The sequence below is a fragment of the Scardinius erythrophthalmus genome (genome assembly GCF_964197995.2).
Source record: "Scardinius erythrophthalmus genome assembly, chromosome: 13".
Classification (NCBI taxonomy): domain Eukaryota; kingdom Metazoa; phylum Chordata; class Actinopteri; order Cypriniformes; family Leuciscidae; genus Scardinius; species Scardinius erythrophthalmus.
This window is the reverse complement of record NC_138233.1, coordinates 35365903-35510081: the sequence shown is the minus strand read 5'-3', so window position 1 is coordinate 35510081 and position 144179 is coordinate 35365903. Positions and strand designations below refer to the sequence as shown.

The 144179-nt window shown below is 39.6% G+C and overlaps 4 protein-coding genes and 1 long non-coding RNA gene across 6 annotated transcripts; 3 read left to right on the top strand and 2 right to left on the bottom strand.

Moving 5' to 3' along the window:
* The first annotated feature begins 23576 nt into the window (after positions 1-23576).
* On the top strand, positions 23577-24913 carry LOC308700875. Its single transcript, XR_014031366.1, has 2 exons — positions 23577-24348; positions 24595-24913. It is a non-coding gene; the product is annotated as an uncharacterized lncRNA (long non-coding RNA).
* A 1032-nt stretch (positions 24914-25945) lies between these two features.
* On the bottom strand, positions 25946-35625 carry LOC308700873 (nuclear factor 7, brain-like). The gene is made up of 6 exons (XM_081382732.1): positions 35036-35625; positions 28713-28808; positions 28368-28598; positions 28228-28250; positions 28028-28146; positions 25946-27118 (listed from the first exon to the last, which is right to left on the bottom strand). Exons 1-6 carry the CDS (start codon positions 35408-35410, stop codon positions 26574-26576), a joined length of 1389 nt encoding a protein of 462 aa, XP_081238858.1. The 5' UTR covers positions 35411-35625; the 3' UTR covers positions 25946-26573.
* A 585-nt stretch (positions 35626-36210) lies between these two features.
* Positions 36211-49831, top strand: nup62l (nucleoporin 62 like). 2 transcript variants are annotated; one of them, XM_081382721.1, is made up of 13 exons: positions 36211-36365; positions 37836-38420; positions 39296-39528; positions 42352-42423; positions 42504-42611; positions 44346-44450; positions 44577-44679; positions 44763-44907; positions 46209-46258; positions 48368-48502; positions 48585-48696; positions 48793-48859; positions 49651-49831. In XM_081382721.1, the coding sequence occupies exons 2-13, from the start codon at positions 37852-37854 to the stop codon at positions 49740-49742; spliced, it is 1791 nt and encodes a 596-aa protein (XP_081238847.1). In that variant the 5' UTR covers positions 36211-36365; positions 37836-37851; the 3' UTR covers positions 49743-49831. The 2 variants fall into 2 exon arrangements, with proteins under 2 accessions (XP_081238847.1, XP_081238848.1); XM_081382722.1 differs by having other exon boundaries at positions 36283-36369.
* Positions 49832-52002: 2171 nt separating this feature from the next.
* Positions 52003-102276, top strand: atrx (ATRX chromatin remodeler). The gene is made up of 35 exons (XM_081383056.1): positions 52003-52299; positions 53363-53457; positions 56662-56711; positions 57613-57662; positions 60429-60553; positions 60640-60756; positions 61875-61984; positions 62061-62128; positions 62628-64609; positions 65834-65900; positions 67926-68071; positions 68155-68325; positions 68410-68536; positions 70562-70661; positions 70752-70943; positions 71047-71188; positions 72211-72320; positions 72424-72570; positions 73670-73847; positions 74029-74166; positions 76385-76560; positions 76708-76825; positions 79182-79312; positions 80837-80931; positions 81020-81159; positions 82382-82535; positions 82624-82724; positions 84358-84466; positions 84559-84736; positions 85082-85273; positions 92824-92973; positions 95675-95791; positions 96015-96110; positions 98087-98215; positions 100550-102276. Exons 3-35 carry the CDS (start codon positions 56667-56669, stop codon positions 100772-100774), a joined length of 6126 nt encoding a protein of 2041 aa, XP_081239182.1. The 5' UTR covers positions 52003-52299; positions 53363-53457; positions 56662-56666; the 3' UTR covers positions 100775-102276.
* A 2964-nt stretch (positions 102277-105240) lies between these two features.
* Positions 105241-114026, bottom strand: fgf16 (fibroblast growth factor 16). The gene is made up of 3 exons (XM_081382528.1): positions 113405-114026; positions 110283-110386; positions 105241-106688 (listed from the first exon to the last, which is right to left on the bottom strand). The coding sequence occupies exons 1-3, from the start codon at positions 113664-113666 to the stop codon at positions 106443-106445; spliced, it is 612 nt and encodes a 203-aa protein (XP_081238654.1). The 5' UTR covers positions 113667-114026; the 3' UTR covers positions 105241-106442.
* Positions 114027-144179: the final 30153 nt, after the last annotated feature.

The following is a 144179-nucleotide window of genomic DNA, read 5'->3' as shown; positions in this document are numbered from 1 at the left end:
ATGAAAGTGAAATTTCCAAGCATTTGGAATGAAAATAAATTTATTTTGGAAAAAGTGCAGATCTTATTGTGAACGATTCATCCATGTACACATTTTTTTTTCTCATCCTTGTCATCTTTATTCCAATCATTTAATCTCCTTAAAGGAGAACTGCGGTCAATTTTAACATTGAGCTAATTTTTTTGTACATTTGGAGTGCTGTCAATACAGAGAACAACGACAAAAATCGGTGTTGCCTACACCGAGTTATTCTATTTTTTAAAATTTGCACCCTGTTGACTTCAATGGGGCAAGTACTAAACCTGCTTTTAGGCTCTTAACATCCTTGATGTGTCATTACAAGTGCACAGCCAATGTGAGTGATTCCTTCAGAGTGAACACGGGTGAATCTGACTGCAGTAGATGTGAAAGATATGTATAAAAATGATGTTATTTAAGCCAGCGCAAATACCTGTGTTTAAATCCTGTTTTCGGGTGAAGTCCAAAGTAGTCGATTGCCGAGTTCACGCGCATAGGTTTAGTACCTATGATCACGCGCGTGAACTCGGCAATCGACTACTGGTTTCTGTATTGCATAGAGCTGTTTTTGATCAGGTAAAATGAGTTCTTACAATACTAATGAGAATTTTTAATTAAAGTATATTACAGACTTTTAATTTAGACCCTAAATAATCATATTAGCTTGTACAAAAATGACATTATATGACCCCTTTAAGTGTTACGGAAGCAGATGGACAACAAGGTAAGTAGTGAGGTAATGTTTATTTTCAACAGCAGAGTGTCAAGAAGATTCAACGTGCAGAATTTAGGTGTATCAGAGTTCAAAGATACTGAGTTCTTTAAAAGTCCATGGGACCAACCTGTAAAAACATGAATTTATGCTGTGAAAACGGACATTTTAACATGGGGTCTATGGATATTTGCTCCCTTTTGGGACCTCGCCCTAGTGGATTTTCGATGTATTGCAGTTTTTCGCACTTCCGGGTAGGCTTCATTTTTCAGATTAGAATGTTGCCGCTTGGTTTTAACGCAGTTAGTGGAATTGGCAGACGTTCCCTTGTGCATCATGAGCTGTGATTAGCGCATCAAAGCATTCTTCTCATGTATACATATGCAGCTATACACACGTAGGGCCAGTTGATTTTCAATTAATATTTCATGTCGATATACAATGGTTGCATATTGTTAAAACTCATCGTGCTATAGTAAGACTATAGCGTATAGCCTATAACAGTGGCTTAAGGGTCAAGGGAAAACAAATGTACTGCGAAAATTGTCTTTAACATTTAAAAACAGACATTTTCAAATTCCAAAGCTTGTATACTATGTATACAATGTGTAGTCAGATAAAAATAAGCCTATAATATGAACGCAACTGCAAAATTTCACGTTTTTTTTAACAGGAAGGAAACTGCCATTAACGTGAAACGTGGCGCGTCGCGTACATATAGTCTCTTGTCTGTAGGCTATATAGTTTTCCTCCCATAGAGCATATTATAAAGAAAAAGCTTAACGTCAATGCAGTAATGACGGTGATATTTTAACTCAGTAGCCAATACACCTTATTGAACATGCAACACGCTATTGCACGTTAAGCGTTTTATAGTGGTTTTCTATGGGTGTTGTTCATAATCTGATGTAATCTGTTTGCCTCTATAAAGTATGCTTTATTAATAAGGTAGGCCTATATGGTGTACTAAATTTGGTGCTTCAATATCACTCACATTAAGCACCTTAAACGGGGAAGAACGCTTGATTACGCTGCCATTGTCTGTTTTAGCAGAATACTGCCATCTAGTGGTAGCAGGTTTTCTCACACAGCTGTGTGTGGATCATGCAAGGCGAAACCTGCAAAATGAAAGTCTCAAAATCCAAATTAGTCAAATAGGATCGACTCAGAAACGAGTCAATGAATGCACGCGTGTCACCTCATCCACAAATACACATCTTACTTGTTGCATGCACCAATTCTGGTCTACGTTAATACAAAATTGAGGTTTTGTATTAACTACTATGTCTCTATTTGTACAAAATGCTGCACATTCATGTGATTTTGGATTTTGCACACACAAGTTGTATTGTATTAGTTTAAATGTAGTGACGCACATTTGTGAATTTGTCAAATAGATGGGTAGTTGTGCACACATTAATAATTAGCACCAGGCCTATTCATTTGTAGTTGTTTGTGTGTGGGTTGTGAAATGCTTAAAAAACGCAAAAAGAAAGCCTCAAAATTCAAATGAGATCGACTCAGAAAAGACGTCAATGAATGCACGTGTGTCACCTGATCCACACATGCACATCTTCTTTGTTGCATGCGCAAATTATGATACACTAATACAAAGGAAAACATTTGTATTCACAAAAATGTCTCCATTTCTACAAATTGCTTCACATTCATTCAATTTTGAATTTTGCACACGCAAGTTGAAAGGGATGGATAAGACATTTCTGCAACATGTATCAAGTTCATTGATAAGTGTGCTTGCACGTGTTAATCATTTTGATACTATATTCATCCTATACTCCACTAAATAACAGAGCTTAATATGCAGGGGCATGATGGGGTATTGGCAATCGACTCACTGGAAAAAGTTTAGGTGCTCCCAATGGCCAGTCAATCTACTCCACAGCCAATCATGGGCCCCCTCCTACAGCTCGGGCCCTGGGGCTTCAGCCCCGCCTAACCCTATTGTTAATGTGGCCCTGAAGCTGATTTAAGGTGTGCCCCTTAATTTTCTGCTTGCGCTCCTAAAAGTTTTAGTCAGGGGCTACAGCGCTCCTAGTAAAAAAAAGTTAGTCTGGAGCCCTGCGTCGTCAGCCAGCTTTGCTTCTGCCTACAACGTCCTTGTCGACAGCTGTCACGATTACTATGGTCCTGGTGAGAAATGGAATTTTCGGTGATGTCAGAAGTAGATTTCCCCTCGCTCCCTGATACTCCCGTGAAGCCTCCCTCAAAGAAAGGCTGAGGTGAGTCCGCTGACAACATTATTACTAAACTTTCTGAGCTCATCAACACATGATCTGATGGGCAGGAGTCAATGGTTGCGGTCAACACTTCTCACATTGCCGGATTGAGAGAAAAGCTGAACTCCATGTGTGATGATGTGAATGAGGTGAAGACCAAAGTTTCCCAAATCGAGTCATCACTTTTGAAAGAGAGCAATCGGATCGGCACGTTGGAGTTACGCATCCTGAATTGGAGCGGTATCCCAGATGTTGGAATTTGAAATTACTCGGCGTGTCAGAAAATATCGATGAGAAATGTGTAAGAAGAGAAGTGGTTGGAATTTGTCAGAAATTATTGCCAGAACATGCTGACCGCCTTCCAGATGTGATCGACACTCCGCATCGTGTCGGTGTGAAGAAAATGAATTCTGCCCACAGTGAATTCATCCAGTCTTGTTTCTACCCCTGCCGTTCCCGCACAAGGTTGCAATTCTTAAATGTGATTTAACAAAGGTAAAGGGAAAATATTAACCATATACTGTATGCTGTTTATATTGCTTGTAATTGGGATGAAGTAAACATCTGAGTATTTTAACATAAAATTTTTGATTGAGTTGAATTAAAAACCCAAACATGCAGCGGGTCCACCAGACCCACGAACACTGGCTGAATAACAAAAATATGAACACCACACAAAGGGTTAGTTCACCCAAAAATTCAGATTCTGTAAGTAATTACTCACCCTCAAGTTGTTCCAACCCCGCAAGACTTCATGTAAATACTTGGTTATTGTGGAATGCATGCATCAAATTAGATTTTTAGCTTGTTATGTCTTTGTTGTAATAAAAAGTTGTAACAATGTTGGGAGAGAATGGTTGTCCAAATAGCACGTGCACCTTGTTCACATATAGGAGAAATACTTACAGAAATATAATGTATTTGATGATTCACACTTTCTAAATGTGTTATTTTTTATAATTTTCAGTTTAGACCAGATTTGAATCATTCTAAATCATTAAATTATTTCTGGTTGCAGTATTTCAGTACCAGTATTTGAAATTGTTCCTGCATGTTAGCAGTAAAATATAGTTAACTGTTGTTTTTTTTTTTTTTTTTGTTAGTTAGTTTTTTTTTATCTGGGCTTTGTTTGTTTGCCCGCCCAAATCTCTGCTTGTTGCAAGGCAGACACTGTTTGTGGAATGCTTTGGAGGATGGTTAATCAAGGACAGGTGTGGATGTTCAGACATATAGGGGTGTGCATGGTCCATTGTTCAGGGACAGGTGTGAATGTTCTGGGATGTAAGAGGTCTGGGGGTTTGTATGTTCCTCTTAGAATTGTGTGACTTCAGTGGAATGTATCACATAAATAGGATTTATTTACATTTAAATGATTTATACTTGAACATACTCTAACTATTACTTGAACATACTCTAACTCTTACAACTATTATTTTTGTTTCCGAATGACATCAGCAAGAGGTTCCTACAGCGTTATGATATCATTGCTGCTGTCCAAAATGGAGAGAGTGATGTTGAAATGGAGTCGGACACCAAAGCTCTCAATATTCCCAAGAAAAAGATGCTGAACAGGAGGCTGTTTCAGGGACAACAAGCATCCTCTCTCATCCTAGTAAGAATCCATTTCTGCTCTTTACCACATTTAATATTTTACTAATTATACCGTTTTTTATGTATGTTTGACATCGCAATTTATTATTTTCGAATATATTTCAGACAAACACAGCTGTTACCACACCAAGGGCCATCTTCAGCCAGTAGGAGCCCTTTGACGTCCATAGCAGTGACACCTCAGAAACCTGTGACTGCTCAGAGAAGACCGTCCTTAGGTAATGGGAGTTCACCAAATGAGGTCCCAGCCAAGTGGTCATGTGACCCACCAACGGATGTGCGTAGGGACATGGTCGCACATTTCCCAGTGAAGACAATGAGAGGACGCTGCAGACCTCTCATATGTCATTTTTTGCAGTAAAAAAGGATATTCGAATACACAATCTGTGCAATCTCCTTCTCTGCTTTTCAGAGGAAAGGAATTGCTTTTGGGACTACCATTGCAAGTGAACACTGGACACTGTTTCTTTGACAGTTTTCAATTTGTTTTGTATTAAAAAAATATAAAAATATAAAAATCATGTAAAATTATGACTGTTGGGTAGGGTTTTGACTCCGAACTTCGTTATTCGAATATAATTCGAATATTTAAAGAAAATAATGATATTCGAACGAATATTAGACATTATTTTTTGTAAATGTGCTTGCTTGTAAACGTTGTTTTAAATTCAGATTTAAAAAATTGTAAATGTTTTAAATTCTTTTTCACACCTGGTGAAGTTGTGAATCGCAAGCTCATTAGCAAGCTATTATTGGTCATCTGGGCTCCTGTAGGTGACGTTAGCGTCCTGGTTAGCACCTATTTTGTATAACAAAACAATGGCCGCGCCAACGCCTACAACAACCACGCCTGACGAGGAGTTTGAAATCTACACTCCTGACAATTTGAAAAGCAACGTGTGGCGCTACTTTGGGTTACCAAAGAAACAGGGAAAAATCACGAGTAAGGACAAAAAGGCCACTTTTTAATAAAAAAAAAAAAAAAGTCACAGTGTGTTTTTCTTCTGAAAACATCATTGCCTGCCTATTGACATTGACAGATACACTGCCCTCTGGTGGACAGAACATATACAACTTCCCAGCAAACATTGGTCCGACGGCAACGTCGTGTCCCTGGTCAAAAATAGTCGCGGTAGGTTGGCATAAATCTGTAAAAATATGTAACAATATGTAATATAAATATGTAATATTTCCTAAAAATGCATTCAGATACATTTGTACATGTCTACAGTTCTTTGGGGTTGCATGTATAATTGTTATTTTGATTTTTAGCTACGTGTAGTTCAATATGTAGTGTATCGGGTGAGAGGACGTCACCTGGCGACGTCTTTTACACGTGCATAGTCCATCATGACCCTCTATGAAATCCTTGTGAAATATGCAAAAGCTGTGCTTAATCCTTGCATGGTTAATACTGCAATAATTAATTTAATTGCCCAAGTAGTTTTTAAGAGGTTGTGAAGACTTCCACTGACGTCCTTTACACGTCAAGGCTGTGAATACAGGTCCACTGACGTCTTTTACGCGTCTAGTCAAGCAAGACAGAAAAAAAAAAAAAACAGGAATTATCTTTATGAAATACACGATTTGTATACAAAGTAAATATATTTACTTTATCTTGTTTAAATAAATTATAATCACAAAGTGCCCAGTGTGGTTAAGTGAATGCAAAGCCTCTGCATTTTAGTCATTATTTCAACCTGTTGTACCTGATGTATTCGTTGTTACTTTTTAGCGCAATTTTCCAACGGACAAAATTGCGATTGTTAACTCATGATTTCTGTGCGCACCAATCTTGCACTTCTATCTCCTCCTCAACCAGACCACCTAGAGACTTCGGGTTTTCGGCATTATGTTAAGGAAGGTCTAATCTCGGGAACGCAAAAAAAAAAAAAAAAAAAAATGTAACCGTGCTACACTCTAAACGTGAACTAACACTGTGCTAGGTTCGAAAGGAGCTAAGTGATATAAACTGTACCCATAAAAGGAAGTAGCAGACCAGGTAAGTAGTAACCAGTAACTTTTACTCACATTAAGTTGCAAATAACAGTTGAAACACAATTGCATAACATGTATATGAAAAATAAAAAAATGGGCCCTTTAAAACAAATGAGTCTCTGGTTTTGTCCTTTTGTAGTCGTTAAAGTCTGTTTTGTGATCACTTTCTGTATTAGTCAGTCCTGTCAATAGTTCGATGTCAAAAGTGTGTGTCACCAGTTCTGTGACAGTTTCTCTTTTTAAAAGGAAATTTGCACTTGGATGAAAGAGTGGGTACCAGCTCAGGCGACTGATACTTTCCTACCACCAGGGGAAACGTTCGATGAGTTGGTCTGCGACTCTGCGTCTCTTCACGATCACACTGGGAGGCTCGCCATCGATAGAAAAGGATCTTCCAAGTAGTTTCACTCTGTCCATAAGACCTGACCTGTTTTTTTTAAACAGGAAATTTAAAATAATGTTCTATATATGTTGTACAACAGTCATACTAAAGCATAACAACCACATAACATTAAGCATCACATGCTGCATAATACTAAATGATCACCTGTTCAGGTCTATTTATCACACTTTAGTTCAACTTCAAATCTCAACTCAATATCTAGAATATAACATGCACAACCTTATACTTAATAACAGTTGATAATAAATCAACAAAAATGGCATACTCTTAACTCCCTGGATTAGAGAAAAACTGTAAACAATACAGGTGCTACATAAGTTAAGTTGCAACACATAGCTGTAGTTGCAACATTAATACTCTAATTAGAGTACCCTTTTTTAGAACAAAAATGTTTTATCTACTCACAGCAGAATTTAAACATTAAAGTTTAACATTTCCACTCACAACATTAAAATAAAATCATCAGTAGCCCCTTTCACACAGAGATTCCGGAAAATACACGGATAAAGTGACCCGGGATTTGACCCGGGTTCATTTGATTTTGGTTCATTCACACTGCCAGTGATTTGCCGGAATCAGAGAGCGCGTTCACACACAACCCGTGTATGTCCCGGAAAGACACGTGACATCGATGTGACTTGTAATGTCTCAGCAGCGTCTTCAGTTTGCTTATGAGCTGCGATTTCTCTCTCGAGAAACCACGCTTGTGCATTTATTTCTCTGATTCGATCATAAAATTGCGCATTTCGTACCGTTTCACAGCTGGCGAACGATCCCGGCTTCAGCGTCATCACTACGACACGGCATTATTACGGCTTTTGTTCACACAGCGCGCGTTCCGGGACTGAACACGGCAATGTTACTAGGTCCCCAACCCGGCATCGATCCCGGCATTAAACCCGGGTCGTGTTTGCGTTCACACAGAAGGCGTTCCGGCAATTTGCCGGCAATTTCCCGGGTTCAATGCGCTGTGTGAAAGGGGCTATTGAAACATATAGTATTTTTTATAACATTCCCTTCAATAGAAATGCTGTGTAATTCACTCAACTATTCCTTAAAACAAAACAAATGAACATAAAAACAGCTGTGTTCAGGTAACTTAAATATCAGCTTACTATTTCTGTACTCTTTGTATCACAGTTAGCAAGCAATATCAACATCATGCAGTTCACTAGCTTACCGAGACAAATACAGGTGGAAAACGGGGTTTTCCAAACTCTCGGTTGCTCCTCCTTATTCTGTCTTCTGTGTTGATTCTTTAGCTTGCTAATACACTCACTTTTATCACTCTGTTATCTTTAAATCTGTAAATTTCCTCTCGTTTCCCGTCGCCATCAATCGTGTTCGTCTTCTCTCTTTCTTTCACATACTCGCGCGCATGGTCGAATCACGCAATTTGCCTCGTGACCTGTCAATCATGGTCAGCTAGGGGAGGAACTATCACTCCTGATTGGCTGATTTCTTCCTAATGAGATATTACACTATTTTGGCTGTTTTTTTCTTAAAGGGATATTAAGCTATTTTGGCAGATTTTTTCCTAAAGAGATATTACACTATTTTAATTCCATTTTAAAGTAATTTTAACCCTGTATTGCCACTGGGTTACACACTCCCCTCCTTAACTGACATGAGTCCCTTCATGTTCTCTTTTTTTTCTAATGATTACTTTCAAACGTTTCAACTAAAGCTCGATTAAATCCCTCTAAAATGGTCTGGGCAAAAGAAATCAAGGGACTGCCAAGTTGAGGGTAAGTAAATTTCCTAGGTGCTCTTCTGGAACGTTCTGACCTACGAGGAGGTTCACTGGCTATCTCATTGATGTCATTGTCTGTTTCAACAGTAGAACTTGGGTCACTGGTTGTATCTGTTTGGGGGCCATTCTTTTGAGACTGACATTGCGAATCCTCTCTTCCCATTGCAAGTTGCTCATGTAGGTACTCCTCTAGATGTTGTACTGATAGTTCCTTTTCCATTTGGGATGTGTTGATCTCATTTACTCTCTCTGTTTCCATATCTCCATCCATTTTTTCAGTTCTTTCCTCAGGTTCAACTGCAACAGGTAAGTTCTCTTCAGGTTCAACTGCAACAGGTAAGTTTTCCTCAGGCTCCAAATACATGGAACTTCTCTCCACAGAATTAGGACCGTTTCCAGCAGAGGACACGTCAGGTAAGGTTCCAGGTAAGGTTTGTTGTTCCATGCCAGGTAGGGTTTCAGAATCAACAGGTAAGTATTCAGCTCCAGCACGTGTGCTTCTCCTGCGAGCTGCCTCACCATTTTCCTTAAGCATATCCATGACTTTAAACAGTGTTGTCTCTACCTCAGAGACTTTGATGGGGTAAAATTGAGGCTCAATATCATCATCATCATCCTCTGAACAGATAAGTTGTTCACTTGGTTGGGGAAGTATCTGCTTTGTTCTGAGCCTACGTGCTGGTTTTGGCTCAACTACTTCTTCCTCTTCTTCGGAAAGGAAACCACAAGGTAGGAGCAGATCACGATGTAATGTGCGTGTTGGCCCATCCTGACCTTCAGGACACACTACCTAGACGGGTAAGTCTCCTGCTCTCTTTTGCACAATATAGGCTTTTGACTCCCACCGGTCAGCCAGTTTGTGCTTTTGGCGAAGTCGAAGATTTCGCACAAGAACTCTGTCTCCTGCCTCAAGTGTGGATTCTCTTACTCGCACATCAAACCTCTGTTTGTTCTTATCAGCCACTTTTTTCGCGTTTTTAGTTGCAAGCTGATAACTTTCCCTCAATTGAGACTTGAGATTTTTCACATACTGGGAATGTGAAGTAGATGAACTGTCTTTGACTGGTAACCCAAATGCGATGTCTATGGGTAATCTGGGCTGCCGCCCAAACATCAATTCATAAGGTGAAAACCCTGTGGCATCGTTTCTCGTGCAATTGTATGCATGAGTGAGTGGTTTGACATGCTCACGCCACTTCGTCTTCTCCTTTTCCTGCAAGGTTCCCAGCATGCTCAGCAATGTGCGATTAAATCGCTCTACTGGGTTTCCTCTGGGATGATACGGACTTGTCCTCACTTTACGGATGCCGGCCAAAGCACAGAGCTCTTTGATGGTTCGCGACTCGAAATCACGCCCCTGATCGCTATGGAGACGTTCTGGGAACCCATAGTGACTGAGGAACTGCCCCCATAGACATTTGGCGACTGTGCTAGCCTTTTGATCTCTCGTTGGAATGGCTACTGCATACCGTGTAAAGTGGTCGGTGATGACCAGGATATCTTTGGTGTTATGACTATCCGGTTCCAAAGACAAAAAGTCCATACAAACCAGTTCCATTGGCCTGCTGGTGTGGATATTGACCAGAGGTGCAGCTTTCTCTGGCTGACTTTTCCTCTTGACACATCTCTCACAGTTTTTGATCTTTGTTTCAATATCAGAAGCCATTTTTGGCCAATAGAACCTTGACCTAACCAGCTCAAAAGTACGTTCAATACCCATATGTCCCATCTGGTTATGGAGACTGGTAAGTACTGATGACCTTAACACATGTGGCAGAACAAGTTGGAAAACTGGTCTATTGTCACACTGTCGTCTCCTGTACAATAGTTCATCCTTCAATTCAAGACGACTCATCTCCCTGAGCATCAGCTGAAACTCTGGTGACTCAGTCTTGCGACTGGTAGGTACAGGTTCTTGGGACTTAATTAATTTTATGATGTTACTGATAACTGGGTCTTCTCTTTGTAGTGTTGCAAGCTCGTCTGTGCTGTACTTTGGGACTGTAAGAAAACCTTGGAATCCCTCCTCCTCAAACTCAGTAGGAATGGCCTCTGAGTGGATAGCTAGAGACTCCACTAAGCAAGGATTAGTGGAGTCCTCCTCACCACAAGCAAAAAGATGGCACTGGCAGACCGCTCTGACGGTTTCTGTGCAGCAGAAATCATTTCTCTCCGGATTCAGATGATGAGAAGTGAACTCACGTATCCTCTGACTTTCGCCCTGAGACTGATTGTCATTTATTAAATCACCATGAGGCCTCCTTGACAACCCGTCAGCATCCTGGTTCTGCTTGCCTGCTCGATATGTGATGTCAAACGTAAAAGTGGACAGTGAAGCTAGCCAACGATAGCTAGTGGCATCTAGTTTAGCAGTGGTAAGTATATACCTCAGCGGATTATTGTCAGTGACAACTCGGAAGTAGTTACCATACAAGTAGTCGTGGAATTTTTCAGTGATAGCCCACTTTAAGGCTAAAAATTCCAACTTATGCGCTGGGTATCTTGCCTCACTGCGTGATAATCCTCTACTTGCGTAGGCAATGACACGGCTCTGTCCATCCTGTTCCTGATACAATGCCGCTCCAAGTCCAGTCGTACTGGCATCTGTGTGGAGGGTATATGGTAATTTAGGATTTGCAAATCCTAGCACAGGGGACGATGTGAGCTTGTCTATGATGTTCTCGAAAGCCTGCTGGCAAGCAGAGGTCCATCTTTCCTGAAAAGGCTCCTTGGGGTGGAAGTATTTGCCAGGTGGTTGGGTTGGCTTGCTTCTCCTTTGAGTTGGTGGATAACCAGCAGTCAGGTTGGTCAAAGGCTTCACAATCTTGGCATAATCTTGTACAAATCTCCGATAGTAACCAGAGAAACCCAGGAAGGATTTTAATTCTTTCAGGGTCTGAGGTCTCGGCCAGGTCTTGAGTGCTTTAACCTTTTCTGGATCCGTCTCAACTCCGTTCCTTGATACAATGTGCCCTAAGTAACGTACTGATGTTTGGAAGAAACAGCACTTTTCTGGTGATAGCTTAAGGCCACTATCTCTTAGTCGGTTCAAGACACTGATCAGTCGTTTTTCATGTTTTTCCAAAGACTTGGAGAAAACAATCAAGTCATCAAGGAAAACGAGCACTTCCCTCAGATGCATATCACCCATGCACTTTTCCATCAACCGCTGGAATGTGGAGGGTGCATTCGTTATCCCTTGTGGCATGCGGTTCCATTCCCAAAACCCTAGAGGGCAGACAAAGGCTGTTTTTTGTTTGTCGCTTTCCTCCATCTCGATCTGGTAGTATCCAGATTTTAGATCCATTACAGAAAACCATTGAGACCCACTGAGTGCAGAAAATGACTCCTCCAAATTGGGCAAGGCATATGCGTCCTTGATAGTTTGGAGGTTTAGTTTCCTGTAGTCTACACACAGTCTGATATCACCATTCTTCTTTTTGACGACTACAATTGGTGATGAAAAGGGGGACTCAGATTCCCTGATAACTCCAGCATCGAGAAGGGTTTTGAGATGGCGGCGCACTGCTTCAAAATCTTGTGGATGTATTGGGCGAGGTCGCTGTTTGAATGGCGTTTCATCTTTCAGACGAATGTGATGTTTGACTTTTGTTGTGTGACCGAAGTCAAGGTCATGATGAGCGAAAACATTAGAGTAGTTATTTAGCTTCTCGGTTATTCTTGTCTTCCACTCCTCAGAAAGTGGTGAATCACCAAAGTCAAGCTTCAGTTTTTTCTCTTGTCGACTAGAGGTGGCTGCATCTCGCTGATTATCAGAAGGAAATGATTCTTCATCTGGGTTAGTAGGTTTTTGATAAGGATGAGTATCTTGCAAAATGTCTTGAACTACTGCTAGCTCAGCAATGATACAGTTAGCTGGTAGTGTTATATCATGTTCCGTTTCGTTTCTCAGTATTACAGGTACCTTGTAAGGATGTTGAGTTGGCATGGTGATAAGACAACAGTCTGTGAAGATTCCACCAGGTAAGGATGACATCGATGGAGGCTCCAACAACACCCATGACTCATTGGTAACGGTTCTTGCACCAGCAACTCCTTGTAGTATGACCTTCTCACCAGCAGGGATTGTGGTAAGTGTACTGTCTCTGAGTTTTACTAGTCCAAGTCTACCACCCAAGCGTTGCTGGTGTCGTAGCTGCAGGGTTCTGAGTACTTGGGCATAACCACAAAATGTGGTAGATCTGAGAGGGTTGTCATCACAGTACTCCTCATAGAGAGGGTCCAGAGTGTTCGTCCCAATGAGTACTGGTATACTGCTGTTTGAGCGAGTGTCTGGTACTATCAAAGCTAGAGTTTCTACTTCCGGTTCTGAAGCGATAAACTCTTTAGGAAACTTCAGACTTATCTCCACATATCCAGCATAAGGGACAGGTTCGCCATTAGCTCCTTCAACCTCTAATATGTCACTCACAGGTTTGATTATGTACTCTGACAGATGGTCATTGTAGAACGACTGGGATATGGTGGTAACCTGCGAACCTGTATCGAGTAAGCAGCTGCACCCGACTCCACCAACTTCAACATTAGCTGTGCTCTTTCGTCCAACAAGTCCTTTTGGGACACTTCCGGCTTGTTTTACTTTCTGTTCTTTCAATATTGCTTTGGTCTTAAGCTTTTCTTGAGGACTTTTCTGTTTTTCGGTTCCTGATCGTCCTTCCACAGGAACCGCTTCTAGTTTAAAGTGGAGGGGTTGCTTGATGCAGTCTTCTCATCCCAAGCCTGTTGCTTTTCTTTTAGCTCTTTTCTTTTAGCATCAACCAGCACAGGATTAGCAGGGTTACTGCAGCTGCTAATTATGTGACCATCTTCCCCACATTTAAAACAGTACCAGGGCCGTGGTCTCCTAGTGGTCACAAACTGAGCTGAGGACTGCTTCTGAGACACAGGCTGGCTCTCTTTTGGCTTAGCCCTCTGAGCATTAGGCACTTTATTTCTCACTTTCTCTCCCTTGGAAACTGTGAAGGCAGCAATCTGAGCTTGGAGGTCAGCTATCTGTTTTTGAATCTGTTTCATGGTCGAAGGTATACTGTTATCTTGGAGTTTCATGTCATAATCAGGGATTCCATCGACACACACAGCTTGTGCATTAGCCTGGGCTTTTGTTTTTGTGAATCCGAGGTGCTGCTTCATTCGACTTGCCTTGGCGGCTCGCTTATCCTCTTCAGTCCGCAACAACAACAAAAACTCTGAGAAGGTGGGTGGTTTATTTTGTCTCTGTTCCAGCTGGAGAGTTGCGATCACTGTATTGTCCCAACACCCTCTACAGAACTGTTTGAGAAGCTGTCTGTCTGCATCACTGGCACTTACAGCCCTCCTTTTCACAACGGCACTCAGGGATGACTGCAGTCTATGAAGGTAGGTAGATGGTTTCTCACCTGAATTCTGGTGAGTGTTAAGAAATTTTGCAAATAACTCATCACCATCCTCTACAGTTGCATATGCAGAGTCAAGCAAGCTCAGGTAATCTCGTGGAGTAGCATGACGATCTAAAGGCTTCACTACATTAGCAGCAGGGGGTAAAAGGCTATCAACAATTCTTCGCACCAACTGTGAATGAGACACAGTGGGATCAGTCAAATAGAAGTCAACACTGGTTCGCCAGGTTTCATAATCCACTTCATAATTGGGGCAAGGGACTTTGCCTGAGAAAATCCTCAATTTGGCAGGCGAATGCAATTGAGATGAAATTTCTGCGCTTTTCACAATGTGTTCGACCACTACTCGCTGAACTTCAGGTGTGCTGAGGTGATCGGAAGATAAGGTAAAGTTAGGCATGGGATCCCTCATAACAGATGGAGTGAATGTAGCTGTTGGTTCAATGTAAGACTGTGTTTCACCAACAGTTTGACTTAATTCACCAGTGGAGTGAGGGTTAAGTGGAGTTTCAGTGGAGTTATGATGTTGTCCCAGTTGAGCTGGTGTGGGTCTGGGGCTGGGCTGAGCTTGAGTCGTAGGTAAGATGGGCTCTATCCTTTCACTCACTGGCGGAGTAGGAGTTGGCTCATGAACTGTCTCTACTTCTTCCACTGGGGCCTGTGCTCGAATAGTTTCTGTAATCCTTGTCAACTCCCCTCGCAACATGTCCTCAAATGACACACCACTTAATCTGGCTATGTTTCTAAGTTCAGACAGAAAAGTGTGAGTGACTTCAGTGCCTAGTTTGCTGCTATGAACACTAGCTAGTGTTTTTACGTGGTGTATGACATTGGAGTCCTCAGAACTGGGTCTATCTAGCGGCAGTATAGTTTCAAGTGACTGCAGTGTTGCACCTGATTTAAACTCAATGATGGCTTGTTTGTGGTATTCAGACTCAGGATTCTCAATCTTAAAGATTCTATTGATTGACCCCCATTGCTTTAGGTAATCGAAAATCTCCTCATCTACAGGGGTATAGGATAACCCACTTACTATGACTGAATTTGGTACTTTGATATTTTCGTTCTCAACAATCTCCATTTTACAGGTGTAACACTCAACCCTGAAATTTTCTAACTTTTACCAAAAAAAAAATGCAATTCACAGTGTTATCTGCAGGTGGCGCTATAACTGGCTTTCCTGTATGGAAACAGTCTACTCACAAAGCTCCTGGCTGGCTCGCCAAGTTTTATGTAACCGTGCTACACTCTAAACGTGAACTAACACTGTGCTAGGTTCGAAAGGAGCTAAGTGATATAAACTGTACCCATAAAAGGAAGTAGCAGACCAGGTAAGTAGTAACCAGTAACTTTTACTCACATTAAGTTGCAAATAACAGTTGAAACACAATTGCATAACATGTATATGAAAAATAAAAAAATGGGCCCTTTAAAACAAATGAGTCTCTGGTTTTGTCCTTTTGTAGTCGTTAAAGTCTGTTTTGTGATCACTTTCTGTATTAGTCAGTCCTGTCAATAGTTCGATGTCAAAAGTGTGTGTCACCAGTTCTGTGACAGTTTCTCTTTTTAAAAGGAAATTTGCACTTGGATGAAAGAGTGGGTACCAGCTCAGGCGACTGATACTTTCCTACCACCAGGGGAAACGTTCGATGAGTTGGTCTGCGACTCTGCGTCTCTTCACGATCACACTGGGAGGCTCGCCATCGATAGAAAAGGATCTTCCAAGTAGTTTCACTCTGTCCATAAGACCTGACCTGTTTTTTTTAAACAGGAAATTTAAAATAATGTTCTATATATGTTGTACAACAGTCATACTAAAGCATAACAACCACATAACATTAAGCATCACATGCTGCATAATACTAAATGATCACCTGTTCAGGTCTATTTATCACACTTTAGTTCAACTTCAAATCTCAACTCAATATCTAGAATATAACATGCACAACCTTATACTTAATAACAGTTGATAATAAATCAACAAAAATGGCATACTCTTAACTCCCTGGATTAGAGAAAAACTGTAAACAATACAGGTGCTACATAAGTTAAGTTGCAACACATAGCTGTAGTTGCAACATTAATACTCTAATTAGAGTACCCTTTTTTAGAACAAAAATGTTTTATCTACTCACAGCAGAATTTAAACATTAAAGTTTAACATTTCCACTCACAACATTAAAATAAAATCATCATAGAAACATATAGTATTTTTTATAACATTCCCTTCAATAGAAATGCTGTGTAATTCACTCAACTATTCCTTAAAACAAAACAAATGAACATAAAAACAGCTGTGTTCAGGTAACTTAAATATCAGCTTACTATTTCTGTACTCTTTGTATCACAGTTAGCAAGCAATATCAACATCATGCAGTTCACTAGCTTACCGAGACAAATACAGGTGGAAAACGGGGTTTTCCAAACTCTCGGTTGCTCCTCCTTATTCTGTCTTCTGTGTTGATTCTTTAGCTTGCTAATACACTCACTTTTATCACTCTGTTATCTTTAAATCTGTAAATTTCCTCTCGTTTCCCGTCGCCATCAATCGTGTTCGTCTTCTCTCTTTCTTTCACATACTCGCGCGCATGGTCGAATCACGCAATTTGCCTCGTGACCTGTCAATCATGGTCAGCTAGGGGAGGAACTATCACTCCTGATTGGCTGATTTCTTCCTAATGAGATATTACACTATTTTGGCTGTTTTTTTCTTAAAGGGATATTAAGCTATTTTGGCAGATTTTTTCCTAAAGAGATATTACACTATTTTAATTCCATTTTAAAGTAATTTTAACCCTGTATTGCCACTGGGTTACAAAAAAAAAAAAAAAACATAAAAAGATTTACTATCTCTTAGTGTTGTGATCCCATGACGTCAGAAAATTGCGCTAAAACACTCACTGAGTTTTTATTACTTGTTTTTATGGAATGTATGCATATACATGTTAAACAGAAATATATCCGGTCAACATTTATGTCTGAGTTGGATGTAATTGCCAAAACTGTGCTGCCAAGAAGTAACAAAAGATCTCGCGACATTACAAAATCCCGCGATAGGTTAGATTATCTCACGAGATGTTAACGCGTTCGCCCCATAGACTCTGGAACACTGAAGTTTGAACAACCACGAAGAGAGGAGGAATTGAGGCGCGTATTTTATCCATCCATATTATTAGAAATCTACTGTTGGGTACGTACATTTTGTATTATTAGATTCACGTGCTAGAGTTTTACTTGTTTGACATTAATGAACCGAAAGAAATGATGCCCACATTGTCAACTGAAATTTGCTAACTGAGTTTGGCTAAAATTAGCTAGTAGGCTAAAAGTTACTCTGAACTTATACAACGGTATACCATAGTATAAAGTATGTTTAATGATAAAAAAGTTATTACTGTAAATTATTAATGTAGCCTTTTGAGAGTTTCTTTCAGAAAGTAAATTATCTGAAATAGAATGAAATGTTTAGCTGGATTTGAACATGTATGTTTTCAGTAACTGCTTTAAAAATATTTTGTAATTTTAGAATTGCTAAACATGTCTATTCAGGGTACATCACAGCCCACCTGTCTTTATCAGAAATGTCCTGTTCACTTTCTCACTGTTACACACCTAGTTAAGGGTCTTTCTCAAGGGCACCATAGTGGTATTGAAGAGGCAGCCCATATGGAAAAAGTTTGCTAAAAACATCTGTGATTCTTATATGTTCCAACAGAATATTGTAAGGGACATATATGCTGCAAAAACCACATATATAAACTGGATAATATTCATGTATTTTTAATCAAATTATGTCATATATGTCCTACATACAACTGAAGCCATATAGATTTTCATGATGTAAAAACATAGGAAAATAATGCTAATTTAATATGAATGTCCAGCATGGATGTGTATAAAACACAGTGCAGTTGACCAATCAGTATAAGGCTGTACTTCACTCATGCTTGTTCTTATCTTGTCCTAAGTTGAGCCCTATGCCTTTAGTCAATCATGGTTACTGTATATACTGTATAATCAGCCTTAGATGAAACACAACATTTAAACTACACACACAAGCACACATTTTAATTACAAAATTATTTATTAGAGTATGTTCTACAAGATACAGTTGCATATTTCACATATAAATAATTTTCATTTTCATTTGTGACAATTTCTCTAAACTTTATCACAGTGCTACTATGGTATACAACAGTTCTATTCTTAACCTACAAGCATAAAACTTTCCTAAATGTCGAAGTGTTTCTTATGGGTAAAATAAAAAATAAATTCTAAAAAATCAAAAAAATAATTCAGTGGCTTAGTAAATATCACATCAATAATTAACTTTATTAACTTAATAAAATCTCTGAATATCATTTACTTGATAGTTTGAGATGAACATACCAAAATAATTGACTAAAACTCCAACAATTAATTTTGTCTGAAATTTACAGTTATATTTAAGTTTGATGTTTTTCACTAAAATAATTTAGTATTTGACTAACCAATTATTTATTTAAAATACACTGAGCTAATATATTTGTGAAATTTCCATCACCATATTTGAGAATGGATAATTAAACTGATCTGTTTCAAGAACCACAAATATTACTTAAATAAAATCAATATTATTAATATTTAAAGTCCACATGAAATCAAAATTGACCATATTTACTTTGTTTGCCTAAATTGATCGTTTTGTGGTGAACAATTCATCCATGCAAGTCAATCCATACAAAAACATTTTTTGGCTTCGTAATCTTTAATCAAAAGGCTTGTTTGAGATGAGCAAAATCTGCGCAGAATCGATCACCGGTGATCAGCGCGAGATGCATGCCGGTTAGAAATGTGTCCGAGTGCGGTCCGCCTTGCTCTGATGTCATGCTGACGTATGTCAAAAATCTCTCGCGAGCGCAAGGCACACCTGTCGGATTCTGCAGTCGCGCGCAGTTGCTCTCCACCGACTGCGCTGATCAAAAGCACGATGGGAAACGACTTGCTGACGACACAGCTTAATGCTCATTGGTTTAAACAACTGTGATGTATTGTTCTCTTTTAAAATGTTTGATTTTAAAGCTCTAATATCATGTTCTATGTGTATATGTTATGTGTTAATATTTCCAAACTATCTGACAGTGTGATCTCTTTGGGTTATGCAATGTAATTTTTATTAAAAAAAAAATAAAAACACATGTCTGTTAAAGATTAAAAAATATTGATAAACATGTATTTGGAATGGAATTAAATAGGCTAAGCCTACTTTGGGTGTATTGTTCATTATATTTATTTTCATAAAAGCAACAGAACTTGAATTACATCCAGTTTATTAGCAACACTGCACGAGCGTGAATCCCGCGATATCCATCTTTGATATCACAGGTGTCAAATCCACTACGAGAAGAGAGATCTGTCCGGCTTGCCTGCGCTTTTTTCACTCCTCCTCTCACTGCAGCCGCCTACTCTCGACTACATTTCAGGCGAGGCAAGGCGCATCTCAAACAAGCCTAAAATCTGAAAATGCCCCTCCCCTCTGCATTGGAGGACCTTCTCTGATGACGTTTGAGGAATTGGGTTGGGAAACGCTTAACCACTCCCCTCAAACCGTTAGTCTGCTATGAGCAGAGATGGAGAGGAGGAGCGCTAGAGTAAAACCCTGCCCTCTGTTCAATATTCCGTTTCACTGGGAAATGCGTCACAACACTGGAGAAAAGTCGTTTGCAACTTCCGGTTCACGCGGACTTTAACACGCATAAGAAATTAAGTTTACTCAATTAAAACAATGCGTCATGTAGTCATGTAGTTATACTGGTGGTTGTATGGAATATTTTTACAAAGGTTTAGAGGAAATAAAAAAGTTAATATTACTGGCATATATAAACACAGTTAATATTACTCATAAATATTTGTTTTTAAATGTCCCCCCCCCCCCAATTATTTCTACTCAATTTTATTTGTTAATGTACCAAATGCAGTTACTCAGATCTATTTAATTAGTTTTACTTACATTTACTCAGTTAATAAACTATGTCATTTATTTCACTGCTTAAAAATCTAATTAATATTAATAATAAAGTGTAAAAATGTTTTACCAAACACAAATCATATTAAAAGTTTTTAGAGTGCATCACCACCAGAGTTCATATAGAAAAACATATTCCAGCCAATTTTCAACATTTTAATCACTGTTCTAGAAACATTTGACTCAACTTTGTTCATTTACAATAATATGTTATGATTTGTTCACAAACAACAGGCCCATACAGTTCACAATTAATGTAAATACACAGTCTTACAATGTCATTGCTTTATTCTGCTCTTTCAAATCCTGTAGGAAAATTAACAGTCTTCATAAAGGTCAGTGATATTCTGACAGCTAGTAATCCTCGAACCGGCTTCTGCACTGTACAGATTCTGTCATCATATAGCCTACTCACCCTCATGTTGTTTCAATCCTTTATGAATTTCTTTCTTCTGCTGAATAGAAAGGAAGATATTTAGAAGAATATCAGTAACCAGACAGTTTCTGATCTCATTGACTTCCATAGTAGGAAAAAATATACTATGGAAGTCAATGAGATCAGAAACTGTGGTTACTGATATTCTTCTAAATATCTTCCTTTCTGTTCAGCAGAAGAAAGAAATTCATAAAGGACTGAAACAACATGAGGGTGAGTATATGATGACAGAATTTTCATTTTAAAGTGGAGTATCCCTTTAAAAATTTGCCAACTGCATATAAGTGAATCAGATGTTGGTCATCAAAACATGAAATCTGTATGAAACATATAAACAAATGACACAAAACGTGTATAAATTCTATATGACTTTAATTTGACTAGCATATGATTCAATATAAGAACTTTAAATGATTTATATATGAATTTTATATGAGTTTTATATATTTCTACTAATACCATACACATTTGCATACTTTTGTCATGTAAAACTCATATAAGTCTTTTAACAGTATTCATATATAACGCAAAAATCCCCTACAAGTTGTATGTGTGCTATTTAGTATGTAATGGGCCATAATCGGTCTGATTTTGTATAGGACATGTATTGGCCTTATATGAAACACAGAAGGTAATTCTGGCCGATTTAAGTAAGGAAGCTATGGTTGTTGCTGTATATGAACCATGCAGGGTTTTTTTTCATATGGGAGGGGACAAATGCTGGAACGTGAGGGTGAGTAAATGACAGAATTTTCATTTTTGGGTGAACTATCCCAATAAAATAAATCAGTATTTTGTAATTGGGTATTTTAGTTTGGTTAACAAATCGAGAGCTTAGAATTATAACGTTCTATCTCCGTTTAGGGTAGTTTATTGAGCATCAAAGTTTTTAAACTCGGTTTATGTTTTGTGAGATGGAACCTTTTTATTTTGTTAATAACTACTAACAAAATATTTTTTTTTTTACAAAAATAACACCACACAGGCATTAATAAACACCTAACGGATCAGACTGTCAAAAACTCAATTTCGACCAAAAGTGGAGATAGAACCTTATAATCTAAGCTCACGAAATGTTAAACATTGAAAAAAATAAAGAGAAATTTTGGTTGTTCAAGATCAATAAAATGTTGTGCTAAATCGGAACATGCTTCTTTTTTGCTTATTTTCACAAATAATGTGTTCTTTTTTGTGATGTAGGCCTACACGTGATTAAAACGTTATATTGACGTTCAGGTCTGACTGGACAATTTTGGACCTTTTTAGAACCTTTGTCAAGATGTGTAAACCTCAAGACTTGATTGCCTTTCACGATGTTACACAATAGGTGTGTGATTATTTTACATGCAGGCTTATATATATACACTTAAATTATGCAGCAACACATTTAAACACACAGATGACGACGCATTTAGAAGTCCAGGGACGCGCAGAAAAGACGTGGAATTCACGGCCAGACGTCGGTTCAACTTTAATTTTGGAACTATTTTTCAACCATGACGGGACGTCTCGGACGGACGTCTTTTCAACGGTCATTAAACGTCCAAATGTTTGCTGGGTTAAGTTTGATACCAATATAGGTCTTACTGAAGGCATTTTAATGGTCAAAATATATTTAATACTCAAATATGTTCTAATATTAATAAACAAACGAATTCTGAATATGATTTTTGGGCAAAAGTCAAAGCCCTACTGTTGGGTGATTATTATTATTCATAATATTTACTATTTTAGTGCTTTGTAAGCAATCCACACTCCAAATGAGCCCTTATTCGTTCTGTATATTTGTTCTGACAGTGCAAATGCTGAAATCCTGCTCCCAAATAGGCCCAACGTTGCAATATTACATTTCCTTAAAAACAAGTCCTTAATTATTGGCATCAGAGGCCACAACAACATCTGACATGTGAAAAAAAAAAACCGACATTTTTTTTCTATATTTAGGTCTTACAGGGTTAAACAAGGATTTGGTCATGCTGTAGTGTAGCAACAATCACCAGGCTGTTGGCGCCCTCTGCAGGCATTTGTTATACATTACTTATTATAAGTCATGTTTATATTAAATATATATATATATATATATATATATAAAAATAAACATTTAAAAATGTTCTAAATAACGGTTTGAAAGCATAGTCGTGTTATTCTGTCAATCATTTTGCATGAATATATAAACAGTTGCTTGCCTCAAAGTGAATTCATAATTTTCAGAGCTCAAGTAATAGGATAATATTCATATGAACATATGAGGATTTCACTGGCAAGAAGAAGAACCCTTTTCACAGTGATTTCTGTAAAATAAATCATTTATCCAATTGTCTCTAAATTGTTTTAACGGTCATCAGCATCGTAAATCCTGCAAAGTTTTTTATATTTCCATTTTTTTTTTTTATTATTTACATTTATAACACTATACATTGTATTATATTACCTTTGCATCAAATTACCAAAAAACAAAAAAAAAACTAAACGAGTTACCGCTGTAAAGGTGTTTCTTATACACTGTAAAAAATTATTCTGTGGCTTAGTAAATATTACAGAAATTTTTAACTTTATTAACTTAATAAAATCTCTGTATATCGTTTACTTGATTGTTTGAGTTAAACATACCAAAATAATTGAGTAAAAATCCAACAGTTAATTTTATCTAAAATTTACAGATATATTTAAGTTTTTTTCAATAAAATAATTTAGTATTTGACTAACCAATTATTTCTTTATAATATACTTAATATATATGTGAAATTTCTATCAAAATATTTGAGAATGTTTAATTAAACTGATCTGTTTCAAGAAACAAAAAAATTACTTAATTCAAATCAATATTATTAATATATTTAACACGCTCTTAAAATTGAGTAAGTTTACTCAATTAAAACAATGCCCCCCCTCCCCCACCCTCTGACGTGACGAAAACTCGACGGTTGGAGTGAGCGTGGCTGGTTCAGTGTTGCCAACTTAGCGCCTTTGTCGCTATTTTTAGCGACTTTTCAGACCCCTTCAGCGACAATTTTTCAAAAAAGCGACTAGCGACTAATCTAGCTACTTTTTGAACAAACCTCAGTAACCTCCAAATGTTGCCAGCATGAGTCCTGCGAGCGCGAGGTTTGCTTTCTCCTTGCCGTCACACACCTCTCTCTGCGTCTACCCTGTTCTGTGAATGGCTGAGGGCAGCAGCACGGCAGCTAACAGACGTGAATGAGCAGTGTTGTTTCCACGGATGGACTTATCACTTATCTTTTGTTTATATTTAAAGTATTTAGTTTGAACATTTTATTTTCCTTTCTTTTCTTGTGCTTATTACTTGTAATACTCACTATCACAGTGCTTTAGTTCAGTTCCCGAACTCTCTCAGTTCAGATAATTTTACACATATAAAAAATAGTCATTCAATAGCTACTCGTTCTATTGTCTGACAAAAAAATATAGTAAATGAGAACAGCTTTATTGGACATTCGGCTATATAGCCTATATTATATTATATTATATTATTTTATATTATATTATATTATATTATATATTAAAATATAGTATGTAGGCATGATTTTAATGAGAAAAAACATTAGGCAGGCAGAACGAAAGTACGCCGCGATGACGTCATGAATATGCTAATTGACGTATGACGTCATCTAGCGACATTTAGCTACTTTTAGGGGAGGCGTTAGCTACTTTCCTTTGAAAATAGTTGGCAACACTGGGCTGGTTGAACTCTCCAGTCTCCAGAACAACAGCTCTCTTCTCAGCGTCGCAGATTTGGTGCATTTTCACTGTGAAATTCAGGTTGGTGTATGTTTTATTTTATCTATAAAATCATTACTGTGCTTTAAATCATATTTAATGCAAAACAACATAGCCTACAGAGGCGTAATTCGACACCTAAACGAGACGAGAGCCGCGTTTGTCTTTTTGCGTGATTGAAACGCTTTGCATAAACACATGACTGACTTTCATAATGATAATGAATATAATTATTATCATTTGGATGATAAAATGTCCTCAGAACTATCACTTTTTGTTTATTGGCAGGTTATGTCAGTCGCTCGCAGTATATTTCGGCTGTGCCTCAGACAGTGACTGTGAGTGAAATGCAAGACGGCGGTATGAAGTTCAAAGTTCACCCGCAGAGCGCGAGTCTGTCTCCGGCACGAGGACCAGCGCAGATTCGGTGGATATTGGATAACAGAGTGGTTGATTACACTTGAATTTGGCTACCTGAATGTTTAAATATTTCATTTTTACTTGTTAAATAAGTTTAAATGCAGGCAATATTGTATACATGAAAAAACAGTCTAAAATGTGCTGTATTGCTGTACTCATTGAAAATAAAGGCCAATGTAATGTATAATGGTGGTTGTCTGGAGTACTATTTTTACAAAGGTTTAGAGAAAATAAAAAAGTTAATATTACTCATTAATAAAAACAGTTAATATTACTCATAAATATTGTTTTTTTAATGTTTAAATGTTAAATTATTTCTACTCAATTTTATTTGTTAATGTACCAGATGCAGTTACTCAGATTTACTTAATTTTTTTACTTGCATTTACTCAATTCATACAGTATATTTCATTGATTTCACAGCTTTAAAATTTACTCAATTTTTTTGAGTGTAAAAATGTTTCACCAATAAAATTGAGTAAATAATAGTTAAACTTTTTACAGTGTACAGTGACTGTGGGAGTGACGGATAAACTGACATCTTTCTCTCTTCGGACTGCCGTTATAAATCCCTCTCTATTTTTTCCCTCTTTTTGAAAGTTGTGAAAACTCTATTGTGGAGTTTTTCTTTTGCCATTTGAGCAAATGGAAACACGAAAAATATATTTAATGTAGTCTCTCATTCTCAAGAGTCTATGACTAAAATGTGTCAATTTATGTTGTCTTACATAATTGTAAACGTGGATTCAAACATACTTTCATTATTTTATTACTTATTTAATGGTTACTTGTCAAATTAAAATTAAAAATACAGAAATAAGATTTTTAACCCTTATGTGTCAATGTATAAAGTTACTCTGAGGTCTTTAGAGGACAAGAATGTCCATGTCAAAAAATAAACTGTCATAAACATTTGAAGCTTCGGAGCACAAATTTAATTCTGAAGACCCTCGAGAAGAAGAAGACTCTTGGAAGATTATTGTTGAAAAAAGGTACAAAAGTTAAAAAAGAAAGTTACAGGTTTAAATTTATGAAAATTATTTATAATTTAATAAAAAAATTATATTTAATAAAACATGTTAAACTTAAAAACTGCTACCAAATAAAAGCCATGAATCTAAACAAGTAAAAAAAAAAAAAAAAAAAAAAAGAGCTTTGAGTGAGATTTAGTTTGGGTTCAGTACTAAACTTTCCCAATGAATGACAGCAAAGCTCCACTGGTAAACAGCAGGGATTTGGGATTTTAATATTTGCATCATATATTGCACACACACACACACACACCATTTTTCTAGTACATGCATACAAACCACACTGACATCCACACGAATTATAATTATAGCTGCATCATTTATCCAATTGATACGCAAATACGCAGAAGAAGAAAACATGAATAAAGCGAGTATTTGCTTTATAGGCCAAACCTGAGAAAATGGCGCCATCTTGTGGAAAAGTCCAAATTAAAATTTTGTATCTTTACCAACAGAATAAAAATGTTAAATCTTTGTTTGTTAAATGGCCCTGGGATAAAAAAAAATAAACAAAGAAATTTAGTTTTCAATGGGGAGGGTGAAATAAGAAAATTGCAATAAAAATAAACACTTGTGCCAAAATCTAGGAAGTTGGCATTAACACAGGAATGATGAATTAAAAAATAATGACAGAAAATGCTAAAAAAAAAAAAAAAAACCTGAAAAAGACAAAAATGTCCTTTAGGACGCACAAGGGTTAAGTCGGCTCTAAATTTTACATTTAAGTGTGATTGATCAATGAGACCCTATTATTACAGTATTGTTACTGAAGAATAATTTGCAAAACTGAATTAGGAAGCAGAAGCAGAATCAGATTTAACTGTGATTTTCTGCTGTAATAAAGAGTTTAACTGGTAAGATCCTCAGAGGAGGAGTTGTGCAGTAATTATATAAGAATGGAAAGACTGTGTCGTTGAAGGTGGATGTGAATGTGAGAAAATGTGTGTTAGTTACAGGATCAGAGAATGACACTGTTCCTCTGTCATAGTCCAGCTGAACTCTCACATGCTGAAGCTTCTGTTTAACAGTAAAGACAGTGTCGGGTTGCTCTGGGGATTGTGAGCTGTATTCGCTGTTCATGTACCACACATACCAGACATTAGACTTAAAGAAAATCTCTCCCTTCCTTTGGTTTGATGCTGTTGTTATTCCAAGACTCCAGAATGTATTGTCTCCAACCTCCACATCCCAGCAGTGTGTTCCTGAGTTAAAGCCCTCAGATCCCAGGACACATGGATACTCATCAAACCTCTCTGGATTATCAGGAAGTGTTTTATATACATCACTGTATGACACACTGGTCAGATCAGCAGAGAGTGTGAGACAACGGTGTGCTGTGTTTGGATCCAGAGTCAACGGAGCTGCGAAGAGAATAACATCAGATTACAGGATGAAATATGATGTTATTAGAAATGTAAATGTAAAACACATATAAAGATTTTGTTGAAAGAAATCATAAATCATATAATGGTCTCTCAGTTACTGTCAAATATGATATATATATACCACCATTTCCATAGTTACATGTCACTGGCAACACACAAGAACTGTGAGGAGGGCTAAAAAGAAAAGTGTTCCTCCATGGACACCCCTTTAATCAAGGTACACATACACTGTAAAAAATTATATGATCAATAAGTTGTGACAACATATGTTTTACAAACTTTAACTCAAGTTAAGCAATAAGTTCAGCTTATTTACGTCAGTTTAATGTAATTTAAGTTGAATTGACTTAAACATCCAAATTGATTTTACTTAAAAAAAAAGGGGGGGGGGGTTCGCTAAAGAACCCTTCAGCGAACAGTTTTTTATGAACATCATTTAAGAACCTTTTTCCACTACAAAGAACCTTTTGTGTTCTATGGATGTTAAAGGTTCTTTATGGAACCATTAATGCCAATAAAGAACCGTGTATAGCAAAATAAATAGGCTTCACATCCGATTTCTTTTGTGGATGTCAAAGGCCTTTGGTTGGACAAAGAGACTGTCCAGATATTCTATTTGAAATGGTCTCTCAGTTTCTGTCAGAATGGATTGAGGCTTCAGGTTTGATATCAGTATTCAATAAACACTATAGTATTCTAATACATAAACATAAATCATGAGGAATAGACTTTTCATTATGAGTTCGCTGTATGATCTGATGATTTTCTGAAATACAGTTCAGATTCACTTGGAAATTATTAAATATATTTCTATCAAATGTTGCTGTTGTGTATGTTTATATGTGAACTATCTTCTGCACTGGTGTCAAATCTGCTAAGACTCACTGTGTTGGACAGTTTTCAGCATCTTCTTCCAGACTCTGAACGGCAGGTTACCTAGATAACTCGACACATGAATCAAAGCTCCAGAACTCATCCGTGGATCCGGCTGTGAGATCTGGACTCTGAGGAACATTCAGGAGTCAGAACTGCAGTGAGTTTGAGTTCAGATCCACTGAGAGAAGAGATACGAGCAGCTCACTCACCTTTCCATCGTGACTTTATAGTTCTGGAAAATATAGAGTTTGAAAACATTTTAATATCTTATCAAACACTCTCAGTGTCAATGAGTCTCTCTATACAAGTTGTTTTCTGCACAGAGAATGAAGCCAGATTGATTTGTCACCTTTAGAAACGAGACGTCATTGTCTTTCATCATCTCCTCCATGTCTCTGATTGTGTGTGAAAGAGCTGAGATGTGTGTGTTCATCTCCTCCAGCTTCTCCTTCATCCTCTGCTTCTTCTGCTCCTCTTCCTCTCTCAGTGCAGTGATTGTAGCTTCTTCTTCGTCTCTGAGAAACTGATGAAGCTTCTCAAACTCTTCTTTAATCTGACGCTCTGTGTGCTCAGCTTGAGACTGAAATCAAATCACATTCACTTCACAGTCAGCGCTGTATGAACACACACTCCACTAATGTCAATAATAAACTCTGTGTGTGAATGTTGAGTATTTAACTCTTTATATCCTCACCTTGATGTGTTTAATAGTTTTATCACACTTTTTCTTCATTTCTTCTCCATGTTTGAGCTTGTTTTGTAAGGACGTCAGTGCTGTATTAAATTCCTCCTACAGGTTAAGATGAAAATCTGTGAAACTTATTCAGCTATAAGAGGTTTAAACATTGTATGTTTGGATGATTTTATTGTTATATTATTTATATGTTGAATGGGTCATTCTCATTGAAGCATTTGTGTCTGAAAATGGCAGGATATATATTTTTAATTATTTAATTTGGAAAGGATGAACATCAAGATATCATGTTTTCATCAAACAAATATGGTTTTTGCAATGGCCAATTCTTAATTATTATATCCATGCATTTATAAATTAGTGGTTGTGCAAATAAAAATACAGAAAGTGAAAGAAATCATTTTTGGTGTGTCTTGTAATAAATCATATTATTAATGAAAAAAAAAAAAAAGATAACCCATGACATTTCTATTTTTAAATTATGTTTTACTAACAAAGTTCGGGAGAAGTAGTTCAGATAATTAACCTAATTGTCATGGGAGGAGTTCATCCAGTCAACTCAGTTAACATCAGGATGTATGTTATATACAGCAGTTTTTAATACTATCCTATGACAGTTTTCCAGCATCACTTCACCACAGTTCACCACCCCATCTCCTCATTTACATTTACAGTCCTATCCCAAACCTGGGATGGGGGAGCACTCTGGGTTCAAGGCCAAATTCCCCTCGGACAGCAAGCCAAAATCCTTTACTCTAATTATATGTAACTCACACAAAATATGAAGGGCTTCCCTCTCTATACACTGCATTGTGTGCACAATTATTAGGCATTCATTTTATTATTGAACAACCACAGTGCTCTCAGTCAAACCAAAATGCTAATAAACCTCAAACCTGAATATTTAAGGAAGTAAAAGTTTGGCTTTCTATGTACAATATCTATGTGTGCACAATTACTGGGCAACTCTGTGCAGAATTATTATGCAGAAAAATAAAAAATTTCCCATCTCACTTGTTTATTTTCATCTGTTAAAGTGAGAATAATAAACAAACAACTCAATTTACAGATGAACATTTCTGACATTTAAAGAAACGAATAGTGACCAATATAGCCACCCTTCTTTTCAATAACAGTTATGAGCCTTCCATTCATTGAGTCTGTCAGTTTCTTGATCGGTTGATGATCGACTCTTTGTGCAGCAGCCACCATAGCCTCCCATACACTGTTCAGAGAGGAGTACTGTTTTCCTTCACAGTGAATCTCCTGTTTAAGAAGGGCCCACAAGTTCTCAATAGGGTTTAGATCAGGTGAGGATGGGGGTCATGTCATTATTCTTTCATTTTTAAGGCATTTACTGGCTAGTACATTGATGCATGCGATGGAGCATTGTCCTGCATAAAAATCATGGTCTTCTTAAAGGATACAGTCTTTTTCTTGTACCACTGATTGAAGAAGTATCTTCTGAAAACTGGCAGTAGGTTTGGGAGTTTATTTTGAGTCCATCTTCAACCCGAAAATGTCCAACTAGCTCATCTTTAATAATAGCAGCTCATACCAGTATACCCCACCTCCACCTTGCTGTCGTCTGAGTCGAGGTGGAGCTCTGTGCCCGTTACTGATCCAGCCGCGGACCCATCCATCTGGTCCGTCAAGACTCACTCAATCTCATCAGTCCATTAAACCTTTGAAAAATCTGTCTTTAGATATTTCTTGGCCCAGTCTTGACGTTTCAACTTATGTTTCTTGTTCAGTGGTGGTTGGGTTTAGTCTTCCTTACCTTGGCCATGTCCCTGAGCACTGAACACCTCGTTCTTCTGGGCACTCCAGGTAGATTGCAGTTCTGGAATATGACAGCACTGGAGGATAATGGGTTCCTGTAGCTTCACGTTTGATTCTTCTCAAATCTTTGGCAGTTCATTTGCTTTACTTTTCTCAACACGTTTCTTGCGACTCTGCTGACTATTTGCAACAAAATGGTTCTGATGGGTCTGTGGTCACGCCCCAATATCTTAGCAATTTTAAAGAGTGCTGCATCCCTCTGAAAGACTTCCGAGTCAGTTAAATCTCTTTTTTTTTGGCACATTTTGCCTGAGGAAAAGAAGCTGCCTAATAATTATGCTCTCCTTGATATAGGGTGTTGATCTCCTTAGGCCACACCCTCCCTCATTACACACATACACATCACCTGATCTGCTTAAATCCAATAAGCATTCAAGTTTATACAACTTGGAGTTGGAAAAAATGCATAAAAATTATGATATGGTCAAAATACTCACTTGCCTAATAATTCTGCACACAGTGCGCTTGGACGTCATTCATTCAGAATCTTGACTGAAGCAACTTGCCATTGTAAGATGCAATCTCTTGTTTCCTCATCTCAGGGAACTGAGGTAACGTGAGTAACCGGACACATTCCCTTTTAATCCTTTTCACTTTGACATTGCGTTTGCTAACGCTTATGGGGAAAGTATAAAATCACGCTGTGTTACAGCAAGGGATCCTGGCTCGACTAAGTATGTCAAGTTTCACACACAGATTGAAATGAGCGTGGCAATAGAGTGGTGCAGGTATGACAACACTGTCAGCATCTCCACCAGTTCTGGGAACCACGGCTGGTTGGATCATTTCAGTGCCACTAACAGAACTGATTCTCTCTCCTCTCTGATTTGGCAAAGCACACAAGGCAGAAGTTTCATTGGAAGAAAAGGCATACTTGTGTGCTTTTGGCCAGGTGTGAGCGAGTGCATCTACCCCCCGGGGAGATTGTGTCAACGAATAAAACAGCGGGCAGTGAGTGTTCTCCGTGGATGCAACATTTATGATAACATTTTGTAGGCCAAAATGCGGAAGGGAGTTGCATTTTGGCACTTCCGGTTTCCATCATCCCGAAGTCATTGGATTTTTTTAATGGGATTTTGTTTAAATGCCTGAAGTAAGGTCTGTGGTGAACAAACAGAACTGTGGATTTTTTTTAAGCTGTTACGTATCTTGAAAAAGCCTGTTGCTAAGTGGCTAAATGGGACAGAGGCTGTCGAGGAGGGTGGCGGTTCAGCTTTCTTGCTCCCTTTAACTCTTTCCACGCCAACGTTTTTAAAAAAAAGCTGCCAGTCTTCGCCAGTGTTTTTGATCATTTTCACAAACATTTAATGGCCCCCAGAATATTTGTTTGTATAAATATTTGAACATGCAATATATCAATAGAATGAATTGACCCTCTGGTTTTAAATAAAAAATAAAAACGTTTTATTATATCTTCATGCATTCTTTTTTTATCAATACTTGAATGTGGGTAAATTTCATAAAAAAAGCTAAATTTTGAGCAAAAAGCTGAGAAAATCATGTTTTTGTTTAAGACTACATCTGGATGATTCAGAACAATGATCAAAACACAGATGGAGTGCGTCGAGTCCATTAACACCCCTAATGCTTGCACAGTAATATACCTCATCCTCGGTCGACATTTCATTCAGTAACATTTGGCAGTTTTGATTCATATGCTGGTGATCACGTCATTTTACATATGCATATGATTGCATAAGAGATCACTTGTTTCTGCATATTCTTCGCATGTCTTTTATCGGATCACATGGGCGGGAAAGCTTTTTTTTTATTTATTTTTTTACAAATGGCAGAAATTTTCATCAATGGCGGGGAAAGGGTTAAGAATTGTACCACTAGGTCATTTCTGCCGACTGGGCGATTATCGACGTGCACGTGGAATGCTGTTATAGTGGCCACATACACTTTCACTGTGGATGGCATACGGCCTCTATCAAGGAGGGCAATAATTATTGGTGTTAGCAGTTAAATGGGTCTTCTACCCACGACCTGCACCAATTTGTGAAAACTCTCAATTTATGTGTGTAAAGTGTAATGGAAATATTTGATTTCCATTGATCTTCAACATATATTGCAAAGTAATGTGTCACGTGTCTAATATTGTCAATGTGTGAAACAAGATATGTATGTACGTGCCTGGGGAGGGGCTTGGTGTGACGCTTCAGGAACATATGGGACAGGATCTTTGACCCTAGTATCTGACAGTTTGTGTCTTTAGGTATAGAAACTTGAACAGCAATGGGTCCCTTATCTATATGGGTCAAAGAAACAGCCGCTGGGAAGGAACCTTTAAACAGGGTATAAAGCTGCCCATCTCTTCCTGTCTGTGTGTCACTCACCCTACAGCGTAACTTCTGTGTGGTAGACTGAACCTTCTTGCAAGAATAAATACTTTTAAAAGACCATTTGATTTAGAGTGTCTCTTACGCAGTGATGATAATTTAATAGAAATTTTGCCACAACAAAAGACACCTTGTAGAAGGAGCCCTGGCCTCAGAGATAGTGTTCAATAGCTCTGAGAGACCACACCTGAGGCTGGAGAGCTCCGTCGAGCGGCCAGACATGAAGATTTCATGACTCTGTTGGGGTTCCATATCATGAGGGAGGGAGTGCTTGAGAGAGGAGGTCTCTCCTCAGGGGGATAGTCCACAGAGGGGCTGTCAGCATCTCTACCAGTTCTGGGAACCACGGCTGGTTGGATCATTTCAGTGCCACTAACAGAACTGATTCTCTCTCCTCTCTGATTTTAAGCACACAAGGCAGAAGTTTCATTGGAGGAGAGGCATAATTGTGTGCTTTTGGCCAGGTGTGAGCGAGTGCATCTACCCCCCAGGGGAGATTGTGTCAACGAATAAAACAGCGGGCAGTGAGTGTTCTCCGTGGATGCAAAGAGATCCACCTCAGCCCTTCTGAATGCACTCCAAATCATATTGACAGTCAAAGGGTGTAATCTCCACTCTCCGTGGATCACCCCGCCCCTTGATTGCATGTCCACGCCAATTTTTAGGCATCCGGGGACATGTAAAGCTTGAAAGTATTGATGTAGTACTCAAGACCGATTTCTGCTTTCTCGGACTCGACTCGGACTTGTACCTTTAAAGACTCGGTCTTGACTCGGACTCGACCCTTCAAAGACTCGGTCTTGACTCGGAAGAATAGGCGGTCTCGTCCCCATCACTAGTCCACAAGAATACATACCACTAGAAAATTTAAATTTGCTCTGCATGTCCTAACTATGATTAAAAAAGTCAGGGTGGGCTTAACATGTTGATGACAGAGCAGCACTGTTGAAGCAGTTTAGAAAAATAGGCAGAAGATGATGCATGTGGGAGGGATTTTTTTAATGATAGTAAAAGCATAAGTCCATATTAAGACGTTAAGACTGCTCCTCTAAACAATTCCAATCTAGCTTAGTCTGTAGGCCTAACTGTTGATTATTAACTGGGGTGATATTAAACCATGAATATGAAAACTGACACGTTTTTATGGTCTTGGTCTCGACTCCTAAAGACTCGGTCTCGACTCGGACTTGCTTCCTTAAAGACTCGGTCTTGACTCGGACTCGACTGAATTTGAAAACCACGGACTTGGTCTCGACTCGGACTCGACCCTTCAAAGACTCGGCCTTGACTCGGACTCGACCCTTCAAAGACTCGGTCTTGACTCGGACTCGGCATAGGCGGTCTCGTCCCCATCACTACTTGAAAGGAGAGGAGCTGTTTATCTGCCCACAGAAGAAGGTCCTCCCCTAGCCAAAGCAGAGTCCGCGAGCTCACACCCCCTTGGTGATTTATAAATGGTACCACTGTCATGTTGTCCGTCCTGAAGAGAAAGTGACAGTGGAGAATGTCTGGGAGAAAGCACACGAGCGCTAGCTGTACAGCACAGAGCTCCAGACAGTGTTTTTGTCACGACTTCTCCGTTTCTGACCACGTCCAGACTTCTTCAGAAGCTCGTCTTCGGTGCTGGGTGCAGCTTTCCTCCCCCGAGAGACAGCGTCAGGAAAGCAGCGTGGCCTGCTGTCCCTGTCAGGGCAGGGCCTCTGACTCTTCGTGCCATGACGATGCTTCGGGCACGGCTATCTTGGTCTCACCACCGGTTCATGATCGTGCCAAGCAGCAGCAGAAGGGACAGTTTAAAAAGGAGGAGCGGAGGCATAAAAGGAGGAGCGACGATCGTGAAGGATAAGAGAGGACCAGGCCTGGACTGTTTTATTTGATATTTTGTTGTATTATGTGTGGTGGAAGTTATCCATGAGGGGCTGCTGTCTTTACTTTCATTTTGTGTTTATTTATTTATTAAAGTCTTTAAATGTTCACCGGTTCTCGCCTCCTTCTTCCCATGAACTACGATATACAAAGGCTTCAGTAGTATTTGGAGTAAGCGTTAGCAAACGCAATGTCGAAGTGAACCGAATCGAAAGGGAACTGTTCATGTTTAGCACTGTTTTTAGCATATGGCATGAGAGACATTGGTCTTACCTTGTAAGATGAAAGCACTTCACTGATGGGTCTGAATGTGTGATTGGTGTGTTTCTCTGAGTCTCTGCACACTAAACACACAGGCTGTTTGTCCTCCAGACAGAAGAGTTTGAGTTTCTCACTGTGTAAACTGCAGATCTGGAGATTTCCCTCCTTTATAAATGAATCACACAAGTTTTTTAAAACGAGATTAATTGGAGGATGTTCATTTGAGGATCTTCTCCTGCAGACAGGACACTCCTGAGTTCCTTTAGTTTTCCAGAACTGTTGTAGACACTCTTTACAAATACTGTGACTACAGGACAGAAAAACAGGAGTCTTGAAGATTTCACAGCAAACTGGACAAGAAAGCTCTTCCACAGATTTTGAATCCATTTCCTCGTCTTGTAAAAGATCCAATGATCTACAATTTACTTTCACTTTCTGAACTTTGGTTTAAAGAGTAAATAACAATTACAATCAAAATATAATCTGTGGGTTCATTCAGAAATACACAGCAATCCTAATATAATGTGTCCTCCTCTGTTCTTCACGACTCGTTTTAGCTTTCAGTGAAAATGAAAGATAGAAATAATGACTAGTCATTTCCTGGTAGGTTCTGTAAAAGGGTGGAGATTCTGAAGACAGACTGGATACTCATATTATTTTATCTGTGCTTTCAAGCAAGCTCTGGACTAATGAACTTAGTAAAGAATCAGAGACTGTAGCATAAAATAAAAGAACATCATAGCCCTAAGTATTATTATTTTATAATTATGTTATTATTTTATAATATTATATTTGTTCTGGTCCTTAGGGAGTCCCTAATGCTTATAAACTGTCTAAACACTGATAATAACAGCTTTTTTTTTCATTTAAAGTTTTAAGTTTTAAAACTTTAACTTAATTTAGGCTTTTATTATAAGTTCAGTTATATTAGTTATTGCTTAATAATCTTTGATACCAACAGTCATTATTGTCTATAAAATGTATGAATCCATTCAAATCCGTCATTTTTAATATTGACTTAAACTGTGTGTGTGTAGATACTGACTTCTTGTAAAACAACAAAAACAACATTGTATTATCATGGTAGCTACTTTAGGCTCTTTTTGATGTAATCGTAACTGAACTAAATACTGCAATAAGTAAAAAGACAAAAAAATATATTTGATGCGCCAGTTTATTTTGTCTTTGTAGTTTGATAGGGCCAACTTGCCAGTAGCATGTGTGAGATGAGATCTGTAATTTCGATCAGGCAGTATTTTAGACAGTTGAAGTGAGGTCCTCAGAGCGGAAGCGCATGTGATGTGACGACGAATATTGCGCGCGTGAGCTGCAGTGAAGTACTGTACGTAAGTTTTATTTGTATTTCCCCCTGATATAAAGTGTTTTATTCCACCTTATAATACATTGTTTAGTGAGTCTGTCATAATTTTAAAATGAGAACGTTGGCGATGCGATTGTGCGGAAGAGGGTGTTCAGTCTATGGTGTTCAGTCTATGGTGTTCAGTGAACGTGAACTGTCAGCTAACGTTAGCTGTAACGTTACTATCACTGATGTTTAACAATATCGGTTCTTTTATCGCATTCATCAGTTTTAAAGAACCAACAATATTATACCCTATACATATTTATCTCTAAAGAAGCACATAAGCTGATCTAATGCTTTAGTTTGTTATCATTTGATTTTAATATCATGTTATCACTGAATATAATAGAGAGGCTAGTTGGACACCAAAACACTGGCTTTCTCCAAACCTAGTGATTTGCCTTCATAGACAGTATGATTCATCTTGGTCTCAAAGCCTAGTGAACCTAAAATACATTTTTTTTTTTGGACGCAAAACCTCGTGAACTGCCTACTTAGGCAGCGTTTTCGTGCCGTTAGTGTCAGGCTGCGTATCTAGATGCATGTTGGTGTGTAATGTAATGAGCTGACTACATAGATAACATTTTGGGGCATCATATTCTAAGTTAATGAGCTAAAAGGACCCAGCACACATCTACAGTACTATGGCCAACACAAACATTCGGTCTAGGTAACGTTAGGCAGCTAAAGTATGATTTGAGACTCAGCAACTCTGTCTAATATGTCATAATATATTTCACGTTTAGCTTTCCATTTGACTTACATATGTTTATACTGTCTTCGCTGATTATCACACAGTGGTGTTTAACCACTACTCTTAAAATTGAAGATTAGAATCTAATCTGGTGGATTTTTCCTAAGAAACAAGTGGACATAAATGGGCATTAAAGAATAAATTCTGTTTTTTTTTTGTGGCATTTTTGCCCTGATCAGCACTGATCTCATACATATCTAATCTGCAGTCAAATTGATGGGAATTCATTGTAGCAACAGAGACTTTGAATCCCTGCACATATTATAGCCTAGTCATTTACAGGTCCGCTGTCAGAAAAGCAAGGACCATAAAAGTCGTCTAACACTAGCTATGTTTCCATCCAAAATTGCTAAATTAACTTATGTGCAAAATTGGAGTATAGCATAAAACATTTGCAAATCGTTTCCATCCAGTGAGCCGAGGAGAACAAGATTGTCACTTCCTGATAAACTGGCACTAAATATCACCAAGAAAAAAGGAAATTGCTGCAGTAGGAGAAGCCACTATAAAATAATTTTGTCTCAGATGCTGTGCAACGAGATCGGTCTGCTTTTATAATTTATGCACAATTGAGCATCTTGGTGTTTCCATCCAGTGTTATTTTATGAGATATTCCAAAATTTGCATAAAAATAGGTGGATGGAAACATAGCTGCTGTTATTTCACACATTTTCCCCTCCTGTCGTCATTTACAGGGTCTTTTGAGGCACTATGGCGTTTAACTTCGGACAAGCGGGCACTGGGGGCTTCAGCTTTGGACCCCCCAAAACGACGGCTGCGGCCCCGACGGGCTTCGGGCTGCAGACCAGCGCTCCTGCAACAGGGGGGGGCTTCGCTTTCGGGGCCAGCCAACCCCAGACCCAGACCTTTACCCAACCCCAGACCCAGACCTTTACCCAACCCCAGACCCAGACCTTTACCCAACCTCAGACCCAGACATTTACCCAACCCCAGACCCAGACCTTTGGCCAACCCCAGACCCAGACCTTTGGCCAACCCCAGACTCAGACCTTTGGCCAACCCCAGACCCAAACATTTAGCCAACCCCAGACTCAAACATTTGGCCAACCCCAGACTCAGACCTTTGGCCAACCTCAGACTCAGACCTTTGGCCAACCCCAGACCCAGACCCAGACCCAGACCTTCGGAAACCCCCCGCCGCAGTCTCAGATCGCAGGACTGCTCGCACAGCCCACGCAGAACAATGGAAGCACACAAGGTGGATTCAGCTTCGGAGCCCAGACTCAGAGCAGCACCCCTGGGGGAGGCTTCTCTTTTGGGTGAGACTTTATCTGGGGCGAAGTGTGTGGTGTTCTTTTTTTTTTTTTACTATCCCTTTAATAAAGCAACAGTAAACTGTTATTCCAAGGAAGAGAGTGGAGCAGCCGGGTTCCGGAAATAAAAAGAAATAATTTTAAAATTAATAATTTTCTCTAAAAGGGAATTAATTGAACTTAAAACCTTTGAAGACTGACTTACTGTGAGCTACAATATTGTAAATCAATGGTATATGGTTCTGTTAAAGACATCTGTTTGCCTTATTTCAACTAATTAAACTTTTTTTTTTGTTAAGCAGAATTCCTGTTGAACACTGCATAGCTTTTTTATTTCTCCATTATTTTTTTAATTCCATTTCATTCTCGGTGCTTCATGGGATTGTAGGTCCTTCCCTCACTGAGTACACAGCCTTTGTCTTTTTAGATGATTTCAAATACTTTTGATTCTGATCAAAGTTTGTAATGATGTGATTCACCTTGTAGCTGGTTGGCTTGTTCATGGCTTATAATGCTTTAATGAAGACTTGTTAAAAAATCCCTTGGGGAAAAATAAGAGATATTCTTCTGAAACCAAGGCCGCTATGAAAGTGAGCAGTTTCACTCTATAATTAACCTGAATGACATCTATGTAGCAACATGACACATTATGAATTTTTCCTGTATTCCTGCTTGATTTCAAAGTAAACTGGGTCTTTCTAAACCCTCAAAATTGTGATTATCTATCACGACTTTGGACGTGCCTCATCCAGTCAGATTTTTGAGTTGGAAAATGACAGTGGAACAACAGGATTTGAAAGAATTACATGTCTGTAATATTTAAAGTAACTGATATATGTAATATTTATATATTTAAAGTCTGTTTATGTCTTTGCATCCAGCGCCTCCCTTTCTAAACTCAGCACACCTGCTGCACCTCAACCTGCGACCACAGGCATGACTCTGGGGGCTTCACCTGCCGGGACGGGCTTCGCTCTCGGAGGTCTGGCTCCTCAGACTACAGCGGCCCAGCAGCCTATGGGGGGATTCAGCTTTGGGACGCCCAAAGTTCAGGCAGCCTCAGTTGCCCCGACACAGCCCACCCCTGCGCTCTCACTGGGGGTTCAACCCACAGGTCATACAGAGTTACATATGTCTTGACACCCAGTTCATAATCAAATAGCTTTGTTCGTTTTAAGCCCTATCCGGACGGGATTAACTTTACAAGGGTAGATGGAGTAATGTAATTTTACCACAGGACGTCTGTAATATTAATGGCCAGTTCGCACAGGATAAGATATCTCAGTAAAACTAGCAGAAGTGGGAGAGTAACTCGATTTGCGCAGCGCCGTCCTCCACCTGTCGTCATGTGTGTATTACGTTGCTTCCTGATATCACGTGCACAAACACATATAACCGATATTTATAAAACAGTTATGTCCGGTCGAACGATGTATTAATTAACTTCAGATTGGATTGTGTTTGTAAAAGGCACTTACCAAACGCTAAAAGATGTTTCGTGCCTCTAACAAGTGCTTTCGACCTTCTTTCTGATCTGAATGGTGTGTGTGAAACACTTGAGTTTTGCCACAGACTCGTTCCAGCATCTAGAACGCAACTGAACGCTTTTTCAAGCATCTCCATACACCGGAAAACTACTTTTAAACAGGAAATGACTAAATATTTACGAGCAGATCTATTCGCACGGGATTAGTATTACCTGAGGTAATTTTTCTGGACCTTTTACCAGAAGGTAAAAGTCGCCGTAATCTTTACTGACATTGTCTGTAATGATAACTGAGATGCACATTCGGACGGGACTAAAATCACAGAGAAGCTCTGGTAATGATTACTTTACCCCTCCTCTCCATGTTAAACTAGTCCCATCTGAATAGGGCTTTAGTCCATGGGCCAGATTTACTAAACAGGGCAAATTAGTGCAATTCCAAAAAAGCGCCGATGGGAGTGGAAAGTTCAGTGCATGATCTAATGACGACAAAGCCTGGTAATACCAAACTCTGCTACTTCGCTTTGCTTCGTAGACAGAATCTGGCATAATTGGCATGGCATAATTGACAAGCGTTTTCTTTCTCGCGGGGGGGGTGCTTGTCTGAAGTTTAAAATCATTGGTTACCCGTAAGCCAATCACATAACGTTTGGTTATGGCGTGTGTTATGCGCTGGCTCAGCCGCATCTAACTTCCACTGTAAACACATGTATGATAGCGAAATACCGGAGTGAACATGGCTGTGAACGACTTTTGCTGTGAAATCTACGCATCCACGGTACAATCAGTGTCTACGTCACGGCTCTCAGCCCGCCCTCTGTTCGTTGATTGGCCGGCTGTTTTGAGGCCGGAGGAAAACGGAAAGCTATTACGCTATCTCAGACTGAGTACAGAAGCGAAATGAAATTGAGCGGAAGTAAGAAGTCTGACGTAGTCAGGATACTGATGACACACAAATTAGCGTTAGGTTTAAGACATGCTTTCTTTGGGTTGTAAATAATGGCGCAAACACCATTAAATTGACAAACGCAGACCTTTATAAATCACCTTGCATGATTCATTTAAATTATTTTCTCCCATAAATTTTGCCTCTGAAAGGGAAACTCCTACAAAGGCATATGCAGTAACATCAGCTGCAAAAATAACTCTGTTCACGCCTTTTCTGCGCTAATTCATCACTGCGTGTCTTTAGTACATCCTGACAGTAGTTTTTTTTAACGGCAAAAGAGGGTTTGCAAGCTGATAGTAAATCTGGCCCATGTCTGTTGGCTTTGAGAGAGTCTATCTTTCCCCCATGCTCCTGAAAGCTGACACTTCGACATCATCTCCTGCTCAAGGGACATTTTAGAAATGACAATGAACAATGATACAGAATTATACACAAATAATTTAACAACCTGTCATGTGGACACCAATGTGGGCTTTGCCTTTTTCCTATTATGCAAAATTCACTTTTATAAGGTGTTTATACACTGATGTGTGTCTACAGTGTGTGTAAACAAACAGAATATAATGGTAAAAATCCATCCACTCCCCATAATTTAGAAGCAGTGTCTGAAAATGCGCTGTTCCAGATGTCCCCCAGAAGCCCCGCCATAATTGCTGACGATCTGCTCTATTAGCATAGATCCCGCCCTGAGTGAGCCGCATATTGTCCGCCATGTTTATATCCTCTCTATAGCACCTATTGATATAATGTCTGCACCACATAAACATTACAAATGTTGTTTTTGGATGTACCAATGAACATAAGTCTCCATAGACTACCGACATCTGTGCTACTGAGGACACAGTGGATGAATTTCATTTGTGAAGGAAATATGCTAGAGAAATTAGGTTAAGTCTTATATGTTTGTGCAAATCAATTTTGCACAATTTACACAAAAGTTGAATCTGAAAGATAGGTCGATACCACCATCCTATACAGTTCCCACAAGAACACCTGTGCAACCATTTATAGATGATCATGATGGAACTTGCTAATCGATAAGTTGAATAAAGTTGACATTTTGGCTGCGTGAGATTCTCCAGTTTTGTTGTTGCCGGAGTATCTGAAGCATGAGCTGTAAAGAGGAAAGAGCAGCAGCTCATTTGCATTTAAACGTACACACGCTAAAACATGTTGTTGCTCGCACTCGAATAGGGGCAAATTCGACATGCTATAATAAATTATCTGAGGGGTATTTTGAGCTGAAACTTCAGACACATTTTGCGGAGACCTAAGACTTACATTACATCATAATAGGTCCCCTTTAAACTAATGCCTAAGTAAAAGGACAAGCCCTGTCATATGCTTCCCCCAAACTTCCTGTTTCAGGTGTAAAACCATATAGTGGGGTCTTGAAAATTCACATTTTACACCCCCAGTTTGTTACACTAACACACTGGTCCCTATGAAGGGAATATACAAATGTTTTTTATGTAATAATTTGTTGTGCTGCTGATTTATAGGTCTGACTCTTGGTGCTTCAACTGCCTCCACAGCCTCAACAACTGCAATTAACTTTGGAATTAAAACTTCAGGTATGTAATATGTTGTGTGGATATTCAAATATTGGCAAAAGACAAAAAAATAGTTGTATAACATGTTTGTTCTTGTTCAGCCACCCCAGCTCCCACCAGCTCTGCTCTAACGAGTCAGTCCATGGCGGGTCCAATATCCTCTCTGTTCGCGAATCCTATAGCCTCAACAACAGCCACAGGATTCACATGTGAGTCATGAAGAAACTTCTACTTCAGTCAAATTATATAAAAATTAATGTAGTCTAACATAGGCGAGCGTGATTTCCTATTGCAGCGCTGCATCACATTTTCCACACTGAATGTGAGTCTGTTGGCTCAGACAAAGCAAAACAATATAAAGCACATCTGCTTTTGTCAAATCTCTTAGAGAACCTGATTTTTCCGATGGTAAGGTCTACAATATCAGTTCAATCATTTCAGTTAAAGGGGTCATATAATGCCATTTTTGTACAAGCTAATATGATTCTTTAGGGTCTAAATTAAAAGTTTGTAATATACTTTAATTAAAAATTCTCATTAGTATTGTTAGAAAACACTAATTTTACCTGGTCAAAAACAGCTCTGTTTTCAGCACGCCGTTTGAGTGCATGTGTCTTTAAATGATAATGAGCTTTGCTCACCCCGCCCCTCTGTTCTGTGCGTACACCGTTTCTAACACAATAACCACGCGTTGTTCATTATAAACGTGGGATTATGAATTATATTGAGAACGTCGTACATAGAAAACATGCTGTAATGTACCCTGAGTGTAAACCTTAGAGATGCATTCATCGTGAAGCCTGCAGCAAGGTTTGCAAATTTGCAAAGATTAATATAAATATTAATATAAAGGTTAATAAAACATCACACTCACTTCTGGAGGTTCAGCAGGAACACGTTGGTACCGATCCGTTTTTTCTCGTTTGTAAAGCTGTCTGGTGTGAAATGATTCGCGCAAACATGAAAGCATGGACGATCGTGGGGAATCCCCGTGAGGGAATCCCCGCGTCAATCCTTTGGGCATATCGCTTCAAAAACAAAACTCAGCCACTGCATCTTCAACGGCTCGGATTTAGGAACATCCAAATGACTGCTGTGTTCCTTATTACATCTAAGAACAGAACACCACAATCGCTTAGACGCCATTCTGCTCCAACAATGGCGGACTACTATGACAGCTGTCACAGCTCGCTCAGGGCGGGTCTTGTGTTGAAACACGGCTGTCAATCACAATCGCGGGAGGGGCGTTGGATATTATGACGTCACAATATCGAACGGCTTGATTTCAGAGAGGGTCAAACATATAAGGAGATTAAAACAAAACCACTGGATAGATTTTTATCATGATAGGTTGGTTGTGTACAAGTACAGCCAACAGACATTTCAGTGCAATCAACTTGTAAAAGTGCATGTACCATTATATGACCCCTTTAAATCAGTTAAAATGACTTTGTAACACTTATAAAGTTTCACACAATAAGTTTTTATTTCCTAATATTAGTTAACTAGTAATGAACAGTACTTTTACAGCCTTTAATAACCTTGGTTAATGTTAATTTCAACATTAATAACACATTTAATACATTTGAAATCAAAAACTATATCTGTGAACATGACTCATTGCACTGTGAACTTACATGAGCAAACAGTGAACAATAGTATTTTTATTAACCAACATGAAAAAAAAACTTGATGCTCTAAAACACATATTGCTCATTGTTAGTTCATGTTAGCTGATGCATTAATTCATGTTGACAAATGAGACCTTGTTGTAAAGTGTTACCAATTCCTTTTGTTCTTTTTAAACTTGTCCATTAACCACAAACAATTGGAAAAGTAGTGCAAGTTCATTGGACAAGGTGTGGGAGCTCTGTTGCTATCATTCGTATTGTTCTTGAGGAATCAGCATGAGATAACACAGGCTTTTCTCTATGCTCGGTCAGTGGGCTCGTCGATGGCCTCCGTGGCTCCGGTGATGACCTCAGCATCCATCGCTCCCACAAGCCTGTCCCTGAAGCCTCTGGGAGCGGCTCCTGCTGTGACCTCAGGTGCCCTCACTCACGCTCATTAATGCACGCTCAACAAATAATTCAGACCAAAGTACAACTATTAAAAGCTCTCGTTATAGATATTTTCCTGTGTTGTGTGTGTGACTTTGTGTGTGTCTTTTGTAGCTATTGCTAGCACTGGAGTTACTACTGGCTTTTCTCTGGGGCTGAAGACGATAGCATCTACTGCTCCAGCCACCACCACCTCGACTGCTGCCATCACAACCAGGTACAGAGCTTTTCACGTGTGTCATGCCACATGTTTTCTTCTGTCGAGTTGCAGAAAGGCATTCTTGTGTGTTCTTCTGTCAGCACTGCTCCAGTGATGTCATATGCTCAGCTGGAGGCTTTGATTAACAAGTGGAGCTCAGAGTTGGAGGACCAAGAACGGCACTTTCTTCAGCAGGCCACTCAGGTCAACGCCTGGGACCGGATGCTGGTGGAGAATGGAGAGAAGGTAGAGACATACACTGTTTTCTCTTACTGCATACGCCATCTTTACACTGGTACAGTTACAGCAACAAATGATTACATGACCAATAAAGAGACCAGAGCCTCCTCTGAACTCGTGAAAGGATCTCTCTCGCTCTCTTTATATATATATAAACACACACAGGCAATCAAACTTATTCAACACCACAGAGATTGTAACAATTTACAAATGTAAGCTTTTCTAAAGATCCAGTTAAAAAAAAAGCATATATAACACTTTAAGGTAGGGAGTCCGACGCTAATGAACTTACGCTAATCAAAGCCGACTGTGTTGTCTCTTCGCATCTGGAAAAAAAAGCTACACCTGAACACACCGAAAGGACCACAGCCTGTCACAGCTGTCTGTACCGTCTTGGCTCGCTTTCATACTTTTGCTGTTATTCGTTGGGTTGTCATATGACTCTTATGCTAAACTGAACAGCCGATCAGAGTTTTCTCTCTCATCAATGGCCCGACATGAAAAAAAAACAAAACAACAACGTCCGACTAGAGCAATGGTGCAGAACACGCAGAAAAAAACTAAGACGCCCGACGCTCAAAAAGGCCCCGACTGACGGCTTTGTGTATTCAAACATGTTAGTTGCAGATATAGCCAAGACAGAAGAGCTCTCACAGAAGCTACGAGAAGGTGGTGTTTTATTACATCAAAAAGGCTGTGGCTACATGAACATTTCCAAGACGCTCAAAGTTCCTGCAGACCCAGTTGGCAGCATCGTTTGTACGTTTAAATCGTATGGTACCATAAAAAACCTTCCAGGGCATAGAATTTCATCAAGGGGAACAAGATGCTTGGTCAGAGCAGCCGAGAAAAACCCTTGATATACTGATGACCTGGTGAAAGTAGGGAAAAACATTTCAGTGCAGACTATAAGAAAACACGGAACAAGCATCGACTTGATGCCCAGACACCTCGACGAATGAGAGATCGTGAAAGGCTGGCTTGAATATATGCTAACAGGGAATTTAGATAGGCCTGTGATGTTTATTATAATTTATGAGAAGATGCCTTGGTGAGGATTAGAGACTCATTTGAAAAACATTAAACAATCTTGATAAATCCAAACTATTGACTGCCAGTGTATTCATCAGTGAGTTGCAGGTGTTCATGCATGTACAGTGGCTGTTTTCTTTGGCATGAATGAAGTGACTGGTCTAGAGATACATGTAGTTAACTCGACCAACTGTAAACCCAAACCTGTTGATGAGACTCTGCCTGGACAGGTTTCCAGTGACAAGTCTGTCAATTCTCTTTTCTTTTTCTTTTAGATAACTTCGTTACATAAAGATATGGAGAAAGTGAAACTGGATCAACGAAGGTAATCAATGTTTTACTTGGATTAAAAGGTTCAATGTATATTGACTAATTCACTAAAGCTTGGTTTGGTGGTGGAAGAGCATTAATAGGCAATAATGTACCATCATCCATTCATTATTACAAAACAAATCCCAAAAGTGTGATCAGGACCATAACACAAAGCTAAAGTTAAGGAGTCAAATGAAGGTGTTTATTTTAATTAATTTTCTGCAGTGACTGTCTGACTGTACATTATTCTACTTATAGTTGAGATAATTTATTATGAGACGGCACAGAGTGATATAAGAGAAACTAGCACAGCAGGAAATCAGAATAAACTTTAATGCCAAGTATGTTCACACACACAAGGAATCTGTTTTGGTGACAGGTTGAGCTTCCAGTGCAGAATAAAGTACAGACATAGATATAGATAAGGCAGTAAAAAGAATATAACACAATAATAAAGAATAGACAATACAATTAAATATACAATACAGTAATACAAAATATAGAAAATACACAAGACAGAATAACGTATGTATACATTCTATTTACAGATGTGGAGTTATATGCTAATTTAAGTGTATGAATGTACAGAGGTACATAATAAGAAAGCATATCAAATGATTATTTTAAATAACTATTATTTTGCATGATTATTGGTGGGTGATATGAGGTGATATGACAAGTCTTATTTTACGACATGAGTCAATTTAAATATCAGTGAAGTTTCACTATTATCCATACTTCAGCAAAAACTATTATGTTAACTAATGTAAGAAAAAGGTCCTCACCCTACATAAGACAAGAAAACAGTCGGCAATACAATAAGAACAAAGAAACTAATTACAAACAAAACACAAAGAAATACAACTGAATGAAAATACAAATAAACAGTGTTTTAAGTTTTTCATGAAGATGTACTAACAATGGTATTTAGATAAGTAATAGCCTGCAACAAAAAATAGAATAATCAAATGTAAAATAACACTGCATAGTCTCACTGTACACATTAAATATAGATCAGTCCTTATTAAAGCTACTTCAGTCATTCTGGCAAGATCAGTGAGTAATTTTCCTTTGTCATTTGTTGGTTTGATTGTCCTTAATGACAGACTGCAGCAGGTTTATTAGGCCTCGTTTACACTGTCAGTGAAATGTGACCTAATTCCGATTTTTTGCTCATATGTGACACAGATCGGATGTGTTCTATGACAGTGCAAACAGGGAAAAAACGCATGCATTCGGATGTTTCGAGATCGGTGTCAGGCCTCATTCATATGTGGAAATAAATCGGATATGTGCCAATGCGACTGTCATGTAAACGGGCAGATCGGATTTTCTGAGGCATTAGGCAACGTCTCCGCGGTTTAATGACGAGAGAAACCCCGACGTGCATCTGCAAAGGGACGGATGGCCCGACGAAACGTTGTGTGTGCATAGGAGAGGAATGTGAAAAAACGTTGACACAACATATTGTCGACACAACAAAATTTCGGACCCACTGCTCCTCATTAAAGCCAATATTTAAACACAATATGCTCCCACCAGTCCTGAGATCTCTCTCACACAATAACTGAAGCATATGTGCAATGATGGCACTTTTCGTCCTCCTCCGCCTCATAATCATGGTTATGTTTGGCGAACTTCGCATATATCGCGTCCGCCCATCTGTGCAAGATAATTTAACCCTTTAAGCATGTGCGATCTTTCAGATAGTATGGCAAGTGTAAACACATGAATCGGATATGGGTCACAGTTAAAAGAACGTGTAAACGGACGGTCAAAAAAATCGGATAAAGGTAACAAATCAGAATTGGGCATCAAGACGTGCAGTGTAAACAAGGCCGAAGAGACCCTGTTGGCAGTATCCTATTGCTTGTTCATGTGGGAGATTGTGTCTGGCTGTTCTGGTGCTCTGTAGTGCCGACCAGAGGGCAACAGTTATACAGTTTATTATACAGTTTAGTGCTCATTATACAATACAGCACTTGACCAGTCAGTCAAGTATTCCAGAGAGCCGAGTAATAAGTCGTGCTCAGTAAGTTGCATCTAAGATAGCATGCATACTGTCATTTGCTGTGTTTGATGTGAACTTTGTGTTACTCATATCTCGGTGCTTGTACCACAGGCTGGATCAAGAGCTGGACTTCATCCTGTCCCAGCAGAAAGAGCTGGAGGATCTTCTTAGTCCGCTAGAGGAGTCTGTGAAAGAGCAGAGCGGAACCATTTACATGCAGAATGCAGATGAAGAGCGAGAAAGAACGTAAGAACAAAAGCAGTCCGCTCATGTTTCTTCTGCATGCACTGTGACGTCACTGAGTGTTTGAATGATCTCTTTTATCCAGGTACAAGTTGGCAGAAAATGTGGATGCCCAACTCAAGAGAATGTCCCAAGATCTGAAAGAGATTATTGAACACCTCAACACATCCAGCGGACCTGGAGACACCACTGACCCGGTATGCAAAACATGATCCATATTTGATAGAGAAATGCTTTTTATGAATCATCATGTGATCTGAACAAAGAATGAAGGGTATTTTTTTTTTTTTTAGCTTCAGCAGATCTGCAAAATCCTGAATGCACACATGGACTCCCTGCAGTGGGTAGAACAAAACTCTGGTTAGTATCTTCTTGGATTTAGAGGAGTCTTTTTATGGAGTCTTTCGTTCACACTTGTTATGTTTGGTTGGATTAAAACGAGCCCTGGTGTGATTGCTCTGTCAGTGCGGTTCATTTGAATAAGTGTGAACTCTGCCATCTGAACCCTGGTGCCACCAAACAAGCGGACCGAGACTGATGAAAACTCTGGTGCGGTTCGAATGAAATATGAATTCTACACTGACCAAAGACATGTAAATGAGCCAAAAACAGATATGGCTCTAGAAAGGCAAGAATGCTTAAGCTATTTTTTCTCGTCATAGTTGCGATGTTGCCCATCACAGTTCGGTACAGGCATCAGAACCGCGTCTCCTCACAAGCAGATCTGTGTGTGTGTGTGTTTGACTGAGGGATTCCTGTCGTTGTTTTGACTCATTGATACATTTTCTAAGCTCTTCACGAGTTCTCAGCTGGTCAAAATACCATCATATGTAGGCTATGCTCATACAACGAGTGTGATTATCCCAGAACACAGCTTTGTTTAGGATGTTCGGTAAGTTCCATCGCAAAATATACGTAATAAAAGCAAACCAATCAAGTTGTGAACGTATCCCTATGCCTTTAGGTTTGGTGTTAAAATGCCAATGTGAACACTTAGCAGACCAGGACAAAAATAAATACATTTCTGGACCAAATGAACCAAGCGAACCGAACTACAAGTGTGAACACCCATCGACACAATACAAATAAATTGCCAGTTCATTATGTAATGTTACTTTGCATCATGTTTAACGTGCACTTTTTCTGTGCAGTGTTACTCCAGAGGCGAGTGGAGGAGGTCTCAAAGGTGTGTGAAAGCCGCAGCAAGGAACAGGAGAAGAGCTTTCGTTTAAACTTCCAGTGAACATGCATAAAATATGATTTTCAATCAGATGTAAATGAATGTCATTGTTTTTGTTATTTGCTTCAAAATAAAATCATTTCTTTACCTGATTCGCTCTCAAGTTTCTTTGTATTCATGTTGATGCAATTTTGCTAAATGATTAATTTTCACACAGATTAGGGATCAAAGTCATTGCAATGGCAGACCAGCGCAGTATTACAGTTTTTCTCGATTGCTTAAACACTATAACCAGGCTTTTGAATTAAAATTTCAAAACCATAATGTCATTTGTCAAAAAGCACACCCATTTCACTAAACTATAAACACTATTCCCTGTTTTGACACATGAGTCAGATTTGTTGAACTGTCACTGCAAAACTCTACACACAAATACCTTCATTTCTCATTGCTTAGACCATGTTGTCATTTAGAAAGCACTAGAATTCAATATTGTTCACTCAAGTCAGCACAGCTTCAGCTCAGTTAGCACACAATTACCCAAGTGGAAACACTAAGAGTCAAAATTTAACACACACCAATCAGAACTATATAATAGATATATGAAAGGGCCCAAATCAGTTTATTGAGTTTTGGAACAATGGATCCAGAAAGACATGAAGGAAGAGATCGAGGAGGGATAAGGTGGAGGAGGAGGAGGAAGGACAAGAAGACAAGCAGTCTCAGATGAAATTCAAGCCACTCTAGTTGCCCATGTCTTTATCAGTGGTATGACTATGAGGGAGGCTGGGCTACGAGTAAGGCCAAATTTGAGTCGCTTTACCGTCGCCTCGAGAACCTTCAGGGAGGTGTGGTGGCAAAGAAAATTATATCACTGAATAAAAGACAAACATTTCCAATAGTCTTTGATGAGGTTTATTTTCTTGCAAGAAAAGGCCAGCAGTCGTACAGTCACACAGAGTGACTGCAGAGTGTGACAGTGAAGCATCCTTTCTCATTTATAGTCTCGACTCCCAGAATGTTATCTTTCTAGGCCAATGATGGTATTTTCAACCATATGTGGAACATTCTTAGACGTGTCCATCATATTGTCTCCTTGAGTGGAGGCTCTCCTGTCACGACCAACACTCTTTACCATTCCAATACAATTCCATATTAGAATAAGGTTTGTGTGTGCTCTTTTACACTTTGATGGTCACACACACCTTATGTAAATATGTATATATAAAAAAAAATTAGAGGAAAAAAAAAACAGGGAAAAAAGTTGTTTTTGTTTTGTTTTGTTGTGTGTGTGTTGTACTGTGTAGTACATGAATGAATAAAAACGTGCCAATATATCCATTGGTTGTGTCTTTTGTGTTCATCATGTGAAAAGGTTTGTGAGGGGGGGGGGGGGGGACCACAAGCAACATAACTGACCACAGTTGTTTTGAATTTATTGCACCAGTGTGTTAGACTATGTTGTAGTATGTGTTATTTTGAGGGCTTGTGTGTCCTGTCTGAGGGCAAAGTTTGGTTTTTCAGCAAGAGTGAATGGTTTTGAGTGTAGTGCTTCATTTTGGCCTGAAAATAGGATGTTTGGGGAATTGGGTGAGACGTTATGGATTTGTGTTTATAGTTTTGAGAATACGAGGCATAGTTTCAAGAAATGTGTTTAAGCAATCGAGAAAAACTGTATTATATTTTAAATGCAATGAAGAAGAATGCATCTGTAAAGCAGGGAGTTTCTCTTCCTGGTTTACACTTATGAGATAAAACGAGCCAATCAGCTGCATGAGCTCCACCATAGCAACATGGATCCTGGCATTGTTTAATATCAAGCAATCCAAGTCTGCGTCTAGGGGGGAAAATAATTTCAAAAAGTAAAATAAAAATAAAAAGCATTATATTTTAAAGGAGATCGCAGGTTTAAAAAGGGGACGAAATGACCACCGACATCTGCAGGTATGTGCACTACTGAGGATGCGATCATGCACACATGTGGCGGAGAACACACACTCCTCTCCTCCATGCATGTAGTCTGTATGTAGTATGAACTACGAGTCTGTCTGAAGTGCAAAGTCTGCATTATGATGTTTGCATAACAAACTGCAATGGATGCTAAGCATATTGGGGTCATAACATCATATGAAACAAAATGCATGCCGTGATTTCTGCACATTTATTATTATAGCACGCGCCGGTATAACAGCAAGCATTTGTCCGGAATGCATCATATAACTCATGCCCTAGTTCCTCCTTCCATGCTGCACTTTCTTTGCATTACATGCATTATATATTATCTTTCTGTGCATTTTAAAAATGCATTCAGTGAGCACGCAAAGAGGACGCGGGACTGTCGGGTCAAAAGTGAACTGCATGTGACCACTCGCGTCCAGTGTGTTCACAGAGCGCGCGCGCGCAGAATGCGAGGAGTCTCGCGTGCGCCATTTTAGCGCGTCTCGAGCCATCCGGCAAGATGGCGCTCTCGCTTTGTCTGTCCTGATCGGCGTAAAACACAATTTACTTTTACCACACACGTGAAAATTGACCGGATCGAATGAAAAAACAGCTTTCCTCGCGCGGCCTCAACAGTGACATCTCGAAGATCTGCGCGTGAGTTGAGCATTGAGATCTCCAGGTAGGTGTAGGGATGCAGCCGGGTATTACGCGCGTGCATTTGTGCACTTTACATCTATGCCCAAGTGTTGTGAATAGTTAGTGGGCATCGTAAGGATATTTTATGATGAATGAAATCATAATGAAGTGCCTTGCTTTTGTTTTACAAGTAGTTTTCATTAATCACCCTATTGTGCAGATATAGCTGCATTGGTCATGTGCAAAAACTAGGCCTTTCTCCACCAAATTCTCAGTACTTCATTAAAATGGCTGTTTTGGCGTAGATTTAGGGGATTTGTGTATTATTGTTGTGTCTTTCTCTCTTGTGTTTTCTTGTAACATCAGCTCGTGTATTGAAAATGAATCAGTGGATAAGAGTCAGTGTCAAACAAGTAGCCAAAACATCATCTGTAGCGAGACGATTTGTTTTTTTCCACTCTCTTGTCTTATTCATGTGTTTGGTTTGGAGGCATGTTTCTTGCTCTTAAAGTGAGGCACACGAGCTGCTCGGTTTGTTTATGTTCGCTGTTATCAGTGCGTGTCTTCCGTCCTGTTACCGGCTGTTGTGTTTCGCGCTAATAGGAGACGGGCTCCGTGATGACGCCACCTGCCAATCAACAGAGACCGCTAAAACTCTCCTCACGTTAGCAACGGCTTTCCTTTTCGGCCATTTGTTAGTGTTTCGTTTTCATTTCAGCTATTCGTGTTTATTTAGACCTAAATTGACGGTTTTACGTTCTGCAAAGTCACTTTTGTTTACGGTTTATTTCCGAGTTTTTTTTAGCATGATTTTTTTTCCCGCCGACACATTTAATAAATCAACGGACAGTGTAAATTCAGCTTCCTGTACTTTCATTTTGTTGTTGTTTTATTAGTAACGTTATCTTTATAATATGTACTGTATTTTCTGCCTCAATACAGTAGGTATAGTATTATGCTACACTGTGATGTCCTTTTTGTGTAATAAAATTGAGCTTTTCTTACACTGATATTCCTTATTCAGTTCAGTCTGTGGTACTATTGTTTGTAAATGTGGCCTATTGTCTTTGTTTCTTGATGCATACTATATCTTGTGTTTCTTTCAGGTCCAGTAAGCTGAAAACATTGGTGACTAAACTTCATGAGTTCTTGGTTAATTCTCCGGACGACGAAAGCATTGATTCTCAAGACATTTCTAATGGTGAGGATAAGTGATGGGAAGTCTTCTCCAAAAGAGCCGATTCCTGGACACTGAATTGTAGATATCGACTAATATAGATTTTTGTTTTAACCAATATCGATTATTTGCATGTTTATGTGCCCGACAACCAATATAGCCTACAGAACCATATCTGGTTAATTTACCACTTCTGTTATTTCTGTTATTTCACTCCCTCCTTGCATACAAAACACACACTTCTAATAGAGGAGTGTGAAAGAGTGCCTAAAAAATAAAGAGCACAGTAACTAAAGAGTCTTTTAAAATAAAAGCTAAGCTTTGATCTGGTAAGAATAATTCTGTAGCTTAGTAATCCCAGTTGCATATTTTAATTTGATTAAAACAGCAGTAAAATTAACATTAGGCTAAATAAATGTACAAAGTCTTATGTTTTCAAACGGAGACCATAAAAGACAGGCGAGTCTTTTTAACTTTGCTTGGATAAACTTTTGTTTTAAACTACAGTTTTAAAAGGTTTGTGTTTGATAGGCTAAAAGTGAAGAGAATGGAATAAGCATAGGCCTACATTACGCATGCATTTGCTGGAATATGCAAACTTTGTCAGAAAAGTAAACATAATGAATACATCATTGCAATTACAGAGTTCATCTACTCTGGCATGTTATCAGAATTATTAATGTTTATTTCGGTCTAGATTATAAAATACCTGCTGACAGAACGCTGTTATCTTTGCGTTTACACAGAACTTCTCTCGCATAGATCATCATTTACCACAGAGCTGTAATTATTTACATGTTTATTAGTGAAATAAAGGTTATATAGTAGATGTTATATATATAATTATATATATAATTATAATTATAAATATATATAATTATTATATATATATAATTAAAAATATAATTTAAAGAGTTTTAAACGAGTGGATCTTGTTAAAAGCTGCGTACGGTGGCTGTGCTGGAGCATTTTCTGATCATCAGCCTGAATCAACGGCACTGAACGCGACTTCACAAGACTGACGATGAGTGCTTTTATTTCCAACATGCACTAATTAATGGCTGTTTTGTTTAATTCATGAAAAGATAAGTTTTATTAGGACAGGACTTTTTGAATTACATGACTCTGTGAGTTGGTCTCTATTTTTAGCGCCAAGTTTAAATTACATAGACCTATCAAATATTTATGTAACATATCTTATTTGTGCTTTAATGGCTGTCATGTTAAAGTTTATTAATCAAAGCAAAGTAAGTTGCTTTACCTGTGAACACCGTCGTTGACTCGTGTCTCCCCTCAGACGCAATGGTTTAATGGCGGTCTTGCGCATAATTCCTACTAGATGCCGCCATTTATCGGCTAATCCAATATTACAAAACCAATACCCGATTATGGAGAAATGCTTAAATATCTGTAAAACCGATTATCAGTCGATTCTATTGAATAGCCCTGGAGTAGTGGTCGACTCAGCACAGGAGTCAACTAGGGCTGCCCTCGACTAAAGGTTTTTCTAGTCGACTAGTTGTCGTTCATTTAAGCGATTACTCGACTAATCACACGTTTATATTAATAAGCCATAAATCATAATAATGAGACTTTAATTGCCTATGTATAATACATAGCCTAATAAGCGCTCAAACGCACACATAAAGTTTGCCACAGCTCATCTGCAAACCTAATGATTATGAATGTGTCGTGAAAAAACAGAAGGAGACTTTTTTTTAAACATTTTAATAATCTATTGGTAATGCTTTCTGTGTTTTCGGCTGCAAAGATTTAGTCAACGATGCTGAACTCGTCATCGATATGCACGTTTCATGCGGATTACATAATCTGATAATATTAATTTTTCCATTTGGATTTGTTCATTCAAAAGTAGACATTTCAAGCTCTCTTTAGATATATTGCTCATGTCTGTGAGGCAAGGATACACTGAGTTTCGGTTCGTTTTGTTACGGGACTGAGACCAAGACGGCAGAAAGCGTGTCCTGTTTTAACAAAAAAAATTTTTTTTTTATTTAACAAAAGCACAACATTTTGTTGTTATTGTGAGTTTAACAAAAATTAAAGTAGACCCTTTACATGACTCTTATCTGCATGACCAAAAATAATTTTAAGTTAAATGTAAGTGATCGCACCAGCGCCTGTATGTGATGCTGTATAAGCGCGCTCTCCACACAAACACTGGAATATGCGGCTAATAATAGCGCAAATTTATCTATGTAGCCGAGTTTTGAATATAGAAAGAGTTTTACCACTGCAAGCACCACTCACATTGTCTTCAGGAAATGTACAATTTATTACATATTATTCAAAACATTAGAGTGAACAAGTTTTTTTTTTCCTGAGACTAATAAAATTTTGGTCGACAAAACCTCATCTAGTCGACTTACAGTTTGTCGACTATTAGGAGGCAGCCCTAGAATTGACTCTTGCTACGTCTGAAATCACTCACTGATTCTCTAATCCCTATCTAGTGCGTGGCAGTTGAGTGCACTATATCAGCGAGGAAGGAAATAAAGCGAGGAATTCAGACACTGACGTATTACACAGTGCGAGAGGAGCTGTTGCAGAAACAACTGCCACATACTTTTATCCTGCATGGAGATTATTTTAGAAATACCAGTCTTAGTCACTTTAGTTTGCAATTTTTGTAGAGTAAATGTTCATAATCGTTTATAACCGTAAATCATTAACAAAAATCACATCAAGCATAAATACATCAATAAGTGTACATTTTTTGTATTTATTATTTTTAGTAACTTTAACTCTCCTGTCCTTTTAGCCTAGAGATGATCATGGCCATTTAGCACCATCATTTAGCGTTATAAAAAGATGAATTTCGTTAAAATACATTAACTTCTTTCTCATTTATTTAATTCTGACATAGTATTCGACCACGGCTGTTTCTTTTTACTGCTGTAAAATGATGTAGGCCTATCGGAACAGCTAGGTAACGACGTTGATAGGCTTATCATTTCAAGGATAAAATGCAATCGATACGTTTGTCTAAATTGGACAGTCGCGCTAAAACTGCGTTTTCTTAATAAGGGGAATCTAAGGCTTTATTTTAATTTAATTTGAGCCTGTTTTGATGTAAAGTAAATGGAGCCGATTGTATCAACTCCTGTGGTGGCCGTGCTGACAGAATATTTCCCAATAATTGTTTGCATTTAATTTGCGATTGTATTTGAAAAGTATATTGTAACTCTTGCTTTTCTCACATTGCAGGTAAAATGGCATCCAGTGACTTAAACATCCCTGATGAGAAAATGAACGAGGTGTGTGTCTACTTTTCTGTGTTTCTCTGCAGTTTAATGTAACACAGTCCTATTGTGACAAGTTTCATGTGTTAAATAATGTAGATAATGCTTGGCATTTAGCTACAGACTTTTGTGAAAAAAAAAAAAACACAGCTTTTCCCATCATTCTCTGCATAGATAAAGCATCCTTTACACAACTGATGCACATACTTGATTTTCAGTTTGTTGGACAGGGGCTTCCTGTCTTTCTTTCTTTTTTCTTTCAGTAAGTGTATAAAAGACATGGGCATGTTAAATTGAAATGCTAAGTCCAAAATCTCCTGAACACCCATCACACCATTGTAATGATTTCTGAATCGGTGTTAAAATATACAGGTATTGAGATGTCCCTGTGGGCATTGTGGTTAGGACCCTTTTATGCAACACTGATATATGAGGCTAATGTTGCTTGAAAAATTACTCGGTGGACACAGTTTATTCAGATGTTATTTCTGTGATCTGCAAATCTATTTTTAAAACATTTGCACTGTAAAAAATGCTTTATTTACTTAGTATTTTTGTCTTGTTTTCAGTCCAGAGATCTAAAAATTCTTAAGCAAAATTACCTGCCAATGGGGTAAGAAAAATAATCTCGTTTCTGTTTGAATTAAGATTATTTTTCTTACCCCATTGTCAGATCATTTAGCTTTTTTTAAGCAACAACTGGCTAAAATTTGATTTATTTCCCCAGAAATCAAGACATATCTTATAGCATTTTACTCCTCTAGTAAATGCATCTTGATTTAAGCATTTTTTGGTAGTTGTACTGGAAACAAGACAAAAAATACTAAGTAAGAAAAGTATGTTTTGCAGTGTGGAGAGTTAAGTTAGTGACGTGGATTTTAAATCACTGAAAATGAAATTCTTTTCTTTTTTTCAGCCTGGTTGCTCCTCCGAAATGACCAAACCCTCATCTTCACGCTCAAAGAGGTGAGTTGGGTTGCGCTCATTGTTCTGGTTCTGGCTCTTTTCCAGTGAAATAGCTCGACTGAACTGATACCTTCTATGTTGTTTTATGCTGGGTTCAGTTCAACATCAGATGTGGGATATTCCCTAGGGAATTTGATCATCTGATTTTAATCAACATTAAAATCAACATTGTTACTTAGTCTTGTTTACTAGGCTTGCTGTAGTCTGTGTTTTCGGTGTTTACAGTAATAAACTGAAAGCGTCGCAGCAGGAGTCAGATTTACAGTTCATTTACGAGACAAGAGTAATGAGAGATGACTGACATTGACAAATATCTCCACGTACGTGTGAATTCGAAGGCGAAAGTGAAAAGCGAACCCACATTCAAGAGCGATTTCCCCGCATACTGAACTTTCTATTCATCAAAGAATCCTGAAAAATAAAATGTATCACAGTTTCCACAAAAATGGCCGGATGGTCGCACCACATGATATTTTGACACTTTAAATAACAGAAAAATGTAAAAATAATTAATGAAAAGTTATTATTTCAAATTTTTGAAAAGTTAGAGTGAGTACATAGATGGGAGAGGTACTACATATACAGTATATTATATATTTTTATGCATTTGATGACCCAAAGACAAAAGTACTGATAAAAATGAGCTGTTATGTAGGAGCAATAGCCTTCGCTGTGTCGTACGCCATAGCTGTGCACAAGGCAACACGCGTTCAAGTCTCAGCTCGAGGTTCAGGCTTATTTGCTCATCAATGACGTCATCAGCGACTAGTCGACTCAACTTTCATCACATAAATCTCGATTCAACCCCTAGTGTGTACATGTACAGGTGCTGTCATACCTTCATCTAGGGGTGCAACGGATCACAAAACTCAGGCTTTGGATCATATTAAGGTTTTGGGTCACAGAACAGTTAATTTTTCAGACCAGCAAAAAAAAAAAAAAAAAAAAAGGAATGCAAAATGCCTATATGTGCAAGCTTGTGTGTGTGCACAAAAAACTGAATCGAGTTCTGGTTCACGTCGTCTTGTGCTTGATGGTTTAAAATCGATTGATTGTTTAAATTGACAACACCTGCAAATTATGAACTTTCAATTAGGGCTGCACGATATGAGGAAAAGCTGCGATGTGCGATAACATTGTTTAATATTGCGATGACGATATGACTTGCGATAAATATTCAAATGTGAATGTTAGCTATAGCTAACAACAATTTCTGAATTTTTTATTTATTTTTAAATAGACATAGTAAAATAGAATATAGTGTTCCCATGTCTTAGTGCTTTAATAGGTTATTTGCGTGATTGGTCAAACGTTTATTACCTGCCTGGATTACGCTATTTAGAGCGAGTGAGTGAGCGAGGGACAGTGTGTGTGTGTGTGTGTGTGTGTGTGTGCGCGCGCGAGTGAGTAAGTGAGCGAGGGACAGTGTGTGTGTGTGTGTATGACGGCACGCGATGACTGGTCGGAAAGCAACGTGTAGTCTGACCATTTTTTACAGTCTATGAGTCTGACATATTTCTTGTCCATGACACGACAAGATTTTATGAGTCAAAATCGAGTAATCTGACACCGTGACTATCGTAACAGACACAAAAATTTTGTAATCTGAACCAGGTGTTATTCATCGTGTCAAGCTGTCTGTTGCGATGTGTTCATCGCGCGAGTTCATATCGCGATGACGATGAAAATTTGATGTATCGTTCAGCCCTACTTTCAATCTATGATGGTTAATTAGTACGTGAATCACGTTTTCCGAACAGTGGGGCTTGTTCCGTACGGATCACGGATCAACTATGATCCGTTACACCCCTGCCTTCATCTATGGATTTCCACTCAAGTTTCCAAGTCTTACATGATTTATGATTTTTCTATTGCACTTTTCCAAATAGGAAATTCTTACTTCCTGAATTTGAAAGGAACACAGCTCTGATTAGCAACATGACTTCATGTGTATTGTTTTATAAATAATACCAAGGTAGGCATAGACAAACCAAGCTGACAAGCATGACAAGAGTCATTTGTGTTGAGAATGTTGAGAAGTTCCCTAGGCCTGCTTGATTATGGATAAAGTCAATATTGAAATCACGATTATTGGTGGGCGATATAACCAAAGTCTTATTTCATGATATGGGTCATTTTAAATGTTAGTGAAATTTCACAATTATTAATACTTCAGCAAAAAATAATACTAGGTTAATTAATGTAAGTAAAATGTCCTCAGAACAGTTACAGAAGACAAGTAATAAATTGAATAAAGTAATCAAAGTTAAATAAAGTAATCAAGTCTAAAATACATTAAATATAGACTAATCCTTATTAAAACTAGACTTTATTCATTCAAGAGCAGCGAGTGATTTTATCTTTGTCTTGTTGTTTGATTAACATGACTGACTGTGACTGCACATGACTGCACAATAATCATTTTACATTGATTATTTTGTTTTCATAATCGTTGGAAGCCAAAATCGAAATTCGAAAAATCGATTGATTAATCGCACAGCCCTACTTGTTGGTGATGTATTCCTCTACATCAACTGCAGTTGTTGCTTGCACATTACCCTTTATAACAATTGAGATATTACAATGCTTCTGTAGTTTTACACATTTTATGGCCATGCTCTTTGAATGGCATATTCATGTGGGAATTGTGCCTTTGGGAGGAATGTTAGAATTTTGAGTTAGAAAAGTGTTTGGGAGGGAAAAGGATATATATTGATACTGTTTATCAGAACAAACCTGTTGACCTTCCTTTTTTTTTAATTGAAGAAAACCTTCAATTGTGACCAAGCACACTGCTGTAGATGAACCTGAATGTGCAAATGAGAGTGGAGGTGAACACTGCACAGATGACAGCATGCAGAGCGGCCTGGATATTAACAAGTTACCACAAGGTAAGTCTTCTGTTGAGATGATTGAGTGTCCACTGAAGCGTGTAGTGTAAGAGCCACACTGAACCTCCTGGCTTCTCGTCTCTCAGGCACAGTGGTGGTGAAGCCAGAGCCGGTTGCTAATGAAGCTAAAGATGAATTCAGAGGTCCGGAGTTTCGTAACCGAGGAAGTAAAGTGAAAGAGGACGGACCACGGAAACGTTCGGGTGAGTGAGCTCATGTCTACTGTAAATGATCTCAAGCGCCAGTAAAGTTTATTGAATTATCAGAAATCAGTTATGAAATTTTGGCTGTCGATTTATTTGTTATATAACACCTATTGCACATATTCGAATAACATGAATGTAATAGGCTAGTCCTAAGAAAGATTCCCTTGAATCTAAAGATTGCAGCCCAGATAGTAGAGTAGTGTAACTTGTTTGGCCGAAAAATGGGAGGATTTTGAAAGCATTTTGTTTTGTGATCATGACACCTTCACCTCTGGAATTTAATGCATTGCCTTTCTATTTTTGCAAAATTTCTCTTATTTGGATGGCTATATGTGCTTTGGTGTCTGTTATACCGTTTATGTTGCAAAGCCATCTGCTAAGACGGAGTCAAATTCGCATCATTGATTATTATTTGCGCAAAAATATTTTCTCAGAACATTCAGCACATTTCAAAGCGGAATTATCATGTGTCCATTGATCCTCACTGTAGTTAAAACATTGAAACACAGCATTCCACAGGAGAAGTGTTCAAAAGCAGCACATTCACTACAAATATTTTATTTAAATAAATTTTTAAAATGTTGCAACTTGTGGATAATGATTGAAATTTCAGTGCTTAACTTCATTAACGAGAGTGGCATATTTAATCTAAATGTGCAGATCAGAGGTAAAACAGAGTTTAAATCATTCTGATTACTTTGCTCACTCCAGTAAAATAAGTTCTAGGTTTATTTTTTATAAATCGCGATATGTGAGTGGAAATTGCGTACGCACATTTCTATGCTTTTTTTGTGTGTTCGCAACATTTATTCATCAGGTCTCTGGTCCTGAAGTACATCTAATCTTAGGGTGTTTTCCCACTTGAGTCCTCTTTAAAAGAACTGAAAAGGACCAAGTGTGAAAACACCTTAAACACACCCAATTAAATCGACCTGATCATCAGAAGTGCACTTGAGAACGTAATAGTGTTTCAACTAACAGATGCATACAAAATCTGCAGTTTTGGAGCTGCTCCAGGACCAGGATTGAGAGAAACTTCTAGAATATTAAAGAGTCTAAGGCAGCGTTGCAGTATTACTGTTTATTATCTTCATTTATTTTTTAATCTCTGACAGACGAGAAGCTCCAGGAGATATTTAATTGCACAGCATGTGGACAGCAAGTCAATCATTTTCAGAGGGATTCCATCTTTCAACATCCTGCACTGCATGTTCTTATCTGCAAGGTAGAAGCCAGATTCACTTGTTACAGCCAATTATGCGCTTCTATCTCTCATTAACATGCATGCCTTTTTCCTACAGTCATGTTTCAAATATTATATGAGTGACGATATCAGCAAGGATGATGAAGGGATGGATGAACAATGCAGGTTGGTGCATAACATTTATTTTTATTTGTTTATAACATTATACGATAGCAACATATTTAGTAGACAATACCAATATTTGTGTAATTTCACGTTTACCACAGCAAAAACTTATCCTAAAGAATGCACTGCTAAATTAACAAAAAAAGTTAAATTAAATGAAAACAGTGTTGTGCTAATTTAAGAATTTTTTCAATTAAATCAATTAATTAATTTAAACCACAGAGCAATGATACAGGTTAAGTTAACAGTGTTTTTCAGGTTTATAAAAGCAGTATCAAGTTAACAGTCAGAAATTTGACTAAATAAATAAATAAAAGTGTTGCTGTTTTTACTGCACGGATTCAAACAGTGTATACTACTGTAGAAAAATTGCTAATGTATTATTATTTTTTTTACATTTTCCTATTAACTTGAAAGTCCTGCTGGTTTAAAAATCATTAGAAAATACAATTGCATTTTCCCCAAATGAATTTAATGATTGGATGTATTTTCTTTTCAGGTGGTGTGCAGAGGGTGGCAATCTGATTTGCTGTGACTACTGCAGCAATGCCTTCTGCAAAAAATGCATTTTGCGCAACCTTGGACGAAAAGAGCTGTCTGAAATCATGAATGAAGAAAGCAAATGGCACTGCTTTGTGTGCTACCCAGAGCCGCTGAAAGACTATGTTAAAACCTGTGAAAAAGTTTTGCTCAGTTTGGAATCTCGTTATAAAAAGCCAAGGGGAGAAAGTGACAAGACAAAGCGTGAAGATCGCAAACACAAGCATACCAAACGAGAAAAACCCGCAGTAAACGGACAGGATTATGCTTCAGACGGAGCGGGAACCGTAACCTTTTCCTGTAAGACGTTGAAGGTTCCCAAAGAGCTAGTCAAAAAGACCAAAAAACTAATCGAGACCACGAACGGTTTGAACCGTACTTTTGTGCAATTCCTCCAGCACACGTCAAATGGCCCTGATGCTAAGGCGGTAAGTTATAGACACTTAAAGGCCTTCAAATCAGTTTTGGCGGATCTGAAAAAGGCTCATACAGCTCTTGAGGAGTCGCTTGAAAAAGAATTTGAAGAGAAAGGCCTCAAGTTTCAGAATGGAGAGGAGCAAAGACCTCCAGACAGTCAAACTGCAGGTAAAACGGTTGTTAACTCGCACCACGCTGACCCTACAACTGTCACGGAGGAAAGTTCAGATTGCCCTACTACGGACCATAATCCTGTGGTAGAAGAGGAAAACCAACAGGACAGTAACTCAGCTGATGTTGAGATGAAGGAGAGCCTTCCACTCTCGCCAGAGGAAGCTCAGGACTGGTCTGAAGAAGGAGAACGGTCTGAGGAGAAAGACCCTGAAGAAAGAGACCGGTCTGAAGAAAGTGAAGCTAAAGATCAGGAAATGGCAGATAATCCGGACTTTGAGGAAAGCTCTGTGCCAGCGGGTGAAGCGTCTCTGGATAAAGACATTGTGTCTATTCCACCATCTGTCCCAGAGGAACTCTTTGAGATGGTCGAGAGTCTCGCTGTAAAGAAAGAAGATGACTCTGTAAAGAAAGAAGATGACGCTGACAACTCGACCGATTCCAGTGATGTGAAATCGACGTCCAACGCTGAGGTCGTGGAGTCCAATAAGAGCCTTACAAAACTGGGTAAAAAACTCGTCGTCAAACTTACACCCGTTCCTCTTAAAATTACCATAAAGCGAGATAAGAGCAGTGAACGGTCACCTTCAGAAGACATGGATGGGGAGACGTTACCAAAGGAGGGTCAAGATAGCCGACGCTCCCCCAGGATGAAGACCACACCCTTACGCAAGTCACCGGAGGCAAAGAGCAAACGTAAACCAAAGTCGTCAAAGGCAAAAGAAGAGCGCAGTGAGCCAGTCGAGGAGCAGTGTGATTCAGACTCGGATGAGGTCCCTGAGGTCCTGCAGACGGCGGCTCTGAAGGCCAGCTCTGATGAGAGTGAAACCGAAAACAGCGGGAAGGCTTCTGGAAAACGGACCAAGACGAAGAAAGTGGCTACCCGCTCAACTGCGAAAGGGAAGCCGAAGCGCAAACTCGACATGGGCTCCTCGGATTCGGACCAGAGTGACAAGTCGTCAACGGCAAAAAAAAGAAGATCCAAAAGGAAGAAAGGCAGGGAATCGGACTCCTCAAACCACAACTCCGATCTTGAGAAGCAGATGAAAAGCCTGGCCAAGATGGGTAGTGGGAAAAAAAAATCCAAAGGCGTCAAAAAGGAAGAGAAGGAAGAGGAGGAATGCAGTAAAGAGGGCAAAAAAGCGCCTAAAAGGTCATTCGAGCGGAAACGAAGGTCTCAGAAAGAAAAGGCTAAAACCAAGGAAGAGTCTTCCTCCAGTGACGAAGATGAGGAGGAGGAGAAAGAGGAGGAGAAGCAGGCTGATAACTCAGGAGAGGACAGTGATCAGCAGAAGATTAAACCAATACTCGAGTCCGTTATGGCCAGTATTGATGGTTTCCATCAGTCATCAGGTCAGTCAACAAAATGGTTGAGTTAAGCTACATTTTATGGCATAAAGTATTCGCTGCCTATAGTTCATTGATTTTAAATTCGGAATAAGTAAGTGGTAGAAAAACGTACTAAATTAACCACTGTCCCTTTATAATAAAAATAATTGATCTTGATTTTGGGAAACATGTCCTGCCAAATTTGTAGCAGCTTTCAAACTAACAGGTGGACCACATAACCATTGTAAAATGTAAAATATATACATAAAACGGGAAACTATGGCGTGCATAAAAATGGTAAATAACTCTCAGCACACTAAAGGGGCTTTTGCACTGGAGGAACAGATTCATAGTTCCCATAACGTTTGACAGAAGTGCCCGCTTTTTTGGCGTGTTCGCACCGCAGGAACTGGGAAGTTTTTCAGTTATAGGAACGCCTTTTGGGAGACTAAATTACCTCCTACTTCAGGCCAGGGTCAAATCCAACGCAATAGGATCTACCAGTGACGTAAGTGTATGTTGATTGGCTGAACGCGTGCCTTACAAAACGCCTGCCTCCTCCACAACAGATAAATCACAGCACGTTTCATATGGTAAAGAAGTGACTCATTAAAATAATTAAAATACGGTAAATATGAGGACCTAATTTACATCACAATTAAAAAATAATTTACATAGACCCCCAACCTGCAGACTGTTGGCTAGCGTTATCTGCAATCAGAGTTCAAATGTTTTTGACCTGCTTTCATGTCTTTTTTGGTCTCCTGATGTTTTAGTTTTCTGAAGCTATCAGAGCTGCTGCCTTGAGTGTGAGCTGTGTGGCAAAAATAGACGCACTGTCACCTATTTACTATCTACTTCCTGTCACTTCTGACACCTTGTAGCTCTCCTGTTAATAAGGGTGCCTAACTGAAAACGAACTGCTCACGCCCTGCTCACACACTATATGTGAAACATCACTAGACGGAGACGCAAGTCGATATATCGCTAGCTACGGACTGGTAGAACATTTGAGAGCAGTTAATATGGACCCGTTTTGGATAGATGTAGTCGCTTACTTAAATTATATAGGACAGACTAGCTAAAAAAAACTGAATTAACGATTATAACTAAGACACTGAACACTAAAGGTTTGAGAAGCACTGAGATACAGTCTCTCAGATCAGACAGGTCATCATCAGCGCTCTATAAAACTACGATTTTGGACTTGTGTTTATTGAATTTCATGGCTTTTTCTTGTTCTTCAAGGTGATGAAGTTGAATTAAAGGCTGAATCCTCCCAGGTGGTGGATGATGACGATGACCCTGAAAATAGGTATCATTTATACTTGCTGTGAATATTTTTTTTTTAAGTTTCTGTCTGTTTAACCTGTTAAGCTTCACCAGTGCGTCGGCGCACTGAAGCGTTTTTTATTTATTTAATTCAAAATTACTATCAGATTTAATGTTATACATTGACAAACTATACATCATTAAAAAGATATAAGACTCAAGTTTCAGTATTTGACCACTATTGTATTCTGAGAAACTCATAGTGACAGTTATGTCTTAATTTGTGTCAGGAGTTATGAAATGAAAAAATGAGTCGATACCTTTAATATGAATTATGCGCGTCAGCCGCTCCCATTCATAAAAAACTCTGTGCTGTCGTCATGACAGCGATACACAAAACAACGTCCCTCAGGGCTTTAGCTCAAAAATGTGCAGATTTGGAGAAATATTGATAGATTCTTTTAGATTCACATCATATTTCTATAGACAGGAATAATATTTATTGAATTTATACCCAAATGCGTCAATGTAATCTTTATGAGCGTTTGGTATTCTAATTCACAGTGTTTTCAATTCATACCAATAGCCTGAGGGCGCTATATGCACAGTAATATAGTCCATATATGGCACATGAAGAAGAGCCATGATCATGTGACATTCCAGGAAGCCTCGAACACACACACAGCTAACAGAGATCGGCTGTAATCATGCAGATAAAAGATGTTTTGAAGACAATAAACATGATTGCAATGATATCTGATTTGCCTGTGTTCTTCAAGCCATGCCAGGTATTTTTATAATAATAGATTATATTTATAATGTAATGCTAATCTATATAGACTTCATCATTGTGCATAATACTATCAAATAATATATTTTCTGTCTGATTTTTTTATCTGAAGCTAAATTAGATCACAGAAGATTATTTAAAACATTCGGCTTGAGTTATAAAGTACGTTTTGAGCATAAATATGGTTTTAATCTCATATATTGTCGTGTATTGATGGTGTGCTAAGCTAACATGCTAGCTAGCCCTAACTGTTAGTCACATGACATGGTCTTGAAAAACATTTAACTAAATACAGAGTTTTGGGCTTATTATCTTCAGATTTTAAACATAAAATGTTTAGACATGTGGCTTTAGCTGTAGTGCATTTCTAGATTGCTCCAGTGCCAATTTCAATTTTATTTTCATGAGGATGTTTCATAAAAAATAATTTCTAATAACTTTACAAAACTTTGAAGCTATTTATAACAATTTTTGTCATTACGACAATAATTAATTCTACATTTACAATAAACTGCCAGGTGTCAGCTTTCAAACGAGATCATACTTGTGGTTTTAGTACAAAGGGTTCATGAACTGTATCTGTTTCAGTTTTGGTATGTCATTTCTGGGGATTTTTCAAAAGTGGCGTTGCAGCTTAACAGGTTAAACTCTAACACTTGGGGTCTTAAAAATATTATCCAGTGAAAGTTAAGTGCCCGTATTATGCTTTTTCGAATATGACATTACATGTAGTGTGCTGTTCTATATAAAGCTCTTTCTAAATGTAAAAGATCTGCAAAGTTTCAAAGATCAAAATGTTTCATATAAAAGTACACACAGATACTCTAAACTTAAACCTCCAGGTGCGGACAAAACGCATATCTCTGGTATTTGCTCTATTTGAGCTTGTTTTTGGTAAAATGTTAATAATATGATGTGATGAGCAAGTTTCTGACAATATAAAGCTACAGTACCAACTTTGACAACTTGGTGTTATTTAAAAAATACAGAGTTTCTTAATTCCTGAAAAGTAGCAGTTTTGGACATGTAAGGTTTCTGCCCTTCTGCATTTCAAGACCGTAACTGTTGGACTTCCTGTTAATAAGCAGAAACCACTCAGTTTTTAATCGTTCCCTGGGGATCGAACCCATGATCTTGATGTTTGTAGTTACATTGAGGCACGTCATTCTGCATTTGATTTAAGATGATCAAACTAGTTACCTTAAAAACATCCCAGACTGGACATTCAGAAGTTAAATAAGTTTAACTTAATATCTTGTTTCTATCTCTTCTTAAAAGAATTGCCAAGAGGATGCTTTTGGCGCAGATCAAAGCCAACTATTCGTCTGGAGCTGATAGTTCATCGGATGATGAAAACGCAGATAAAGAGGATAGGGATTCACGTAAGAAAGGAAAAGATGGTGCAAAGGAGCAAGAAGAAAGCGGTGAGTTAAGAATTAATTCAGATTTGAATGCAGTTTAAAGCAGATGTGTTCCTGTCATGTATAATGCATTGATGTTCGTGCAGATAAAGAGGACGAGGACGAAACTTCAGACTCGGGCTCAGATGTTGACGTGAAGAAAGGTGGACGCAGGCACCGTTTGCTGCGTAAGAAGTTGACTCTAAGTGAGGGTGACTCTGATGAAGAGACCCCAGTCAAAAAAAAGAAAGAAACCAAAAAGAGAGGCAGGCGGAAAGGTCAGTGTCGAGTCTAAACATAAGCCGGCACATGTGACTCCTCTGATGTGTTGTTGAATGGTTTTATTGATTGCGTTTGTGCAGTGGACAGTGACGATTCGGCAGACTCAGACTTTGAGCAGTCGCTCTCGGGCTCCAGTGATGCGTCAGCGCTCAGTGAGGCTGTGAGTGAAGAAGAGGCTGAAAACAAGAGCAATAAACGCAAAACACGGTAAGGATGGCAGCGGTTCTGTAGTTCCATGCCATGGCGTAGCTATCGACACATTGGTTCGCGAGTTTGAGTCCCTGATCCACTGTACTATCCCTTATTTAAGAGCTAATGCAAAAATCATAAGCAGCACCATCTGGATGTTAAAAAGATAGTTTACTCAAAAATATCTCAAAAACACTCAAAAATATCATCATCTTGCTTTAGTTGGGTAACAAAGCAGTTGACGGTAGCCATTGACTTCCATAATATGTATACACAGAAATTTCTTCTTCTGTTCAGTAGAAGAAAGAAATTTAGACAAGTTTGGAACCACTTGAGGGAGAGTAAATGATGACAGAATTTATTTTTGGCTGAACTATCCCTTTAATGTCAGTCAATTGACCCCAGTGCAGCTGAAACAAAGAGCAACTCAGTGTTTCTGCTCACCAGGCAGAGCATCACGAGGGAAACGCTCCCCTTTCGACAACATCTATGTGTTAGTCAGATAGTGCATACGATTTGCGACCCAGACGGAGATACAATCACTGAATGCATTTATTATGATGTATAGTTAGGCCTTTACTAAAATAAATACCTGATCATTGTGGATTTGAAATTCTACTGACATATTCCCGTCTACATTTGTTGTTTCTCATAGTGGTGCAGTGTTGTTGTGGGAAGCTCTCTATTTTGATGGTCCACTTTGGACATTCTACTAGTGGTGTTAAAAATATTGGGATTTAGAAATGTATTGAAACGGTTTCAATGCTCCTTTTCTGCAGTATCGATACACCGATATCAGCGTTCTCTCTCTTCTCTCCGACGACGAATTAACACACGCCCTCTTCCTCTCACTTACTCGTCTTATTCGCTCCGGTTAAATAGTGCTTGTATTGCGCATAATTTTACTCATTCCCGCAAGTTTCACACTCACACCAAAAGTGTGTGCACCACTGATCTATAGTTTTAAACGGCGGCCTCATACCAAAGTACCAAACTGATTTCTTTTTCATGGTTTATCTCACTTAAATGGTCAAATACATAGTCAAATGCCCGTCTTCCCGAGTATTCAGGTAAATACAGTCAGTATTGGAACATAATTGTAAATAGTTTAGAGAATAGGCATGTTGTGTAACCGTACATTGGATCCTTGCATAAGCTCTTAAAGTGACCGAAGCCTAATATTCCTGCTGCTGTCTGTCATGTTAATCAAAGAACAAAAGACAAAAGAAAATCACTCTGCTCTTGACTGAATAATTTTAAGCGTTAATCTGTATTTAATTTTTACAATATTTATCCAGAGTTATTTACATTTGATTACTTTCATTTCTCTAGTATTTCTTGCCTGAATATACTGTTGAAACGCCTGAAGCCGTGTTTATTTCATTTGTCTCTTTATTCTATTGTATAGAATAACAATTTTATAATATAAAATAATAATATAAAATTTATAATAATATAAAATAGAATTTAATTCTCAAATTGTTTTAAAATAATGTCTTTTTTTTCTAAATGTAAGCTATTACTTCAGAATTACACAAATTATCAAACAATTATGAGATAATACAATATCTGTATGGATGGTATCATAAATCATATTGGAATGATCATGTGACACTGAAGACTGCAGTAATGATGCTGAAAATCCAACTTTGATCACAGGAATAAATTACACTTTAACATATATTCACATAGAAAACAAATGTTTTAAATTGTAATAATATTTTCCAATATTACGTTTTTTATTGTGTGTTTGATCCAATAATTGCAGCCTTGGTGAGAATAAGAGATGACTTTTAAAAACATAAAAAAAATCTTATTGACCCCAAACTTTTAAGGGTAATGTATGTTTTAAGTGTCTTAAATCAAATGTGCAAATAAAAAGTGGTCTCTCTGGACACATTCTCCTTTCGTAAAATCTTCTGCTAAATTATTATGGATTATTAATAATCATGGTTTATTATTGCATTTTTTATGACTAATGAATCTAGTACTGTTCGCTGAGGTAAACAAAACTTACCAAACATGTCCTGGTATCACTTGTAGATCGTCCAAGAAAGCAGGCAAAGACGGTGAGAGAAGTTACCAGAAAGAAAAGAAAAAACGACGTCGCATTAAGGTTCAAGACTCCTCATCCAGTGCCAAGGTGCCGTACATTACACATCTGTTTCAGCACGATGAATAAACAAACTGCTGATGTCTTTAAGGGAAGTATGTTTGTTTTTCTGCTCTACAGAGTGGAGAGGAAGGGGATGGAGATGGTGATGAGGAAGGGGATGACAAAGGGACACCCAAAAATCGCAAGAAGATCCGCAAGATCATTAAAGATGACCTTCTGCGGACGGAGACCCGAGATGCCCTGAAGGAGGAGGAGGAGAGGAGGAAACGCATTGCTGAGAGGGAGCGCTTGAGGGAGAAACTACGAGAGGTACAAATCTAAGAGGCAGATATTTAGGGCTCACAAACTGTTCCTCTGTATTATAGTTTTCATCTTGTACAGAAAACTCAAAGCTGGGGCTCTTTGGTTTCAGACTATCGTGGTGGAGGAGTCGTCGCAGATCGCGTGTCCCATCACCACAAAACTGGTGCTCGATGAGGACGAGGAGACCAAGGAGCCACTAGTGCAGGTTCACAGGAACCTGGTGACCAAACTCAAACCCCATCAGGTGGATGGTGAGTTAACCATCACTTATATTTTTTTTAAATGCTTTGGTTATATAGTGACTATTCAGCATTTCTAGTATGTCCCTGAAAAGGGTTAGCCGAAGTAAATCACTGTTTAAAGTCATCATCAAATAAAAATGTACCCGTTCAATTTTTTAACAACAAAATTAATTTCTCCATCTCTAAAACTAGTATATGTCGCTAAATAAATCTCCATAAATCATTACCCAGAAATGCGTCATGTGTAAACTAGTCATTTTATTTTATTTCTTTTCATTTTACTTAATTTTTTGGAGTAAAATTTATTCAAGCATTGATTAGTTGTCGAAATATAAAAAAACAAAAGAAGGAATCCGTGCACCAAACAAGTTCAAAAGTCCTAGATCCATTGAGAAAAAGTTAATGAAGATTAGTTAAGTACAAACGTGATTAAAAAAAACTAAACAAAAGAGTGACTCTGCCCAAAAGAAAAAAAAGAAACAACAAACATTTCAGTCCATCTTGGACTATCTTCAGTGCTTTTCAATTTAAATAACTGCATACATAGTTCAAGGCACTAATTGGAGACACCAAATGAGTAAGATACAATAAGTGAATAATGCTAATTCCACATGGGTGGAGTAATCTATTGCACATGCTACAGCAACAAACCACAATAGAGGGATGGGAAAGACATATATTTTCTCAATGGATCTTGGACTTTTAAACTTGTTTGACGTGCAGAAATCCCCCTTATTCTTAACGTAAGAGCAGACAAAGCCATTTTAACGTACATGTGCCGAGGTCTCCGGGGTCTCATTCGCTTCGGTTATGTTAGCTGTAGAAAAACAGTCCGTTATTTTGCTTGATATTGCAAACTTTTACTTATCATATTATTTTAATTGGTTTTCATGATCATAAACACTTGTTTGTAGCATAGCTTATTGGTGCAGGACTTTATCATATTTAATTAGTTTTAGTCCCTCATAGTGTCCTTTTGTAAGTGGAAAGACACAGACACCAGGTGACGTCTTGTGTTGTTCTGTTTGCAGGTGTGCAGTTCATGTGGGACTGCTGCTGTGAGTCGGTGAAGAAGGTAGAGAAGTCTGCTGGCTCCGGCTGTATCCTGGCCCACTGCATGGGTCTGGGCAAAACCCTCCAGGTAATTTATTTATTTATTTATACCATCTTGTTATAATACCATGCTATGAACAGCTGTAAATGTAATTGCTTTGTGATTCTGCTGTTCTCTCGGCGTCCTGCAGGTGGTGACGTTTCTCCACACTCTTCTTCTGTGTGAGAAGCTGAACTTCTCCACGGCTCTGGTGGTGTGTCCTCTCAACACTGTGCTCAACTGGCTCAATGAGTTTGAGAAGTGGCAAGAAGGCCTGAAGGACGAGGAGAGTTTAGAGGTAGAGATTTGGTGTTGTATCATGTAGATCTTTCCATTACGCTTTACCGTTATCTGTTAATCACACGGGTCCATTTGAAACTCCACACAAAGTATGTTGAAGTATTGTATAATGAATGTTACAAATAAACATAAGTGGCCATATTGTATGTAGTGCACTTTAGAGAAGTGTAAAAAAAAAAACGAGACGAGTGACGCTTGTATGCAATTTCCCATGAAAACCATCCCGTCAGGTCTAAAATATAAATGCTTATAATAGGCTTACCATAGCGAATCAGGGTGAGACAAAAACACATTTTGGAAGGATTGATCATGTATTGACTCGTTATGAAAAAAAAATTATTTGAACAAAAAAGCTTCATAGTCAGGGTTCCCACGGATCCTTGAAATCCTTGAAAGTTAATGGAAAAAAATTCAAGGCCTGGAAAGTTTTTGAAAATAAGCATGCATAGATACAGGTCCTTGAAAGTGCTTGAATTTATTTTGTGCAAGAAGTTTTCTGGAAACAAAATCCATATTATTCCCTCCGATCCACTAATGTCTTATTTCGCCAACACCTCGTGGCCTATGCGCACTAGCTTACTTGATTTACGTTAGTTACGCACATGCCATGACGTTCACGCGTGCACAAAACTACTACGATGGTCCCTCAATATTTCATGGTTTCATACAAAAGTTAATATCAGATAATTTGAGAATATAGTATAGGATGTGCCGAATATTCTTCAGTTTTATGCTAAACAGAAATACGACAAATAGAATATCAGATCTCTGCTTTTTTGCACAGTTGTGTTTGACACATAAAAACGGTAACACGGTCTAACCTTGCTCCCACTTGAAACGTGTCCCCACATTAAGTTCTTGAATTTGAGGCTATTGGACCTGGAAAGTCCTTGAAAGGTCCTTGAATTTGAAGTTAAACAAGATGTGCATACTCTGCATAGTGTATTTTTAACAATTGCAAGGGTTGATGCATTTTCTGCCACTTGTCCAATGTTAAATCTGAGTCCTGAATCACTGATTCAAAGATCACTTGAAAATTTCTTTTCAACGTTGACATTTAATCTCACCCTATGTCGGTGTCTTTCCCTCTGCTTCAGGTGATAGAGCTGGCCACAGTGAAGAGACCTCAGGAGAGAGCCTACGCTTTACAGCGCTGGCAGGAAGATGGCGGCGTCATGATCATAGGATACGAGATGTACCGCAACCTCACGCAAGGGCGCAACATCAAGAGCAAGAAGCTGAAGGAAACCTTTCAGAAAACTCTAGTTGATCCAGGTGAAGTTACTGCGTTAGCAAAGACGACGCACATCATTATGATAAAACCTAGAAATATCAGCTAATAAAAATGTTCAAATAGGGATTTTCAGTCCTGGAAATAACATTGAAGTAATTAAAACTGACATGCTGCTGTTAAATGTTTAATTTACTGTAAAGTTTTCTTTGTTTTGATGCACAGGTCCGGATTTTGTCATCTGTGATGAGGGTCACATCCTGAAGAACGAAGCGTCTGCCGTCTCCAAAGCCATGAACTCCATCAGGACCCGTCGGCGGGTGGTGCTGACGGGAACGCCTCTGCAGAACAACCTCATCGAGTGTAAGTCACTCTTTTTGCTTGTGCTTAAGGGTGCGATGGTAAAATGACGGTTCGGTACATACCCTGGAAAAACAGTGGTTTACTGAACAAACTATGGTCCTGTCTTTACATAAAAATGTCCGTCAATACTGCTGCAACACTCATCGTACTGCAGTGCTGTTGTAAATGGCGGAAGTGTGTCCACTTTTGGATGCTAAATATTTTAGCAAAATGTGTTTTTTAGCCCGAATTATTGCACTCTAGGGCTGCAACTAACGATTATCTTGATAATCGATTAATCGGACGATTATTTTTACGATTAATCGATTAATCGGTTTATGTACTTATTTTAGTTTTAGCCATTTTTTCCCCAAGTAAATTATTAACAAAGGGTCTTTATCATTCAACATAGACTTTTTAGAGATTTTAACCATTTTGCATTGTCATATCCTCATCAAAAACATACTTGGAGTTGTGTTTTATTATGTGTTAGTAATCCTTTGTCGAACTCTTCTGCAATCAAAACACTGACCCTGACGTACTCTAGCAAATTTCACAAGGAGATTTCAAATGTTTTCACCATGGCAGTCCTTAGGGCTCCTAAAGTACAGTAGTTTAACATCCCGAACAAAGCTTATTAAGGAATCTTGCAGAACATATTTTCACGAAGAATAAGAATAAAGAATACAGTTGCAGTAAATTGCATTTTATTTTATTTTTTCCTGTAAACAAAACACACAGCTTATACCTGGGAAACAGCTTTATAGCTTATGCTGTGAAATCAATCAGAAAGTTGAAAGTAGCTTTTTTTTGGTAAATCTATGGTAAACTTTCGTTCCTACCAAAACATTAGTTCTGAGTAAAAATAATGAATTGCAGAGTTTAACCATCATAGAGTTAAAGTGTATCATTTGCTTGTGACAAGTCCTGTCAGTTTAACAGAGAGCCCCGGCCGCGCGCGCACTCACCCGAGCGCTGTCTTGCTCTCTCTCTCTCCCTCGCGCATATTAATCAAAATCAATTGATACGATGGTGTCGGAAAAAAAAACCTCTCCAGTGATGAAATGTTTTCTTTGTTGACGATTCTTGTGCGATATCCTAAACTGCCGAATGCTGCTTCGTTCGATTAGTTTTATCTTCCGCTTTTTTTCTTTTTCTTTCTCGAGCTGCCATCTCGCTGAATGCTGCAGAGACGCTGTGCGGGAAGCACGTGACATAAAACAAGGCCAGCTATTGGCTATTCGCTACTTCTCCTGCTGTACTGGCTGAGTAAAACCTCCGGTGGCTCATTACTGCCACACTTTGGTCACCGCAGATTTAAAATATGCACGAAATGAGCCGCTCACGGCAAATAAAAGTTATTTAGCAACTAATCGATGACTAAATTAGTTGACAACTGTTTTAATAATCGATTTTAATCGATTAAATCGATTAGTTGTTTCAGCTCTATTGCACTCCATCTGTTTAGCACGCATGCGTGATCCAGTGATCATTCAGTAAAGTCTGTGAAAGATATCTAATGTTTACCGATAAGGATTGTAAATGTAATGCACTGAGGAAAAGTCTCAAATGCATTAAACGGCACACACATCTTGCATGAGGGCAAGCCGCTTTACACTGTAGGCTGAATTTGATGTATAATATATGAATTTGAATATAATGAAGGACAACTCTGATCATTCACTTTTCTCACAGAAGCTCACTCTGCTGCAAACACATCTGAAAAATAACAAGACACAGTTTATCAATATCATATATACACTATCGTTCCATCATTAGAGAGAAACAAGAGTTTCAAATGACGTTCAACGCACACAGAAGTTACGTACAAGCAGTGCTTAAAACAATGCTGTATTCGTATGTTACAAAGGCCCATACCGAAAATTTGACACTTTTTTTTTTTTTTTTTAAGTGAACGTGTGGTTATCAGCCAATGGTGTCTCAAAATTGCCAAATATCAGCTAACATATTGGTAGATCATTAGTCATTAATAGCTAATAGATTGAGCTTCCAAATGGCCCTAAAAGTTCCCATAAATTCTGTTGCAACTAGCCAATCAGAGTGGACCCGCTGATTTCAGTACCTAAGAGTGATTTATGCCTCAGTCAGTGGACGGTTCATGGTTGTGCTATTTAAGGTGAAAAGTATGTCGTTCTGAATTTGGAAAGGATTCTTTAAACACTTCAGTTATGACAGAAATTATTTCTGGGAGTGTAAAAGTGTCCCTTTCTGCCCTCAGATCACTGCATGGTGACCTTCATTAAGGAGAACCTGCTGGGATCAGTGAAGGAGTTCAGAAACCGCTTCATCAACCCCATCCAGAACGGCCAGTGTGCCGACTCCACGCTCGTTGATGTCCGTGTCATGAAGAAACGAGCGCACATCCTCTACGAGATGCTGGCGGGATGTGTCCAAGTAAGCCAAATTACCACAGCCAATGAGGGCTTGAGTACTGTCATGTATCTTAAGTCATGGTTTTGCACAGTACCGGTCTATAAATGAGTGAAATATTCAGTGCTTGTGCTTGACTTTTAAAAATCTGTTGTTGTTTTTGTCCCACAGAGAAGAGATTACACTGCCCTTACAAAATTCCTCCCACCAAAACACGAGTATGTGTTAGAGATCCGGTTAACACCCATTCAGTGCAAGCTTTATCGGTACTATCTGGATCACTTTACAGGTACGACTCTACGTCACTCTGTTTATTGCATGTTTGCTCTTGGTTGTTAAAAGCAACTTGAATGAAAAATTTTCCCTCTTTATTATCATAATAAAAGTCTCTGCATTCGTCAGTGTAAATATTCATAATCTGTTATCATCATGAAATGATTTTCCCACCTCTGAAATGACGTTTCTGCTGATGTGACAGACCACGTGAACGTGAAGGAAAAGTGTCTCAGCCCTACATCTGTTTCCTGCTGAATATTCAGTTTCACTCAAAAATGTCACATTACGAAAGTTAAATGTGTTAAGTTTTAATCAAGTCATTTGTGTGATCCACCTCGTAAAGTCTGTCAGCTTAAGCCCTGAAGTCTCCTGAGGTGAAACCAGCTTTTCCCCACCGGCTCTTCTTTTTTTCAATGAAGTGGTTTGGTGGTGTTATAGCTCAGGCCGTGATTGTTCTGCATCTGGGAGAGGGAGAAAGGCAGCTGGCACCAGGCCGTGAGGCTATCTGAACAAATTCCCACGTCCTTATCTAATGAAGAGCTTGGGGAGAGTTTCCCAGCCGGAGGCTCATTAGTCCGGCTTTCCTCTGAGCCGCTGCTTTGCTCCTGCGCTGCTGTTGTGACTGTGGGTGCAGACCCCCAGAGACCACCAACCAGACACCGTCTTTCCCTTAATGCTTGGGCTTTTGTCCCGGTGGCCTGCTTTACCCAAACCCTGATCCAATTTCATGCTGCATTTAGGTGAACTCGCATTCAGCGTTTTACACACACTACAGTGTTCACAACTCTACAGTCTGTGACATTTCTTCTATCCCAGATTTGACAGCAATGACTGTACTCTGGCCCTGTGTCTGCCTGCTATTAGGATGCAAAAATGAGAAAAGAAAAATAAGATTATTAATTACGTATCATTTGTCTTTTTTAAAAGAACATGCGTAATTAGAGCCCTATAAATTACGTTTTTTCCGTTACATTTTTCATGATTTCTCCCCCTGGATTCTGTTTGAATGTTTACATTCAATTTTATTAGTCAAAAACATATCTAATTAATTGAAATATAAAGCTTATACAATTATTACGTCTTTAGGGCTCTATAAAATCTGTTTTATTTTTTTATTTTTCAAATTCCATTAATTTTTCTGTATTCAGTTTTTAATGATTTAATTAAATATTAATAGTCAAAAAGTATGTCTAGGAAATTGAATTCTTTAAACTTATTAAAGATTTTTATTAACATTTTTGCAATAGTAGGACCCTATGAAATTTATTTTTATTCCGATACATTTTTTCAGAAACTCTGTGTTAACTTCTTTATTTTTTTTTTTTTTTTTATACAAATTTATATTGAAAATCGGTGGTAATCAAATAATAGGAGTAAAACATAAATTGTTCAGGCATAAAAACATGAACAATTTATTAATCTTTTACATTTATTCAAATTAAATTTAACAGTTCTGATTATTTTTTGGGCAAACAATGGGATGCTACAGAAGTCCACTTTGAATATTAAGGCATTGAACACATTCTTGTGATTTAAAAAAATGTAATCATTTTTATTATTACTTTAGAAGTACATTCTACTTTTCAGAGTTAATGAACACCAGTAAACTGAAACTTTGCAAGCTTTTAGGTTAATTAACTCAACCGAACACATCCTATATGAGAATAATCAGATCTGTATGCGCAGGCAAAATACTACAACTGCACAAAATGACTCAGATGCTCAGAATGTGTATCTCCTCTTGTGGATGCGCTCTTTCTCTAACAACACTGAAATATAGACAAAGAATTTTCTCATTATAATGTGATATATAAGACAGTTTGGTGCTGCATCTCTTGCACTTTACTGCATTTTCATCATCATAGTGATTCCAGGCATCACTGTATGCTTTCAAAGCCATTGCATCATGCTGTCCTGACGGTAACCAATCAGTTCTCAAAGTACCGCACAAAGTGCTGCTATGACCAATCATAAAAAAGAAAAATATTTTTTAATTTTCAAGAAAGATCATCACTGATTGGTACTCGTGCTCATCCCTTGAACATGGGTTTCAGGCACTGTGCATTATACAGTATGCTAGTGTTTGTTTTTGAACATAGCAGTCATTTGTTTGGCAAATCCGCTTGGTGAATTGCAGAAATGACACTTCTTTTTTTTTAAGATGTTTGTAGCAAAGCCTTTCTTACGAAGAATTTTGGGGCTTTTTCTAAGTATCAGTGTGAAAACAGGCAGCATGAGCCTCTCACAGTCCTAAGAGCTTGTTTACCTGCTCAGTTAATCCTCCGGGCTAATCTGAATGCAGGATTTGGGGTGCTCTGGCATGCTGGGATAGAGGCTGCGGGCACTAAACGTCTGAACCCTCTCAACAGGTGTCGGTTCTGCCTTGGAGAGTGGAAGAGGTCGTGCGGGAACCAAACTCTTCCAGGATTTCCAGATGCTCAGCAGAATCTGGACCCATCCGTGGTGCCTCCAGCTGGACTATATCAGTAAAGAAAACAAGGTGAGCGGACTGCAGACTTCTTTGGAAACACAACCTGAGGGAATTTACTTAAGGGAGAACTTTCCCTAATATCATCACTTTCTGCGCACATGCAGGACTTCAGACCCAAAAAATGACTAGGGAGCTGCATGATGTTCTTTAGGCCGCACATTACATGGTTCAAGCCTTTTCTTCTCCCATGTGGCACAGATTGGATATGACCCACGAACTTTTAAGCAAGACAAAAGCTCATGGATTCCAATATTCTCAGATCGATTTCAGGCCTCATTCACATTAAATAAATCTGATATAAATCGGATGCATGCATTTGTGTCTGCCATGTAAGTGGACATACACGGATATTGACGTCTTTTTAATGCCCAGGCTGTAACGTGCTTTCCGCTTTTCTTTTCTTTTTCCTCTGTCCGCCAATGTTTTGCTGAACTTTAAAGATTGTGCGGAAAGCAGAAGTTTGTATTATCATTTCTTCTGTGTCCATTGCAAATCGTGTCATTTTTACTTCCTTTTCAGCCTAAGCCTTTCCGGCTCAGTACATGTATCTAGGGTTGTTTCGCCAAGTGTATTGTGTAAATGCAGATATTGGATATGTGTCTGGTCTTATGTAAGCTGGTTGTCTTGATGCCCAATTCCGATATGTTGACTAGACGACCAGTGTAAATGCGGCCTTAGTTTCCAAAGAATCACTTTTGTACTTGCTGAGGTTCACATTATCTATCCCAGGTTTATTGTGCTAAGCCATAGAAAACTAGAAAATCCATTAGTTACAGCATTTAAAGGGATTGTTCACCCAATAACGTCATAAATTACCCTCATTCCATAAGAGTTTGGTTAATCTTTGAAACATAAGTTAAGATATTTACACAATATAAGATTTTTTGTTTAATGAAACCTGGTCTGTTTCTGTCCCGCCATTAAAAATCCAGATAACCAAAACATAGAAGATCCAAAAAGGTCATAAAGGTGTTGGAAAAATGAGCAGTTTAATCCAAGTCTTACGAAGAGACGCAATATTGCTTTATATAATGAACAGATTTAATCAGGCTTTTATTTACATAAACAAGGATTAACACACTTACATATAGAACATCAAACATGATGAACACAGAAGCTCAAACTTGCGTGTGTTGCGCGAGAACCAGTGATGTTTGTTCTGGTGCATGACACGCAATAACACCAATGTTTACCATATGTGATTTGCACTATGTATGTGTTGTTAATATGTGAATAAAAGACTAAATTACATCCGTTTATCTTATAAAATGATCATATTGCTTCATTAGACTCGGATTAAACTGCTCGATTTATGTGGATTCATTTTAACACCTTTTTGGATCTAAGTTTTGGTTACTTGGACTTTCAGTGCAGGGACAGAAATCTCTCAGGTTTCATTAATATGTGTTTGGAAAATGAACAAAAATCGTATGAGTTGGAGTGACATGATGATACGTAAATGTTGACACACGTTTTATTTTTTATTAACTACCCCTTTAACTCTACTGCTTTTTCCCCCCTTCATACCAACAGGGATACTTTGACGAGGACAGTATGGAGGAGTTCATAGCCTCGGAGACAGAGGAGTCCTCCATGAGTTTGACCTCTGAAGATGAGAAGCCCAAAAGGTTTGAAATGAGCCCTTACTCTTCCTTTGCAATTGACCCGTTTCCTACCTCTATTATGACTAATCTGGTTTCCTAAACCCCCATACAGGAAGAAGAAACGAGGCAAAGGAAAAGACAAAGGCTCAGACAAGTCTGACAGTGATGACCTGGAAGTGATTAAGGAGTGGAACACCAGCTCTCGCGGAGGAAACCCTGAGGGGAGGAACCGAGCAGAGCCGGTGGAGGAGGGTATGACTGACACCATCTCCTCCTCAGATAGGAGTTAAGGTCCTTGCACACTGAGTCCGAAAATTTCGTATGCGTTTTTTCGTATTCGTCATTCGGTGGCTCTGAATTGTCAAAACACCATTCAGACGGTTTGCTACGGATGCTAAAAACGCAGAAAATCGAACCCGATTTTTTTTTTAGGTGTGTAAACGTGATTGACAAAACGTGAGGTCGTATTTATTTTTTGATGTGTGAAAATTTCGGACTCGGTGTGCAAGGACCTTTAGGCAGTGTTATTATTACTAATAGTGGTTGATTGACTTTATCACTGGCTACATTTACATGCACCCAAATAATCCATTAGTAATCGGATTGATGGCTCAATCGGACTGAAAAGCCTTCGTGTAAACACCTTACTCTATCCGATTGAGCTCGATCTGAATTAAACTTCGATCAGATTGAAAGAGGTGGTTTGTTCCTTTTCTAATCCAATCGAGAGAACATGTGAGCACTTGATCGGATTGAAAACCGAAAGGACTGCGCATGTGCAATGACGTTGAAGTGGCGTAAGGACGTATGATGCACTGAACAAGCTGTTGTTCCTGTTGAATAAAGTGTCATATAAATAAGCGTCCCGTCATCCTAAAATTCTCCTTTCACTCAGCGTCTGTGAAGTGGAGCAGGACAACGGCCCACCAGTCCTTGTTTCAGATTCTCATCCACAGATGACGGTTTCATATGCTCATTGTCTCCAAATTATGACCAGAAACGGACATTAAGTATGCCGTTTAAATTGAATAACCAATATAGGAGAATAGTTATTATGCGCAAACATCGGAAAAACTATGTATATTTGTGCAGTGTGCACATTCGATTCGAAGCTTGTGACATAAACGCGCACATCAACCCGATCACTTTGTTTAGTGTTCATGTTAACACTACATTAAGATTCATCAACCTGAATGAATTCAGTTTGATAACAGGTCACACATGTGCAATTCCACAAATTAAATTAACACAACACTATTTACAATTCACATTTTTTTTTAGGCGGAAAAAAATTATTCATTAATAAGATGTTTTAATAAGATTTTTGACCTGACACAAGACGATAACCTTTGGTCCCTTTTTAAGGGTTTTTTGTTGTTGTTTTTTTGTATTGAATGTTTGGATCTAAGATCCCTGCCATGCATGTCTTCTGCAAATATAGTCCTAACAGTGTGTATCTGTGTGTTTTCCTCAGTTCGGGCCTCGTCAAACTCCGGTCCTGGCAGCCCGTCACCGGACTGGTACAAAGAGTTTGTGACCGAGCCAGATTCAGAGGTGCTGGAGCATTCTGGGAAAATGGTGGTGCTTTTTGAGATCCTCCGCATGGCTGAAGACGTGGAAGATAAAGTGTGAGTTATGTTTTGCCATAGTCGCATCAGCTCAGGACTCATTGTCTTCAGTGTCATGTGATCATGTATGTAATGATTGTGTGCTCAGGTTGGTGTTCAGCCAGTCTCTCATTTCTCTGGACCTCATCGAGGATTTTCTGGAGTTGGCAGGCAGAGCCAAAGAGGAAGGGAAAGTTTCCCCGTACAAAGGTTAGACATGCTGGTATTTGGTTAATTATTGCTCTTTCAGCAATGTTCTCCCTCAGCCTTGAGCACACTGCTTTATAAACTCTTTTGTTTTCAGGGTTAGTCTGACATTTATGCCACTCAAAGTCTGCATGCTTCTCATTCTTAATAAGCTCTCTTGCAGTTAATGACAGCATATTTTATTTACTATTTTGTGCATCATTTTAAATTCTTACCATGTCATGAACAAGAAATGGTCAATGAGTCAATCCATGTTTCCAAAGAAAACAATTCTCAGGTTTGCGTCTCAGTCTTTCGTCGTATGTTGTATGTACAAAATGTAACGACTTTACCTTTTGACTGATGTCACATGCTAAGCTGTTATTAAATAGCCATTTAAGCATCATTGCAGTATTTTAGGCATGCTAGTATTTAATAGATTTAAATATTAATATACACTAATAGATGTTAAAAAACAAACACCTTTGGACTTTGTCTTGCCGGTGGGATTATAATATAACCTTCTAATATTTTTTGTTCCCTATTTATGACTTCATATGGTTTGTACAGTGGCCCATGTGTTTATTAGGAGTTTTCTGTTGTATGTTTATGGCCAATCCTGACGTTTTTATTTGAATTATATGTGCTGTAAATTTAACATTGATTTTAGCAAATAAAAAAGCAAAGTGAGCACTGATCCAGTGAGTGACCAAACTGTGGTTACATGCGAAAACTCATCTTATATTTGCGCACACATCTGACACAGATCTGGGTTAAGTGTCTGCAGAAACGCGCAAATATGCGCATGTAAATATAAAGCCTCTGGAATAAGGTCATGGTCCTAATTAAACCCTCGCAGCTGTTTTTACTTTAATTTTGAAAATGATTAGGCCTTTTTTATTTTGCAAAAAAATGTTTGCTTAAGGCTTTGTAATTTGTAATGAAAAGATCACAGAGGCATAATTGGAAACATATTGAAATGTTAGGTATGAACACGAGTTTGGGAGGCCACAATATTAGATGCTGAACACGAGACTTTGCCACCTATGTAGGGTGCATACTTTCCCCAGAGCTCTTCATACCCAGCACACACCCTACCAGGGCCAGGGTTCCCACGGGTCCTTGAAATCCTTGAAAGTTTGTGAATCTAAAAAAATAAAATAAATCAAGGCCCTGGAAAGTTTTTGAACATAAGCATGCATAGATACAGGTCCTTGAAAGTGCTTGAATTTATTTTGTGCAATACGTTTTCTGGGGAAAAATCCATATTATTCCCTCCGATCTGCTAATGTGTTATTTCGCTAACACTTCGTGGCCTATGCGCACTAGCTTACTTGATTTACGTTAGTTACGCGCATTTGCGCGTTACGTTAAGTGTTTCCCGCGTGAGGTACTTTGTGTTGTACGTTGCCATGACGTTCACGCGCGCAAAACTGTAACAATGTATCTTACAAGGTAGCACAATGTAACCTTGCTCTAACTTGAAACGTGTCCCCACATTAAGTCCTTGAATTTGAGGGTATTGGACCTGGAAAGTCCTTGAAAGGTCCTTGAATTAGAAGTTAAACAAGGTGTGGGAACCCTGCAGGGTCATGACCGCTGCAGAAAATCTTTGCTAGAAATGGCTTGTTGACTGGCTATACTGTTGTTCTTCAAGGTGAGGGCAAGTGGTTCAGAAACATTGACTACTACCGCCTGGATGGTTCCACGAACGCCTTGACCAGGAAGAAATGGGCAGAGGAGTTCAATGACACCAGTAATGTTCGGTAAAAACACTTTTCCATTTGGAGTAGCAAGCAGTGGGACTGTTCCTCACTTTTCCTCTAGTGTCAAGCACTCGTGTTCTTGTTCTCCACAGGGGTCGATTGTTCCTCATCTCAACCAGAGCTGGTTCTCTCGGGATCAACTTGGTAGCTGCAAACAGGGTCATCATTTTTGATGCCTCATGGAACCCATCCTACGACGTTCAGAGTATTTTCAGAGTCTATCGCTTTGGTCAATTGAAGACTGTGTTTGTCTACAGGTTTTTGGCTCAGGTGAGAAATTTAGTTCCGATATTTGGATGAATTTATTTGTTGTGTTCATTTCTATGTGGAAATTCACACGTTTATTTACAGACAGGGCTTTTGAATAGAGAGTTAGTTGAGAGACTCGACTAGCACCAATTGGATAACACATGTTGCTAAGCTAGTCATACTTTTATACGCACTTGTTTTCTGATTCTGCAACAAGCTCGGCTAATATCATCCAAGAGAGCATACAACATTCTGGGATTGCTTTATCTGCAAAGCATGACGGCATCGATAATGGCTACAAATGTTGCTGAATTGGGCCCATTACTAGGTCAGTGATCAGATCTGTAATGTTTTTTGTTTCTAAAGGGAACCATGGAGGATAAGATCTATGACCGGCAAGTCACCAAACAGTCGCTGTCCTTCAGAGTTGTTGACCAACAGCAGATTGAACGTCACTTTACGATGAACGAACTGACGGAGCTCTACACATTTGAGCCCGACCAGCTGGACGATCCCTCTGGGAAGAAGAGCAAGCGGACCACACCCGTGCTGCCCAAGGTGAAAACCACTTCATTGCACCTGTGTTTGTCTCTTTCTCCAACTGAAAACATTTTGGTGTTTTGTCTCAATTTGTCAAGTCAGATTTATTTGTATAGAGCTTTTCAGAAGACACATTGTTTCAAAGCCGTTTAATAGAAGCTCATGATGTTAATGTGTATAATATCTTAATATCTTCATGCCTTGTCGTCACGTTTAGCAGATTATAGCTGGCTTATAATATAGTTTACATTGTGTGACAATTCAAGCAATCAAGCAGTTGCTATATGGCTTTACTTGAATGTACTGTATGAATGTGAATAAAGTTGGATTGAATCTCCAACTTTGTACATAGAGCTTGTGCTAGAATGTAAACAATCAAGCAATTTGCATCTGTCCTAACCCCAGTGAGTTGAAAAATGGTTTTCATGTCAGTCTCTGTGCTATATACATCTTAGCCAGTCACTGTTGTAAAGTGTGACCAAAGTCTTGGCTGTTTCAAGTCATCAGTGAGCATCCACCCTGACATTGCCATTTAGACACAAAATTAAATTGATACAGCACATCTCAAATTAGACTTGCAGCTGGACAGAGGACTGCTTATTCTGAGCAAACTCTAGGTACATTTGGTAGTATGATTAAAATGTGACAGAAACATTAGAAAACAATCTGTTTTTCTTGCATATCATAGACAAGCAAGTGTCAATTTTATCTGAACATCTTTCGCACATACCTTTGTTTCAACTTCCGTGCTCCTATTGGGTCTTCATGAGTCTGTTGTCTCAGCTTGTAGTCTCTGTCTTGAGCTTGATGCACGATTGATCCAAGACTAGGGACGAAATAAATCTTTCTACGATCCCCACAATCAGAATCATGTGTGCACTCGGGCTGAAGTCGAATGCTCCTGGCCTGTTTTGTTCCATGCACGTTTCCTTTTGATGTTCTCAATGGATGAGACACTGTTATTTACTGGCTTCCAAACCATTCTGCATTTTTATGTTGGATGAGGATTGGAAGAAAGGTGCTCTGCTCTTGTCTTAATAGTTTTGTCCCCTTTGTGCACCTGTGCTTACAAACGCTCAGAGATAATAACAGGAGAGAACCCCTGAAGATTTTACAAGACCACATTGGCCTTCGATTGTGCATCTAATCATTCACAACAGCTCGCAGCTGCACACAGCTACCTCTCGTGACCCTTGTTTACTGAAGAGCTTTATATTGCAGAACCGGTGATGCTGGGATCCTGTAATTGGAGGCAAAGCCATCTAGTACACGTCAAGTCACCTTTATTTATATAGCGCTTTTTACAATACAGATTGTTTCAAAGCAGCTTTACAGTGATTACAGGAATATAATGCAACAAAGTTTGTTTCCAGAAGAAAATAGTGTCACATTTCAGGTTAAGTAAGTTCAGTGATGGTTCATTTTTGTTGTAAACTGAAGTAATAAATTTAGTTCATTTATATGAATCTCCGGTCGGGAGAAAACAGTGATTTCATTGTCCAGCTAAGTTCAGCTCTCATATAATGGTGTCAATGCAGGCAGATCAATAATATTGTTGAAAATTAAAATAAATTAAATACACCAAAATTAGCACAGAAGGGTCATGTTGACTATGCAACCCCCTCATCTCTCTGCTGACGTCTCCCTGGTCTATCATAAGCTGTAGTTGATCTTTGAGAAGCTTGTTGTTCTTTATCAAGCTTTTATTCGTAGATGTAGCCCAACCTTAGCACACTGCAGATGACCACATTTGGCCATATGTGCACCAGAATGTAGCAAGTCAGCTGTTATGATGGAATCTGCTGCCTGTAATCGTCTGAAGATGAGTCAGTCATCCCTCAAAGCCTGTAGTCATATCTCTATTTCTCACAATGCCCTCGCCAAGTTTATGGAACACAGGAAATATTTCTCAACTTGGCAGACCTCTACCCATCGCCCTTTTCCTTACCTTGTGCATGTGTCTGTCAATGCCTTGATCCTTTTTTAATAAGCCAAAAGAATATGACACTTGCACTTTTTTTGTAACCACTGTTACAAAACCACTTTGGACTGAGAACTAAGATGTGTTGAACTATTAGCTATTATAATTTGAATAGCTAGGCTACAATTCACTTTGTACATTCTCAATTACACTATTGAAACCTTACAGCGACATCATAATTTTGATCATTTTCAATTTATCGTACATCACAAACTCATTTTAATTACCAAAAATATAATATTTAGCTGCCACCTTTGCATATGCAACCCAGTTACTACATTATTCCCCCCTCCATTAAATGAATAATAAATAAAATTGTAACGCATCATTTGAATTTTCTTAAAGCACTGTGGGAAGTAAATTCATTAAATTTTCCCGCATTTTAAATGCATTGTAGTGTTTACTGCATTTAATCTCAACCATTCAAGCCCATTACCAAAAAAGTGCCTCGACCAAATATTGTTCGTAATAAAGATGATCCTTGGTGTACAACTTTAGAATTTAACCCAGGATGTTGTTAATATATTTCAGTTGTTGATTTAATGGTTTTTAAAAGTATTCAGGCATGTCCTAAATTTGGTAAAAGGGCTGAAAAAAAAAAATCTCATGAAATAAAAATAAAACGACTAACCACATATAATATTCAGCTTGCCTGAGGTAGACATTTACTTGCCCACTGCTAATACGATTTTTGTTTGTTTGTATAAGTATTACACATTAAAATTCAAATGAAACATGATAGTTAAGTTAACATTTCCTTAAAAGCCTCCAGGATACAGAGTACAAGCAATTCCCTCTGTAATAGTACACTATAAACTTACTCTGATCTAGCGATAGCAAAGCTCCCACCCCCCAAGTTACTGCCCTGTTACTTTCCTTAGTGTTTCTGGGAAGACTCCCCCACCCCCTCTCCATCTAAAGCACACATCCCGCTTCTGAACCTGTGTGCCGTTTCAGCTCACCCAAACATCATGCCATCATGAAGGCCATCTGTTACGCTGATTCACTATTTAGTCTCTGAAGTTTTCAAAGGAACGCTGTAAACCTCCCCCGACCTGATGAACAGTCATTATTCCAAACCCCTTTTAGGATGTTCTTGTGCTTTTCAGAGAAACTAATTGGAGACAAAGGAAGCTAGCGGACTTCCACTCTAATGACAAAGAAGAGTGCTTTGGCCCAGACACAAGAGCCACCCAGCTTGGGGTCTGGCCCTGCCTCGGGCTCTTCGGAGGCCCTTTATAGAGCTGAGACCCTTGGGCAGACTCGAGTGACACGGTCGGGTCGGTGTGTACACTTCCCAAAAGTGGTCCATCGGTGGGAAAGTGGTAATTTGCTTTCGCTCAGGCTCCCCTGCCGACTGGCTCTCGTTGAGCAAAGGAACAGACTTCAGTTGGGGTAATTAGGTGCAGGAACCGGCCTTAATAAGTCCCCCAGATGTTCCTTAAATGAGTGGTTGCCTTCAACCCTCCATTTTTAGATATTTGCCCCAACTTGGATGAAAGACTTGAAGGTGTGAACTGCAGTACGTCGTAGAAGTTCTCACCTAAAGTCCCCCATTTAATAAACAGTAGAAAAGTTGTCTAGAATGATATTCCTGATGGACATCTGACATACGGTCCTGTGCCAAACATCAAGAGCTCTGCAGACGCAGACTGTTTATCAGGGCACTGAGGTTATGTGTATAATTTGTGTGCAGCTGTAGAGTACGTTTTGCCTGGCTAAGGTTAGGTATTACAAATATCTCAATCCTTCACATTCCTTGAGTCTCTTGCCCCGGACCCCTTGGTTTCTTTGGTTTGTGCACCTGCATGTCAAACATAGTGTCTTGTGAAATCTGAGGCACGCATTAGGCTCTTCATTTTGAAATGCTAGGTAAGATTTTTGTCCACATGGATGCCCATTTTCAGTTCACAAAGGTCAAGTTGCACTTTTTTTTTTTTTTTTTTTATCAGATCAGGACATCGATACTTTAACACGAACAATAAAAACTTCCACATTTTTCCCGTTTCTTTAGCTTTTTTTATGTTTGTAGCCTGTCACACTTCCATTTTCCCTGTCTTTCTAAAGAGTGTACAGCAGAAGTTTATAGCTGTGGTAATGAGTGAAGTAAAACCGTGTTTGAGAATATGGATTGCATTTAATATAAGGTGGCATGATCAAAAACCTTGAGAGGCAATTGGGCTGAAAAAGCTGTAAATGTGCTGAAAATGATTTAATAGGAAGCCAAATGGCAAGAAAAAGGAGCTTACGTCTTTGAACCTGATTGCATTTTTCACACCAGCAGCATTGATCTGGGACTGTGTCTTAAGTAAATTGCCTTTTGTTTGCCAAGTCGTAAATGTATGTAGTTGAGCAGAGCTCTTCAAGTTTATTTTAATGTTCTGTTTCACCAGCAGTGAATTGGGAGCCGTGTCTTTTGTTTCAGTTTTCTATTTTAGGAAAACTTGCAAGAAACATAGGCTACTTACTGCTGTCAGCCTTTAATTGATAGCTGTTCAAGCCAATGTAAAAAATGTCATGCTGAGAGCAAACAAGCTGTCAAGTAATGCATTAAGAGTGCCACTGTTCAGGCAAAACTTGAGACCGTTTTGCCAGAAAGGTCTTTGCACAACAGTCTTGGCAGATGAGTAGAACTGGCCAACATGAACGATTGAAATGGTGCACAATTAGAGACATGATGCAAGTCGCGCAACGAAAGGTCAATTTTCTTGAACAATTTAGTAATGAACGATTCAAAGTGCCAAGACACAACCAGTTCTGTCAGTAATATTGATGTGCGCTGCTTAGGGAATGTTTCTGGAAATGTCTGTCATTGGTGCACCTTCTAACTCAGTTGCTCAGTGTATCTACATTAAAAGTGTTTCTTTTGTCACGTTTAAAGCTGGGTAGGACACAGTGTATAAACTCTTTTTCCAGCTAGTGAGAGAATTTCAGTGGAAAAATGCACATTAATAGTTGCATGTCAGTTTACTCCAGCTTTATTGTTATAGTTATGGGGGTCAACAGTCTGTTTTCAAAAGGATGCATGGACAACAGCAGAAAAAAATTCAAAGACTCACAAGGAAATGATTTCTGTGGTTGTGAAGTGAAAAGGCGCTGTGTTCAGACACGGGCAGATCGACTCCTCACCTGGGGCTGTATTTATCCTTGCAGAAGTCTGGCTCAAGCACCTCCATGCTTTGATCAAAAGCAAAAAAGCTTCCTCCCCCCGTTTCACTTCCTGTGGGATCCCAACTCCCAATTTCCCTGAGAAAAGAAAAAAAATCTGCAGTCTGCTGATTCCCCCATTCCCCCCACCCAACCTATCCCACATCCATGCATGGAGTAAAACGATATCCTTTTCCTAAGCCGTCATTATGCGCGGGGTTAGCTCACATTATGACAATGCAGGAGTTCTTGTTACCGTCATTAGTGCCTTTGGTTGAGATGCACATGTAGGGCAGGTTACGGAGACGGGCGAGACCACCCGCGGAGCTCCAGCCTGGAGATTAATCAGGAATCCCAGAATTCCTTGCTCCCCTGGACGGCTTTCACTGTCATTTGACCCAGCGGCTCTGTGACCCATTTCCCCTGGCGGCTCAAAATTGGACAATGTTCAGATAAGCTCAGGCCCGGGTCGGACCCCTCATGACGGCGAGTGTTTGAAATGTGCTCAAACAACAGCTTCATCATCGAGTTGTCTTTCGCTCTGCACACTTTCAGCAAGAGGTCATCTTTTCCGTGGAGTCTTTTTCACGGTTGTAGATGTAGAAGGGGTTTCTCACATGGCAGCATCGAGCCATGTTTTAATTCAGCCACTTAGCCAGAAATTACCATCACCATCATAGGCCATCAAAGGCCAGGCCTGGCGTGATTATGCAGGCTTTCGCCACATGTTTTTATTTTCCAGCTATCGAAGCCATTTACTGAAAAGCCTTGATGTGGATGGATCTGTAGCTGTGCTCTCCATTACACTCTGCTGTAATGCAGAAAGCATGGCTCTGTTATTGGTACCTGTCTTACTGCTGTTATCTTTCTTTTCTTGAAATGAACCTTGATCTGGTTATACATGATACGCTCTTCAGAGGATGATTGAGGTTTTCTCACTTCATTCCTTAGATTCGGTTTATCCAAACCTTTTCTGTTGCAATTTAGTAATCAGTCCCATATTTGGAAACGTGAGGCTTTGAACGTTAGTCACGATTATGATTAATTTTGTTTTTGTTTTATTTTGTTTGTTGATGCTGCTCAGTCGGGTGATGACGTAACTATAGCGCGTTTTATATACTCATATGGTTGGGATCCAGCAGTACACTGGAGATGTTTCCAGATCTTGAGGACCTTTTTAATGTAAAGTGCAGGCAAGACAAAGAAAAGCAAACAATAGCTGTAGAGTCATTTTAAACCATGTTTGTGAGAGGCCTGGATGTGAATTATGCGCCACTCAGGTATTGTTTTCAATAACAGTGTAGTCATGGATACCAGAGTTGCATGGAAGCGTCTGCAGTTATTATAAATGTCCTATTTTGAACATTTGGCTCGAGGCCGTTTCTTTTTTAATTTTAGCTTTGTAGTGCAAACGAACTGCTGTTTATTTATATTAAAGAGCGTGTGTTATGAAAACATAGACGTAGACGTAGACTCGTGTATATATGATGCAAAAAAACGACTCATTCTGAACCTTTGTAACTTTGTCATTGAGTAAATGAATATGTCCACACATGACTGTCCACGTCTACTGTTAGGTGATCAGACTCTTAGGTCGGTCAGTTACAGTGAGGTAGTGATGTATATTTTCTTCCATATTGTGATGTAAATATAAGTGTAATGGATTATCGATAAAGAAAAAATGTAGGGGCGGGACATGGTTCTGGTGATTGATTGTTGATTGGATGTTGGCATGGCATTCAAAAGTGGAGGCAGATTGATATGAGCTTGCGCGGTCAAACGAAGTTAAAAAAAGAAACATGGATGAATCGTTCAACTTGAAACTTGCATTTACAAAATAGATGGGGTGAATTTTCAGAAATGTTAATTTATTGTTAGTGGTTAAACGGATTACAAAACTCATGGTGATTTTTGAGTCACAGATAGGATCATTTTTCAGATCAGCAAATAGTTCAAACATTATCAAAGGCAAGTGAAAGTGGGTAAAACAAGATCAAACACTAATTACAAGCATAGATAAATACAATATAACAAAGTTACAAATAAAGTAAAGTTTAACAGTAGTATTCAGGTACAGAAATGTAAAAATTAAATGTAAAATAACACTGCATAGTGTTCACTATATACATTAAATCTAGATGAATCTTAGTTAAAGCTGTCTTTTGTTGTTTGATTAACATAAATGACATAAACAGCAGCAGGTATTTATAGACTGCTGTCACTTTAAGAGGGAATGCACAGATCTAATATAATGATACGCATCCGATTTCTTTCTCAACTGTTCACTTTCACTTAGCACATAACCCACTGTGTTTGCGTGAATACTGGCCAAGACGTTTAACCCACTAATTATTGTATGTTTAGATCAATAATCGTGGTAAATTATTATCTGTGTGTGTATTGATGTAGGATGTTGACCCATCTCTTTCCCCTGTCCCAGGATCCTGTCCTTGCAGAACTGCTTCACAGTTACAAAGATCAGATCGTCGGCTACCACGAGCATGACTCTTTGCTGGACCACAAGGAGGAAGAGGCACTGAGTGAGGAAGATCGCAAGGCAGCGTGGGCCGAATACGAGGCAGAGAAGAAGGTGTGTAGCCATACAAACCCTTTACTGTTATATAAATGTAATGATATAATATATAATCTAATACTTCATATCAGTCAGCAAATGTGTTAGATTTTAGGCATGTTACAAGTTTTTTTTTAAACTTGTCTGTCTGTATCTGTCCATTACTGATAGCAGTTTAAGAATTCTTGGTATTATTTCTCTAGTTATGGATTGCAACTCTCAAATAATAATTTGGAGTTGTATCATCATAAGAAACGAACAAAAAAATGGCCATTTTAGTTATGGACACATTACCATGAGAGAGGTCTAACTGTTTACATATGTGCTTACATAAAAGTTTTCAAAAGCTTCAAAAGTATTACTCCTTGTAAAAATAAAGCTATTTTTATAGCTACATAAAGACATTGAGAGCTACCAAAAAGCCTTGTTGCTTGCACGAGTGGTAACAGTTCTACCTGAACCCATTGAATCACAGCTTTTCTGAAGTGTCTAGTAGTTCAGAGGGTCAAATCATAATCATAACCCTTACATAAACACAGTGAAACCTGCTTGTCTGATGGCTGAGAGTCTGTGTGCTTTTATATCCAGTCCTGGAATCCTTTGTAGGTTTTAAACAATCTGAGTCATTGTCTTCAGGTCAGAGACTCAGGTCAGCAGCTCATTAGTGGGAGAGAAATGACTTGCCATATGGGACTCTGACTCTAGTTGAATTATATCACAAGTGCCTTCTCTCCATTTCTGATTTACTGTAATGATTCCTTTTCAAAATCAGAGCAACATCTAGACTGATACCCCGCGGTCAACTAAACGATACTTCAAAGATCTTCAAAAACTACTTCAAACTGGAAAAAAAGCTGAGATGCAATGTAATCGCAAACATTGTCCGTCTGACATGAATGCACATAGACCTACAGTTAAAAAACCACAGACTGAATCTGCTCCTTTTCCTGAGTATTTAAGCAGTAAAAATGACCAAAATGCACATCCCAGGTATTGCAATAAAAAGACCACATGGAAACCGCATACATGGTAAATATCACTGTAATTTTAGTGCCCAACACAGGAGCTGTATTTGTAGTCAGCAGTTTCACCTGCTGGCTCTCAGCTGTTGTACTGAGCACTGAGACAGTGCAGACATGAGTTTTGATTTGTGTGTGTGATTCATACCATACTGACACGCACATTCTGCTCTACATGTGATCTGTCTCCTAAATTTCATGTTATTTTTTGGCAAGATGTTTTAAATATGCTTCAATCAGAGTAATTTCATCAGTGAATCACTTGGCCAGAGCTATTGTATGCAGTGAAAAGAGTTCACCCGCTTTTGATCATCTCGCTGCAGTCATTGGTGTATTTTGAGATTGAAGAGTTTCGTCTAATTTGGTTACTGAAAATCATTAACAATGTCAGAGCCATTAAGGTGGATTTTAAGCAGTCACTTGCAGTGATTAGAGAACCCTATTGAGTTCTGCTCATGATTTAGTTGAAAACGGCCATTCAGTGAGCGTCACATTTTGAAAGCAGATTAAAAGAGCGTCAGTTTAGATGTTTTAGTGTCTGTGGCGCAGCTGTGATCCTCTCTGCCGAACACCTGCTTGTGCCAGGTCTGAACACCGGACACTCAGCTGTGGAGTGTGTTTACGAGCTGCGTGCACCAAAGACCCAATTAGAGAGCGGGATCGGCCGCATATTCCTCGGTAGTTCATTTACACACAAACACAGCCATCCTGCTGACCTTCGCGAGGGGAACGCTCTGTTTAGAGACGTAAGACAAACACAGCTTGGGCAGGACCCTAACAGAGGTTCACATGGGTGCACATCAGGATTTTTTGGATCCTCCAGTGATTTGTTGGCTGTGAATTATAGTTTACCGCGCGTCTTCGCCAGATCGAAGACAGATCATGTCTAAAGTCGCAAATCGAGTGGAAAACACCCTCTAAAAAAAAAAAGTGATGCTTTGATTACCGTACAGCAGGCGCTAGTGTGATTGAAGACTGACTTATCTGTCAGGCCGAACCTGACTTGAAGATTATTTATAATTGGGATACTTCTGTGTGACCTCATCTCATTAAATTAATGGTTCGTACAAGGTGCTTAAAGTGCTTTAAGTACTTGAATTAGACTTTTTGAAATTTAATTCCTGGAAAACCCTTAAAAAAACATATTTATGAAGAGGTGCTTGAATTATCGAAAGACAATATGTATGAAATTAGGGTTTATTTTTTTCTATGAAACAATATTTTCATTCAAAATTAATGTTGCAGTCTGTCTGATAAAGATATAAAGACATTTCGCAATTTCGCATGACTGCGAATGTGATATTGCTCATATAAATATCCAAGTATTTGATACAACTTTCATTGATCAGGTCCATCATATATTCATGAAAAAAAATCAATTTGAACAAGGAAAGCGTTATCTTTGTCATAGTATCCTTTCAATGGTTAATGTTGCCACAGTCATTGCATACTTTGCATGAGCTGCACTTTATTTGTACCATTTTGTTTTTCAGTATATTTTTATTTATCGGTTTACCTTTTTTTTTTTTTTTTTTTTGAAAGATAATTAAGATATTGTTTTGCTAAGTGAGATCTCTTGAAAACCAAAAAAAGTAGTCCTTGAAAGTCCTGGAATTTCATTTTTACAGTGTCTGTACAAACCCTGAATTAAGTTAGTCTGGTTCTGTTGGGCTGATGGACCCGCTCTGCTGTTGTTTCAGGGTCTGTCCATGCGTTTCAACCAGCCGGCCTATGCTCAAATGGGCGTGGGAGCATCAAACTCCTACTTCCCCTTCAACGTGGCCGCCTTGGCCTCCATGAGCAACCAACAGTTGGAGGTAAGTAATGAGCCCCACATGCACGTTTCACATTCCTTCAGCCGGCAGCTAATTGTGACATGCGTCCTCAGGCAGTGACATTTGGCGTCGTGCTCTGCCAGCTGCTAGCTATTCATGTATGCTAGTCATCTCTGTGAAAATATCAAATTCAGCGTTTGTCTTAATCTCGTCTAGTGTGTTCTTTGTTTCTTCTCACACTTGATTCTTTCCCTCTATGCTCAAGGATTTGATTAACCAGGGCAGGCAGAAAGTGTTGGAGGCCACTAGCGCTCTGAAGTCAGTGCCTAGGGAACCGCTGGAGGACATCATCGCGGAGGTGGTGAGTGACGGGAGGAGGGCGAGTCCCTGCATTCAGGCACTTCATCCGAAAGACTGCACATAAAGGCTCCGATATACTCACGGCAAAGTTATTTTTCGTTCCTCACCGAGGGGTAAAAATAAGTTTGAAATGCGGTATACCCTTAGCGAACATCCCAGTGCCGTTTAGATGCAAATATGTGCTTTCCTCTCAATAACAAAATAAAAACACAACGAGCAATGAGAAAGCATCTGATCATAGCGACGTGGGGTAACACTTTATAATAACGTTCAGTTGTAAGTCATTTATAAGTGTTAGTTAATGATGAACTAGTCATTTACAGAACATTCATAAATGAGTAGCAAGTGATATACTAACATTTTATGTATGTTTTGTAAATTCCGTTACAAGTCATTTACATGTGATTAGTTAATGATTAACTAATTATTTACGAAACATGACTATGCGCTCATAAATGATTAATAAGTGATATGTTAATTATTGTATGTATGTTTTGTAGATTCAGTTCTAAGTAATTTACAATTGATTAGTTAATGATTAACTAGTCATATACAAAACATGAATATGCGTTTCATAAATGTTTAATAAATGTTTTTTTTTTGTATATATGTAGCAATTAGAGGGTGCAAAAAGTGTTGTAAATGCCTTGAATACACATACAGATCATTTGTAGGTATAGGTAACACATTTACAAGTGATGAATAGTTTACACTTTAGATTAGGGGATGCAGAAAGTGTTGTAAATGATTTATTCATGCGTTTACACATCATCTATAACAGGTGTCGAACACTGTAGTGTGTACTGCAGTGTAAGTGCTGACTGGTGAGGGTATAGACAGCTTCTCTGAAACACATGGAGTCTTTAACCACTGTGCACCTGATGTGAGCAAAACATACAAAAAAAATGTAACATCATTTATTAAACATTTATGAAACGCATAGTCATGTTTTTTAAATGATTAGTTAATCATTAACTAATCAATTGTAAATGACTTGTAACACAATTTACAAAACATACATAAAATGTTAGTATGTCACTTGCTACTCATTTATGAATGTTTTGTAAATGATTAGTTCATCATTAACTAATCACTCATAAATGACTTACAACTGAACGTTATTATAAAGTGTTACCCGACGTGGATATTTTTGCATGAGCTCTGCAATTCGGCACTTTATACAGCAGATTGCTTTAAAGCAAGCAGCCTTACAGAATTAAACATTTAAAAAGTGGCAATGAACAGAAATAAATCGCAACGTTTTTTCTATGTCATGGAAGGCGGAGCCTCAGAGCCACACCTACTTATTATGTAATCACCACTGACCAATGGTAGGTCAAAGCTGTTTACCAGCCAGAGCAAACTTTTCTAGAAAGTTCACTTTGGCAAGCTGTTTCAAACTCCATAAACGAACTGCAGACACACTTGGTTTTAGCATGATTTTGGTCGAAATGACATCACTCCGCATAAGGTATATCGGGGCCTTAACAGTGCAGGTCCAGGTTTGCTTATCACACTTTCCCTGACAATAGGGAAAATTTATGTTAACATTTGTAAAAAAGCGACTTAATTTTGCTTGGCAGTTGGTGTTTGCCGGGGCAAAAACCACTTTTGTGGTAAAAAAAACTGATAAAACATAATCAGTCCATTGACTTGCATTGAAGGACGAACTCGAGTCATATTTGGAGACCAGATTATTATAGAGACTTGTGGATGGACTCTTTGTACCTAGCAACCACTTAGAACACCTTAGCAACTGCATTACAACGAGCCACAACTTGATGCAAGTCTTGTAGGGGCAAAACCTACACTTTCGAGGCCGTGCTTATTGACTCTGTGGGTTGCTGTGTCATCAGTATTAAGCTTGTGTTGGACTGAGTTCTGAACCGCTGCTAAATGTGTTTGTGTGTGTGATGAGCGTGTAAGTGTTTGTTTGTTGAGGTCTACAGGATGTAACAGGTGTGTTGTTTTTGGCAGTGGAAGGAGAATCCGAGTTTACCGGAGGCCCAGGTCCAGTCCATGGCTCTTGGGAGGCAGGCCGGCTACGAGCTGGAAATCAAACACAGGGAGGCTATTTACCGTGATGTCCTCGGCAAGCAACAAACTGTAAGTTTGCTCACTTCTCACTGTTTCCGTGACATCATCTGCTCTTCTTGTGTTTAAGTGACATGAACGTTTGAACCTAAATAGAATGAAATGGGACTTTTATTGTGTGGTAAACAAAAGTGAGCAAACGTTATTTCTGCACCACTTTCACAGCATATTTTGCATTGCACAGAGGCAACTTGTTTTCTCCATTCGTCCAAAATGGTTAAATATGAGGTGTGAATTATTTTAGGGTCCCTACGAATCCTTAAAAAGTCTCGGTCTTAAATTCAGAGAAAAATCTCAATGTTTGGTCTAATTTAAGGCTATAAACAGTCTTAGGATGTGCAGAGACACATTAAGTGTGCCATTTGGGACAAGGGCCTAAATAATCGTGTTGCAATATATCCTAAATGGTTGTATTTGATCTCCCTCATCGTTTTGAATGAGCAGTTGGCAGTAGTAAAGCGTGGGCCATTCAAAATAAGAGTCCCATTCTATTTCAAGCAAGTCCAGAATTATATTTAATAATTTACCCTGAGGGTACCCATTTTTTTTTTTTTTTACCTTTTATAAAGGGCTTTTTTTTCTAACCTTATTAAAATAAATGCTTCATCTTTCATATCAAATTCTTAGAATTGATCAATAAATTTAATTAGAATAATAAGACACTAAGGATGTTACCAATCAAATTAAATCACTTACACTGGAAAAATTACAAATGCATTAAATGATGGCATGAGATTGTTTAAAATATATATTTTTTTAAATATACAAATAAGAAATGTTGGAAATAATGATACTTTTAAACATGACACTAAACCGCAAGTAGGTGGCGGCAGGTGACCGTCTAAATGAGGCATTGGGTCATTAATTCAAACGATTCGTTCAAATGGCCGATTCATTCAAGAATTACTTAATATTAACTACTTATTTATTGAACCGTTGTGTGAAATCAGTGTCACATTTTCAGTCACAATGGTATTCTGGAAAACAGCACTCTTGGTCGTTTGATGTTTCTTAAATGTATCATATATTATAAATATAAAAACTCACCATTTTAAATTTTTCCCGCAGTATGTTAACGGTTTCTGTGAGTGCTGCTGCTCTCGTTTGTTTCCATTTCTCCTCGAGAGGCTGCGCGAGCCTCAACAGTACATTACCATCAGTACATTATACATTATTATCCACCACCAATCGCCACTTTCACTAAATGTAATAAAACCAGTAATTCTCTTGTTTTGGTGATTCCCTAGTTGTTATTATTATTATTATTATTTGTTATTGACGTTTTAATCAGGCTACTTGTCCGGTCAGGCAAGTAAAATTCTTTCACTTGCCCCCTTCAAAAAAATCCACTTGTCCCACACAAGTGTTAATGTCGAATCTATCCCAAATCTATACATCAAGGAATGCATTGTTTGTTTGTGGACGGGTAATGTAGTAGCATAGTCATCGTTCATTCAGCTCAGAAGAAAAGCACAAGGGGCCGGTTTCACAAAGATAGACTTTGACTGTGGCTTAGATATAGTAGATAGTCAGACTTCAGATAGACATCTAAATCAGACTGAGACTCTGACTATCTTAAGTAGGACTACACTCTGATGCATTCTGGGTAAATTAGGACACTTTTCAAAACAAAAAAAACATGGCGGATCGAGTAAGCGCGTTCAAACGGCTCAGTGCAGTTTACCCCAGCGGAAAATATGTGTTTGTTGGAGGAGTATAACAGTTACAAGGACATTTTACTTGGGAAATTTAGCGGAGAATGTAGTAACAAGAAGAAATGTTTCAATTATGAGCCAATTTCCCTTTTCTTTTGGCAGTTTGTAATGTAACTGATTGTTACTGCTGGTTGCCAAGGTAACAGAGTCTTAGACCTGAGTTAGCCTGGGGGTAAGAGGTGTCTAATGTTTTTGGTCTAAATTAAGTCAGTCTTTATTTTTGTGAAACAGTCTAACTTACGTTAGACTAGTCTATGAGCACATTTTAGACTTGTCTAACACTATAGACCGGTCTAAAATAGCTTTGTGAAACCGGCCCCAGTTCTGTTTGAAAATGTATAATATGATCTTATGATGAACCATATGCCCTTGTCCACTGACTTTCTATGATGTTCAGAGTGTTTTTAATAATGCTGATCTTTATAAGGCAGCTGCCTGACTCTGAGATGGCGAACAGGAACATGATTTGTGTAACATTAGCAACACGTTATTAGCTGTTTGATAACGTAGTCAAGCCAAAACCTGATCATATTATTTACAGTTGTGTGTCCGACATTGTAGAGCGCGATACATAAAACCGAACATGACTTTCATAACTAAAGAGTAACATCCAGTCCCGGTCTCCCTCCAGCTGATGATGTACGTGCAGAAGGTGGTGGCCAACCGTAAGGTGCAGGAGCAGCAGATGGCCCTCGCGAGACAGGGGATGCTCCTCAACCAGCTGGCCATGCAGAACGGCCTCTCGACCCCCATGAACCAGATGGACCTGCTGGGCTTGTACCAGCAGCTCGGGGCGCTCCAGGGCCTGCCCTCCTCTCAGCTGGGCAAGAACCCGGGCCCGTCCAAGGGCCTGTAAACGCCTCGCTCAACACACAGCTGGACTGACACAGCCAGGACACCTACGTGAGCCCCCTGTTCATGAGAATGGGGCATCCTGGGACTTTGTTAAAGGGGTTTTTGGCAGTGCAGTTTGTCATTTTGTGTATATAGCCTTAATGTTATTCAAGATCTTTTTTTTCTCTCGCGTATTTAAAGATTAAAGAAGATATTCTCCCCAAATGCTTTTAGGCATTGCAAGTTTTTTTGTTTTGTTTTTTTCCCCTTGAAATAAGGGCTGTGCATATATGAATAATTAAGGAAAACAGCGTGATCGAAGAGGGACCATAGAGTTTCTGTTCTATAACCATAGAGAAGATTTCACCCCGTAAATACTATCTGCGTTAATATCTTCCTAGTAGTGGATTGTCATCGGTACTGTGATAGCCAGTGCGCCAGAGACACTGCAGCGGACACCTTAAATGTAACGTCAAATCAAATGGCCTTATATCAAGCAGCTAGATCTCTTCTAACGTTTTAAAACCCCTTTTTCTAATCTGCTTTTAGGTATTTAAAATCGTTGTTGCTAATCATGCTATGGAATGTCTGTGTTGTTAAAACTGCTTGCTGAATTCCTCCGGACTTTTGTAACATCAAACTTCTCGTTGTAGTGTTGCCTAGCATATTGTTGTGAGTACTGTTCATAATTTCTCTTTCTGGTTTTTTTTTTTTGTTTTTTTGTTTTTTGTTCTTTTTTTTTTCTTTTCTTTTTCTCCCCGCTTGATTTGGGTTTGTGCCTGAGTTGGCGTCTGGAAGGTGTTGGGTACATGTTCGTGTGGTTTAACCCGAAGTTCAACCTGTTCTGGTGATGATTAAATGATAATGCCTAACACTTTCCTTATCAGGTTAGTGCTAGAGCTGTATTGTTGGGCACATCTCCGCTTCGGACACTAAATTAGATGTTTTTCATTGGCAAACATAAGCCCTTTGATATCCACAGGGTGTCGTTCAGAAATGTAGAGGAACTTTTTCCCCTCCTGAAAATGTTCAAATGTTATCATATACACCAACAATTTCTGCCATTAATATGATCTGCTACTTAGTATTTAATATCACATTTAAATAAAGTGACCAAAAGGATGTTACATTCAGGTCTTGCTTGTGGGTTGTCATTTTTTTTTTGTTGCTGTGTGCAGTTTCTGCATTACCTTGGGCACAGTAAATTTGCAAAAATTATGTTCTGTGAAAACTTAGTATTTCCTAAGGTTGAATATTAATCATTCTAGTTATGCAGTTTTAAGATTCTTTTTTGTCAGGAAAAAAAAAAAATTCTCTGCAATTTCAATAGCTGTTATTAAAATGTATCTAATGATCATGACGACGACGGAAGTCATAAAAATGTGTAGGTGTGGATGTGGGAACCCTGAAATATTTTAAAGTCCCCCTGTGGTGAAAATCCAGCTTTTAATGTTGTTTATATGACTGTGTGGTGTCTTTAATATGAATTTGCACATGGTTTGTCTTAAAGCACAAGTCAACACCATCGCTGAGTGTTTTCTCCTTAAAACTGCAGTGAACCAAAGACAGTCTCAAAAACACGGTTTGAAATCACTGGTGTTTCTGACGTCACAAACTACCTTTAACCAATCAGGTGAACGTGCCGGCGGGCTTTAGCATATCATTAACTGCGAACTAGCAGAGGAGTCTCGAGAGATGCCAGGTTATCCCGATACATTTTTCTGATGATACTATATGAAAAATCAGGTACATTTAGCAATATAACAGGCGAGTTATATATATGGTGTATGTTATGTTATGAACTATATGCCTTTGTCCACTGAGATGGTGAATGGGAACATAGTTTGTGTGACATTAGTTGTGTGTCCAACGGTGGGGGCTCATTTGCATATTTATGGGTCACTTATACTAAATGAAGCAAGGGTGTCGAGTTACATTCAAGCTATTTTAAGGCATGACTTTTTTTTTTTTACAGGAAAGTTATTTTGGTGATCAACAATGAGTTTTTAAGGGATACAATGACTGAGTACAGGGGGACAGCAACATTGTAAACTTTTATGAGAAGTTTATATTATTTGTACATTTATATTAGATTTTAATATTGAATTTCTGCAATTTTGAGAATTAAAAAAAAAAAAAATCAGTTTTGTTCCATCTGCGATCTGCCACATTCGACCGATCCAGACACGTCGAACGTATCCGCCATCTTGGAACAGTTAACATGAGACTGTTCTTCACTCACACGAACAAATCAATAAATGTTCATTGTAAATGTCTCTGCATTGTGCAGCCTATGGCTGTAAAAACCACGAGCTGATGAACTAGGATAACCTCTCACAGGTGAAAATGTGCTGCTTGGGGTTTCAATACACCATATCCATATTCAGAATCATCACATGAATGTGAAAATCATCTCAATGTCTGTCTATATAGATATTCATACATGTAAATGTATGTGGGTTGCAGTTGCACAGTCAACTTGCTCTTGAGTGTCACAGACTGGATTTGCCTGTCCCAATATGGAGGACAGCTAACATATAGCAGCAAGTGTGATATATATATATATATATATGCAAGACACGTTGCCAATAGTAGCAGCTGACACTGGAGTGGATTGACTGCAAAATTGGGAAACTGGGTGCTGGGGTGGTAATAATCAAAATTAGCACACACATACTATATATATACACAGTATATTGGCCACCTTGAATTTTACACATTGGTTTTAAGGAAAGTAAAGGAACAACTTTTTGGGACAGATGTATACTGGCTAGAACAGGGCTCTTTAATTGCGGTTTCTGCAGAGTTTATGTCCAACCCGAATTAAACACACCTGAACAAGCTAATCGAGGTCTTTGGGATTATTAGACGGTTACAGGCAGGTGAGTTTGAGAGGAGGAGCCCTGCACTAGATGTTCATGCGTGTTCAAATGTGCCACACCCGTCCCATGATTGCAGCAAATATCAAATATTTTCTGTAAATGAGTAAACCGATGAGACCGTACTTCATGTCCATGAGCACAAGAGCACATTTCAGATGTGCTTTCTCTAGACGGCTGTTTTCACACCCTGAGAATCCATCGCCTCTCGTACACCCCAATCTACCCCTTCAGTCTTTCATCTGCTGTGTCTTTTCTACTGCTTGCTATTATTTTCATTTCTTTAGCAGCCAGGGTTTTTCTCCCCCCTCTTTTCCATTCGCCCCCTCAAGCCCACGTCTCCCTCCCGAGGGGAGCTTGCATTCACAGCTTGCAGAAAGCTGCCAAAAGAGAAACATTACAACTATTGCAGATGTTGAAATGTTGATCCCATCCTTGGTATGCCCAGATTACCACTCGGCTAACTTTGCAGCACCATGCGGGCAGCTGTTCCCTCATCTGTCCCCCAATGTGAAAACCTCCTTCCGTTCACATGAATATGCAGCATACACTTCGTATCTGAAAGTATTAGAGCGTGTTGGCAGCAAGGCTAACAATTGATCATCTGAACGGAGCTGAGCCAAGGATGTTGTCAGGCATCGGTGATGGGTGGGGTTGTGAATGTTTGTAAATCTGGATTGTTCCATCCAAATTGTTCATTTCTGATTATAAGGGTTGACTGAAACCCTATAGAGTCCATTCAGGGCAACATCAGTGCTGGTCCAAATCTTCATGGGAGTCAATCACCTTGGGAGTTTTGTGTTGCTGTGATTTACAAAGCATCAGATTAGTAATACAAATAAAAAAAAACAATAGTTCTAGGTACGTTATCATTAATATTGCTGTGGTGCCGACTTTTGAACAGGTTTGACGCCCACCAATGCAACACATTCTCTTGTATTGTTTCGCTTTCTGTAGGGCGTTGAGTTATGCCTCTACAGACTGCTTGGGGAGAACTTTCCCACAGGTTTCCTGAGCCAAGAGCTGTCTTTTTACATCATCAGCTAACATCCACGTCTCTGGAGAGCTGGATTATTCTGTGAATGCTGCTGTGATGTTCTGGAATTTACGCTGCACTAGATAAACAACATTTAACAGATTGATCGACTCCCGCTAGTGTGCTGAACACCCCTGACTTGAAGATTTTCCGAAAGACGGCATCAAACGTGTTGTACTTTGAAGACGACATGAAATCAGAATTCACTTTACCAACATGTTTGTCTTTGTAATCTTTCATCAAAACATAACTTGCTCCTCCTCTGATGAAATGCCACACACAGTTTTACTTGCAAAATAGATGACATAATAGATAGAAGTACAATGGTTGGTGAATGCCGTATCATGTTGACTTAAATAACTAGTGATCTCACTGCCTTCAGTGCCTTAAGACTGTGAGAAAAGCGACCGTTCAAGCTATAACGGTAGCTTAACTGAGGCTAAACTATCATAGAAGTCAAACTCAATCAGCTCAGTGTTTCTCAGATTTTAATTGGTACAGAGAATCCTTGCAAATATGGTCAATGACAATAAACAATAGCAGGACAATTTTATTGTCAGTCATTCAGATCAAATGGTTTAGCCCTTCTGTATATTTCAGTAGAATCTACAGTTCCAATAACTTCAAGTTCATTACAAAATAGAGCCTTTGAAATAAATAAATAGATTTATATATAGATTTATAATTATACTTTATATGTTGAAAATAAATATATTGTACATCTTATAAATAGGTTTGTCCATATTTACATGTCTTTCACTTACATTTTAGTAATGTTCCTGACAACCTGAACATTATAAGTCACTCTTTGTCAAATGACCAAAGCCTCTACCGAAGCACCATACATTTCCTCCGCTTGCTTTGAAAGTGGTTAGTTGTGTTTGCTGTTTCTACAAAATGTGTAAGGTTTGACCTCTCCCGAACCTTCAAAAGAAGCAGACAGGAGACGTAAAGAAAATGATCTACGTAAGCCTCTCTAATGTTTTACGTGAAGAAAATGGTGTTTGTTTCCATTATTATAAAGCCTTAATAGTTATTTTCGTCAATCTCACAATTTATCTGGTCAAAATTGTTATTGTTTCAGTAGAAGCTGGTCATTGTTCTTCAAAGCGTCTTTCTCCTTTTAAGTGCCCTTAAAGGTATATTTAATTTGAAAAGCTCTTGCTTTGCATTCGTCCTACATGAAAGTCCGGGTAACTCCCCGTGTCCATCTTCTTGCTAAGTGCTGCGTCATGACCTTTCAACATGAGATCCGCCCCAGGGTCACCAGAATTGGCATGCTGAGTTTTATCTTTACAGTCACAGGTGGTTTTACTTCCTATGCTCAGTTGCTCAATAAATTTAGTTTTGGACCATAGTTTTTTTCCAGTGAGAAAATGGCCAAAAAATGTGGTTCACTTTACAAAAAGTGTGGCTCACACAATGACTGTCTGAAGAAAGGTCGATTGTATGACACATGTGATGAGGCCCTGAAGTCAACACCTCTTCCTCAAGACATCTTTTGGCACCAGCTTTGGATGCAGGAATGTTCCCTCTTCTCTGTGGTTTAAAACCCATTAAGAAGAGGAAACGGAGCCATCCAGGACACACACGTACTGTTTATCTCAATCACCATTGGAGAGGGCCTCCTCATTTTGGACCAGAACCCAAATATAAACAGCTGTGAGGCGAGAGAAGTAGGGTCTTGTATTTCTTAATGTTCTACAGAATCCGTGTTTCCCATCAAGCAACTCTACTACACCTCTCCAACACAGCAACTCTGATGGATGCTCTGGTCACCTGTGCTGGAACAAGTCTCTGTAAGCTTGGGGTATCTTCTCGATTTCAACAGGTCTGGGCAGGAAGTGAGTCAACTTCTGATGCTTTTTAGTCCTGCCGCCTTCTCGAGGCGAGCCGTCCTTGTTCAGAGCCACGTAATAGTATCTCCCAGTGTCCGCGTGCTTGTAGAGTGTAGATGCATATGTGTTGTACCAGTTCTCCTCGAATTGCTCACGGAACACACACTCTGCTGTCAGCTTCTTCTGCAAGGCAGCCGGAAAGAGACAAAAACATTGTTTCGATTATCTGGATATGGTCATTTACATAGCATTTAGTGTTGTCAAAAAGTACAGACTTCGGTACCAAGTCGGTATGGAAATTTTTAAACTGTGACGCTTTGAGCGCTGTTGAGCGGAATCATAAACACCTCTGATTGGCCGTTGTGTTCACGCGCTCATCGGATTTGTCTGTGATTGGCTACAATGATCAACGCACGGAAGTGTTTGAAAGTGTTTTGAAAGCGGGAACGGGAGCGTTTGAAAGCACAAGCAGGCAGCTATCAGAGGACCGGTCCACTGATAGACGCCTGCTTTCAAACGCTCCCGTCTCTATCTGTGAGACCGTTTGGTGAAGAGCGTCATTGATGCATATTTACAACATGTTTTCATGTAGCGAATCACAGACAAATCCGATGAGTGCGTGAACACAACAGCCAATCAGAGGTGTTTATGATTCTACTCAACAGTGCTCAAAGCGTCACCATTTTTTAATTTCAGTACCGACTTGGTACCAAATGGCACTTTTCCACTCGGTTCGGCTCGGTATGGTACGACTCGACTCGGTACGGCACAGTTCGGTTCGCTTTAGCTCGGTTGCTTTTCCACTGCAGTTAGTACCGCTTCAAAGTGGGTGGGACTGATCGTTATAGTTGCCGTCTCTACTGCGATGACATCATCATATTAAATGCAAATTTTTCATTCCGTGTTTCCCCATCCACTCCTTGGCGACCAACGAGAGGAACGTCTGCACCTCGTCCACTGACCACGATTCAGCCATTTCTTTTTTTGAAGTTTATACTCTTTTTTTTGAAGCAAATACTTTTAAAACAGGTGCTACAGCGTTGTCTGTTGTCTACTGGCTATTTAAATCTAGCGGGTTTAGTGTCTCGTGTCGTAAATACAATGACGCTGGTAGTGATGATTCTGTCTGACCAATCAGTGATCTGCAGTGTTTTCACGTCACATTTTAGTATCGGTACGGTACGCTTGGAACCTCAACAGAGGTGGTACCATTTAAAGCGAGCCGAAGCGAGCCGTACTGAACCGAGCCGTACCGTACCATGCAGTGGAAAAGCGCCAAAAGTAGGTACTTTTTGACAACTCTAGTAGCATTATTGAAAAGATCCATGAGCTTAGCCTAAACCAGTGGTGTCCAGTCCTTAAGGGCCACCTGGCTACAGAGTTCAGCTTCAACCCCAATTAAACACACCTCAACCAACTAATCAAGACCTTCAGGATTACTAGAAACTTTCAGGCAGCAAGTTGAAGCTAAACACTGCAGGAAGGATGGTTTCTTCAAGGAGCAGGATTGGACACCCCTGAGCTACAAAAACTTTTAGACAAAGTTTAAGATGTGAAATTAAATGGAAAATTGTTTTTCTGCCCTGAACCAATCAGAAATATCCTAACCAAAACATCCTATGGTGTGATATCTAGCTGGAAATCCATGCTCTGTCCATCAAGAGACCAGTGTAAGTGCATTTGACCACATGTTTAAGAACTAAAATGCACCTCCCATTTCCAGACCTCCAGATGCGCTGGAAAGCATGAGGGTGTGAAGACGTGGTACTGTTTCTTTCTCACAGTGCACAGTTTACCCTTGTCACCATCGCAAAATGTGTGGAGTGGAAACTATCTTGAGGCCAGACGGCAGGTGCTCGCTGCACCAGAGAAGGGAAAGTCATTATGGGCAAGCTTTGCAGTTTACACCCAAAATCATTCTTCAAAACTGCAAACCTTTTTGTCTGCTTCCCCCATGATGCAACAAGCTCTCTCGCACAAACACGGCAGCTTGAGAGAGTCTGTGTGGGCTGCTACTACTACACCACTGACAGAACTCCATGAGCAATGACTCCGGGTTAAGCAGGTGAACATTTGCTGGCTGACTACACTGCCGAGAACAATAGAAGACACTGGGGCTACATCATGTTTCCTGCCAAGGAACAGTCATGGAATGGGCCAGGTTCAAGTCTTGGTGTCAAGACAATACATTTAAAATTAGTTTTTAAGATAAAGTCAACTTTAAAAGTTCTGTTAAATCGTTTAAACAGTTGGCCATGCGAATAGAATAAGAACTCTTTTTTCTTTTCTTTTTTTAAAGGTAAAAATACAAATAATGAATATATGGCTGCTTAATTTTAGAAGTAAAGCAATTTGGAGTAAATACTCCATGCACGGGATTACCAAATGTCTTAAAGGAGTAGCTCACTTCAGAATAAAAATTTCCTGATAATTTATTCACCCCCACGTCATCCAAGATGTTCATGTCTTTCTTTCTTCAGTTTTTGAGGAAAACATTGCAGGATTTTTCTCCATCTAGTGACTTCCAAATTGCAGTTTCAGTGCAGCTTTAAAGGCTCGACACGATCCCAGTCGAGGAATAAGCGACTTATCTAGCCAAACCATCAGTGATTTTCTAAAAAAAAATCTAATTGATATACTTTTTAACCACAAATGCTCGTCTTGCACTGCATTGAAACTGCAAATCAGACCTTCATCCCGTTGGTTCCTGTTGAAGTCCACTATATGGGAAAAAAATCATGGAATGTTTTCCTCAAATTAAATTTCTTTTCGACTGAAGAAAGAAAGACATGAACATATTGGATAACGTGGGGGTGAGGAAATAATCATGAAATTGAAATTCTGAAGTGAACTACTCCTTGAATGCTAACTGTCCACTTGATCTTACTGCAACAGAAATGGACCTGCATTTAAATCTGCGCAGTAAACCTAGGCCTGAGTCTTCAGGTGATTTGCCGTGCGATTGCATGCTGACATTCATTTACAGTCTGATTTAATGGGATGTTATCGCATTACATGTGAAGTCATCTCTTCTTGCTTTAAATAGGTTTGTTTTAACTCAGGGTCCACAGAAACTTACTGGGGCCCCGGATTATTGTCTCTGGAAATCTGATAGCTTGTTTCTCCCGCATGCATGGCAAAGTCTGCAGAGGGGGAGGCCAGGCGCATTTTCCTATATATGGTTCTCTATGCTAGCATGCAAAAAGTCAGTCAAATCCCGCTACATGCTTTTATCTCCTGGTCTCCGCTACAATCAGCACTCCAGCAGAGAAAAGCGTGGTCCTCACGCAACACGCAGATATGCAAGAGACCAAGAGCTCTCAGCTCGTATATCCACGATATGTGGGTGTGTATACGTTACACGCTTCATGTGTTCCTGGAAAATATGTAAATATTTTAAGTATGGAGCGAAATGAAGAGGCAGTTTTTCTTCTCTGAGATTGAACGCTCTGTCTGAGAGCTTGTTCTTATGTGGAAAGTTACAAAGACAAAAAACAAGGTGAGCCACACGGGCTACAGACCTCGCTGTTACCCACTGATCAGAGGTCAGGGCTTGTAGCGGTGGAAACACTGCTTGTTTTGTCTGGTTAAGTGTTTTTTTTTTTTTATTGTACATCTACATCATATGGGGAACAGACTATGAGCTGGTGGGTGGGTTGTCGTTCGCTCCTCATTCCAGCTTTGACTGCATTCCTATTGAAACACTTCATAGAGCAGAACCTTCTGTTGGTGGATGTTGTTTGGAGTGTGTGTGAGCACTACAGGGGTTTGACTTACCGACCCATAGAGTTCACCTTTCTCATTCATCCCCAGATAAAGACCAGCATCCACGCCTCGTATGCTCACCAGCCCGACGGCCAGACTGATAAACTCCAGAATACCTGCCAGACAACAACACTCGTCAGACATTGACCAGACACCTTCACAACTGCAGCACAGCTGTACGTCAACGGTGCTGTATATGCGAGAGTCTTTTAAGCAAGATGTTTCAGAGAGCTTTTCCCAACTTAAACCAGCCTAAGGTGGTTCGCAAGTTGTAGCCGCTGGCCAAGCTGGTGGTTAGCTGGTTAGCCAACTGGTCTCTCAGTCTGACGAGCTGACACATGTCCAAAACCCCTCTTTAACCACCAAAGCACACCAGCCTAACCAACCTGGCCTGGCTACCAGCTATGCTGTCACATTTGACTGGTTTGGGTTTTTGCTTTTATTGTTTTCCACCAAGAAAAACTGATCTTTAAACTCCTCTCTGTATGCTGTGTTTGGTCTACTTTGAGAATTTGGTATTTAAAAGATGGCAGTTTTCGCACCTCACAAGTAAGCTTTCAGCAGACTACCATCTTAAAAATGTGGCACAATCTAAAAATAACCTAAAGGACAGGAAATTAAAGTCTTGTTACTAACACTTTGATCATAGAGCGTGTGCACAACACAAAAGTCAATAGTCTCTGCAATGTTTGGTTAAGGCGCTTGTTGCAGCTCTTGCTTGAATTTGATTAGCATCTCACTTCATTTTGCTGACTTTTGAAATACATTTTCTTATACAAATCAATATTGTTTAAGTTATCTGCATCCACGGTGCCTTCGTGTCAATTTTCAGGATATGAGCCCAATCTTGGCCGAAACCAGCTGTTCACACGCTCTTGATTAAAGACTAAAGCAAAAACTACACCTTTGTGGCCTTTTACCACCACCTGGACCGAGTATGTTGTGATTTGGATGCCAAACGACGACACAGAAAACTCTCTGAAGCTGGGTTAAGCAGAAGCACATTTCATATGCGTTTAATCAAAGACACTGCCAGCTTGCAACATTACCGACAAACGGCTCGCATTTGCCAGAAGGATGCCAGAAACATGACCGCGGACCACCCAATCCAGTAAAGCAGCTTGTCTCGGCCTAAAAACAAGCATTACAACTGGATTCCACAGTGGTCATGCTTTAATTTAGAGCTATTCCTGTTTTCTAAGCGAGGGCTGCACCTGCACAATGATTACGGATCACAGCAATGCAAAAAATTCTCGTGTCTGGGCTCTGCTATCATTTGTTTATCATTGTAATACCAAGAACTCCTTGACTGATTTATTAGTGCTGTAATTAGTAGTGTCTGTGCCTGCGTCGGCCGGGGTCCTTTGAACACGTTTTCGGAGAAAAACAGCCTCATGCTGTGAGCTTGTTTTCCACTGCAGAGGAGCACCTGCGTCCCTTGACCCTGCGCTGGAGTTCGCCGAGGGCAATTCCAGTGTAAGACTGAGATATGCTGCTCTCGTCTAGATATGCAGTGGTCCCAAAACAGATATCAAAGTGTCATCTGCTCTCAAATGCTCTTCCAATTGCATTTCTGAGTCCTTTTGCAATCTTTTTTAATCTGGTGTTTTGGTGATTTTTAGTGGTTTCACAATCACAAATTTCCATCTCAGTTTTCGACACTATATCTGATTTATTATTTTAAATCGAACAAACCTCTTCTTCTGCTTTTAATGATTCGTGCTAAAAGGTTTATTGTGCTATATGTCTTTAATATAAATTACACTTGGTTATTTTGTTATGTAATGCTCTGGCATTGCTATACATTAAGTGTGCCTTAACTGTTCAAGCACTTTTAGGGGACACTGTATATGGGGTGTAGATTCTGACATGGGATGCGTGACCCCCAAAGCATTATCAATATTGTAAAGAAAGTTTCCTACTTGTACTAACTGCAGATCTGCAGCTTCACTTGAAATCTACTCCGCTGAATTCTGCCCAAGTTATGCATACAAGTTTTGTCTTGTGCATGCAAAATGACAGAAAACTCATGACAGCCAGATCTGCTAAATTTAACATTTCGAAATGTTTGCTCTTAACTTCATAGTGAAGAAGCAGTTCATTTTAAGATTTTTCATGAGGTGGAGTTGTCCTTTCCTTCACAATGACTGACAGCATTTGAGTGACTGATTGGCTGATTATTCGCTCACTGAATCAGGAGGGACATGCAGCATTTTTGGACATTACAAACAGGTGCAGTTATGTCACTAATTAAGTCATATCTTTAATGACAAATTTTATGAGTGTAATCCAAGTTTATTTGTTATATTATTGGCATTTTGTGTACATTTGTGTGTGTGTGTGTGTCCCTACTTAACCATATTTTGCCCATGTGTAAACAGAAGTGAGCTAAACCTGACAATCTCTCAAAACCTCATTTGTAAAGACGATATAAAAATAAAGTAAATACAGTTTTTTTTTATTGTAAAAATGCAGAAAGTTTTCAGATAGTGTTAGATTATAGTATTATACCTATAGCTGTATATATATATATATATATATATAGCATAAGCCCGTGTGAGTAAATTTTTTCAGCATTATTTCCTTAATAAACACATTAATGTGCCCTGATCTTGTAGCAAGTCTTGTCATGCTGCACTTTCATCCTTGTTAAGTGTCAATCGGCACATTGCCTACCATTCCAAACACATATGAATGTTTGGTTTCACTTTATTTTAAGGTGTAGTTGTTACAGTGTAATTATATATTTAAGTACTGAGTAATATTAAGCAACTACATGTAGGCTACTTACTATATGGTTTGGGAAGGATTAGGATTTGGTTGAGGGTTAGTTGCATGTAATTATGCATAATTTACTGCTATTACTATGGTAAGTACATGTAACATATGTAACACTGTAAAATAAAGTGTTACCGAATGTTTATTAATTGTAGCTTGAGATGGCCCAATACAATTTATAAACATTTTAAAAACGTTTTAATCCTTCAGGACTCTCCCTAAAAATCGGAATGGACAAGTCAACAGTTTCTCAGAGAGACCCAGGTAAACTTTAACACACACCTATGATGCCCAAAACTGCTGACTGACGGATGGCTGAATAGAGGAACGGATGAAAGGGTGGATGGAGTTCTCACCGAATCTGCTGTGGTCCTGTCTGGTTCCGTGAACCGTCCCGTTGGGGAATATCTCCAGCTGGAAGCCGGTGCGGCAGTAGAGCTGTCTCCTGCGCAGGATGCCCTTCAGGTGGCCAAAATCCGTCAGCGATCCGCGCTGCAGTCTGCCCTCAATCAGACCCAACCTCTCATTCAAACCATCCGAAAGAGGCACATTCCCCAATGCTGGAAAAGCCTGCAAATCCAGATCGATGCTCCCGAGAAATCCAGCCACCTCTGCCATGACGAGGAAACTTTTGGGTGTTTAGAGAGCGGAGAGGAGAGAGACGCTCTTTTCATCTGTGATCAGACTGAACGAGTCATTTATATAGACATCCATATCCTCCCCGAGCCACGCCTGGATGACATCCCTGCTGCTTCACCTTCAGCATGTCAACGGAGAGCTTCTGCTGAGACTTTCACAACTGATGCTGGGTGTCTGTCGGAGCGCACGCGAGTCTGAAGTCTGTCCGTCCGTCCGTCCGTGCGCGCGCGTAAAATAACTCCCAGCCCGCAAAAAGTCCTAAAGAGAGGATCAGTGACAAAATATCAAACCCTCTCAGCGCGAAAAGTTCTTCTGACACAGTCTGTGTGTTTTATGGGTCTAATCGCAGCACGAGCTGCGTGACTGTAATATGACAGAGGATCGGTCTCTCTCACTGCGAGTCACTAGAGGAGTTCAGGCTGCGTCTCACACTCTCGTCTGCTGCCTCTCTAGATTGCCTTTCTGGCCGTTCCGCAGTTCTGGGCATCACAGGCACTTGCAGCAACTTGTAGCATAGTGAAGTGCGTACCGAGACATTATTGTGGGTATCACAGGTGCGTGCAGCAACCTGTAACAGTGAGCTGCCTACCTAAGTGTCTGCAACATTTTTGTAAATGATTGGTGGTTCCAGCAGTTTGGGGCATCATAACATTTAAAACACAGTGAACTGCCTACCTAGACAACATAACTGAATATTATGGGTATGCACAACATTTCTTACAACCCTGACCCAGCATTTCATTTTTTTTTTTTTTTTTTATCATTAAAGGCACCTTCTGAGTTAGTATAATATGAATGAATAGCTCACACTCAAGGAGGAAAAAACATCTTGTTTTTTCCAGAGGCCCAAACTGAGCAAAAGTATGCAATTTGGTGCAGTTACTGATATTTATATGGTCATTAATAATAATAATAATATGAAATGCTGATTGTAATGTAAATCAGTGAGACATTTATAGTATAACACTTCTTAAATAAAATGCATAATATATATACATTAATACATACATACATACATACATACATACATACCATTTATTAGATTTGATACTACATGATAAAAAAAAATTTATGCATAGTAAAGTAAACCTTGATTTTTTTTTATAATTTTTTTTATCATAAGTTGGCGTACACCAATATTAATGCAATTAAAGAATTTTTTGAAAGCTGTATCAACACCTAGATAACTGCCTACCTAAATATAATTTTGGCATCACATTTGTGTGTATCATTTTTGGACCTTAGATGCATATATTAGGTCTGCAAATTTGTGGGGTGTCATCCAAAAAATGCTGCACATGTCTGTGATTCCTAATTAGTCAACTCGCTAAATTTTGAAGTTGCTGCATGCAACTGATGCCAAACAATGCTGTCTAGATAGGCAGCACTGTAGATATTGACATGCAGCCTCAGACTGAGGTTTTCATAGATTTCATCTCTCCACCTTCCCTGTGTAAGCAGGTGTTTCCTCCTCCTCCTCTCCAGACCAGCTGGTGGACATCTACTGCAGAAATTAAAGGAGCAAAGAAATAGAAAAGTTTGATGACGTATTTTATTAAAGCTGAGCGGTACAGGGAATGCATGGCAGGCGGAATTTCATAAAATGTGAAATGTATGCGTCACATGAAACAGCAATGAGAAGTACACCAGATGACCACAAACTTCATATGGGTTCTTATAGGAAATGATGATACATGCTGAGTGCTGCCAGAGGCAGCCAGCAAATGTGCACCTCACAAATCTATAAAACATATCTCTGATGTGTCCAACACACTCATAAAGATAGGGCTTGTCAAATATGTGCTCTCTGTTTCATGTCTGAATAGTTAAAGGTCAGTGTTGATCCTACATGTAAGCTTGGTGTTTCCTTCACGTTTATACTATAGGTACAACATAAGGACTGTTGATGGCTATGTCTTTTATTTTATTAATTTACAGTGTATTTGCTACTACAGTTTTGAAGCATTGTTATATCTGAGGAATTCCCACTTTTTAATATATACAGGAAACCTGTGCCATCCTTTTTTTTTTTTAAAGATAGTCAGAATTTTATAAAGGACACTTTGGTAAGCAATAGCCACTTGCTATGTCATGATCTTCAAAAAGACACTGAATCTAAAGGTGAAAAGATTTTTAGTTGTTGTTAATGTAAAATTAGTTTCTTGCATGTCTTGTTAACCTCCGTTTAGTTTAAATACCTTACATATATGTATTTATATAAAACAAAAGGGGAAATGCATTGTGTGGTCTAACACAAAAATACAAAATTTAAAGAGGTCATGTTTTTCTTTTTCACTTTTTCAACTTTAGTTAGTGTGTAATGTTGCTTGTATGAAGTCATAATGTTCCTCATTTAAATAATCTCCGCCTACGGAATGCGCAAAAATGTTGGCGAGACCTGGTTGATCTGTGCTAGAGAAGATAAAGAGTGTTGTCACTGTTTTTTTCCACCCCAGAAAAAGTTTATCCTAGGGCTGACGAACTAGGCTAAAATTTATTTTTAACACTCTTCCTGAACATTATTACCTCAACATTTGTCTATGCGCTTCACACTTTACGGAGAACAGCAGACAGACAGAGTACAATGCAGGCAATACGCTCAAAAGCTTCTCCTGAAAGACGGACCCATTCCCATTTTGTCGAGACAATCTGTTGTTTGTGGATCAAAACTTGTAAGTATGTCGTATTATTTGCAGTTGTGTTTTCTATTAACAGTTCCAAATATAAGCTTTATGTAGTTTCTATGATAGATGCAAACGAAGGGCAAAGCTTTGCCTCCGCTAGCCTGCCAACTAACATTACAGTATTGATGTAGTTTTTACTGTAGCTTTTGTAAGCTCTTGCTTTTGTAAGACTGTTCAACGCCCTTAGGAAAATGATCATCTATTATGTGATTGATTAATCTTTGTATTGCCATAGTTTTACGACAAATATGATTAAATGGTGGATAACAACCTATCTATAAGAAAATGACAACAGCAAAAAAACATGATCTGAAATGTCTTGTGAAAACTGTGCTTGCACAGATCTCTGTTCAGCACAATCCTCTTATTTGTTAACATTGTCAGGGTCTGAATCAGGCTCAAAATGGTTTGAAATTGACGCCATCGTTAATATTTACACCTGAGTAGAGGTCGCAGTTATGAAGGGGCGGGACATTTCCCGAACACACGCTACACGCTGCCAATCACAACACACGGGGCCAGCTAACCAATCACAGCACATTTTGTATTTCGAAAGAAGGGGCTTCATCGAAAACGACGCGTTCAACCAGACTGAGTAGAGAGAATAATGTAAAATATGTGAAAAATAATGTGTTTTTTAAACAATCAAGCATGAAAACATATTCTAGTACACCCCAAAAACAAAATCAAGACTTCATAAAAGTTCATAATAGGACCCCTTTAAAGTTAACTACTAGCCCAGCAAAACATTTACTTTCTTGCAGCATCTATGTTCAAATTGTGTAATATAGATATGGAAACACATACAGTATACGTAACACTTAAAACATTAAAGGTGCATGTGCATTATTTGAATGAAGCACATATTCCTTATACATTTCTCACTGATTTACACTCAATTTCCACCTGAATCAAAATGTTGTTTTCAACAAATCTTAGTTTATCCTGTCGAAAACATAATGGAGAATGCATTAGCTCATCAAAAGTCAGTTCTCAGAAGTGGTGCCAGTCTCACATACAGTAAAAAACCCCTGCTAGTAGTGACTGAACCCTGTAAGAGAGATCTCAGTTCATCTTCAGTCTGGAGGGAGTGATAACTGAAGGTGGTCTATGGGTTTTCACTTGCACACCTCATCCAGTGTTTGGCACAGGAACCATTTGCGAGAACTCAGCAGGTTGCATTCTTGGTGTTAGCTGTAAAATCTAGAACTAGTGAAAATTTAGATGAGATTTTTCCCCCCTTTCCTTTAAAAAAAAAAAAAAAAAAAATCTATAACAACATCTGTTGCTGGTCAGCTATATTTTATAGTTGACATTGGTTGATTTATGAGTGAGTGTAGAAAATGTTCCCACATGCTCCGGGGACATATAGTGAAGATAACGACCTCAAGATCATGGCTCATGGTCCAGCGCCTCGCTCGCTCTCCACAGAGAATAACACCTTGCAAGTTAATCAAATTTGGGCCTTGAATTGGGGGCAGCATCTTACCTGTTCATTTGGGATTTGACATTTCAGATATTTTCAGTTCAGCAGCTCTCGCTCTCATAGGTTGCACCGCAATGCTCTTGTGAATAATAAACCAGATGTTATTAAACTTTTATTTGTTCGGCATGTTAGATATAAACAAAGTCCGTTTCAGGCAAGTCATTTCACTCGGCGGCCATCTTTGAAACACCTCTCATCAGCTATTTCAGTCACAGCCTCTCTCTCTTTGAATGGGGAAACATCAAATTCTTTTAAGCGCTTCACCATATTTGAAATCACAAATGAAATCTGACAACAACTGTCAGTTACACTTTATTTTAAGGTGTCCATGTAAGAATGGGGTTAAGGTTAGCTGCATGTAATAATGCATCATTTATAGTTATTACTACAGTACATGTAACACGTGTAACAAGGAAACAGTAAAATAAAGTGTTACCGAACTGTCTCATAAATGTTGTTTCTTATGCTCAAATAAAGTGGGAGTGTGTCTCAGAACACTGACTGCTTCTATAGCAAACGGAGCTTCTAATGACAGCTGCAGAGACGCAATGACTTTATAAATCACCGATTGGCTCTTTTATTTAGAAGGCGGGACTTATTCCGCCATATTGCGCGGTGCACTTTTCCCCATTCATAGGTAATAAGAGTGCACTTCTTTGTATATCTAAAGTTATTGATATAAATCAGTTGCTTGTCTCTGCAGGAATGTCAGAAATAATTTGACACCTTTTAGAAGTGGCCAAGACTTTATCAGCATTCGGGGCTTTAAACTGGAATGGTCCCGAAAACCTTTATTTAAAAAAATATACTATAACTAAGGGTTTACAACATACATAATTATAGGGTTTAGGCTTGGTCAGGGTCTGGACCTTCAGGGGACTAGTCTAATTTAGTTTTTTTGGGGGGTGTTAGGAGGTCTGTTAATGGTCAAGGTCTTGGTCTGGATTTGGGTCTCAAGTGGTTAGGGTTAGGGTTAGTGGCTCTGATGTTGGTCTGGTTTTGTCTTTTGGAGGGTCCGCTCTCGACACCAACTCTGGGCTGGTGACGCCATATCGGACTCTTTGCATAGCGTTTAAATCAGACAAAGCGAAAGCACCTCTGTTCCCGCGTATGATATCATCTGTTCTTATTTTACTCTTGTGTCCAGCGCAGTGCAGAAAAATGATCCGTGCAATGAGCTGTTTGCAGAGCTGGATTCTGTGTTATTTTTTTCCATCACTGAGACATAACAGGCTGGGTCTCTTCTTTCATGCAGGTGGTCCTCAAACTTCAGTCAAGGGCGAGAGGCACGTAGAGCCGGAGCTGAGGGAAGACATGGACAGATGCATGCGAATTTAGGTAATGGTGTTGTGTTTCAGGGTTTGCTTGGCTTGGCCATCCCTAGTAAAGATAGTGTTAATTAATTTGTTTGCTTTGCCTTAAGCTCTAACGAATGGGGCTCTCCAGGCCTTGAGGAGCCATCAGTGGGTGAGGAATGCCGTCTAAAACCAACATTTGTTATACAAATTAGTTTCATATGCTGCAGGTACAGGGGGGGATTCACCCCCCGCATATTTCTGCCCCTCGACCACTGTTACCACGCGTGCTCTTTTATCCACTTGAGCCTTTTTATACGCTATGGCTGCTTAACAATTTGGGTTTGGAGGTTAATTTTTCTCTGCCTAACTTGCGGTTTGCCCCATTTCCTTCAATGTCAAATTTTAGCGAATGAACTTACATTGAACCAGACACTGAAGCTGATTGGCAGATTTAAGTGATCACCAGCCTCTCAAATAGATGGCCTCATGATTACAATGTATTTCAATCAGGTTGATAAATTATGAGGTCTGCATTTTCCATGGCGTAGCAACGCCTCACATCAAGGAATGTTCAATATTCATGGAATGACTGGTAAAACAGATAAATTCAGAGTTGTGAAAAACAACAGACTGGATCGGCTTCAAGGTTTTCCTCCACAGTGTTCCTGGAAGAGCCAACGTGTCCTTTAAAATATTCAAGCCAGCGTGTGACTGTGTTACTCCAGAGCTGCTTATTTTTGATGCGACCGTCTCTATGCATGATCATGTACAAGCGACTCATTCCAAGCAAGAGTGTTTTTCTTGCTCAAACACAGAGCAGAAATGTGCCGTCAAACAGATGTTAGGAGCCCTTTGTAGAGTCCTGGCACACGTCCAGACTCTACCTATCTTCACAAGTATTTACATGGTAATCCAGCTGGTCACTCCCTCTGTTTCTCTCTCTCTCTCTCTCTCTCTCTCTCTCTCTCTCTCTCTCTCTCTGTGCATATGTCTTATTCAGGCTCTTGCATCAATTGGAATACATTTCTGTTTTAACATGGTCAAATATTACATCAAATCCTATCAATCTATCAGCATATTATCCAATAATTAGTACTAGGTCTGGACAGAATCTGTAGATTGGATTAAAATTATATATTTTTTTTTAGTCTCATGTGGTTTAAAAAATTATGTGCTATTTATGGGAGAATCTTTCAAGAATCTTCACACTGTCTGAGAAATTTATGCTAGTGCCCAAAAAGGCTAATTCTGTCCTCATTTTCTCACCATCATATTGTTCCAAACCCTTAAGACTTGAGACACAAATTGAGATATTTTAATGAAACCTGAGAAATTTCTGTCCTTCCAAAATTTTGATGTTCAAAAAGTCTGTGAAAGAAAGTCTTATGAATCAGGCGGTTTAATCCCAGTCTACTACAGAGACACGTGTCAAGCAAGCACGGTTGAGCCTCTGTTCACCATACTTGATGTGCTTGCTTGATATGCAGGAACAAACCTCATTTGTTTAAACTGGCCTAAATTAAATCTGTTTGTTTTATAAAGCAGTCGTGTCCCTTCAGAAGACTTGGATTAAACCGGCTGATTCATATGGATTGAAACGTCAAAGTTTTGGTGGAAACTGAAATCTTTAAAAATCTTTATTTGTATTCTAAGGGTTTGGAACGAGGGTGAGTAATTAATGACAGAATTTCATTTTGGCTTTAACTATTTCTTTACGTCACTAGTCACTGTTTAGGAGCCACGACCACAGAAATCAGAAATCACCATGATTGGTCCTCTTTCGTCTGCGACAGCCCAAAATCATGTGTATGTGAACCAGCCATTATTCTTGCATGTCTAGTGACCAAACACCTTTGATATCAGAGCTGACGTGTTCATTTGACCAGAGAGCTGCATTTTGATAAGCAGAGATACTTAAATATTGGTTCTGTTCCTCATACAATACTATCATATAACATACAGACTACTTTTGACATTTTCCTACTCTTTTAGAAGCTTGTGACATGATCAGTATGAACTGTTTATGTATACAGAAGAGCTGCATGAAAATCCCTCAGATATTCTCATTTTGTGTTCCACGGGAAAAAGACACGAGGCTGCATACATAATGGACGAATTTGCATTTCATTTGGATGGATTCTAAAAGCTTAGTTAAATAAGACAAAATATTTATTGCTGATGTGTAGAACATTGTGTAGAACAGATTGTAGGCATGACGATTAGTGATGTCTGTATCAATATGACACAATCATCAGGAATATTTTGCACCTTTTTAGTGTTCACACCTTCAGTTTTTTTGAGACATTTGTAACTAAATAAATAAAATAACCTGATGCTGCATATTCTTGAAAAAATTATTTCTGTCCTCCTGTCCATGTTGTGGTGGGATCTTGACTGTTTTTGAACTAGAATTTATTTTTGTTTTCTAATGGGAATGAAAATATGCAGCAAAACTATTTCGCAAGACCCTACTGCATGGATATGAAATACATATTTAAAAAGTTTTTCTTTTAATGTGATTGACTTCAGTCCAAGTAGACTTGAAATAGTAAGCTTTTCATTGTTCCAGGTAATAGCATCTGTTCTGAGCACTCGCTCTACCTTATATGGGCTCAACCTGCCTGACACTTGACTCTCAGACACTAGAGGGTGCAAATTATCTCAGGACTTGTACAAAAATAAATCAAATTCTCAAGCTGCCCAAAAAACATGAACTGTCAACATTTGACAAATAGAGACGCATTAGTTAATTCCACTTGAATGTTCAGTGTGGTTAAGGGTGATGCAAGTCTGTGTTTTTTTTTCATGTTGCCTTTTATTTTTAGAGAATTCAAAGTTCCACAATACTGAACCAGAGCCAAGGTCAATCTGCGGCGTCCTGCCTCTCCTGGATCACTTCTCTTTCAGCATTTTTAACCACTGCCTACAACCTGACTCAGACAGCTGTTTCTTCATTTGATGTTGATCTAAGTAGATTCCTCATAGGATCTCCTTATCTGAGCTGAACGCACATGCGATTCATTTCTTTGAGTACAAACGCTTAATGTTAAAGTTTATTAGCGTTGTTTTTCTAATGCAAATAAATTATGCAAAGCATGGTTTTGGATGATATTACTTTTCTAAGCAATCATACTTCAAATTGTTGCTTGCAATCACCCTTAATCAATATGCTAAAAAAAAAAAAAACGCTCAACATTAGCATCATGTTGCCTAGCCTTGTATAGGCCAGAACCACTCCTATTTTCTCCTGAAAAAGCAAAAATTAAGTTACAACTTAGATTTTTGTTGAAAGTACATTTATAGAAAATGTGACACATTCACATGATTGTCCTTTTGGCTGATATATGTTATATCCCTAACAAAAGTACTGTGGTGAAACCATAGTACAGTGACAATATACCATAGTAGTTTAATATACCATGATACTGAATGATTTAATATGAATATGAACTTAAGGTGAGGGTGAATATATTCAATAAAGGTGATGATACACAGGGCAACTTTTTGAGCAATGTTGCAGGGCAATCTTACAGAGCGATTGTTGCTTGGGCATTTTCCCATTGAAAATGGGCAATACATTTCTATCTGGATAATTTAGATCGGTCGTGGGCCCTGTGTCTCATCTGGTTGCCCGTTGACGGCAACATTGCCCAGCAACATTGCTCAAAAAGTTGCCCTGTGTATCATCACCTTAAGAGTCATTATTTCCCCCATTGTAACATTGTACCAGGGCATTATGATAAAACTCAGCATCAAAAACAGACATTACTTCATAGTTTGTACTTAACATACCATGTTGCTTCTTGTTATGTAAGTCCAAGCATTTCCTTATTTTGTAACCTTTGCTAATTGAGAGATATTAAAGTGAAGTGTTAATGCATCGCTATTTAGATGAAAAGATTTCAAGCATTTAAAGGCAGGTGGTGGATATTAAAGGTTGCTCCTTATGTAATGGATGCCACGGATCATTGCAGCAGGTGTCGGCATGTCAGATGTTGAGCAGAAATGAGGCGGTATTAACATTGTTCTGTGTGTACTGGTAGTTCTCATTAACATTTGCACGAGGGAACTGAAAACTCACACTCCATAGTGTTAGATAAGGAGGAAATTATCTTGTAATTGCGATTTCTTTGTTGTCGTGAGTGAGGGACTATAAATCGATGGACACTTGTTTATAAAAAACGTCTGGAGTCTGTGCTTTGTGCATTCCATGCTTTCACATAAAAATCTGAAGTAAAAGTCAAAGTAACCACAGGTGTAGTACATCACATTCACTGCGAACATGTTCCACTAATGTTTCAAAACCACAAGGTGTCACAATGTGTTTTGTCTTCCTTTTCAATAGGTCTATTATATAATTTAAAACGCATTTAAAATGTTTTGCTTGAAAACTGCTTCTTTTCATGCAGACATACTTACAACACTGTTTCAGTTTGAAGTCACTTTTATCTGATGTTACACACTTAGTTCATTCCCTGGAGCATGTTTGAGTGTATTACACACAAGTCTCATCTAAGGTCAAACAGTCACAGCTGGCATCCATGTGATGGTTTCACCATGTGAAAGTTGCGATAATAAGGTTAATCAGGTGAAAAGCTTAATGGAAACAGATTTTCAGAAGATTCAGTGCTTTTAAAGTTTTACTTTACTGTCTTCAGGACTTAACCTTGTTCTTCTGACTTCTTGTCTAACAAAGGCTCAAAACTGTGATGTAATCATTGATTGTAGTCCTTTCTGGCAGATCTTGTACCTTCCTCTCCCTATTTAGTGGAATAAAATGACTCTTTAAAAAACTTTTTAAAAGCCAGAGAAACCTGTCAGCCAGATGTTTTTGCTGTAAGAAACAAAGTATATGGTGAGGTAAGCGAAAAAAAAAAAAAAATGAATCATGGACATGACTTTCCATGACCAAAGCTATCGTTTTTCATGCCAGTGATTAATGTCCCAGTTTATTCACTTGTGTCCTTTCAGTAGTACCATATTAATGAGATTTCTGTTTTCACCTAATTTGTTGTCTAAATCAAGCACCTCATAGTTATTCAAAGTCATTCAGATTGTGTCTCATCTCTTCACCAATAAGTGACACATATATATAATATGATGCTTACTATATATAGGCCTATCTAGAAAGCAAATATTTTCACAACATAAATAGGTTTACTAGCATATCCTCTACAATATCAACACCTGGTAAATGGCAGCAAATGTAAAAATCTATCTTTCTTTGAATTTTTCTTATTAGCAGGCCTCTGTGTTATAAAGAATGAAAGATTTTTTCTTGTAATTATACACAGGTCCGCATCATTTTAAAAAAGAGAGACACATGCACATTTGCCCATATCTCATTGTCAAAAATTGGGCCAATTACTATAATTCATTTAACTTTTTATTGCAGATGTTACAAACTATTTAACTCATGATTATCACACAGTACATCAAGTTGTAAAATGGTAGCATATATAATAATGGAATAGTTGTTGTCCTGATTTGTGCTTGTGCAATCGCTGTCATTGGTCAGTCAATTCCAAAACACTTCCAGTCACACTAAAAACACAATATAGTAACAGTTATGACACAAAACACCTGTTCACCATATCACTACGCAGCTCGCATAGCAGCTGATTATTTTTGTTACATAGCTATGTTATGTGACTTGTAAGAAATAATGTCACTGACTGTATCAACTAGTGGAAGGGCATTTTCCACATTTTCCGATGAAATCAGGGTTTTGAATGTTTTAGAAGTTTGTTGCTTTTAATTTAATCCTATTATCTTCAAATTCATCTCTATGTTAGTGTATTTTTTAAGTTGTATTTTTGACCTTATGCCTTTTTTGACAGAACAGTGTAGAAGAGACTGGAAGCAATTGGAAGAGACAGGAGAACAGGTTTGGTAAAGGACCTTGAGCTTGAAATAAGGTTTTTCTGAAGCTATACTGAACCCTATGTTGAACAGCTGACCATAAGCATATGTCTCAGACATGTTAGTGTAATTCTAAATGTTGGATTTTAGAAAATAAGCATGTGTATTATGATAAACTGCATTCAGTGAATATGATATATGATAATACCATCATAAAATTGATGACTCACAATGCACTGCAGAAATTTTGAAGTACTTTTGAATTATTATTATTATTTTTTATTTGAAATTGTGAAGCAGAAGTTGTAGTACTTTATTAATTACAATGTTTCAAATAAATCCTATATAATTTGTCAAGCAAGGTCATGTGTCTTTATTTGTGTTATTTTATGAGGCCCGGCAGAAAAAGTTTGGGAACCACTGTAATAGGAGATATCTATTAGACAATTTTTTTATTATTATTTTATCTGTGGCTGTTGCAATCTCTTTAGTGTGGCTTTAATGTTATTGACAAACTCTTCAGTACGTTTCGACTTCCTGCCTTCCTGCTTCAATCAAAAATACATCAAACCATTGAGGACATCGGGGGACCAGCAAAACGTTAGACCACCATGGTCGAGCAGGAGACCACGGTGGAGAACCCACCATGGTGGAGCCAATGGAATGCTGGAAATGTCAAAGTTGGGACAGGCTGTGGCAACGTAATCATGACAGGGAACTTGGGAAACCAAGGGATGGCCCTCCTGGCCACGATGAAGGAGGAGAGAGGAACAGCCTCTGTGGCTGAGATGCTGGAGAAAGGAACTGTCCGCAGCAGTCTTGGGGCTGGTGAGCTCCGGGGCTGGTGCAGACAATGGACTGAGCTCTGGGGCTGGTGCCTCTGTGGCTGAGACGAGGGAGCAAGGAAGGCTTACGTGGCTGAGGTGAAGGAAAGAGAAGCAACTACTGTAGTTGTGACGAAGAAGAGAGGAATGGCTGCCGTGGCTGAGACAAAGGATAGAGGAACGGCTGCCATGGCCATGATGAAGGGGCAAGGAGCGGCCTCCCTGACCATGACAGGTCAGAGGACGTAACACTGTCCGTGGCAGGCATGTTTGCGGGCACCAGGGCTAATGCAGACAATGGACTGAGCTCCGAGGCTGTTGCGGACTCCAGACTGAGCTCCGAGGCTGGAGCGGACTACAGACTGAGCTCCGAGGCTGGTGCGGACTCCAGACTGAGCTCCGAGGCTGGAGCGGACTACAGACTGAGCTCAGAGGCTGCTGTGGACTCCAGACTGAGCTCCGAGGCTGGTGCGGACTCCAGACTGAGCTCCGAGGCTGGAGCGGACTACAGACTGAGCTCAGAGGCTGCTGTGGACTCCAGACTGAGCTCCGAGGCTGGAGCGGACTCCAGACTGAGCTCAGAGGCTGGAGCGGACTCCAGACTGAGCTCAGAGGCTGGTGCGGACTCCAGACTGAGCTCCGAGGCTGGTGCGGACTCCAGACTGAGCTCCGAGGCTGGTGCGGACTCCAGACTGAGCTCCGAGGCTGTTGCGGACTCCAGACTGAGCTCCGAGGCTGGAGCGGACTCCAGACTGAGCTCAGAGGCTGGAGCGGACTCCAGACTGAGCTCGAGGCTGCTGTGGACTCCAGACTGAGCTCCGAGGCTGGTGCGGACTCCAGACTGAGCTCCGAGGCTGGAGCGGACTACAGACTGAGCTCCGAGGCTGGTGCGGACTCCAGACTGAGCTCCGAGGCTGGAGCGGACTCCAGACTGAGCTCAGAGGCTGGAGCGGACTCCAGACTGAGCTCGAGGCTGCTGTGGACTCCAGACTGAGCTCCGAGGCTGGTGCGGACTCCAGACTGAGCTCCGAGGCTGGAGCGGACTACAGACTGAGCTCCGAGGCTGGTGCGGACTCCAGACTGAGCTCCGAGGCTGGAGCGGACTCCAGACTGAGCTCAGAGGCTGGAGCGGACTCCAGACTGAGCTCAGAGGCTGGTGCGGACTCCAGACTGAGCTCCGAGGCTGGTGCGGACTCCAGACTGAGCTCCGAGGCTGGTGCGGACTCCAGACTGAGCTCCGAGGCTGTTGCGGACTCCAGACTGAGCTCCGAGGCTGGAGCGGACTCCAGACTGAGCTCAGAGGCTGTTGCGGACTCCAGACTGAGCTCCGAGGCTGGAGCGGACTACAGACTGAGCTCCGAGGCTGGAGCGGACTCCAGACTGAGCTCAGAGGCTGGTGCGGACTCCAGACTGAGCTCCGAGGCTGGAGCGGACTCCAGACTGAGCTCCGAGGCTGGAGCGGACTCCAGACTGAGCTCGAGGCTGGTGCGGACTCCAGACTGAGCTCGAGGCTGGTGCGGACTCCAGACTGAGCTCAGAGGCTGTTGCGGACTCCAGACTGAGCTCCGAGGCTGGTGCGGACTCCAGACTGAGCTCCGAGGCTGGAGCGGACTCCAGACTGAGCTCCGAGGCTGTTGCGGACTCCAGACTGAGCTCGAGGCTGGTGCGGACTCCAGACTGAGCTCGAGGCTGGTGCGGACTCCAGACTGAGCTCAGAGGCTGTTGCGGACTCCAGACTGAGCTCCGAGGCTGGAGCGGACTCCAGACTGAGCTCGAGGCTGGAGCGGACTCCAGACTGAGCTCCGAGGCTGGAGCGGACTCCAGACTGAGCTCAGAGGCTGTTGCGGACTCCAGACTGAGCTCGAGGCTGGTGCGGACTCCAGACTGAGCTCAGAGGCTGTTGCGGACTCCAGACTGAGCTCAGAGGCTGTTGCGGACTCCAGACTGAGCTCAGAGGCTGTTGCGGACTCCAGACTGAGCTCAGAGGCTGGTGCGGACTCCAGACTGAGCTCCGAGGCTGGAGCGGACTCCAGACTGAGCTCCGAGGCTGGAGCGGACTCCAGACTGAGCTCGAGGCTGGTGCGGACTCCAGACTGAGCTCGAGGCTGGTGCGGACTCCAGACTGAGCTCCGAGGCTGGAGCGGACTCCAGACTGAGCTCCGAGGCTGTTGCGGACTCCAGACTGAGCTCCGAGGCTGGAGCGGACTCCAGACTGAGCTCCGTTTTTTTTTTAACACAGTACATTACAGATGAATTCTAATGAATCATAACCCTAAATAATTGCTCCCAAAATGTGGCTTCTACAGTAGTACCACAACTGTACTTTTTTATATTAGCACCATTTTGTTCAGACAAACACATATTCCCTGTATATACCACATAGTGACTTGATTACATATGGAAAATATTGGACATAAATGGGAGCTCTCTAACATGCAGTGTTTTTGGTGGAGCTACATAATGGGTCTCTGCCCTGTGCACGGTTCACTGTAAATGGTGTAAAGGTTCCCCTAGGAGCCTCTAGGGCCAGAGTTGAAAATGCCACAGTCATTCGTCACCAATGGAAGTTCACTTTACAAGCCAGTGGAATGAGAGCATCTTGGCCGACTGCAGAATCAGGCTGGGACAATAGACTCACGCCCTTCAGCTCACCACAGTCCCTCTAGCACACATCTCAGACAAACCCAGTGAACACTCACCAAAAACATTATCCATGCCAGTGGATGAGGCTAGAGTCTCTGCCATTGTTTAAATATCCATAAAAAATGTCTTGATGAAAAATTTTGATTTAAGATGCTCATGCGGATACATGCATTTACAATGATTTGTTCTGCGTTGGATTTGTGTATTTTTATTTCTCTAGCTCAAGAGGGGAGTATGTCATTTGCAAATGAATGACTTCCTCAGAGTGGGGTCATGATGTGCGGGAGTAAGTATTGTGAAAGCCCGTCTACTCCCGCTTTAAGTGCTGAGAGTTGGGTGGTCTGTCCTTCAGCACTACATTCAGAGGGGGAGACGTACGGCCCGTATCACTTTCAAAGAGTGAAACTCTAAGCCCCGCTGCCTCTTTCTAGCCCTTAAATTTTGACAAAGGCACCTGTTGTTTGACTCTGATGGATTGACTGGCCTGTTTCAAGACCGCTAACAAAAAGATTAGGATATTTTTACATAAATGCTTGTGATAACAAGGATGGTGGTGCATGCTTTGTCAATAGTGTCTTAATAAGCTTCATATTTACTAGACTAAAACTGCATTCCTCAATGCCAATCAATGGGTGGTCAACAATAGAACATCAGAGAAAAGAAGCTTTTTGACTCTCGAATCAGTTTTTTTTCCCCCATCTTAGTTGTTTTTTTAATACAAATATTTCACCTCAGGACACACAGTGCTCTTCTGTGCTGTCTGCTCTCAAGTGTAGCATAGTAAGCGAACATATGGTGCAAGATAGTGTGGCCTTTTGATAACAAGAGTAATCAAAATATTTTAATTCACAGCTGGACTGATAAATTCTAAGGTAACATTTTATTTCGATGTTCCACTTTAGACATTCAACTGACTACAACTTTGTAGTAACTTTGCTACTACAAGTAAACTAGCAGTCATTAGAGTATTATTAGACTGTCTGCTTAATCTCTGCTAACACTTTATTGTGATGCTCCCCAACAGACATTCTACTGACTGTAAGTGACTTTGCAACTACATGTCAACTTATTCAACTAACCCGACCCCTAACCTACTGCAGTCTACTAATGATAATTATTTGACATGTATTTGCAAAGTTATAGTTTGTAGAATGTCTAAAGTGGACTAGTGAAATAAAGTGAAACCAATTCTAATACTGAAAATTAACAGGAAACAAATGGTTCTCAGAAAACAGTGTCATGCCTTATTAAATAGTGGTGCAATGACTCTGCACCAATATACCTACAGCATACTGAACTTAGTCACACTATTTAATACATTTATCACATTTGTTTGGTATGCAATGGAAAGGAAGTTTCAAAATGAAACAATGAAACAGTGTGGTGTGATATTTCCTACTCAACCCGTTTTTAGCCATTTTTGCAACCCTGTAATAGCCTGGGTTTCCCCATGCTGCCTTGAGCGCAGGCGATTTTATTCACACTGCAAGGCAGCCTGGATACCATGGACCAGATTTTCCCCTCAAAAAGGGAACCAATCACAGAACGGGGAGGGAGCAGCAAGACGATGACGACGTCAATGCGACACACCGAAGCGGTTTGTTTATATCTATGGATCCAACATGGCATCAGACACGAAGTTACCTTTCGATGAAGCCTTAGATAGTGTTCTAAGTAGTTTAGAACGCAAGTTTATTTCGTCTTCTTCCTCGTCGAATTTCTGTCGCTCTACATACGTCATCTGGTATAATTGAAACAATTGGCTATGAGCTACGTACAGGCGAATTTGATAGACATTCGTAGCGCCCAATAAACGGCTCTGGGCATTCGTAAACCACGCCTCAAATACGAGAAAATGAACATGTGGTTTCCAGACCACGTCTCAATGAGAAAGAGGTCTGACGTTAGCCAGGCTAACCCTGTAATGTTTTTGAATGTAACAGTGCTGATGCTTTTGTTTTGAAAGTTATTTATTTCTTCCCCATTATGATGTTTGAATTATTTTTGTTTTATTAAGAGTACATTTAAAAGGTACATTTATTGCATTTATTACTTTTATTACTTGTGAATTTTGAAAGGTGCTAAATGGATGAGTTGACTTGGCCTAATAGCAGACAGGACAAAAAAGGAAACATGAAAAATTTGATTGTACATCAACCGAAAACATACTTGCTCAAATAAAAAGAAAGGAAAGATGACACCTGATATGCTAAATTAATTTAAATACCAACAGTTTTTGCTGGGGTCATCTGACATTAAGCCAGTGTTGCCAAGTTGTCGCGGAATTGGGCTACTTTTAAATTGTTGCAGCAGGTGGATTTTTTTCCATCCGTTTTAAATATAACACATAGATTCGAAGATACCAATGGACTATTTTTGGGCTATTTTGGATTGGTTTTGTCCGATTTGTTTGTTGCGTAGACCTGGCAACCCTGCATCAAGGGCAATGAGTTATGCAAAAGTTCTGCCTCACACTCCTGCTATAAAGCACTGCACAATTAAGAGTGACTATCTCAGCCGAGGATAGACAGGATTCTCTTTTGGCTCTGTCTGTCCAGTAACTGTGGGTAACATGATCAGCCGCAGCCTCCCCTCACTACGGATGATTTGGAAATAACAGAGAATGGCCTTTGTTTAACTGCCAAAGTGATTTATAGAATCCTGGAGAAATTTTCATTCCCATGTTTGAGGCGATGTTTATAAAATTCAGATAAAGATGCAGTAAGAGATAAGATACCTTAGTGAACCAGGGAACTGTTGCCTCTTTTTTTTTGTGGACACACATGCAGACTCTTCTCACAAAATGTAAAAATTAGACACTAATCACACTGTGACACAGTATTGACTCACATGAGGCATCCATCCAAGTTTTATTATGCAAAGTTCAAGCATACATCAGTGCATAGTTGCCCTTTTATTTTTCATATCGTCAGATTGCACGCAAAATAAAAAAATGTGGATATCTCTGCATCAAAGATTGTGCTTTCTTTCCAGTGTTGATTGTAAAAACAACAAATGATGTCTGTTGATCTAAGTTTGTCTTTTTATAAAAACCAAAAAAGATGCCGTGATTAATCAGCTATGATGAAAGGTTAATTTTCCATAAACTGCCAAGCAATGATGTGTTCTATAATTAATATTCCATTTGCTTTTTGTCTGGTTTATTATTGCATGAATGCAGCGTATTCCAGTCTGCTGTCTATTAATATCTCTTTCCATGTGCGTAAGGAGCTCTCATCAGTGTTTATATGCCGTCAGCAACCTTTCATGTGGCCGTACCAGCAGTTTTTAAATGCTGTCGTCATGTTTAGTTGAACTAACCCCTTTCCCCCTTTTTGTTGAGCTGTTGTCATTTTTCCACCTGTTCCCTTTTTTTTTTTTTTTTTCATCTGTTCATTACATTTCATTTTATTTTGAGAAGCCCAGACCTACTTTTAGAGATGTTTAAATGGAGGCCTAGTTAACCTATTTAATTCACTCCAGGTCTGCTACAGGGCAAGTCTAGTTTCACTTGCATATTTGGTGAGCAACAATTAAAGATTTGTCAAAGACTCTTGTGTCAAGCTCCATAATGCCACAGGAAAGTGCAACACAAATAAGAAAACACCAAGCAGGATTCTCCAATCCTCTTCACCCTTCGTAAGCTCCGCCAAAATCTGCTCAAAATCATCCACTCCTGCTGCTCATAGCTGCGGCTTCACAGCTGTTTCAGAAAGGTGCAATAAATTAATAGGCCTGCGTTACAAAGTACACAATGGAAGCTGCCAGCCACCCCTGTGAGAACGTCCACAGCCAGCTCTAACTCTCGCTTGTCAAAAAGCACTGACCTGATGGATGAAAAAGAGGAATGTTTATCATGGCCACACATGTATTTTTAGTAGGAGTGTGCTCTTGTCAGCTCGCGAGTTTCGTGCTAAAGTTATTAATGATGTCCCTGCCTCCACTGAAAGGAGTGGTATAGTGCGCTGCAGACGGTCACCACAAAACATCAGCCAAGAACGGCAGTGGCTCTTCTCAACTAACCGCTGCTCTTCAGGAGTACTGTGGTGTAAGTGGCTCTGACAGAGTGCTGGGTGTAAACTGCTTTTAGGATCAATGACAAGACATTTATTTCTTTGGTCCAGATCTTATATTTTTTCATACTCACATGCTTTTTTTATTTCTGATTTGAAATCCATGTTGATATTTTCCAGGGGATGGATACAATTAAAAAGATGCAATTCTTAAACAAAAAAAACAAACAAAAAAAAAATCATTGAATCTAAACTTGTTAAAAGTGGTGTAAACATTTTTCAAAACCGTACAAAACCAAAATGAATCCAAATGAGCATTTTTAAAAGCTTGACACATGTATTTCTTTATCATATTTTCCATTTCTTTTATTTGTTTCCCATACACTTTTACTTGTCATTTACCCGTAAATACAAGTTTACTAGTTAAAAATGGGACATGAACGCCCTCTCATGTCGTATTTACCACAGGGAAGCTTGGGGATAATTTTGGTACCTACGTTTCCAAGATGACAAGGGGAGAACGATTGCTGCTGTGACTGCTATGCTTTATCAGTTTTTCCACAACAGCTACATCGCCTTGTCTTGTCTTTAAAATAGTGCATATTTACATAAATGAATAATCACATTGTATGTTTTATACACAACTTACATAGCCTGTATTTCACTGAAATTCCAGAAACATCAGAAAGCTGACTATCTAGATAGTGTGGCAAATGTTTATATGTTTGTCAATGAATGGGACGCTAAATATAATTTTGGCTTCAATAAGATTTTCCCAATAAATAGGCAAGTATAAACCTGGTGTCCTCCATGATTTCTGTTTCATTTCATTTCATTTATTTATTTAAGGACAGTGCACATTAATCAACATTTCTGTAAATGTGCCAGTGTTAGCCAGCAGGCTAATTTTCAACTGTAGTCCATTGGCAAGATGTTATACTAGGCACATGATGGCTAAAAAAAAGAACACATTACTGTTCTTTCCGACAACAAAGCACTTGAGCGCAACAAGCTCGTAATCACGACTTTAGAAGTGGGAAGGAGGAAATTTCTGATAGCACGTGAAGGTAGCATTAATATACGGTTGAACTGTTAAGCAATTCAAATAAAGGAATCAAACCCCATCTTGACATCCAGGCGCAGGTGGGGGGAAACCCTGTAAAGATGGCCAGTCCATCACAGAGAATCAAATTCTTTTATTTTAATTTATTGTAAAAATATACAACGCTGCACAGTAAGTAGTTGTTTACCACACGCTGTCATCTAGAAATTATGTCAAGTACAGGGACGGTATTCTAGGGGCCTTGTTTCTAAAATATTGAGTAGAAACCGTCCTGTGATCATACAATAATTTCAGAGAAGTCAGAGAACGAACGTACGCACAAAAAACCTGCGTACGCCTATCTTCCAGATTTTAAGTTTATAAATCACAAATGATCTTGAAATTGTGCGTAGATGAATGGATTCAATTCTCCACCTTGTAAACTGTGCCTAATAAATGTCACTTACACATAAAAGAGCACCAGTCAACGTCCCATGCTTTACTTGAGAACGGCAAGCAGCAAGAATTGCTTAGATTTTCAAACAGTTCTCCGACTCTCTGCCACAAGGAAAAGTGCGTACGTCTGCTCAGACCTTGATATGGCGCTAAGCACTTTTCCACGTCAAAGACATTATAAATATGAACGTATGAATTTTAGCATACACACCCTCAAATCAAATCTGTGCATACGCACGTTTTATAAATGAGGCCCCAGGAGCAATCCGAGGTGTCTTGATCAAGGGCACGATGGAGAAAGTTCACAACCATTTAGGTTTCCAGCACTGAAAATTAGCCACTACACCACAAAATCAAAAAAAATCTTTTACAATATGGCACTCTCTTTCTTATTTTCTTCATTCTGAAGTGTATTGCAAACTTACAAAACTAATGAGTTGACTGAATAACTAGAGTTAGAGTGAGTTGGATTGTCCTCACTGCTCTGGGAAACAACAGTGTTTCTGCAAAACTACGAATGAGCTCATTTTTCCCAGCTGTATCATCTGCAAATGGTCTGGTGAAGCTTTGCAGGGGAAAATTTCCTTGAGTGCCCATAGCAGGTGTCCATCTGAACTGTTCACCTTGAGCTAACATCACTCAGTTTGACTACCTGCAGAATGCTCCTCTCTCTCTCTCTTACTTCAGTTCTAGATTGTTGATGTAAGGCTTTTCTTTGAAAATGCTTCCATGTAATTAATGGATTCTAGGAACAGGGTTAGGAAACACTGTTCTGTGTCATTCCACTAAATCACTTCAGCCTAATCAACAGCGTCTAACATCTGATAGGACTATTCTCCAGGTATTGTCTATGGATGAGTGACACCAGGAGTTTGTGGTTTGTGGTCTGTCAGAAGTCTAGAACTTCTTAAGCCAAAATATTTCTTGAAATGTTCCTGGGCCCACACATGTGCAAGACGCTCAACGTTGTGTTTGTGCATACCTTGTCTACACATCTGTCAGTTGTCTGGAGTAGTGTAAAACGGGCGGCTGTCCTCTGCTGTTACTGTTTGCATCAGCTGACACTGCGGTGGGCGTACGGTGTCTTCTTAGAACACAGTGATGAATGACTGACTCTTTTGCAGTTCCTGAGTTTTAGAGTTGACTGCATAAACATTTATTTATTTGTAAATATTTTTCGAAAAATGACAAATCAACATTTTTGTCAAACTTCGTTTTGTCTTTCATGGATATATATGAACATTTAAATCAGTCATTTGATACAATGCACTTATTAGGGCTTTTCACACTTGAACTACTGGGTTATTCTAAACCCCAGGTAAAGGGAATCATTGGTTGTCTTGCTTCAGTTTTCATTCTGCTCATAATTTACACGAGGTTAACAATTAATCCTGGGTAATTGCATGTTGTTGTTTCAGACTATTTATATATAAAATTCCCAGTGCCACAAATTTACCAGATTACTGAGTGCCCTGTTTGTTACACTGTTTATTTCCTTTTTATTAATGAATAGGTGTGATGATCTGATGAGTGTCCATGACAATTGATGACTGGCGGGAAACAAAGAATACAAACACATGTGACTGATGAAAACCAACTGAAAGGAACATAAATGTGACATTACGCCCCTCCCGAGAAGGCGTGACCTCGCGACTTGGTGAGGAGAAGGAGGTGGCTTAGGAGGAGGGCGTGGAGATGGTGCAGGTATGATAAAAGTAGATGGCGAAGGGATGGTAACAGGAGATGGTGAAGGGATGGTGATGGCAGGTGGCGGAGGAATGGTGACAGACAGCCCACGGCAGAGTCGAGGGAGGGAGGAGCCAAGGTGGAGTAGAGGCTGACGTCAACTGGGGGACGACCGACGGAGGCAGAGCCGATGGATCCCAGGGTGCAGACGGCTGACACGGAAGGCCTAGGCGATACCGCGGTGACGATCGTCTGAGGAGGAGCCAGACTGCCCAAGGACTGAGGCGATGCCCGTGTGATGGAGGACCGAGGCGTACCCGAAGGTTCAGAAGGAACAGATAAAACGTTCAAACCGCCCATGGCGCTATCTGGGGGGCTCCTCTTCTGGGGCGAGGTTCAGCGCTGTCCATTTGTCCTCGGGCTCTGGCTGAAGCGTCGCGGTGGGTGGTAGCATGATTTCTCAGCTGGTGAAACAAGCTCTGGGTCTGGCTGTGTCCTGGATCGGGGCAAGACACTCTCCAGACACCTAATGACGGCATCCCTCCAGTCCAGAGTTGTCTAAGAGGACAACATGCTGATGGTAATTGGCCCAGATCCAGAACAGGTTCTTAGGTGTCTCATCGTCGGAAGGGCTGGTGAATGCAAGATGACTGAAGTTAACTGTGAAGCTCAATAAATCGGGGTTCTTCTGAGCCACCAAAATAAACTGAGCTCTTAAATCCATTTTGTGATCCGGTTATCTGTCACAGGTGGTTACAGTAAGGCAAACAAAAAAGAAGATTATAATTCCAACACAAAGTTTAATGACAATAAGCAGGCAAACAGGCAGGAGCAACACACATTAAACGTAGACCTGTCCGGATAACAAACAGAGGAAAAGAAGGAGCTTAAGTAAACAGTTATAATGATAAGGTAACAAACAGGTGTGATGATCTGATGGGTGTCCATGACAATCCTGATTGACTGGCGGGAAACAAAGACAAAGAACACATGGGTCTGATGAAAACCAACCTGTGAACCATAACCAGTCAATGAAAAAAAACTAACTGAACGAAAATTATTTTAATTTTCAAATTATTTATTTCTAATTTTGTACATTAATACATTTAATTTCAGCAATTAAATTCTGGCTTTATACTGGCCATCAGTCACCCTTCTTTCTAAAATATCGGCATCGGCTATCAATAAATCTATATCGGTACCACTATACCACAATCTATCCCACTATTTAAGACTTCCGGTCTCATCCGCTTCTAGTTATTTTAGCTGTACAAAATCTGTCTGTTATGCTGCTTGAAATAGCAAACTCTAACTTGTTAATCAAATTGTTTTAATTTAATATCGTAATCACAATGTAACGTGTATGTTCTGTTCTGTTTTGGTTTCATTTTCATTCTGTTCCTTGTTCTGCTTTGCCTGAGTTCTGTTCCTTAGGTAGTTTCCTTGGTTGTTAAAGGGTTAGTTCACCCAAAAATGAAAATTATGTCATTAATGACTCACCCTCATGTCGTTCCAAGCCCGTAAGACCTCCGTTCATCTTCGGAACACAGTTTAAGATATTTTAGATTTAGTCCGAGAGCTTTCTGTTCCTCCATTGAAAGTCAATGGACGGCATACTGTTCACGTCCAGAAAGGCAATACAGACATCATCAAAGTAGTCCATGTGACATCAGTGGCTCGATCTTAAGTTTATCAAGCGACGAGAATACTTTTTGTGCGCATAAAGTAAACAAAAATAACAACTTTATTCCACTATTCATTTCCTTCTCTCTGGGCCTCGAGCTATTTCACGTAGTGTAACTGCGTAGCGTGTCTGTGTTGTACGTCACACGCATCACACATGACCAGCGTCGGCCAATAGTGAGCCTACGTGTGACGTACATATATATATTTATATATATATATATATATTTTTTTTTTTTTTTTTTTTTTTTTTTACGTACATATTATTTAAAGACACCTAATATAAAGTGTGTCCTTTTTGTCAGATTAACAGTGTGCACAACTAAGTTTCTAGTATCTCAAACTAAATACAATCATAATTTGATGTGTGTTGAGCACTGAGCAGCTTTCAAACATTTCTCTGTTTGTCTAAGTGGTCTCACATGTCAACTTCTGATTCAATCACTGGTCCAAATTTGGGGTGGAACTACCTGTTTTATTGATGATGACAGATCAGGCGCAGTCATTTCAATTGATCATTATTTTGGCAATTTCATTTGGTGTTTCTAGAGATGCAGAAATTATCCACTTCACCTTTGTTATAAACTCCTACAGATTTTTAGGGAAAGTGCATTATGCTGGCTTTGACCAATAGCATTATAGTATAATGCACCATGAGATGGCTTTGACCTTTTTTGGTCTAAAAGACAGACTGTGTTTTTGCACTCCACCTCCACACCTGCTGAATCCATCACCATTAGCACCTTGTCCAATATGATGATCTTTTCCTGAACCACTTCATTCAACTCATAAAGTGTCTTCATTATCAACCTCTGAAAGATTCTTAGTGTACTTCTCCAATTTAAACAGTGTCCTGTGAATGACTTTATAAATATGGTTAATTTAGTGTTTTCCTTACAAAAACGGATTAGCAACTGTCCAGATCTATTGATGTGAACATCATAACTCTTTTGAAACAATCCCCTCCATTACGGGAAAAACTAACCTCTTATGTCTTACAGCCTGGTGTTATTTTTTTAGGTCAACCTTTGTTGTAATTCTGGAGTGGCCTGATGTCACTTTTATTAAAACAACCTGAACAGAAAAAGCAGGCATGTGAGCTTAATAGCCATCATCTGTAACCTTTCCATGCCTTAAGCTCATGTCTGCTCTCTCTCTCTCTCTCTCTCTCTCTCTCTGTTCTGGCCAGAATCGCAGAGACTGCTTTGTTTTCATTCCCAGGTTTAGTTATTCAGTTACATCCTCACTTCTCAGACCTTGAGTTTGTTGTATTTAGGAGCTACAGTACGTATGATTTCGGCTTAGCTGTCTAGCTTTTGACAGTAAAACGCTGCTAATTTTATGATACCACTGATTTTAGGTAATGTCCATGATGCTATATCAATTCTCACCTCAAGTTAAAAAGTTAATGTATCACTTTATTTTGATGGTCCCCTTTAGACATTTATTTGGATATAAGTAACGTCGCACCTACATGTCAACTAGCAGTCATTAAAGTCTTAGTAGACTGTCTGCTTAATATCTGCTAACACTTTATTTTGATGCTCCACAACAGACATTCTACTGACTAAAATAAAGTGTGACAGCAAATGTTTCTTATGTAAAAGGACATTGCTAACTTTGTCCACTAGCTTTATTTTCACATGAGCTCTGCTTTCTCATGAGATACTGCCATAATTACTGAGGTAATTTACATCATGTTCCATATTAGCCATGTCATTAGGCTGACAAATTCCTTGTAAATAGATCAGGATCCGCATTACACATTATAAGGACACAAGGCTAACCATGGCTTACTGCTTTAATAACTAGGGGTTGACATTGTTTGACTATATTGCCCTTTTTTGTAATTGCCAATGACTGGGGGAAATTTAAATTGAAAGTCAGTCACGTTCATCATAACTGACTGAAGTATTGGGACCTCGCCTGAGAGCCCAATCACCTTTGAGTGGTAACAAAACAAGCCAATGTGTGATTTGCATCGCAAGCCAATCCCCATCCATATGGGTATATAAGGCTGCGTGCAACACTCAGATAGTTAAGCTTTCGCTTCGGAGCCGAGCGGACAACATTTCAGTTTGCTCTTCAATCAACATTTGAGTACTAGAACAAGAAGGAAGATGTTCCAGTATTGGCGTGACCGCGCATTCAGCGGTGGTCACATTCAGAAAAGAGCACTGCACAAATAAGTGCAGCAGTTGAACCCCTGAGTGCTTCAGCATTGAAAGAGCATTTTTTCCCCTACAAGAGTAAACACGGGTGTGACGTTGCGTCTTTTCACCAGTGTGTTTCTGGATGTGGTTGGTGGAGTCCCCTCTTATCGGTGGAGTCCCCTCTTATATTCCCCGATCTGGTTTCTCTGCACCACAGAGAGCCAATTTGGTTAATACACAGGGTGATCTGCGAGTTACAGTGGGAGATCTCCCGCCGGGGCAATTCCTGCGGCCTTCCCACTCCTCTTTACATCGCAAGTTGTGGAGCTTCAGGGTGAGGCTGCAGGTCCTTCCCATAAGCCATGGGAGACCTAGCATCTCATTTGGGGCTCCAGCAGAGGACCAGATGTTGATCTCTGCATCGGAGGGCGGGCTTGAGCCCTCTGGGGATGATGACTTGGCTGCACCACCCCCTTTGGGGAGAGTAGCGTTCTTCGAGTCTGACCTGGAGATGGCTACCATCCCGGGCAGCAGCAAGCATTAGGATCGAGTTGAACCTTCCACTGAATGCTCACTCTTGCTGCCAAGGCTTAAATCCCTGCACACGATGGCCCTCCTGCAAGTGTACCAGGCCAACGTGCTAAAAGAGCTGCACGAGGGTAGTTCTGACCCAGGGTTGATGCAGGATCTGCGCACAGCAAAGGACCTTGCCCTCCAGGAGACGAAAGTCACTGCGTGGTCCATTGGGCAGTCTATGTCCATGTTAGTGGTCCAGGAACACCATCTCTGGATGAACTTGGCCAAGACGAAGGAAGTCGACAAAGTTTGCTTTCTTGACTCCCCCATCTCCAAGGTTTTCAGCAGTACAGAAGCAGACGGAGGCTATCAAACACATCCTGCCCCTGGCGGGATGCTGCTGCCCATGGCACACTCATGGCCGACCCACACTCATGGCCCCCACACCGGGACGCTATGCGTCAGGCTCCTGTGTTCCACAATGCTGTCCCACTGCGGGTACAACTGTAGTCCCGTTGGTCCCACTTGCACAGTATCTGGAAGCCCGGCTAGTGCTTTGCAGCCAGTCTCGCTGGATCATACGCACGATCAGACTCGGCTATGCGATTCAGTTTGCCCAACGTCCCCCACGGTTGAGCAGCATCCGGTTTACCTCCGTGGCAGACAAGGATGCTCCTGTCCTGCGTGCAGAAACTGTGGTCCTGCTGGCGAAGTACGCAATAGAGCCGGTCCCTCCAGCTGAGATACGGTCAGGGTTTTACAGCTCATACTTCATTGTGCCCAAGAAAGGTTGTGGGTTACGATCTGGGATCTGTGTGTCTTGAATCGGGCCCTTCACAAGCTTCCGTTCAAGATGCTAACGCAGAAACGCATCCTCATGTGCATTCACCCCCAAGATTAGTTTTCAGCAATTGACCTGAAGGACGCATACTTGCATGTCTCGATCTTACCTCGACACAGACCGTATCTACGCTTTGCATTCAAGGGGAAGGCATATCAGGACAAGGTCCTCCCCTTCAGATTGTCCCTGTCGCCCAACTTCTTCACGAAGGTCAACGAGGCTGCCCTTTCCCCACTAAGGGTAGTGGGTATTTACATCCCCAACTACTTCGATGACTGGCTCATTCTGGCCCACTTGCAACATCAGTTATGCGAACACAGGGACCTGGTGCTCAGGCACCTCAGCCACCTCAGCCATCTGGGGCTCTAGGTCAACTGGGAAAATAGCAAACTCTCCCCTGTGCAGAAAATCGAATTTCTCGATATGAAGTTGGACTTGATCAACATGACGGCACGTCTCACTAACGAGTGCAACCAGTCAGTGCTGACCTGCTTGAATATGTTCAGGGGCAGGACAGTGTTTCCCATGAAATAATTTCAGAGGCTCCTGGGGCATATGGCATTCGCAGATCCAGTCACACCACTCAGGTTGCTCCACATAAGACAGCTTCAGCACGGGCGGGTCCCGAGATGGGCATGGCACTGCAGCACACATGGATGATAATTACGCTGATCTGTCGCCGTACTTTCAAGCCCGTGGTCAGACCTTGCTTTTCTATGGACCAGAGTTCCCCTACAACAAGTGTTCAGGCATGCTGTTGTGACAACAGTTGCCTCCAGCACAACTGGGGTGCTGTATGCGACAAGCACGCAGCTTCTGGCTCCTTGACAGGGCCTCAACTGCAGTGCCATATCAATTGCCTTGAGTTGCTAGCAGTGCTGCTGGCTGTACGCCAGTTTCGACCATTGCTGCAAGATCAGGGTCAGGACGGACAATACATCGACCATCGCGTACATCAATCATCAGGGTGGTTTATGCTTTCGTCATATGTCGCAACTTACCTGCTATCTCCTCTTCTGGAGTCAGATGCAACTCAGGTCTCTTCATGCCACTCACATCCCAGGTGAACTCAATGGTGCAGCCAACGGCTCTCACAACAGCCCACATACCAGGGAGAGTGGAAACTTACCCCTGGGCGGTCCAGCTGATCTGGGGACTTTTCGGGGACCTGTTCGACTCTCCGGAATCGTCCCAGTGCTAGTTGTTTTATTTCAACAGTGCTATGCTGTAATGGTATTGATTCCATCCTGCCAACTCCTGTCAAGGCAGGATCTACCACAGAGATCTTCCATATGTAGCACTGCCCTGAGGGTCAGTACATATGTCTAACTCCACATACCTGCAGGCAGCATGTGGTCTCCGTAATGTCCCTTTCCATCTGGACCAGGCACGCTTGCCAAGTGGTATCCAACTTTTTGTGGCTGTAGAGGATATAAGAAACAAACAGCAGCGATCAACATTTCCCTTGAAAAGTCCTGTCCTTTATGCCCTACCAGGTACGGAGGACCATGCGACTTACAGTCAGTTATGATGTAACGTCAAATGTGACTGACTGATAGGGAATGCCTCAGTTACTAATGTAACCCTTGTTCCCTAAAGGAGGAAACAGAGACAAAGTCCCATCGCCACAACCCCTGTACCACCAATGAGCGGCCGGGACCCCATCTCAGCTCCTCAGCACAAAACTTAACTGGCTCTCAGGCGAGATCCCAATATGTCAGGCAGTTATGAAGTAACGTCTCTGTCCTTTCTTCAGGGAACAAGGGTTACATTAGTAACCGAGACGTGTTTTCACCTTGCCTATCAGGGCTTATTTAAGTACATCTGTATGTAATCTCATAATTACTATTGTCAAGATACAGGCACGGAGACAGACGTAAGTCAATCCAAACACAGCTTTATTCAAGTTGACAAGAGTGCAAGGTGAGTATTCAGAGAGTTCAAGTGCAGATTCAATGAAGATCACTCGGTGCGGGGCAGACAGCAGGTAAGCATGTTCACTTCAGGTTTGTAGATACCAAACAGTCACAGTTCATAAATACTTGTCTTTTCTCTTTCAGATGCAGTCAATAGCAAGCAAGCTCGGAGGAAACACTGGAAGCTCGGGAGAACAACGGATCACAGGCAATAGGAAATCGAACAGGATTCCTGGAGACAGCAGAACAATGACACAGAGGTTAGTGTTTCACAGGTGAGTATACGTTACATCTTGGAAGCATCAGAGGTTCAGGAGACAACGGATCATGGTCTGTTCCTGTTGGAGGCTTGATAATGAACTGGGGCTATGGTGAGTGTTTTATAGTGCTAGTTGATGAGGCTGCTGATGATGAACAGGTGTGTGATTAGTTTTCCGGAGAGAGTGAGTGCAGGTGTGCCAAAGAGGATCCTGGGTAATGTAGTGCAGAGACAGACGGTGAACGTGACAACTATTGTCTTTTGAACAATATTGTCTTTGAAATATGGTTAAAGTGTAAATTGCAGGTTAAAATTTTCACGAAGATAACGCAATGTGTTTATTAAACATAAAGATAAGAACCGCCCACCATTGTTTTTTATACCAAAATGCTGAATATAATATGAAAAGTTGGCACTTTTAACAGTGGTTTTAACCGCTCCCGCTCCCTTCCACTAGATGGGGCGTGACGTCATAAGAGGAACTCACTAGTAGAGTTACCAGTAGAGTCATAGCTATAGATACCTTACATAACTACAGAAAATTTGGTTGTATGTTTTATTTGATAAAAAAATTATGGATAAAATAACTCAACTGTAAACATACTCGTGTGTGCTGACTTCAAGGGGACTGTGATCCTGCCTGAAATGAGTATAAGCTATTCACAAAACAAACGGGTTCAGGCACGTCAGATCAGCCGGGCGCAGGTCGAGCTGTTCCACTAAACAAAACGCGTTCACCTCACAGTAGCACATACTCTCCACTGCTGATAGATAGCCCACACAAACACAGTGATGGGGACATCGATCTCTCTTTTTCTTTTCTGACAATAAACATCGCTAATTAAATCGTGAGAAATAGCGTGGATTGAGGAAGTGTATTACATGACGTTTGAGGCGTCGATGAGACTAGCGATTGATGCCTGTGCAGTGTGTGCATCTCTACAGCTCTGATTTGGACTGACACCATGTAAGTAAATGATGTCTTCAGTCGTTGTCCCTCCTTGCTATTCTACATGACGGCAAACATTTGAAAAGACTGGCTTGTTCCCTTATATTATCCGGGTTAAGTTTGCACCAGGCTAGCCTAGACTAGCTCTAACGTAGCTTTCTTTACTCGCCGACACCTGGCC

What these genes read in the sequence shown, in the direction of transcription:
- nup62l (XM_081382721.1), top strand. Translation starts at nt 37,852, where the DNA reads ATGGCGTTTAACTTCGGACAAGCGGGCACTGGGGGCTTCAGCTTTGGA. An exon ending in GGGGGAGGCTTCTCTTTTGG is followed by an intron (nt 38,421 to 39,295) that starts GTGAGACTTTAT and finishes CTTTGCATCCAG; the next exon opens with CGCCTCCCTTTCTAAACTCA. An exon ending in CTGGAGACACCACTGACCCG is followed by an intron (nt 48,697 to 48,792) that starts GTATGCAAAACA and finishes TTTTTTTTTTAG; the next exon opens with CTTCAGCAGATCTGCAAAAT.
- fgf16 (XM_081382528.1), bottom strand. Translation starts at nt 113,666, where the DNA reads ATGGCAGAGGTGGCTGGATTTCTCGGGAGCATCGATCTGGATTTGCAG. An exon ending in ACAGGACCACAGCAGATTCG is followed by an intron (nt 110,387 to 113,404) that starts GTGAGAACTCCA and finishes GTTGTCTGGCAG; the next exon opens with GTATTCTGGAGTTTATCAGT. An exon ending in AAGGTGAACTCTATGGGTCG is followed by an intron (nt 106,689 to 110,282) that starts GTAAGTCAAACC and finishes GCTGCCTTGCAG; the next exon opens with AAGAAGCTGACAGCAGAGTG.
- atrx (XM_081383056.1), top strand. Translation starts at nt 56,667, where the DNA reads ATGGCATCCAGTGACTTAAACATCCCTGATGAGAAAATGAACGAG. An exon ending in AATGACACCAGTAATGTTCG is followed by an intron (nt 84,467 to 84,558) that starts GTAAAAACACTT and finishes TGTTCTCCACAG; the next exon opens with GGGTCGATTGTTCCTCATCT. An exon ending in AGGACATCATCGCGGAGGTG is followed by an intron (nt 96,111 to 98,086) that starts GTGAGTGACGGG and finishes TGTTTTTGGCAG; the next exon opens with TGGAAGGAGAATCCGAGTTT.
- LOC308700873 (XM_081382732.1), bottom strand. Translation starts at nt 35,410, where the DNA reads ATGGATTCAAAATCTGTGGAAGAGCTTTCTTGTCCAGTTTGCTGTGAA. An exon ending in AAGTGCTTTCATCTTACAAG is followed by an intron (nt 28,809 to 35,035) that starts GTAAGACCAATG and finishes CTTAACCTGTAG; the next exon opens with GAGGAATTTAATACAGCACT. An exon ending in AAACTATTAAACACATCAAG is followed by an intron (nt 28,599 to 28,712) that starts GTGAGGATATAA and finishes ATTTGATTTCAG; the next exon opens with TCTCAAGCTGAGCACACAGA.